The sequence below is a fragment of the Rhipicephalus microplus genome, chromosome 7, assembly GCF_043290135.1.
Source record: "Rhipicephalus microplus isolate Deutch F79 chromosome 7, USDA_Rmic, whole genome shotgun sequence".
NCBI classification, from domain to species: Eukaryota; Metazoa; Arthropoda; class Arachnida; order Ixodida; family Ixodidae; genus Rhipicephalus; species Rhipicephalus microplus.
The window spans coordinates 56037508-56142994 of record NC_134706.1 but is presented as its reverse complement, the minus strand read 5'-3'; the positions used below and the strand labels follow the sequence as shown (position 1 = coordinate 56142994).

The following is a 105487-nucleotide window of genomic DNA, read 5'->3' as shown; positions in this document are numbered from 1 at the left end:
AACAACACATTTTTGAAGTCCGGCAAAGTTTTTCACTTGAAAGTGTTAACTATTGCCAGTGTTGATGAGTAATCTAAATTTATTATCAGACCTCAGAATGTCTACAAATCTGTTGCAGGAGAGCTGTACTTTGGGCGCTTACATTGACGCATTTTTTCAATAAAATTCAGCTCGATACAGCTAGCACAAATAAGAAGTCAAAACGAACCATTCCGGTGTCTTACACAATTAGAAAACTTGTTTTTTAACGCGCGGTGAGTGGAGAAGCGTGCCCCTTTTCGTGTGTTCATGCGCTGTATGAAGCGGCGGAATATGGCAGGGCCGCAGCGCCCCCTAAAATGAGTGGCGCTAGGCATGTGAAGGCCGTAGGAAAGGAGCGCACAGGTGCAGTCTAGCCCGCCATGGCGAGTATGACCTCACGCGCTGGTACCGCGAGGGGGTGCGTTTAATGGCGGTTTCTGAGTTGGGGCTCACACGGTGGATGGACGTGTTTTTTGATGGCTCCCGATTGACTGCGCAGATAAGTGTGTTTTGAATGTTTTGAGCTTGCCTTTATAAATGTAAGGCAGCAGTTAAAATCTTTGTTGCACTTATAACATTGTACGGCTTTTCCGCGGTCAGTCACCAGGTATTTTCTAGTGTGTGCGTGTGTGTTTGTTTCTTTGTGTTTTTTGCCACCCCGTGGGGGAGGTGCACTTACATTGAACACGCAAGTTTTTGTAGTAGAGATTAGACTTTTTCTTTTTCGTAGCGCAGGTATCGTGTTTTGTAATTATTGAGTGAGACAAGTCTTGAGGAAAATTGGTGTCATTAAGACATGGTTAAAAAGGCTGTAAAAAGTTCAGGATGCGGAGTGAGTTTGAAAATGGACCCAAGTGCAGAAACAAATGGAGAGGAGGCTGACTCGAAGTGTTGGCAATGTGAGGTCGAGGAAAAAATGGAGAAAACGATGGTTGCAGAGAGTAAGCTGCTGTTGAGAATCACCGAGCTAGAGACTGCGTTGGCGACAGGGCAAGAAAAAAACGAAGAAAATGGGACAAAGGCTGAAGTCTATTGAGGAAGCACTAGCCAAAGTGAACAAAGGAGCGGTGAACAAAGGAGAGAACAGAAGGGCACCGGGGACCAGAATGGCAGAGAAGAAAGAGCTAGTGAGTTTAAAAAAAAACAGGTTCAGCTGGTTCAATTGTCGCAAGGCCCAGCTTCAGCAAAGTAGAGGTGGGGCTGGGAGGGCACAAAGAAGCCGACGTCACAGGTGCAGGACGCTCCAGCTGAAAAGTCACAGCATGTCATAATTGCTGGGGACTCCAATTTAAATTGATGCGCAGAAGCAATAAAAGAGAGGGTAAGAGGTGACAAGAGGAATGCAGCAGGGACGTTCCCGGACGCAAGCTGGAAGCAGTCACGAGGCAAGCAAGCGCAAAACATTGAGGAGTTAAAAGGAGAGTGCGAGATAATTATACGAGAAGATATGAATGCGCACATAGAAGATTCAGATGAGTATACCGACCCAACAGGAAAAATGATCATGAATATGTGTGAAAGACAGCACTTGATCATTTACAACACTACAAAGAAGTGTGAAGGGCAAATAACATGGGATGTAAGCAGGCTGCAGTCGGCGATAGATTACGCACTGATGTCAGATAGGATGTACGATAAGCTCAGGGGAATGCACATAGATGAATGTGGCTCCAGAAGTCTGGGTAGTGATCGAAAACGTATCATGCTAAGTTTTGGAAGAGCAGTGAAAGTGAGAACGAGACAAGATGAAAAACTACAGGAAAATTTTTATTCAGAAAGGCAAATGGAAAGGGCTAATAAACAAATTGAGAAAGTAATCACTGAGGATAATAAAACAGTGTGGACATACACGAATCTAGTTGGAATGTTTGAGCTAGAGCATGCTAAAGCACGTGACAAGTCACCCTGGAAGAGAAGGTCTAACCCAAGAATTGGTGGGATGAGAAAGTTAAGAGAGCCATAGCAAAACGTCAGGAAGCCTCTAGGGAACACAGACATGCCAAGCAGAAGGTGAACCGACAGATGATGTTGAAAGAAAATGGGAAATCTTTCTAAGCTGTAGAAGGGATGTCTCTCTTCTGATCAATGAAAAGATTAGAAGAAAAGGAGCTCAGTGGCTGGTAGAAGTACATAAAAAAGGTTGAAAGGCAGCTGCGAAATTTCGGAACCATATAAACTCTCTAAGAAATGAGACGAGCCTAGAGCAGAGCTTTATAAATACAGCTCAAGGTGCTAGGCTAGAAGGGGGCGAAGCGATTGAATATATTACAACGAGGGTGGCAGAAATATTTCAAGAAAGAGGTGCTTTATGCACCACAATAAACAAGGATGAATCAAGTGGCGCAATGGCTCCATTTTCACAACGAGAGTGGGAAAGGGCTGAGAAAAGGGTTTCAAGTAGTACATCAACAGGCCCAGATGGTATTCCAATTATGCTGATAAAGACATTAGGTCCGAAGTCTAAGGAGGCTTTGAGAGAGGCAGCAGTGAGCAAGATAATAATCGATAGTGAAGTCCCCGATGGATGGAAACTCAGCCAGATGAACATGGTTTATAAAAGAAAGGACGACAAAGCTGACTTAAACAACTACCGTCTGATAACTGTGACATGAGCAGTTGACAGGCTGGCGATTTAGATTATAAAGGAAAGACTGCAGGCATGGATAGAGGATGAGGGGGTGCTGGTGGAACTGCAGAATGGTTTCGGAAATACACGAGGTTGGAAGACAATCTGTTTTCACAGACGCAGTGCATAGAAATAGCACTGAAGGAACACAGGCCCCTGTGGCTATCAATTTTGGATATCAAGGGAGCGTACGATAGCGTGGTTCAAGAGGTCTTGTGGGGAATCATGGACACACTAGGTGTGTCCAGTGGAAGATGGAGCCACTAATCTTTTAAAGGATATCTATAAAGGTAACAAGGTAGTTATAAAGTGGCAAAACAAGTATGCAAGCCTGCAGAGGTAAAACGGGGGCTTGGGCAGGGGTGTCCTCTGTCACCCTTGTTATTCATGATGTAACTACAAGGATTAGAGGCCAAATTAGTGAGAGGTGGACTGGGCTTCAACCTATCTTTCGTCAAACAAGGAAAACTCATTGAACGGGCACTACCAGCATTGATGTACGCAGATGATATAGTGCTAATTGCAGACAACAAGGAAGATGTGCAGAGATAGTTGGACATCTGTGGTAATGAGGGAGATAGGTTAGGTTTCAGATTCAGTAAAGAAAATCAGCACTCATGATTTTTGATGATAACGGAGGTACTGAGCTTAGAATACAGGAGATCACGCTACAGATAACAGATAAATACAAATATCAGGGCGTATGGATAAGGAATGGGGCCGAGTACCTAAGGGAACATGAAATATGAGTGACGACTAAAAGTAACAGGAATGCAGCGGTGATGAAAAACAGGGCACTGTGGAATTACAATAGGTATGATGTTTTCAGAGCAATATGCAAAGGGGTCATGGTTCCTGGTCTGACGTTTCGCAATGCGGTCTTGTGCATGAGATCAGAAGTTCAAGCAAGATTAGAAACTAAGCAACGTGGAATAAGTAGGCTTGTCTTAGGAGCTCACGGGAATGCACTAAATCAGGGAGTACAGGGTGATATGGGGTGGACATCATTTGAGGGCAGGGAAGCTAGCAGCACGATAAAATTTGAGAAACGAATGAGAGAAATTGAGGAGGAGAGTTGGACTAGGAAGGCTTTCAGCTACTTGTACATAAAAATATCGATACAAAATGGAGAAAGCGAACCAGAAAATATACGGCTAAACACTAAAAAACAGCAGGGGGCCAAACCAGAAAGATTTATCGGTTAAGAAGAAGATGAAGGAAGTTGAGACCAATATGTCGAGAATCGGCATGACTAAGAAGTCCGCACTAGCAATCTATCAATTTTTTAAGCAAAAAATGACAAGGAAAGTATCTATGATAATATTCGAGGTAGTTTTCTACTGTTTGAGGCCAGGACGGGAGCATTGCAAACCAAGACATATCGGGCCAAATTCGAAAGAGTACACACAGTATGCAGTGCGTGTGCAGAAGAAGAGGAAACTGCTGAACACTTGATAATGTTCTGTAATGTGCTTCACTCAATAAGGTTAAGGTTGAGGATTTTGTAGGTAGCCAGTGGATCTAGCCTTTTATCATTTGCAGGCAATTGCTCCGCCCTGTTTTCTCTTTGCTAGTTGTAGCTAATGTGCTTCCTTTTTTAATTAAGCACGAGCAGGCTTTTGAAAGAAAAATCGTGCATAGCGCGACGTAATTCTGCATAAGACGGCGTCCTTCGTGCTATTCCACTTGCAGTGTTGTCCGGTACTCTATCTCGCTGCACTATTCCCCAAACATAATTGTCACTTATCACCAGTCACATGCGAGGTCTGTAGCAATCAAAAAATTTCAAGAGAAGTCGTGACACCTGTTTCCTGAAGATTGAGGAACCACGCGGAAACACAATATCAGTCACGCTGTTACATGGCGAGCCTAACTGTTGCACTTCCTCAAATAAACCATGCCGTTCCTTCTTAAGCTCACGACATTTATGCAAAAGTGCTCTATATCACCATTTTCCTTGCACTTCGAGCACCAGGGCGTCGCGGAGAGTCTGATCTTGTGGAGCAATGCTAGTGTACGCACTGATCCCGTTTGGATGCGATGAAGCAAGTAGGCCTCTTTTCTTGATAGCCCTTGTGTCACACATGTCTGGTGAGGCATCAACCATAACGAGTGAAAATGCTTATTGACAGCCTCTCGTAAGATACGCTGATTGTCTTTGGGAGTCTTCTTCTTTGGTGTAATCTCCAGAGCATTCCGGGCCAATATGACAGCCGCCTCATTACTCGCTATACACACATGTGATGGAATTCATTGAAACTTAGTGCTTAAACCAAGTCAAGCAGGTCTTTGAGGATTTGCAGTGATCTTTGTGTGCTTCGACTCAAAAGCAATTCATGTTTTAGCCATTGCAAAGCGGGCTCACAGTCCGGAAACAGCACGATTTGTTGCTGCCTACAAAGCTTCAGTTTCTTCAAGGCTGCCTGAATTGCCACGCTTTCACGTGGTGTCGATGAAACGACGCACTCGAGTCGCGCTGCCCAGTACCCTTAAGAGACGGGATCACAAATGCTGCAGCACTTGCTCCGCGCACTATGTCGACTGATCCATCAGTAAAAACATTTAAATGATCGGCGTACTTTTCTTCAATATATCCAAGTACCAAAGAACGTACTTCTGTGGGTGTGGAACGCTTGCTGTGCATCCGTGGAATCGTAACCTGACAGTGGACATCCTCATGTGACCAAGGTGGGTCTTGTCGAAGTTGTCTTTGTTTGGAAAAATCGATGGTAAGATGGCGAAGAGGGTTGAGGGCCACGAAAGCTCGCGATTATGTGCGTCGCCGAAGGCGACTGAGTAGGGCTCGTCCTGGGCTTGATTCGCCAAGTCGGCAAAGCTGTGTCAGCAGTCGTTGAGAGGCGAGAAGACGTAACGGCGGAAGACGAACTTCGTGAAGCAGCTTTATGCTCACTGCAAGCTTTGGCACTCCCAAAGCAACTCTGAGGCCTTTGCGATGAAGGTTTTTCAGCCGTTCGTACTGTGACTCCCTCGGAGAGATCAGAGGCAATCGGGAAAGTACACGATTGACAATTAATGCGTCGTGTAACTTTATCATTGATGTTGGGTGGCTTCCCTAGTTTGTTCCTGTCATCCTTCGAAGAATGTTTACATTAGGGGACAGCGCTGACATTGTCTTGTCTACTGCCCGTCGCCAATTCATCCTAGAGTCTAGTGTGACACCAAGGAATCTTGTGTATTTAATTTGTTTAATTAAAGCATTAGGAAGTAATATTTGATCCTTGTTTCTCGTCTTCGCATACCTGGGAATAGCATGAATTGAGACTTTTCAGCTGATATTATTAGTTCAATAGATTCAAGATAGGTTTTTGTGGAGAGTAGAACTCTTTGGCCAATCATTTCCAATCGCTTATGCTCATATCCAGACAGCCAGATGCATACGTCGTCGGCATAAATTGATATTTGTACTGCCTTGCCCACAGTCTTGAGAGCATTAGGTAAACCAGTCATGGCCACATTGAACAACATTGGAGACAGGACACTGCCCTGTGGCACTCCTTTGGTGGTTTTCCTTGAGCTACTGAGCACTGTCCCTAACTTCATCTGCATGAAGTAATCACTAAGAAATGCATGAACAAAGCGTAAAAGGTGCCCCGTTATTCCCATAGATGCAAGACCACTAATTATCGCACCTTGGAACACGTAGTCGTATGCTTTAGAAACGTCCTGGAATATTGCCAGAGTTGAAAATTCATATGCTCGTTGGTGTTCTGTGTGACTCACCAAGTCCAAGATGTTGTCCTGTGCACTAAACCGTTGCCGAAACTCAGTCATACATGCTGGAAGGGCCTTGTGTTTTTCCATCCACCATGTCAGCCGAACACAGGCCAGCTTCTCCATCAGCTTCGCTACGCACGAAGTCCGTGATACTGGTCTGTATGAGGCCAGTTCTGTTCTGTTTTTACCTGGCTTCAGCACTGGCACGACCCAGGCACTTTTCCAGGCTTGAAGAATGTTTCCAGATTCCCAAACACAGTTGAAATAAATCAGAAGCCTCCTCTTCACTTCTGCAGGCAGATTTGAGATCATTTGGTTTGTAATTCTGTCAGGTCCAGAAGCACAGCGTCGACGGAGACAACTTATGGCTGACGTAAGTTCCCGTGGCGTGAAAGGTGCATCGATGGCAGAGGTAGAATGAGGTGGAAGTTGGTAAGGTGGTTCATTTTCTCTTCCAATTAGATACACGTTAGCAAACTCTTCGGCTAGAGATGGCATTGATGTATTCTTGAATAACGCGAGGGCAATAAATGGTCTTGAAGGCTCGGGCGTGCTTCCGACCCTAATTACTACTTGCCATGTCCTTGACAGTGGAGTAAATACACTTAAATTCTCACAAAACGTTGCCCATTGTTTCTTCCGAACTTTGTTGCTGTATCGTCGTATTGCTGAATCAAGTCTGTTGAACTGAGTTTTGCTAGCAGGTTCACCACCTCTTCGCAAAAGCCTTTTTTCTTCCCTTTTTCTGGCCGCACACAAATTACGGAGCTTTAGGTCCGGGGTTGGAAAATGTGCAGGTAGCTTAAGCATAGTGGTTGCAGCCGCTTTGCTCGCCAGCATATCCTGAAAGATATCCCCCGATCGGTGATCTAGATGCTCTCGGTAGCGATCCCCATTTGTCACTTTGCAGGATTTAGTTACTGTCAAATGGTAGCCAGCAACATTGATCAATATAGGGAAATGATCACTGCCCATATTTTCCGTAGCTGTGCAACACGTGAGTTGAACGTCACTTGAATGCAGCGTCAAGTCAATAATACTTGTACAAGCTGGAGGCCTAAAGAATGTTACATTGCCATCATTCGCAATGCATAAGTCCAGCTTATCAATAGCCGTTTCCAGACAACGTCCACGTGCATCAGAACTCTTGTCCCCCCATGAGGTGTGATGCACATTGAAATCACCACAAACAATGCGTGGAGCTGGGCAGCGATGACACAGGTCTTCCAAAAACTTTTCGATCGAAAGTTTCTTGCGAGGAGATGCATACACCGATGCAATGCTGGCTTTGCGGTTTCCTATCTGTGCCCTGATCGCACAAACTTCTATAACATCTGTGCACAAGTCCGCCACATTGAGTGCTACGTGTGGTATCTCTCTTCGTATATACAAAGCAGCACTTCCATTTGGAAAAGTCATTATGGTGGGGTTCTTGTGAGTGAAGCATCCAGTGATTGATCTTTGTTTCGGTAATCCGGCCTCCGACAGAGTCAAGATCGGAATTTGATAATCTCTTAAAAACAGGTGTAGTTCATTCAAGCGAGAAACAATACCGCCACAATTCCACTGCATTAAGAAAGGCATTTTTCGGCAATTTAACATGCACTCAGACTTGGCCTTCGGCATCCTACTGCTAGTTGTGCCCGAATCAACCAAGCAGCACTGATTCTAGAGCCGGCACGGCTTGAAGCATGGTCTTCGCAGTGCCTGGTGGCATTGTCACTAGGTGTGAACGTAGAGCGGCAAACAGAACTCGAACAATCTCTGCAGTGTCGTGGATATTGTGTTCATGTCCCTTTGTCTTCTGCTCAAATTCCTGTCTCAGTACTCTGACATAAGTAGCTTGTGTAGAAAAGTACTGAGTAGACTGATTTTGCATGGCTCCTTGTTTTGCTTGACTCTCAATGCCCTGTGTTTTCAGGAAGCAATCTTCTTGTTGCACCTCAGGTACATTCTTTGTACTAGTTGATATTCTTTCTCTCACCCATGGAGGAAGTTCAGGAGTAGTTCAGGAGTAGTTCAGGTTCACGATGGAGTAGTTCAGAATGATGGCGCAGAGTTTTTCAAAGCACAGGGGTTTAGGGTGAGGGAGGGCAAAATAGACTTTAAGCGGGTACAATTAACAAGAAGGAGCTTATCTAATTTGTGGCTAAAGTCAAGGCACGAGTGAAAATTAAACCCTTCACTGCAAATTATGAGTTCTCAACCTCACTATTTAAAGGAAAAAAGTAAATCTAGTTTTTGGTTCACTAGGTATCACGGCTTGGTGGCGTGAGCCACCACCCGATCTAAAGGGTACAGGCATAACAATCAATCCATCTATCCACCCATCTCGAGTGGCAGAGACCACGTAAGAAAGCAGAGCGCGTGGGATTTTAGCATGCGCATGTTCTTTTTTTTCGTTCTCGCGTGTCAGCGAAAATCACCTAAAAATCTTCCCGCTGCATTGAGGGCAAGTATTCTTAATTGCGAAGCAGTTCTTAGCCAACTTCGGTGACTTTAAGCGTATCTATCTATCTATCTATCTATCTATCTATCTATCTATCTATCTATCTATCTATCTATCTATCTATCTAGCCTGCCTACTACTTTTAGCTCTCCTGGCCATTTAGATAATTTTATAACTGCCAGACTTGGATTGCCATAACATGACTTTATGAAGAACACATTTGACTAGTCATAACATGAAAATCGTGACATGTATGTCATGAATGTCATAATTTACATTTCATGGTCCTGTGGCTCTAGCGGTGGTTTTGTTCAGCTGGCATGCTGCAAAAGTGGTATGGTACGTCATAATTGCATGACGAATACAAGTGACAGACCCTCACATGAAAATCACGACATGCGTGTCATGTAACAACATCACTACATGCCACGCTCTTGATGCGCTCGCGGCCGTTTGGCTAGCGTCAGATTTACCAAATTTGGTATTACAGTTCGTGCATAAATGGTGAAATTAAGGCACGGGGGCAAGCATGATAATCATGAGATGCATGTCATGTAACAACAAGACTACATGCCACGCTCATAATACGCTGGCGGCCGTTCCACTAGCTTCCTTTATACCGAACTTGGTATTATGGGACGTAAATGAATGACAAAAGTATGATACTGGTGCAAACATGATAAACATGAGATTCGTGTAATGTTACATGACTACATGTTACGCTCATGATACGCTCACGGCCGTTTCACTAGCTTCACATGTACCAAGCTCGGTATTACGTGACGCGAATGGACGACATAGATAAGTGACACATCCAAACATTATAATCATGACATGTGCGTCATTTAGCAATATGACTGCATGCCACACTGATGATGCACTCACGGTTGTTACGCTAGCTTACCATACGCTAAATTTGGTATCACGTGACGCCAATGGATCACGAAGATATGTAACCTTGATAACCGAAGGCATGTAACCATGATAAGTTATGCAAACATCATAATAATGAGATGCGTGCCATGTGAAAATATGACTACACGCAATAGTCAGGGCGCTAATACATTTCAAGGTGACGCGACAAGCGTGCTCGCCGGCGTTCATTTCGTCGCGTCATGCAGGCGTTGTCACGCCCGACGCTGGTCGCGTGCTGTCACGAAAAGTGGGAGACGCAGTGTTGTCTGGGAAACGCATCGGCGCGAAATGCAACATATCGCATTTCTCGCCAGTTCCCGTGGGGCCGCACCGACGGACGCTGGTCACACCTGGCATCATGCTCGCGTTTTGCTAACGTATGGTCGCTGTTCCAAGCGTGCGTGCGCGTCAACGCTACATTGCAGTATATTGGGACCTTCGTGATGCGCTTGCGGCCGTTTTGCTAGCTCCACATATACTAATTTGAGTGTTACGTGACGTCACTGTATGACGAAATATGTGACTGGTGCAAATATGATAATCCTGACACGCGTATCATGTAAGAACATGACAACATGCCACGCTCATAGCGTGCTCGTGGCCGTTTCGCTAGCTACACATATACTAAATTTGGTATCATGAGACGTGAACAGATGTCAAAGGTAAACGACACATCCAAACATATTAATCACGACACAAAAATCATGTACGTAATCATTTACCTCCACCTCGTAATGTTTTGCTGATTTCAGGGTGCCATATCAACATATCTTATTCATGCTTCACATATCATCGATTCCCACTGTATGTGGGATCTGCCAATTTTTCGTAACTGCTTTTTTGGTACGATTGGCGAAGAAAAGCATGGCAATTGTTCAATTTTTTCATATAGATCATATCATCGATGTATTATTTCGACCGTGGCAGAGGCATTCTAGCGTTTCCCCTTTCTGAAGACGCGTATGTGCGAAAACTGGGCTAGTTATTGTCGTTGAATCGTATAGCCCTCCTATCATTACAGATTGTTGTTCTATTTTATCGCGTAGCGATATTTCTCAGGGGGTCCACCGATTGCCATTTACGCTCTAAATGATTGAGTCCACTGATCGTGCCACCTATTATTGTAATACTTTTGCGGGAATATATTGAAAGGCTACGATTAGCCGACCTCCAGTTACTCCCTATGTCCTTCTGTGAAAATGCTTGAGTTAAAATCATCTCCTTTTTTTCATCTCTATTTTGATTAGATTTTGGTAGCACAATGGCAATATCAATATCGTGTTTATTTACAGTTATCTCTACTGCATTAAAAGCAAAAGCCCGCAGTGCTGCCGTACGGCGTCTTTCAGAAAACCAAGTATTCGTCAGGATAGACTACAGGAAAAATCCAAGAATTTGCGCAAATGGCTTCTTTGAGGCTAATATGATTTTCACCAAACGAGTTGTTTAAAGCCATTACGTGGAAGCGCACGCTCGTTGCGTTAATGGCGCAAAGCTGCAACAAACATTGCAGCTAGTCTTTGACCTTGACCTAGCTGCTTCTAAGGCTTTGCGAGTATATTACTGGAAGTCCATAGTTTACGCTCATAATACTATGTATGTGAAGGCATGGCTGTTGGTCTCTTGTTTGGGTCAGTTCCCGCACCACGCACGTGATACTTTGTATGGTCGGGATCCCATTATTTGAATGGCTGTTTCTTTATGGTCTTTAATAACGTGACTGATAGTGGTGTGATGCCACGTGAGTAGACATATTGGGTTACGTGGTGTAATCTACGTGAGTTGATTTGACGCTATGTTAGTGATTTTAGTCTTTTCGCTCGGTGTCCATGGTGTTATGTGATTTCAGTAATGACGCTGCTTATGCGACACGATGGATTGTTATCCGCGCGACTATATGGTACGGGGTTTCATTACCGTCACTAGATGTTACGTGACACGTCGTGACGTTTAGTGTAGTGGTCATGTCCTACGTGATTTTCTTTTGTATTGGGGATGCAGCTAGCTGTTTCGTCTTCTTGCGTCATTCAAGTCACGTGACTCATGGTTAGTAATGCAACGTGATTCTTGTCATATCAATACTCTCGTGGTGTTACGTGATTGGAATCTTTAGACTAAAATGTTGAATATACTGCGGGTACACGTTGACAGTAAATGCCATACTGCGCACATGACTGATTGATCTGTAGGGTTCAGCATCCCAAAACCACCATAAGATTATGAGAGACGCCGTATGGAGGGTTCCGGAAATTTCGACCCCCTGGGGTTCTTTCACGTCCACCCAACTTTGAGCATGCGGGTATGCAGCGTTTCCGCCGCCATCGAAAATGCAGCCGCCGCCACTGAGATTTGATCCAACGACCTGTGGGTCAGCAGCCGAGTACCTTAGCCACAAGACGACCGAAGCGGGGCATACTGGGCACATGGCACGCGAAGAAGTGGGTGCGAAAAGGGGTCCTTGTGGGCATGCATTAAAAAATATAAAATGGCAGGCCTGCGTAGAAGGCGCAGCTCACTCAAAGCGAAAGCTATAAGAGCGGCCGTTCACAGTCTTTACTAAACACTCATTGTGTAACTGCTGCAAGCACACTTGCTTCATAACCACAACGGCATTAATAATAAAAATTTAAGATTAGGAGACGGGCGCTTGATATGCTAATTTTCATTTTTCTGAGAAGCATGGTATCCACTAAACATTTGCAATAAGTTTTGTGTCAATTAATATTGCACAGTAGACGGCTATGAGCAATTATCCCTGAAGTGGGTATGCGCCACGGTTAATAGCTGAACAAGAACAAGGTTTTGTAAAGGCTTGTAGAATTGACGACCCACTCGTTACGATATTCGCATTGTGCGACGACTGGCTGTTCTTTTGCTGTTTTAAAACGCTTTATGAGTCGTAATGATACGATTGCTTTCCCGACATCAAGCCTGCCTAAGGCAGGTTTGCCAACAAGCTCCATGCACCGGCGTGACTCAGTAGTAGAATAGTGGGCTGGCCCCCCGCAGGACCAGGTTTGAGCCCCACTGTGTCGTGTGTATTAGGTTTTTCTTCTAATTTCCTGCGATGTGGTTACGGGCACCAGCGGCGGCGGTGGTGTACAACCGCGCGTGATCCGAGTTTTGATGTGATAACAGCTTTAGTTGTAAAAGCAAAGTGCGTAACCAGGCTGATGCGCGTATTGGTCTTTTCTCCGTAAAGATATTTGGTGCCGACACCTCTCCAGGAGAGAGAAGTTTCGCAGACATCGAGGCGTCCTTCACGGTGCCACTATACGACTGTTGTTGTGTAGTGGCGTCGTGAACGAAACCCTTTACGGGCTTCGTGACAAAGACGTAGCTCTCGCCTAGCTGCATGAACATATCACCGATGCCCTCGATGGTGAAGAGTTTGATGAGTAAACTGTCACCGCTCTGGACTACTACGAGAAGATCGTAAAAGCAATGATGATCGTGATCCATGATGATCGTGATCCATGATGATCGTGATCCATGATGATCACGCGTGCATAGGTTGGCTCTACCATCATCGAAGTCAACCAGCCGAGGCAACCAGGAATGGGTGACGGATCGGTCAACTCCATGGATGGAGCCCACTTGGACAGTACTGGACAAAGCCTCACCGATAACAATAGCCCAGGACCAGCAGGAATGCGAGCCACCTTTCTGAAACCGAACTTGCCTGTCGTCACCAGCCAGAATCGTTAGCGGCAAAAGTTCGTAGAGCACTATGAAACGGCCATTCACACGTACTCCAAAACCACCACTATGAAAATGTGCACGTACTTAAAAGCGTACTTGGCCGCCGCTGCGAAGTGGCAAGCGGGATATGGAAAGTATATGCTTTAAAGATGCATCACCGGCGCTTTGCTGTATGCCCATCCCCTGAACAGGGCCTTTCTACGTGGTCGCGGAACTTGAGAACCAGCTCTACGGGATGGATCTCTCCACTGACGTTATGTACGGGGCCGTGAAGAGATGTGTGAGCCGGTAACCACATATTATGCTGTTCTGCCGTGTCTTTGTAGGGTATGCATGTTCATGTTGGCGTGAAGCATAGCCATGCTTTCATGCGAAATTCCGACTTGTGTATAATTTCTGACCACCCTCTATGAATCGCTCAGTATATATCGACTATGGGGCAAATAGTGGTTAGAGCTATCACTCCTTCTTCCTCTAACTCAGCGTTTCAGCCGCGTGCACTGCATACGCCGATCAATTGGTTGTCAATACAGGGAACTGCCACTGTGAAGTTACGCCAATCTGTGTGTTCTGCCATGAATACAAACAGCGCTTCCATATTCCTACCAAATGGCTTGTAGCAAAGACCTCGCTCCATTTCACCTGCAGCCATGATATAGTTCCGGGTGCGTGTTCTTAGGCTTGTTGGCTACACGGAACTTTTCATTGACTGAGCTGGGGAGGAATTTCTCGTTACCGTGCTGCTTATTATAGGCTATCCTGAATTTGTACAGGATGGCCCTACCCTTGTTGTGTCCCGGTTAGTATCTGGTGGCGAGATTTCTTTGCTTCTATTAGCTATTCAAGCTTATTGTGTACATGCAAGTGCAGTAGAAGTACTGTGCTTGTCCTGTCTGGAAAGCCAAGCACCAGGCAAGCATGTTATTATAAATAGGGTGTTCAGGTTTTGTCTTTCAGGCAGTGTACAAAATGTGGTAGGCAGCCACGTATATAATGCACCTAATCATGAATGAATGAATGAGTGAAATGACACTGAGGTCCTTTAATCCCCATTGTCTAGTGGTGATTCTTCTAATCACCCATCCAGTTTGTGACATTAGTCTCCAAAGTCCTGGTTGTTCCTTCATTTGTGTTATTTGATTTTAATATGAGTTTAAGGACCCTATTCTTATTGACGCTAGGAATCCCTGGCTCTTCTTCAGTGTGTAGGCAAATTTCTTTGTATTTTGCTTGCTGGATGAAAGTTTGTTTATGAGTAACCTTGTTTATGCGTCAAGTGATCGAACACACAAAGCATAGCGCTGAAGCCAAACGCTGCCACCCAGGAAGATTTCTCGGCTCACCTAGGTTTGCGTTCGCACTAGCCATATTCATATGGTTCTTGTCAAACCGTTATGTTGATCTGCAATGCACGTGCGTGTTTTTCGCATATATTCGTTTCTACGTAATCATCTTGGAGCGTAGTGTATGCTGATCTTGCAACACTGTTGTTGATTTTACTGGAGGATGTAAGAAACACGACGTCAACAAGACATTTTCAACTGTCTGCAAAACACAGTTTCCTCACCAGACAAAGGACTGTGCATGCACAAGCTTTTAGGTGAGCAGTGGCGAGCTTCATTGCATTTAATGGTTCATTGCTTTTATAGGATAGGTAATTGCAGTTTAGCATTGCTGGTGGCATTCTCAACCGCCGAAATTGTCCTTACTTATGGCAGGTGCAATTTGTGTTGACTACTCGAGCAGCTGCCGAAGTATTTCGTTCTAAAGACATGGTTGCGAGATGTCATGAGCAGGCGCCCCTCAGATACAAAAAGAACGAGGAAGTTCAGAGAATTATTGAAAAAAGCGTGAGCGCGCGCACCTAATAGACAAGCATGAGGCGTCGGAATGGAACGGCGATCAGCAGACGAGTAGCGTTGAGCTGGCATTGTCGAAGTGGACTTCGCAGGAGAAGCCGCAGGAAAGCAACTCGGCAACCTGTGGTGTGGGCGTCCTGAGAAGCAGGAGGAGAATTCAAATCTTTCAAGGGAGGCTGCTCGGGATGCAGCAGCCGCGCACAGCAAGCGCCGACGTTTCTGGCGCAAACGTCATTTGAAGTAAGCTGCTGAAAACAGTCCCTGGGTGGCTACGTCAGCGTGCAGGACCGGGCATTGCCTGTGGCTGCTTGAACCAATCACCAAGAAATCCGCCACGTCACCAACATCAGGCAACGACGACAACGGGTCGGCAGCGGCAGGCATGGCAGCGTTCTTCGAGAGCATCGAAATCTCCAACTGGTACCGAGAGGGACCTATCAGGACATTGGCGTTAAGATAATCAATGGTGACAAGTAAGATCGGCCCGAATCTTGAGCAGAACTATGAGGTCAGATATGCTTGACGTCGACTAGTATGGTTCAGTTTATAGTGCGACGGTCGTGTAAGCTTACTGGGGCTTACTTTGCATATATGGGACAGTTTAGGCTGTATGAGGGTCTGTTTGAAATTAATTGTAATTTATATTGGAGGTAATGCTTGTTGTTTTGTACATATTTTGTATTTTTTGCAGTGAGAGTTTATTAAATGATCTTTTTTTCTAACGGAATCATGTCTCAGTTAATCGCCCGCAGCAGCAACCTGTAATTTGTGACAAATTGGCCAGCCAGCCAGGATCCAATTTGACCCAGTTAATAATTATCGGTTGTTGTTGGGATGGATTAGGACAGGTTCTTAACGGTGATTTGGGAGCAGAAGCTCAATAAAGAGGAGGGTTCAATGTTAATTGACGACAAAGAGAACGCACATAGGAAAAGCGGGAGTGAATGAAGAAGGAGCACAATGACAAACTTGAATCAAAACGCGCAGAAGTGCATAAAATCTATACAAGAGAAAGGCAGGCGTAGTGCTGCAACTACAATCGGCACAAGCCACAAGAAGACCAAAAAAAAGAAAAGCACATAGAGGAGTTATCAACAGAAATTAGTGCCTGCGGTGTTTCCTGTTGGGCTTCAGTTGAGCGTAGGGTTAGCCGGCAGGAGTTGAATGGCAGGGAGACGAGTCATGTGAGCACTGCATTGCAGGGAAAGAGATTAGCTGTTGCTTAGAATTGCTGTAAGACAAATGTTAGAGTAGAGGACGTAGATGCAATACATCGGTGCACGGTGGAAGCGAACATAACGAAGCTAGGTAGCAAAGAGACGGTGTGTAAATGTTCGCGGTTGGGCATGCATATTTAAAGAAAAAGCAAACGCATTCACGAAGGATGATTAGAGATGATGCCAGAAAGAATGAGGTTAGTCAAACATGAGTTGTCACACGTATGAGAGTAAGAAAAAATAAGACAAATGTTGACCACAGAGAACCCGTTGGGTTCACCAGGACGCAAGGAGAATGGCGCAATGCTGCCGGTACGTGAGATAAAAGAAAACCACTCTGACGCCTCAACATATTTAATACCACTGTCCATCATGCCATACGGAAGAATTATATACGAGAGCCAGGCTTTATTACATGAATTGAAGACCACTAGCACAAAAAGGTGGCTTCGTATCTGCATGTGATCTAAAAATGTCGTCGAAATACGATAGTCTTCCGTATGGAGAGAGTAAACAAAACATTTATTTAATGTTCTGCGCAAGAAAATCGGTGAATGGTATTCCGGAGGCAGTGCGTTATAATGCCTCGAGCATGCAGCGGCAGCGAACGAGCGCATGAAGGCACGTAACACGTGAAACATTAGTGCCATCTGGCGATTTTTTTTTCAAAAACAAAGCGTGTGGCTCTGAGACGGGTGGGCACGTCCGCCTCAGAGGTGATAAGGTGTAGAACACAGAGCGCGACTGGTAGGTGCCACCACCTTCTCGTTTTAGCAAAGCGTTGGAAACACTCGCCTTTCCGTGCAAGCATTGGGTGGTCCGCGCAGCGTGATAAGCGCTACGGTTCTTAAACTTACTTATGTATGCCTTTACTAGTAAAAGGCGAACATGCAGAATATATGCGTGTTCTTATGGTGCCTCGGATATGCGCAATAATTGCTTTTTAAATGGCGATCGCACACGTATGAACGCTAATCTTTGAGCAACAGTGGTGGGCGCTGCGGATCGTGTCGGCCTTTCGGGGTATCGTCTGGTGCTGTTTAGAGTACCCGGTTCGCGGTAACGGTGGACAAACAGACAAGTGTACAGACAGATAAAAGTTTTTACGTTGAAGGTTCCCAAGAAAGACTTTAAAAAAAAGATCCTGGACCTTGGCCTATGATTTAGCCTATGCGCAAGGCCATGTAAGTTCTCTTGCTTTTTGAGGACCACCGGACTTCACAAGCGCCTCCGAACAGAGCGAGTTTGTATTATGTAGTGTCAGGGTAACAGTTCATCCAGCTCTTTTCGCCCTTGTTTTCTTATTTCATTGCTTTTTGAATGCGAAGCATTTGATAGCGAACTTCGGTGACTTTGAGCATATCTATCTATCTATCTATCTATCTATCTATCTATCTATCTATCTATCTATCTATCTATCTATCTATCTATCTAGCCGCCTACGACTTTTAGCTCTTCTGGTCGTTTGGATAATGGTATCGATACCAAACTAGGTATCATATAACATGACTGCCCAGCAAACAAAACTGACTAGTCATGACCTGAAAATCAAGCCATGTATGTCATAAATGTCATGACTTTTATGTCATGGTTTCCCTGCTCTTGCCGTGGTTTTACTTTCAGGATATGTTGAAAAACTTGTATGGTATGACATGACTGCATGGTGAACACAAGCAACAGACCTTAACATCAAAATCATAATATGCTGGTCATGTAACAACATGACTACATGCCACACTCATGATGTGCTCACGGCCGTTTCGCTTGCTTTGCTTATACCGAATTCGGTATTACGGGACGGGAATGAATGACGAAGTTATTGACTGGTGCAAACATGAAAATAATGAGATTCGTGTCATGTAACAACATCACTACATGCCATACTTATGATGCGCTCGCGGCTGTTTTGCTAGCTTCTCATGAACCATATTCGGTATTACGGGACGTGAGTGGATGACGAAGGTGTGTGAATGGTGCTAACATGATAATCATAAGATGCATGTATTGTAAAAACATGACTACATGCTACGCTCATGAGGCGCTCGCCGCCGTTTCGCTAGCTTCACATGTACCAAATTCGACATTACGTGACGCGAACGGACGACAAAGGTAAATGAGCTTCATTAGAACACATGCTCTGGCAGTGCACCAAATTCGCTCATATATCGAACATCACCTCTGCCAGATGGGAGGCGGCAATCCGCAGCTCGTCCTTGGCAGATCAGCTCTGGGCTGTCCACCAAGCCCGCGAGGCGGCTGAGGAGCTTGGCATCTCAGTCACCACGTGGGAGCTGCCCGAAACACAGTGATCTGTGTTTTGGAGGACCAAATAAAAGTTTATCCAATCCAATACATGATTCGCTCGTGGCCGTTTCGCTACCTTCACATACGCCGAAATTCGATATTACATCATAACAATAAATGACGGAGATTTGTGACTGCTGAAAACATGATAATCATCAGATGCGTGTCATGTAACAAATATAACACGCCACACCCAGGGTGACAATACACTTCGATGTGAGCTGGCGCACGTGCGCACCAGCGTTCGTTTTATCGCCTCACGCCCGCGATGCCACGCCAGGCGCCTATATCTCTCTAGTAGAGATCAGCGGATCTGCCCACTGACCTTTAAGGCCAAACCACATAAGCGCGAAAATGCACGCGACAGCGACGAGCGACGCGACGTAGATCGTCTTCGCGCGATCAGTCGCTAGCGCAGGCAAACCTCATTCACGCGACGGCTTCGGCGAGCGAATTCCACTGTTGCTGGCATGAAGCCGTCAACTCGCACCAAGAAAACCGCGTAGCGAGCGGTTTTCACTTTAAAAATAAGATATAATGTTGTGTAATGAAACGGAAAGTAATTATTATTGCCTTGCAGCACTTTTTTATATGCACATTCGTAATAAACATTGCGTTATTTCTTGTTGCGCATACGTGACTCGGGCAGGGTCACATGCACCTATGCAGTCTTTGTCTTTTCCGGTATTTCGATATTGGCTGCTTGAGCCCAGCGTTTCCGGGCGATGAGCGACGGTTTCCAAATCTGGAGAACCGAGCGATTGCGCGAAAACGAGCACGCGACACGTCGCGCGAGCGCCCTGTTTCGTCGCTCATAGCGTCGCTCGTCGCTGTCGCGTGTATTTTCGCGCTTATGTGGTTTGGCCCTTATTGTGAATCTGCATGCCATATACTCGCAGCCACTGCACTCGCAGAAACGGGCCGCACTGCATTGCTTTGACGCATTCGCGTGTAAGCGCACACGGCGTCTCTATGTCAAGAAGAGAGCCAGTCGCGGTGCTGCCTAAGTAACGTCTTCGGCGCGAAATGCAGCATGTCGCATTTCTCGCCGACGGACGCTGGTCGCGTCGGTTGCGCTAGGCGTCACACCGTAGAGTGCTCGCGTTTTGCTAATGTGGCATCAGTGCGCCCAGCCTGCGCACGCGTCAACATTGCGTCGGAGTATATGGGGCCTTTCATGACGCACTCGCCGTTATTGCGCGCGCTCCACATGTACCAAATTCGGTATCACGGGTAGTGAATTGACGGCGAAGGTAACTGACACGTTCAAACATGATAATCATATTATGCGTTTCATGTAAAACATCACTACATGCTACGCTTAAAGCGTTCTTGCGCCCGTTTCACTAGATCCACGTGTACCAAATTCGGTATTACGTGGCGTGAATGGACGATCAATGTAAATGAGACGTCCAAATAGGATAATCATTTTATGAATTTCATGTAAAACATGACATGCTAGGCTCATAGCACGCTCGGGGCCGTTTCGCAAGCTCCATATATACCAAAGTTGGCATCAGGTGAAGTTTATATATGACAGAGCGCGGTTCTCTCTCCCTTAATTTTGTTTCTCTTTCTCTCTTCTAGAGTCATTTGATGTGTCTTTCAATCCTTCTAAGCACTCATCAATGCGTGGTATTGCTTTTAGCTTGTGCTTTATTTCAGGGCTGTACTTTTAGCTGACTCTATAAACGCAACAGTTGATGGAGCTTCCCTGTCGACAGTGTGAACACGTGATCACTTCACAAACATCACGTCACCAGAAATCGCTACTATGTAAAGTTTCATGAACTAAGAGATCATGGAACCTGTGATGTCATTAGAGAATCATTATTGCGTCAATGTAGCGTCAAACCATGTGAATAGACGTGGCGACGTCATTACAATATTTGATTGATTGAAGGTGAAGGCGGTGCAAAACTGAATGAAATGGAGTCGGTGCAAAATGATGTTAGTTGAAGAAAGCTTTCCATGGGTGGCGTGCCAGGACAGATTTGTCAACTTAGCAAGAAAATAAGGTGGCTTTCATGTTTGAGCATTCTTAGTTGAATAGATCAGTGACCTCGTGTACTTTTTAGATGCGGAAGCATCTTATACTCGCGCCTTGTAGTGCGCCGTCCGCGCCGTCCGCGCCGTCCGCACCGCTTCTCGAACATTCGACAGCTGACGCGCGCGCATGCGCCGTCGTGCCGTCGCCCACTCTTCCACCATCTGTGCACCCTTCCTCCTCTACACACCGCGTTCGACATCTACAATTCTCCTGATTCTCCAGTGGACGCGCATGTGGCGTCGCGCTTCGAGAACATTCAACAGCTGACAGTGCATGCGCCGTCGCGCTGTATATATACTCAAGGTCGGCGCTCGCTCGCTCAGTTGCCGCTCGTCGGTTGGTTTGTACGGCGCGTCGACGTCCAAGGTTGCGTGAAATGAATTCCAACGAATCCACAAACACAATGATCGACGTCCCTTCGACCAGCGCCGCCCTTTCGCATACGTGTGTACGTGTTCACTCATTTAACACCCCCTCCTACAACCACGTTAACCAATTTAGCCATCGACCCAAGTAAGTCGCAATTTAACACCCCATTTCACAACCACGTTAACCAATTTAGCCATCGACCCAAGTAAGTCGCACTTTAACACCCCGTTAACCAATTATATGCTCCGCATCCTCCTCAGTGTTCCCCCGAGGGAAGCTGCGGGCAATTTTTTTTCTACAAATGAACTAAAAAGATTCACTGTTTAATTTGACAAACCATAGCATACCTCGTTCAGAAAACACCTTGCTAGCTCGTTTGGTTGTTTCCAGTAAATTTACGATAAACTGGCTCGGCATAAAATTGCCAGACGAATCACACGCCGTTTTTATCCATTCTCATGATGTATTGGCTTAGAGACGTAATGTTTGCAGAGACCAAGTGACCGGCATGCCCGAACAGGACATTGCAGTTGAGATGAGTTGCATAAATACCGAGAACACTCTAAAAATTCTCAAAAAGTTCAAGCAACACGGCTTAGAGTAGTAAATGTGCGCAACAACAAATGACAATCCCACGACAACATAGCGGTTGTGCGAGTAAAAAGAAGTCTGAACATGAAAGAGACGTGTCGTTTCATTGTGACCAATCTGTGTAACCCAGGTGGTATTCTTGTGTGGCATATGCATGGAACTGCTTATGTATAATGGCGGCCGTTGGCTGCTTTACTGGCATGCTTTCATATTCAGCTGGAACTTGTTCTTTTTTTTTTTGCGACTAGTCTTTTACGGTCTGACACAAAACGTAGGATGGGGGCAGTGAGTGCCGAATCTCTGCAATGTGACGGCTCTGAAAGTCTGTAATATATCATGTTCACCAGCGCCTTCTCGTGGATCGTGCTCTTCGGTTACTTTCTCAAAGAACGTGAATGGCGCTGGCAGCCTGTGCTCCACCTCGACTGTCGACATTGCGCATTTTTCCGTAGTGCCGTCTCGCAAACGTCTCTGTAATAGTCATTTGCATCACCTATTTTATACAAGGTTTTTACGAAAAGTCGATGTTGTTGTCGAGGTATGAAGTTGTTGATGAGTCAGAGATAAACACTGCTAATTTTTATTTCATGGCAGTTAGAAAAATGAACGTAGATTTAGGGTGCATGAGCCCCAATAAAATCTTATTTATTTATACTCCAAGGTGTTGCACTCATGTCTTATATCTCATAAGTTGCTTGTTCTCAGTTGTCTTAACTTATTTGATCGAGCAAACAATTTCAATAAAACAACCAAACGTAGAATAAAACAACCAAACATTCAAGAGCTTAATTAAAAAAAAACTGTGCTGTATCGATAGTACTGGTCATGGAGTTATATTCGATGTGTGATATATCATAGCATACTGTGACTCAGAATATATAATACAATCTGCCTTGTTCAAATGGAAATGAAAGCAAAAGAATTCTGGCGGTTATCTTGTGAGCAGCTGGAACCATTTAGGTGCTTGTGACCAGATGTCAAAGACGCGTTTCCTTCTACGTAAATTCAAGAATATAATGCGCTTCTCTAGATTTACAGAATCACAGAGAGAAATCTTAAACGTAACGATCAGTGCTAAAAAATGTGTACAAACGTGTAACCGTTATTCCTTTTTATTTAGTGCTTAAATGTCACAAAGCCAAGATAAAACTCAAGTCGCACTTTGAATAATAACAGCAGCAAGCTGTGAGTTGAAAATTCACTGATTATGTGCCCTAGCTGGATGCTTTTTTGCAGCATCTCTTCGCTCTCGTTCTTTCCGTTTATTATATTCTTCTTTACAATCATCAGTGCATACGTTGACCATACCTCCTCGGCAAATTCTGGTGTCATTAAAACATTTTTTGCCGTTTTTTTGATAGTCACCCTTTGAGTCTAAGGAGACCAGTACCATGCAATCAAACTGGGCTGCGAAAGTCAAGATATACACTGCAAATTAGTTATCAAATTGTTATCTTCGCAATAGTCGTGTCAAATTAGGTGCAAGAAATAAAAACGGTGCCACCAATTTCTCATTCAAAATTTCTGTTATTCTTAAGCAAGCGTGTTGTTTTCCAGAGATCAACTTTGGTGCATATTTTACAGCGTCTACTAGTGCGTTCGGAGAGTTCTAACACAATTTTTTAAGGAACAACGTAGCTCAGTGCAAAGGCCCTTGTATCTTTTCAGGCCCTGGGTTAACAGTTCAGCTGTTTTAATTAGACGTAAGATGTAATCCGTGCAGTGGCAAATATCACGAAGCAATCACATCAATCCCAGAACACGTGCGCAGGTATGACGTGCCACCACTAAATCGAGCACTCTTCGTCCTCTTCCTTATTGCCGTCATCTTCATGCCCTGATTCAATCCCAGAACACGTGCTTGAACTTGACATAAAATAACTGAGGGGGAAGACAGTGATCGAACTATGGTGCTTTTAAGTTGTGTACGAGGCACTATTGCCGAGCTGTCAGCTCGTAATGAGTTCACGTGCTACGTGATGCCAAACAGGCTCATTAAGAGTGAGCCATACTCACCACCATAGCTACTGGTGGCACTAACTGACACTCTCGCGTTTAAATTTACGTTTATACCAAATAAAGTGTCTGGAGGGATAGCCGCCGTGGTAGCTCAGTAGTAGAGCATCGAACGCGTTAGTCGAAGGTTGCAGGATCGGCTCCTGCCCACGGCAAGTTATCTTTTCACCCACTTTTCTTTCTTCGCATTTACTTTACATTACCAATCGGTGTGTTAGCGTGTGTATATATATATATATATATATATATATATATATATATATATATATATATATATATATATATATAAATATATATATATATATATATATATATATATATTTTAATATATATATATATATATATATATATTGTAGCGAAGCAACAATATATATATTACAATATATATTGTAATAAACGCCTTAACAATATATATATATATAGGTAATTTGTGAATTTTATTACACAGTACACAGTATTGACGAAAAATAACAGACATTACTGCCAGGTAAGTATAGGGGCTGCAATTAGATGTGATTATAATGTCTATGTGTAATTCAAATGTATCCATACACTCGCGAACACTTTCAGACGCCTTTGCTTGTGACGCACTCAATGGAAGATCTGTTGCGAATTTAGTACGCAAGAAGAACATGGCTGAGAGAGTGACAAGAGGAAGCCAGGGAGGTTTATGAGATGGTAGGATCCAGTATTCTAGCCTGCACTGGGGTTGGGAAGAACGGGTTTATATACATAGAGAGACATGGTGGCTCTATTGTAGCGAATAAGTTTCAAAAAATCACCGTTGTGTATTACACATGCGCAAACACGTGACACATCTCGCACTTTGACGGTGTCGGTTTCGCAGATGCAGCAGGTACTTGTTATTTGTAAATTGCTGATGAAGGAGGGCCTTTTTTCGTTTATAAGAACAGAGGTTCCTGTCCGTGGCGGCAGAGGGGCCTTGATGTTGGCATCTTTGTCTATTTATCAAGTTCCAGGCTAAGGAAACTAGTTTGTTGAGGAGTGCAAAGAATTTTTTCATGAACAGCTAGAGGGGTGCCAATGTTGATTGAAGGTGTTATGTTTCTTCAGGAACTGAGCAAAAAAAGTTACATTCAGACTATGTAGTATGACTAGCTACAATGTTTGATTTGTTCAACTTGACACCCTGTGTCTACGACAGCAAGTTTGGTTGCACCACTCATTGATTTACAGTGTATGTTACAACGCACATGAAAGCACCAGTTTCGTAGTATTTTTTGTGCAGATGTACTCACCGTCACGGAAAGAGCCGAATCCTAGGAGTACACAGTCATTATCGTAGGCAACAACGTCATATCTTCCTTGTAACCGCTCATGTATTTCAACTGAGGTGCGCTCTGGTATATCTAGAAAAGTTATAGTTAGCGTCTGTAATTGTAATGATATGTGATTATATAATAATTGTGCGTATGTGTAATCCACAACATTTAGCGTGGACATTTTCAAATGGCTTAGAAGGATGTTTTGCCAGCTTTAGTCAATAGTAGCAATTGTGTTTTTGGACCTTATGAATCTAGGTCTGCGTGTTTGCACACCAGCCCTATCTTCTCATGATTACTTATTAACTATGAGTACTGTCACTTAATTTATACTAACTTAATTTTCATCTGATGTTAAATATGCATAAATGATACCACAATTATTTCATACATGCACTGTGTCAATTAAAGTAGACACAGGGTGCGAGCATATCAGCTAGAGCAACGTCTTTGTCTGTTCATTCTGGTGCAGTATATTGTGCTACTCGAGAGTAATTTTGCAATGTGCAACCACAGCTTTCACTAATGCGGAAACCAGATGTGTGAAAAGTGCAGGGAAGCGCTGATGAGCTTGGTGAAGCAACTTGAAAGTACTACATGCTCGTAAGAGTGGCAATCAGAGGTACTGCTTGCAAATGCAGCACTGCCAACATTCTGTAAAGAATAATTTACGCTGAAAATAACAGTGTTTTATGTTCATAAACACAAAACGTTTTTTATCGATACGATTCGGGCATTCGTTCAAGTCAGTGGGTATGTTCATTCAAGAGCTTCATAGAGTGATCAGCAGACTTCAAAACCTACCTAGTCCACTGAAACATTCTATCACCGACAACATATTTGACATCCCGGGGCAGTGAGACAGGAATGAACGATGACTCATAAACCATCATTTTTTGAAAGGTGATCGTTGATCCCCCTAATATAGTAAATACTTATGATGCGACAGAAAAATGTGTATTCATTGACAGCTTTGCAGCTATGCTGCACGTCATAAATACAATCTGCGCCGTTTTCATCTGCCCGTAATCTTGCTATATCAGTATTCCCGTAAATTCAACGCAGCATCGCATACGTCGACAAAGGACATATGGGGACCCTGTACCCGCTGTCTAAGCCAATATTTGCAGGTGCAGTGTACGATTACGCACTTTCATGTTCGATTTTTCTGCATAGTATCTTATCCCGGCTGTGGTGGCCGCATTTCCGATGGAGGCGGAAATGTTGTAGGCCCGTGTGCACATATTTGGCTGCACGTTAAAGAACCCCAGGTGGTCTAAATTTCCGGAGCCCTCAACTACGGCGTCTCTCATCATCATATGGTGGTTTTGAGACGTTAAACTCCACAAATCAATCAATCATGCATAGTATCTTGAGTGGCAAGACAGCACAGCTGATACCGCAGTGAGCAAGTGCGGCAAAAATACTTTTGCGTAATGATTCTCCGTAGTGCAGTAGTGACTACATAACCACTCAATGGGTGCTTTGTTATTATTGGTTGACGTGAATTCACTATACTTCTGCAAGGAGTAGCTAAGAAAACACATGACGTAAAATGCGCGATTAAACTCTAGAGATTGCCTTTCAGTGTTGGCACATAAGCCATCGATTAATTGGATTAGATTGTTATATACAATAAATCAGTGGCTGTATTTAGGTAGGCTTCCTAGTTTAGAGGTTGTGGCGTCTTCAGATTCAATGTTACAAAGCGTTACTGGTAGTGATAATGTGACCGCAGCTCATTTGTGCTTTTTCTGTATTGAATCGTGCAAGCTGAGGACACGTTTTTGCGAAGTCGTTGAATACACTTCCTGAGTATCAATAGCGATATACCATAAGTCAACTACAGTTATACCCCGCTGTGGCGGTGGCTATCGCAGTAAACGCGCAATTAAATAGGTTTGTTAATAAAAATTAAGATCGGATTTCTCGGATTACGCGCACCAATATTTTCTAGGGGATTACCATTACAGCAAAGTGCACATGATGAAACTGGGGAATTTCACGTCGTAACGCCAATACAGCGTCCGCACAAACTGTGCCAAGGGTGTGTGTTTGTAAGGAAGAATGAATTACACAGAAGCATAGTTAGTACAAAAAAAAGTAAAACATGTCTTCACAGGAATGCAGCGTATTCCGTACTGCATATCAATGCGTGAAAGCTTGCGCGAGGTCCTAAACTGTATGGTAATATGGCATCGTTTGACGTGAGTGAACCCAAGTTGACCCGTCAAGCCACAACTTCACCCTACGAACTGTGTGCCCATACACAATGCCGTGTGTGTGTTTATTCTCTAAAAATTTGGTCTTTTTCGCGCTTTAAATCTGTCTAAACAATCATGAACCAATTCGTCTAAACAGCAGTTTTAGCTACAGACTAATGCGAAAAATTAGCGTCTGGTTAGAGGGAAGCCTAAGGATGTTTATTAACGAAATGAGGTTCATGATTGAACAATGGTGGCTTCAGTTGGCGGATATACTTCACGTCTTTTTCGTCTTCTCTTTCCTCGGATCATACCCATTGCTATCCCCGGCTCTCAGACAAAGCCCGCTGGACAAGTGAGAATCACTCAGAATGGTTAGGATAAAAATGCTTAGGACGAGCTACATGTACCAGCTGAATCCTTCTTGGCCACCGGCCAGCTGATGCCAGGCGTGCCACCACGGATGTCGAATCACTCAAGCGATCAAAAATGATGGATAATACCGTGTTTTGGGGTAGAAAGTTCTAGCATATGTTCTGTTTACTTTGCGGGTCCACAACCACACAAAATCTCCTTTGCAGTATGCGGCATACCGATGGCGGCTGTCATTTCATAGCTTCGATCGGCGTTGCGATGTCTCAGTATAAACACAAACTTTAAACAGGGCTTCTTCACTGAAACAGAGTGTCTTGTAGGCAGAATAGACGACGTAGATGTCAAGTGGTAGGGTAGTGTCGATGCTGCCTACCGATGTACATGCGTAAAGGAGGTAAAAAGGACTGTATATAGTTGTGTGGTGTTTCGCAGTGTTGTGCGCTTATGTTATCAAGAGGAGAACGCCATCCCAGTCCTTTGGGCCATATGATACAAATATGGTCAACAAGTTGGTCAAAGTTCTGTTTGTGCCAGCCCATTTGTCTGACAGTGATAAGGCAATGAATGGTTGAACTGCGATTCGAATAGACCAACCTGTCCTTCGATGGTGTCCGTGACGAACTGACAACCATGATTACTAATGATCACTGAGGTAGGATCATGCCGAAGAATGATGACTTTAAGCAAAACATGGCTGCGCACACAGCTGTCGAGGATCGTATGGGCACCCTTTCTGCGTGATGAGTCAGGTGGTCGATGCATATTACCACCCTTCAACTGTTTTTAGACTAGTGTAAAATTGGGCCCGAAAATTGATACCAACATGTTCAAATGGTAGACGAGGTGATGGCAGTGGTTGGAGAAGACCTGGTGGGAAGCCTAAGGAAGCTTGTAGCGTTGACATTGTTCGCAACTTGCGAATTAGTGCTTGACTATGTCTCGTACTTTCAGCCAAAAAGGCGGTACATTGTTCAAATAAATGTTCTTATGAACCGCAGATGACCAGCTAATTTATCGTTGTGCATGACCTTCAGTATGTCCAACTGCAGACTCTGTGGTACGACCAGAAAGGCGCCGAATAATTGGATTTGTATAGAAAGCCATTACAGGCACAAAAGTAGCTAATGGCTTTAGAACGTGATGCCGCAACAAATATTGCCTCCAGAATACTATCAGTTTCTCGTTTTTTCTTGAAAACAATTCAGTCTGGAGCATATAAAAATAGGGACAAAACAGTCACCAGAACTATTGCCGTCATATTCAGTAGTCTTCGTAGGAAGTTAAGATATACAGTCGGTTTCAGCACGGGGCATGCAGACTCACACAAAATCACGAGGTCGTGCTTCTGAAATCGAAGAGCCCAATGCACCAGTAGTCCAGTCGGGTCACGGAGATTCACCGGTCGGCATAAACCATGATCGTTGGCCGTTAATGATAGTGAACGGGCGCCCATATTTCATGCACTCCTAAAAAAGTTAGTAAAAGGGTAGCAACTTCAAGCAAACAGGAAGTAACTGCAGTGGTTACTACATTTCTTGGACTGTTACTACCCGTTAGCTACCTGTTTATTAAATATGTTAGTAAACAGTGACTAGCTGCAACTATTACTAACTTTTTGCGACCTGTTTGCTATCTACGTTAGTATGTGTAACTGCAGCCGTTATTACATTTATTGCCCCATTGCTACCTTTTGCTACCAGGCTGTTGGACAAGTAATCCAAAGTAGTGTGTTTTGATTCTGATAATTTGTGAGAGGAATCGTCTAGACGTATCATGATTAAACAAAAATTTACACAGAAGATATTCAGATATCAAGGAAGTACATTTCGTTTTACATTACACAACCGAGATATGTAAACTTTATTCTGATATTGCAGAAATGGAGAAGCACAAGTTATTGAACCATTGATTGATTGATTTGTGGGGTTTAACGTCCCAAAACCACCATTTCGTTATTGAACCATAAGCAAGTGCTACATGCGTTGTAGTAGACAAATGCGAAAACATAGTTGGCAAATTATCAAGGATGGTGGATCAAAATAACCAGACGTTTACAATTATCTCCGAAGATAGTCACAATTATTCTACTGCGGCGTATCTCAAAATAAAACCATTATTTTGCCGCCTCTAACCACAAAAACAATTATTACTTTTTCACCGCTGTTATACTAGCCGTGTCAAGCAATGAATTGCATTGAGAATATGCTCAGCACCTTGTTTCGGCCACTTTACATGACACCTTTTTTGGCCCTTTTATAATCAATAGACATTACATATTTTTAAAAGTACGGCTGATCAAATGTGTTGCGGTACATCCCAACACACGTAACCAGGTAGTATATTTTAGTGCTATAGATTCACATTTGTTATAATTCATCTTGAAACACAAGTGCTCTCCTGTGCTAGACATGCATCTTCCAAATAGGAGCTGTGCATGCCCCATGCTGACTTCATACTGTATGCGTAACAAGTTGCCCCGCCGCGGTGGTCTAGTGGCTAAGGTACTCGGCTGCTGACCCGCAGGTCGCGGGTTCAAATCCCGGCTGCGGCGGCGGCATTTCCGATGGAGGCGGAAATGTCGAGGCCCGTGTGCACAGATTTGGGTGCACGCTAAAGAACCCCAGGTGGTCAAAATTTCCGGAGCCCTCCATTACGGCGTCTCTCATAATCATATGGTGGCTTTGGGACGTTAAACCCCACAAATCAATCGTAACAAGTTTTATGCAAAGAGGCAAGATACAGGCCAATCACGCTAACAAACGTGGATTATGAAGTTTTGTAGGGAGCACCGCTTTGCGGCGGATAAAACATGAATTGCTTTTGGATGGATGCACTCAAAGATCACGAGAATCCTTAAAGACCTGCAAAACATTGGTATAAACATCAAGTTTGAATGGATTCCATCACATATGGGTATAGCGGGTAATAAGGCCACTGACAGACTTGCCCGGAGTGCTCTGGAGCTTACACCAACAAAGATGGCTCCCAAAGACAATCAGCGTACCTTACGAGAAGCTGTCAATAAGCGATTTTACTCGTTATGGCTGACGCCTCACCAGTCAAGTGTGACACAAGGGCTATCAAGGAAAGAGGCCTGCTTGCTTCATCACATTCGAACTGGATCAGCACGTGTACCAGCATGGCTCCACAAGATCAGACCCTCCGCTATGCCCTTGTGCCTGAAGTGCAAGGAAAATGGTGATATAGAACACTATTTGCTTAAATGTCGTGAGCTTAAGAAGGAACGGCACGGTTTATATGAGGAACTGCAACAGTTAGGCTCGCCAAGTAACAGCGTGACTGACATTGTGTTTCCACGTGGTTACTCGATCTTTAGGAAGCAGGTGTCGCGACTTCTCTTAAAATTTTTGATTCCCACAGACCTCGCATGTGACTGGTGATAAGTGACAATTATGTTTAGGGTATAGTGCAGCGCGACAGAGTACCGGCACAATGCTGCACGTGGAATAGCACAAAGGCCGTCGTCCTATGCAGGCTAACGTCGCACTATGCACAATTTTTATTTTAAAAGCCTGCTCGTGCTTAGTTAAAAAAAGAACATTAACTACAATTATTAAAAGGAAACTGGGCGGGGTGATTTCCTGCGAAGTATGCAAGGCTAGATCCGCCGGCTACCTACAACATCCTTAACCTTAACCTTAAGGTGTTCATGAAAGATCTGGCTAGGAGTGTAACTCCTTGTGTAACTCCTGTGTAACTCCTTGCTAGGAGGTAGCAAGGAGTTACACACAAGTTAGTCGCGCTGCATCAGACTTGCTGCAACAAGCGTAGGAGCACATTAACGAATATTCATGTCGCCAGGAGCATTTTGTAGTATTGTGACGCTGCACTTCTCAAAGTAGCCATGTTGAAAATCGATCTAGCCAAGGCTTTCGGCGTGATTCTACACAACGTACTCTTCGCGCTAGCTGAGTATGTGGGTATTGGTACGATGATATGTAAAGGTATTAGATTGGCATACAAAAGTTCAACCACGAATTTCTTTGTAAATGGAGAACTCACATCGCATACAAGCACTTTCCTTCATGTGCGAGGGGTGTCCTTTAAGTCCTTTGCTTTTTGCTCAATTTTTAGAACTACTGTGTCAGAAAGTGATTCATCACGCAGGGATTAATGGTTTCAGGTTGCAAGGATATGAAGCGCGTGTTTTGGCATACGCCGACGACATTGTCTTTCTTGCTATTGATAGAGTGTCACTTCGTTATTAGAAATCACTGAAGGTTTTGTGGCACGAGTGAAAGCTTGATGAACGAAGGAAACGCATTGGTTTATGGCATGGTAATTGCAACCTCACGCCCAGTTCCTCTGTAAATATTCAGTGGCTCACGACATCTAGTTGTTACCCAGGGGTACCATTGGACAGGTATCAACACAGTAAAGCGTTTTGGCTTGAAAAGGCTGAGAAACTGCACGCGCAAGCCAAAAGATTGGGTGGTCATGACTTATCCATTTCCTCTTGGTAAGCTGTATGTAACGTGTTTCTGGCTGCGAAAATTATGTACCTTTTACGAGTACTTAGTTGTACGCGTAAAAGCATTCTTAAAATCTACAGGACATTCACCACGTTCATCTGGAGCTCTACATGGGAGCGAACATCTTAACAAACTTGTTTCGGTGTGTTAAGCAAGGAGAGCTGTCTTTGCGCCATCTTTTTCTTAACCAAGTAATCTCACGTTCCATGCTAATAAGAGACCGCAGGGACGCCTTTTCATGTTCTTTATTGCAAACAACCCTATTACACCACATGCTTGACTTCTTTGTATCTTCAGTTAGGGGAGGACGACACATTGTCACCATTCTTGCGTGAAGTTGTGTTCACTTATCGTTTTTAAGGGCAAGGTTTCCGATAGATTAGCTAACTAAAGTGACAAGAAAGCACCTTATGAAAGACCTAATACAGAATGTTTTCCTGTGCCCATTTACCGGTCAATGTATCAAAAATCACATGAGCGAGACGTACTAAAGCAAGTGAAAAACATGTGAATGCCGGCCAATTTTTTTTTTCAAGATTTATATAGGAACCTTGCCAGTGAAGGCGTGGCTTGAGGAGAGAGGGATGTATGTACTATGGCGAAGCAGCTCTCTCCTGTGTAGCAAACGTGAAACCATTGAACATGTACTTATTGATTGTAAGAATGCCATTTTTTGGACACATTACAGAGGACTATTAAAAAAGACTTACCTCTTAATCCACAATTAATAAGTTTTTTTTGCCTTGTGAAAATGCTGTGACACATTTGAACGTTATTTTCTTGCTCGTTCTTCAGTAGGTTTGACGTAGTGAGTTAACGTACAGACACTGTGATGTAAGAGTTTTATCTGTTCATGAGTGTTTCGTAGAAACTGCTGTCAAAGTGCCAGATGTGTATAAGACTACCGACTGCGTTGAAGATGTGGTTACTTTGTTTGATGCTTTAACCCACATGAAGTACGTGTTATGTGTGATTGTCAGATAAACTAGACCGTACATTAGCAATGGAAAAATAATATTCCAAAATGAATGAACAGGGTAGTATTGGTTACTATTTTTCTTGAAATCTTCAAAAGTTACTACCCAGTTACTACACAGTTACTAAAATCTGGTTGTAACAGCAAAGGTAGGAACTGTTAACTCCCTCACCATTACTAAATGTGCTTACTACCAGGGTTGTAACATCAGTGGCAAACCATTACTACCCCTAAATTAGCAAGTACAACTACCTTTCTTCGAAGAGTGTATGGTCAAAATTTATGTACCACAGAAACAGCTGCCAACCATTCTTGTTCCGCCACGGTGTACATGCACTGAATCTTTTCAAATACCGACTGACATAAGCCACTACATGCGCAGCTCTTTGATGAGGCTGCACTAGTACAGTACTAATGCCGATGCTAATAACATCGTCAAAGATCGATCGAAGTGACGCCGTAAATGCCCCGACGTTAGTACAACCTTGACCTGGCGGAACACAACGTCCGAAGCTAAAGCCCAGCTAAAAAGAACTTTCTTTTGGAGTAGACGTGTTAGGGTAAGCACCACATCAGCAAACCTCGGATCGAAACGACAGAAATATTAGAATGAGCCTTAGAATATTCTTGATTCTCGCACCAATTTTGGTGTTTCTAAAGTGCTGATAGCCTCGATTTTTTGTGGGTCTGACCTCACGCTGTTTTTGTCAACGAGATTCTTAAGTACCAACGTGCACGTTTCACCGAAATGACAGTATATAAAGTTTAAGGTCAAGCCATTCTCTCCTGCGCAATCCAAAACTATACTGAGGCATTTGTTGGGCTCGCTCAATGTGCTGCCGAAAATCTCATCATCTTGGTAGCACAAACCAATTTCCAATTTAGATCTTCGTATTGTTTCGATTATTCGTATGAACGTTGATGGCGTAATAAAAAAAACAAACAGCATAACATTAAATTCACGAAGGCTGTGAGTTGTCATGAAAGCTGTTTTCTCTTTGTCGTTTGGTGCATGGATATCTCCCAACACCCTGGCTTCAAACTTAATGACAAAAAGTTGGCAATAGAATGCAGGAAGGTAATGACGTCGTCAATTTTAGGAAGCGGATACACATCCTTTTTGGTTACCGTGCTTAGTTTTCTGTAGTCAACAGAAAGCCACCATGATCTATCCTTCTTCGTTACTAAAATGTAATATGCTGCCCAAGGACTAGATGACTCTTAGACAACATAATCACGTGGCATGTAAGTCACCTTTTAAGCTCTCATAGTCCTTTCTGTCAAAGTCTAGTGTCAATTCTGTAAAGGCTATAAGAACCCGGTAGTAAAGTCTCTGCGTCATTTTGTAGGAAATGAATCACTGAAAGACAATTTAGAAGGACTGGTCTAAGAGCGTGGTATTTTTTTAGGGCAGCGATTCGTCGATCATTCTTAAGACTTGTTATTCAGAACTGCTTCACTGGGGATCGCTTGCTTGAGATTGCTCCTCATCGCTCAAAGTGGTGATAGAGCTGTGACTTTGTCGAAATTGGCAATCTTCAGATCGCGTTGAAGAACAGCAGGTACCGCAGAACAAGTGAAAGCCTACAAGCTTGATGCGCCATTAACAAGTGCCACGCCTGTCAATTTAGGTCTCGTTAATTTAACTAATAGCTTATCGACAGGAGCTTTATTAGTTATTGCACGATTGACACTTTTAGAGAACTATGGAAGCTATCAATAGGGAATTCGCGGGTAGCTTCGCATCACTGACGCAGGCGCTGTAGCTGTGTGGTCACCAAATCATTTTTGTCTGCACTTGATGCTGACCCGGCACTTCACCACCAACAGATAGTGGCCCCACGTTGCCCGGTCTAGCCGTACACTATTTGAGAGCACTGGGTGGGTGAGAATATGCAAGAGATACAAGCGGTACTTGTGTGGCATCGTGCATTCGCGTCTCGCTGTTTGGCACTATTGTGCCGGGCGCCTATCATCGATTCATGTCTGATATGAACCCGACGATATCGCTACGTACACTGGCAGGCGACAAAAACGCATTTAGTCTCAGAAACACGTAGATGTATGATGCACTAGAAAAGGCACTTCAGTAAATAGCTAGTACGCGTGTTTCCTTGAAGAAGTGAGTGATGTATTGCCGTCTTACGGCTGGCGTGAAGCTGCGTAGCTTCACCCCTTTCGGTCCGAGTGCGCACTCTTGTACTTTTAGGGGAGAAGCTCCTTGTGGCGTCACCCGTTCGTCCTGTTATCGTTTGTAACAACCTGTGGCACATACCCGAGAGTGGAGTACTTTGAATGTCCGCTGGAAGGCAGTTTTTGTATATGATGAATACACAATGAAAAGATGTGATATGGCACTACTTAGAGCGTTCACTAGATATACGGACAGACGGACAGATGGACATACAGACGAATGGGTTGACTGACGGACGCGCAAACGGACAGACTGACAGAGGGGTGGACGCAGGGACAAATGAACGGATGGACAGACAGACGAATGGCCGCACGGATAGACACACGGACGGACAGACAGACCGACAGACAAAAGAACGGACGGACGGGTGCATGAACGGATGCACGGACGGAACGACGATCACAAAGTTGGATGGACGCACGAATTGATTTATAGACGGACGGAAGCAAGAACGAATGGACAGGGCATGGGTGGAATGACGAACGCTTCGCCCCACCAATCATCATTCACTCCGTGGACCTGCTGCGATTTGTTTGTTACTCTATGCTAAGGACCTCTAGATCCACAATTCTGTTAAGATACTTTCCATATAAAGAGCTGTACTTGTGATATCACTGAAATCTGAGACAAGTTACAACTTTCTTGCGATAGGAACACTGGTTACCCTTAAGGAGGTATTTATTGTGTGAATGTACTGTTAAGTATTTCTGGATATTTTTACGAAATCACAATTTAAAGCTATTGCCATATTGAAAATTCTGCATTGGTTATTGTTCCCTTTGTCGGTGCATATGGTGAAAACTGCTGTGGAACCATTGGAAGCTGTGGTGGTCATAGTGGCTGAAGATGAAACGAATGAAAGATAATAGCGACACACTGTTGTGGTGGCTAAACCCTTTTGGTGGTGGTGATTGTGATAGTGAGCCCATGATAGCAGTAGTGCAAAGTTCCGGCTAATGGTGGTGACGTAAAACGCTTTCCTTGATTGCTTGATGAAAAAAGTGGATGATGGTTACATGATAGAAGCATCATTGGAGATGGAGTCGTGATGAAAGTGCACGTGGCAGTTTCCAAAATGACTGCCAAGTTTACTGTTTTTTCTTCAAATGTGCAGAAAGTATCTTTATTTTACAAGAAATCCCATATGAATCATAGCGCTTTATAGCACGCTTTTTTATTCATGAGGAGTCAATAACCACAACAGTGTCTGTGGAGCACTTCTGGCGGTAATGATTACGTACTGTGAAGCGTATAGACGTTATAGGCTGAGTTATAGACCTGTTTCACTTACATCATTGTTGTGTAACACTATTGAACACATAAAACACAAGGCTATATTGAAACTATTGTAAATTATGATTTATTAACAAAGAAACAACATTGATTTTGTAAAAACTTTTCATATGCTACCCAGCTTCCTGAGTATTTAAAGACCTAGAATTAGCAATAGATTTAGACGGGCATACGGATGATCTCTCTTTCTATTGCAACAAAAACTTCGACATTGTATCTCCTCGTCGGCTTTTTTGAAAATTATGAGTACTGATTACAAACGAAAATTTCGTAATTAAATCAAAATACTTGTTTCAATGCCACCAATGTGATGTTTCGAATGATAACAAACCAGATTTTGATGATAACACATTGGGCGTGCCCGAAGGGTAAGTTGTGGAGCCTCTGTTATTCAGTAATTACATTATTGACATTATTGCAGGCACACGCTCGAATATTCGGCTATTTACTGATGATCGCTTCATTTACAGGAGAATTCAAAATGAACTTGATCTCACTGAATTACAAGCTGACCTTGAAGATATTCATCGACGGTGTCCTAAGTGGCGAATAATTTAAACACTAACAAATACGTCCTTGTGAGTTTTACAAAGCAGAACAAAAATTTTAATGCAAACTATTCTTTACGAGAAACATATAGGTAGAAAATATAGGTAAAATATTAGGTGTATTATTACCGCACGAGTGTTTTTTCCAATGCGCGTGTGGAATATGTGGTTGCTACAGCTGCGGTGGCAATGAAATATATTAAAAAAATGAGATATGCTGATTTTCAGCCTAGGAGAACTACTTGCCTCACTTGCATTGAACAAAGTTTATATGCTTGTACTCTTCGGGACCCGTCACAAGCAGGCTTGTTTAATAAAAAAAAACCTATGCCAGGTTTCTTTTGAATCGGTATGGAAAAAATCACAGTTGTAAAAAATTGAATAGGGAATTAAGCTGTAGTAACTTTCATCACGACGTATATATTTCGTTTGAAGTTGTTACAATATTATTTCACAATAGCATAAGAATTAAAACAGGCGTTAACTTGAAACAGCCATGTTACATACCTTAACGTACAGATGACGTACAGAAAATAAGGCCATGCCAGGCCAGGATGAACCTGTACATGAATTCGTTTTGTGGGAACAATTTTATAAAATGAAATACTTTGTTGTTTGTTCAAGTGTGCAGTCACACAGAGTATGTAGCTTCTCAGGTTTGTACCCGCCCTGCGTTAACGCCTCTGGGCAAAGCGGGGTTGTAGATAGATAGATAGATAGATAGATAGATAGATAGATAGATAGATAGATAGATAGAAAGATAGATAGATAGATAGATAGATAGATAGATAGATAGATAGATAGATAGATAGATAGATAGATAGATAGATAGATAGATAGATAGATAGATAGATAGATAGATAGATGGAATCGAATGCGAGAGAAGCGCACATGGTGTAAACGCAATGCCAAAGTTGTCACACCCCGTGTTCACGAGCATTTAGGGCAATTAAAAAAGTACGGGCAGCAGCAGGGAGGTGCCACAAAAGATACGCGACAACGCGCCCGGCACGCGTCACTGTCTTCGCTTGTTTCCCCTTCCTCTCAACCTGGCTGCTGCTAAGAACGAACGCAATCAATACTTTAAATGTGTATGGCATTTGTCGTTGAAGCCTTAACCTAACATGTTTGGCATTGTGCTGTTCGGCGTAGACATATTTTTGGGGCTCTTCACTTCACGTGCTGTTTTCCTGGATTGCTTTACAGGACAGAAAACTGCTTGGAATGCTTCGCAGCACGTTTGCGAGAAAATTGTTTTTTCTTCAAAATACTGAGTCACCCATCTTGTGGTAAGGTTTTCTTTTTGCCGCCACATGTATTCGAACTCACCGGATTAGTGAGGTTTTGTGGAAAGTGCAGCTATGCTTAGTATCGTTATTTATGTGTTCGCAAATTGCTTGAAGCCCTAATGAGCCCTATGACAGAGAAGTGGTGAATCTAGAGAAATGTTTGTTAGCTAAAGCTAGGACATAGTCTTTGAGTAAACACTGCTACCTAGTTAGCGGCCTGCATGACAACAGAAATTGTTGTGTTTTTTGCTGCGGCAAGTGCTTGCGACTGTTTTTCGCGAAAGAGCGGTGTAAAGTTTGTATAGTGTGTAGGGGAAAACTAGTGCGAAGGTGGGAAAGAAAACAAAGCCAACAATTTTCGTTTCTTTTTCCGGCTCATGCCGGGGCCAAGTGCTGAGGCAACTACTGCCATGTCGCGTTCTGCACTGCATGTGTAGTTGTGTGCGTTACTGCAGTTTCATTCTCGTGCAAGGCTTCTTAGTTTTTTGTCTATATGTTTCTTTATTGTTTAATTTAAAATCCTAATGCGACAGATGTATTTTCGCGTCTCACAGTGCAATCAACCTCGCTTTGTGCCTGCGGTTATCGAACATTAAGAAAGTGGGCATGTGCTCACGAGGAATGTCATTTCAGAATGAAAGTTCTAGCTCCTCCAATAATTTTCATGTCTTAATAAAATTCGTGCATAGACACACATTGGCATTCTGTGCTTGCTGCTCTAGTGGTGAAGCTTGTAAAAAGGTCACCGATTAATGCAAACGGCACGTTAAAAAATAATGTATGGCCTCAGAGACAAGAACGCATGTATAAGTGGTCTATAATGCCGTATAATATTCCTATTTAGTACAAAGCGGCGTTGGAGAGATCATTTTTTGTGGTCTTTGATTTTTGAGGCTGCTAAAGTTCCCAACGACCATTTGGAGTGCTGCGAACTCTAAAAGATGGAGGGCGCTATGGGAGTGTCCTCTTTCAACTTTATATGTTACTCTATGTCGTTAGTGCCATTAACAATGACGGAGCTTTTCGCCGGGGTTTTTTGTAATTGCTGATTTCTTAGTGTGCCTTTTGCTAACGTCATATTTTTTGGCAGAAATGCGTCAGTCAAGTCATAGTTTATCGTGCCATAAAACAGCTTCTCCTTGCTATATTTTCATTTTGCTCTCTGCGCATGACATTTTAAGGCACTCTTTCTGTGAAAAACAAAGTCTTACCATCTCCTGTAGAGGCCACAGTAATAACCACCCATGGATTTCGTTCCACTTCAAACTGCGCTGTCATGTGTTTAGCCTGTTATAATAAATCAGATATATTTTAATTGCACTACAGTTTATTAGAAGGAGCTTTGTATTTAAAAGAAGCTGAAAACGTCTATACATTGAGCAGAATGAACAATTACATTCGACAACTTACATTCATATGTATAAAGCTGATTTTGCCTCAACTTTCACCACTGCTTGAGAAGACAAAGTTTCGGAGGACTATATGTTCCCAGTATATTTTGTTGTGTCCGTTACTTGTCGTTGGCACGCAACTTGCTGCTACGTCCCCATTCTACATGCACTGAATATAAGAGCTAATTTATCTGCAGAATCGCTTTTTCCTACTTTTGCTAGTTTGCGAAATGGTGAAGTGCTTAAACAACAATGCGAAACGCCCTACACTGGGCTGCTTTGTGCCGAGTAGGTAGTAGCACAACAACGGTACACTTAACTTTTCTCGGTTTCTTTCTCCTATGAAGGCACTGCTAAAGCACGTTCACCCTTGGTCTTGAAGGGAACGAAAGCGGCAAAGCTCACCGGAAACTTACTCGCGTCCCCGCCTAAGCGGCTGAAAAACCGCGCTGCGAGGCCGACGCAAGAAAACTGGTTTAAGGCTGAATTTTCCGCCACTGGAAAGCGGATCAACTTTCCGTTTCACCACTTGGGCTACACTTGCTAATACTACTTGATGTAAACAGCCAACCACAGATTCAACATTGCGGCAAAAGCATTGGTGGTTGAACGCATCGACTCCAATGGCAAACGACCCTTACAGCAGAACGAAGCTTCACGGCTTTCATGGGGACGAGTACATCGAAAGTCTGCTTTGGATAACGATCACCTAGAACACTGAAAGTATATGGTGCGACTACGTGCAGCTGCAGCGTGTCGCCAATTGTCAACGTGTTTCTCCTTTGCACAACCGGGAGAATCGCCTATTGCCGCGGCCGGTGCGTTCGCTCGTGTCGGTTCTGTTCGCGTTCTTGCCGAAACAACGTTTGCAAAAGTGCGAGCTGTTTCTTCTCGTACACTGCATACTCTGCATAATACAGAACTGCTTGATGTCTGCGAAAACACATGAATTATGTGGGACGCGTACGGCCGGATCACGGCTCATCACGGCTCTATGATGAATTGCTTGCACGCCGCATTTATGAGACAGTTTATTCAAGTCCCTTGCTTTACAAGGAGCGGCTATTCTAAAGGAGGCTACGGTCAACGAACAGTTGGTCCCTTCTGTTAGACTACATGAGAGGCAACGAAATAGCAGGCAGCATGAAAACAAAAAAAGAGGCATATCTTGTTTTTTTATATTTCCACACTTTTTTCGGAACTTTTGTTATCGCCCCATTAAACTGTAAGAGCTGGCTTGTGCAACCATGCCGATGGACTAAAAAACCATCGAGGTGATAGTAGAACTTCCCGATAGTAGATTACGCGAAGGACGGGAACTTAACAGATTCTTCTGGAACTTACGTGGCTGCTAGCGATAACGCTGGATTATTTGACATCACATAAGTTGTATAAATGCTGACGTGCCTCGCCGCTTGTCAGTTTTTCGACCGCCGACATTCTGTTAGCCGCTATTGTACAGCGTGCGCTGTTTGCTGTCTTTCCATTTCGCGGCCACAAGTTTGGGCACATCAAGTATTTCGTATTGGACACGTCGCCTACTGTCTTCGTCCACGTCACAACCACGTGATAAAATGCAGGAAAGGTTACATCACACACATATAAGGGGATGAGAGAAGAACGCACATGAAACAAAGCCTCCTTCGGTGCAGTTTATATGTGCTGTGTAGGCTTTCATGATGCATTACGAACTATCCCAGCGACCCATTCTCGTATATTATGCAATTTTTTTCACAAAGACAGAAGGCATTATCTTTTCTAAACATATTTCGTTCCAAAAAAGGCAGGCGTAATTATTGTTGAATAGAGAATGTTGGCCGATCATAAACACATTGCTCCAAACTTCTCAATAAAATATGCTGAGAAGAGAAAACAAGCTAAAAACTACTTACGAAACTCTTCAGTGCTATCCATTTCGGAGATCTGCAAGCACGACAAATACCATTATAATTATATTGCACTCATGAATTGTACCTAAGTTTTCAGAGGAAACAGGTCTACATAAGGAATTCCGAACAAAATGAAAACACATAAAAACGAGTGAGACGTTTCGTCTACCGCATTGAAGCATTTTACGCAATGAAGTCGGGAAGTTAAGACAGGCAAGGCACGTTGCAATTGTCTTATCCAAGAGACCTACGAACTGTCAATTTGCAACCCACCTAGCTTGAGTTAACTTTTTTACTTGATTGTGAAGGCTTGCGAGACGAAGCCGGAACCCCTTGTTTATTTCAAAATGCTATTTTGTGGTCGGCGTTTCGTCCTGATTTAATGCCTGCGCGCCTAACCATACACGCTTCCATAAAAGCCTAGGTTTAAACAATATGGGTTTATTTGATAAGTGCTTCGTGACTGTTAAGCACCCTATGTCTCTACCAATAACTTATACATTGGGGCAAAATATTTTGGCGCACAAAGTTGGTATAAAATAGCAAGTCACCAAAGAAATTATCTTTCAACGCTAACTTGAGGGCCATTGTTTATTCAAAATAATGAAAGTTTGAAGTTCTACGGAGTGTACTTATTAATTTTTTTCTTATTCCAAGAATGGTGTATCGTTTAAACTAGTGAGCATCAGGTAGTTCCAATTCTGGCGACATAAAACCACATGCGCTGACCGTGCAGATATAGCAGCCACTTCCTTCTGTCACACGAGAACCTCTAACTACGTAGACGTGACCAACGCTGCATGAGGGCGTGTTATCACCGTCTTCTTCTTCAGTGCCCGTTTTATGCCATGCCGTTTAAATTATTTCTTCATCAAAGAATAGATCGGTGCCAATTATCTTCGTATAAAAAATCTTTTATTTTGAATATATCACCTCTGAGCGAACAAAAGACACGACTTTTGAGCCCAAACTCGGAAAAGCAGCGTTAGAGGCAAACAAAATTAAGAAAGTTGGTCACATTCTCTGTATAGTCGTCTTTTGCTATAAAACAACTTATCCTTCAGTAAGAGTGCACACTGCCTAAAAACTAAATGTAAATTGTAAACATTACTTCAAAGCAACTAGAATGCAAAAAAAAAAACAAATCGGATGCGACTATGTTGGCTGTATTTTTCACAATTGCTGATTCAGGGCTAGTAAAAGTGGCTCGGTTTGATTGAAAAAAAAAACTGCAGGATTCGGTTCATTTTTGTTTATACTGCCCTTTACTTGCGAAACATTTTATGCTCGGAGCTGTGGCCCTCTCTCCCTAACTACTTCGGCGTGCAACCCCCCACTGCGCATGCAGGTCCCTTCGCCCTCTTTGTCCTCCCCTACGCTTGTACTCTCTCCTACCTCGCGACGCTGACTTAGGCAGCGTCTAATAGCCTACGTTCACTCCCCTCTTTCTTTTCTAGGAATAATGAAATAAAAATCATCTTACTCAACTTCCTGACCCTCCCGAAGAGTTCTGCAAAAAAGAAATAAAGCAATAATATATATATATATATATATATATATATATATATATATATATATACTTCTTCTTCCCTTATTTCATTGAACAAGGGTCTCGTACTGGCAGACTTGGTGTGTTTAGGTTGTATAAGAGCGACAATTAATCAGCTGCCCGCTCATAATAAGTTCACGTGCTACGTGACGCCAAACATGCGCATAAGAGTGTTTTCACACTCGTTGTTTGGCTTATAGATGGCGCTGACTGTCGCTCCTACTTCTAAATTCACAGATAAACCCAAAAAAGTGGATGGAGGGAGTGCCGCTGTAATAGCTCAGTGGTTAGAGCATCGAAAGATTAATTCGTAGGTCGTAGGTTAGATTCCTGCTTACAGTTGGTAATTTTTTCATCCACTTTTCTTTCTTCTTATTTACATTCCATTAATGTTAATAACTTCCCCTGTACATTCCTTGGCATTACTGCGTGTTATATCTCATTATTATTGTGTTAAAAACACGGAAAAACGAGCCCTTAGGTATACACTTCTTTCCCTTATTTCATTGAACGAGGGTCTCGTACTGGCAGACTTGGTGTGTTTAGGTTGTATAAGAGGGACAATTAATCAGCTGCCCGCTCATAATAAGTTCACGTGCTACGTGACGCCAAACATGCGCATAAGAGTGTTTTCACACTCGTTGTTTGGCTTAGAGATGGCGCTGACTGTCGCTCCTACTTCTAAATTCACAGATAAACCCAAAAAAGTGGATGGAGGGAGTGCCGCTGTAATAGCTCAGTGGTTAGAGCATCGAACGCGTAATTCGAAGGTCGTAGGTTCGATTCCTGCTTACAGTTGGTAATTTTTTCATCCACTTTTCTTTCTTCTTATTTACATTCCATTAATGTTAATAACTTCCCCTGTACATTCCTTGGCATTACTGCGTGTTATATCTCATTATTATTGTGTTAAAAACACGGAAAAACGAGCCCTTAGGTATACACTTCTTTCCCTTATTTCATTGAACGAGGGTCTCGTACTGGCAGACTTGGTGTGTTTAGGTTGTATAAGAGGGACAATTAATCAGCTGCCCGCTCATAATAAGTTCACGTGCTACGTGACGCCAAACATGCGCATAAGAGTGTTTTCTCACTCGTTGTTTGGCTTATAGATGGCGCTGACTGTCGCTCCTACTTCTAAATTCACAGATAAACCCAAAAAAGTGGATGGAGGGAGTGCCGCTGTAATAGCTCAGTGGTTAGATCATCGAACGCTTAATTCGAAGGTCGTAGGTTCGATTCCTGCTTACAGTTGGTAATTTTTTCATCCACTTTTCTTTCTTCTTATTTACATTCCATTAATGTTAACAACTTCCCCTGTACATTCCTTGGCATTACTGTCTGTTATATCTCATTATTATTGTGTTAAAAACACGGAAAAACGAGCCCTTAGGTATACACTTCTTTCCCTTATTTCATTGAACGAGGGTCTTGTACTGGCAGACTTGGTGGGTTTAGGTTGTATAAGAGGAACAATTAATCAGCTGCCCGCTCATAATAAGTTCACGTGCTACGTGACGCCAAACATGCGCATAAGAGTGTTTTCACACTCGTTTTCTGGCTTCTAGATGGCGCTGACTGTCGCTCCTGCTTCTAAATTCACAGATAAACCCAAAAAAGTGGATGGAGGGAGTGCCGCTGTAATAGCTCAGTGGTTAGAGCATCGAACGCGTAATTCGAAGGTCGTAGGTTCGATTCCTGCTTACAGTTGGTAATTTTTTCATCCACTTTTCTTTCTTCTTATTTACATTCCATTAATGTTAATAACTTCCCCTGTACATTCCTTGGCATTACTGTCTGTTATATCTCATTATTATTGTGTTAAAAACACGGAAAACGAGCCCTTAGGTATACACTTCTTTCCCTTATTTCATTGAACGAGGGTCTCGTACTGGCAGACTTGGTGTGTTTAGGTTGTATAAGAGGGACAATTATTCAGCTGCCCGCTCATAATAAGTTCACGTGCTACGTGACGCCAAACATGCGCATAAGAGTGTTTCACACTCGTTGTTTGGCTTATAGATGGCGCTGACTGTCGCTCCTACTTCTAAATTCACAGATAAACCCAAAAAAGTGGATGGAGGGAGTGCCGCTGTAATAGCTCAGTGGTTAGAGCATCGAACGCGTAATTCGAAGGTCGTAGGTTCGATTCCTGCTTACAGTTGGTAATTTTTTCATCCACTTTTCTTTCTTCTTATTTACATTCCATTAATGTTAATAACTTCCCCTGTACATTCCTTGGCATTACTGCGTGTTATATCTCATTATTATTGTGTTAAAAACACGGAAAAACGAGCCCTTAGGTATACACTTCTTTCCCTTATTTCATTGAACGAGGGTCTCGTACTGGCAGACTTGGTGTGTTTAGGTTGTATAAGAGGGACAATTAATCAGCTGCCCGCTCATAATAAGTTCACGTGCTACGTGACGCCAAACATGCGCATAAGAGTGTTTTCGCACTCGTTGTTTGGCTTATAGATGGCGCTGACTGTCGCTCCTACTTCTAAATTCACAGATAAACCCAAAAAAGTGGATGGAGGGAGTGCCGCTGTAATAGCTCAGTGGTTAGAGCATCGAACGCGTAATTCGAAGGTCGTAGGTTCCATTCCTGCTTACAGTTGGTAATTTTTTCATCCACTTTTCTTTCTTCTTATTTACATTCCATTAATGTTAATAACTTCCCCTGTACATTCCTTGGCATTACTGTCTGTTATATATCATTATTATTGTGTTAAAAACACGGAAAAACGAGCCCTTAGGTATACACTTCTTTCCCTTATTTCATTGAACGAGGGTCTCGTACTGGCAGACTTGGTGTGTTTAGGTTGTATAAGAGGGACAATTAATCAGCTGCCCGCTCATAATGAGTTCACGTGCTACGTGACGCCTAACATGCGCATAAGAGTGTTTTCACACTCGTTGTTTGGCTTATAGATGGCGCTGACTGTCGCTCCTACTTCTAAATTCACAGATAAACCCAAAAAAGTGGATGGAGGGAGTGCCGCTGTAATAGCTCAGTGGTTAGAGCATCGAACGCGTAATTCGAAGGTCGTAGGTTCGATTCCTGCTTACAGTTGGTAATTTTTTCATCCACTTTTCTTTCTTCTTATTTACATTCCATTAATGTTAATAACTTCCCCTGTACATTCCTTGGCATTACTGTCTGTTATATCTCATTATTATTGTGTTAAAAACACGGAAAAACGAGCCCTTAGGTATACACTTCTTTCCCTTATTTCATTGAACGAGGGTCTCGTACTGGCAGACTTGGTGTGTTTAGGTTGTATAAGAGGGACAATTAATCAGCTGCCCGCTCATAATAAGTTCACGTGCTACGTGACGCCAAACATGTGCATAAGAGTGTTTTCACACTCCTTGTTTGGCTTATAGATGGCGCTGACTGTCGCTCCTACTTCTAAATTCACAGATAAACCCAAAAAAGTGGATGGAGGGAGTGCCGCTGTAATAGCTCAGTGGTTAGAGCATCGAACGCGTAATTCGAAGGTCGTAGGTTCGATTCCTCCTTACAGTTGGTAATTTTTCATCAACTTTTCTTTCTTCTTATTTACATTCCATTAATGTTAATAACTTCCCCTGTACATTCCTTGGCATTACCGTCTGTTATATCTCATTATTATTGTGTTAAAAACACGGAAAAACGAGCCCTTAGGTATACACTTCTTTCCCTTATTTCATTGAACGAGGGTCTCGTACTGGCAGACTTGGTGTGTTTAGGTTGTATAAGAGGGACAATTAATCAGCTGCCCGCTCATAATAAGTTCACGTGCTACGTGACGCCAAACATGCGCATAAGAGTGTTTTCGCACTCGTTGTCTGGCTTATAGATGGCGCTGACTGTCGCTCCTACTTCTAAATTCACAGATAAACCCAAAAAAGTGGATGGAGGGAGTGCCGCTGTAATAGCTCAGTGGTTAGAGCATCGAACGCGTAATTCGAAGGTCGTAGGTTCGATTCCTGCTTATAGTTGGTAATTTTTTCATCCACTTTTCTTTCTTCTTATTTACATTCTATTAATGTTAATAACTTCCCCTGTACATTCCTTGGCATTACTGTCGGTTATATCTCATTATTATTGTGTTAAAAACACGGAAAAACGAGCCCTTAGGTATACACTTCTTTCCCTTATTTCATTGAACGAGGGTCTCGTACTTGCAGACTTGGTGTGTTTAGGTTGTATAAGAAGGACAATTAATCAGCTGCCCGCTCATAATAAGTTCACGTGCTACGTGACGCCAAACATGCGCATAAGAGTGTTTTCACACTCGTTGTTTGGCTTATAGATGGCGCTGACTGTCGCTCCTACTTCTAAATTCACAGATAAACCCAAAAAAGTGGATGGAGGGAGTGCCGCTGTAATAGCTCAGTGGTTAGAGCATCGAACGCGTAATTCGAAGGTCGTAGGTTCGATTCCTGCTTACAGTTGGTAATTTTTTCATCCACTTTTCTTTCTTCTTATTTACATTCCATTAATGTTAATAACTTCCCCTGTACATTCCTTGGCATTACCGTCTGTTATATCTCATTATTATTGTGTTAAAAACACGGAAAAACGAGCCCTAAGGTATACACTTCTTTCCCTTATTTCATTGAACGAGGGTCTCGTACTGGCAGACTTGGTGTGTTTAGGTTGTATAAGAGGGACAATTAATCAGCTGCCCGCTCATAATAAGTTCACGTGCTACGTGACGCCAAACATGCGCATAAGAGTGTTTTCACACTCGTTGTTTGGCTTATAGATGGCGCTGACTGTCGCTCCTACTTCTAAATTCACAGATAAACCCAAAAAAGTGGATGGAGGGAGTGCCGCTGTAATAGCTCAGTGGTTAGAGCATCGAAAGCGTAATTCGTAGGTCGTAGGTTCGATTCCTGCTTACAGTTGGTAATTTTTTCATCCACTTTTCTTTCTTCTTATTTACATTCCATTAAGGTTAATAACTTCCCCTGTACATTCCTTGGCATTACTGCGTGTTATATCTCATTATTATTGTGTTAAAAACACGGAAAAACGAGCCCTTAGGTATACACTTCTTTCCCTTATTTCATTGAACGAGGGTCTCGTACTGGCAGACTTGGTGTGTTTAGGTTGTATAAGAGGGACAATTAATCAGCTGCCCGCTCATAATAAGTTCACGTGCTACGTGACGCCAAACATGCGCATAAGAGTGTTTTCACACTCGTTGTCTGGCTTCTAGATGGCGCTGACTGTCGCTCCTACTTCTAAATTCACAGATAAACCCAAAAAAGTGGATGGAGGGAGTGCCGCTGTAATAGCTCAGTGGTTAGAGCATCGAACGCGTAATTCGAAGGTCGTAGGTTCGATTCCTGCTTACAGTTGGTAATTTTTTCATCCACTTTTCTTTCTTCTTATTTACATTCCATTAATGTTAACAACTTCCCCTGTACATTCCTTGGCATTACTGTCTGTTATATCTCATTATTATTGTGTTAAAAACACGGAAAAACGAGCCCTTAGGTATACACTTCTTTCCCTTATTTCATTGAACGAGGGTCTTGTACTGGCAGACTTGGTGGGTTTAGGTTGTATAAGAGGAACAATTAATCAGCTGCCCGCTCATAATAAGTTCACGTGCTACGTGACGCCAAACATGCGCATAAGAGTGTTTTCACACTCGTTGTCTGGCTTCTAGATGGCGCTGACTGTCGCTCCTGCTTCTAAATTCACAGATAAACCCAAAAAAGTGGATGGAGGGAGTGCCGCTGTAATAGCTCAGTGGTTAGAGCATCGAACGCGTAATTCGAAGGTCGTAGGTTCGATTCCTGCTTACAGTTGGTAATTTTTTCATCCACTTTTCTTTCTTCTTATTTACATTCCATTAATGTTAATAACTTCCCCTGTACATTCCTTGGCATTACTGTCTGTTATATCTCATTATTATTGTGTTAAAAACACGGAAAACGAGCCCTTAGGTATACACTTCTTTCCCTTATTTCATTGAACGAGGGTCTCGTACTGGCAGACTTGGTGTGTTTAGGTTGTATAAGAGGGACAATTATTCAGCTGCCCGCTCATAATAAGTTCACGTGCTACGTGACGCCAAACATGCGCATAAGAGTGTTTCACACTCGTTGTTTGGCTTATAGATGGCGCTGACTGTCGCTCCTACTTCTAAATTCACAGATAAACCCAAAAAAGTGGATGGAGGGAGTGCCGCTGTAATAGCTCAGTGGTTAGAGCATCGAACGCGTAATTCGAAGGTCGTAGGTTCGATTCCTGCTTACAGTTGGTAATTTTTTCATCCACTTTTCTTTCTTCTTATTTACATTCCATTAATGTTAATAACTTCCCCTGTACATTCCTTGGCATTACTGCGTGTTATATCTCATTATTATTGTGTTAAAAACACGGAAAAACGAGCCCTTAGGTATACACTTCTTTCCCTTATTTCATTGAACGAGGGTCTCGTACTGGCAGACTTGGTGTGTTTAGGTTGTATAAGAGGGACAATTAATCAGCTGCCCGCTCATAATAAGTTCACGTGCTACGTGACGCCAAACATGCGCATAAGAGTGTTTTCGCACTCGTTGTTTGGCTTATAGATGGCGCTGACTGTCGCTCCTACTTCTAAATTCACAGATAAACCCAAAAAAGTGGATGGAGGGAGTGCCGCTGTAATAGCTCAGTGGTTAGAGCATCGAACGCGTAATTCGAAGGTCGTAGGTTCGATTCCTGCTTACAGTTGGTAATTTTTTCATCCACTTTTCTTTCTTCTTATTTACATTCCATTAATGTTAATAACTTCCCCTGTACATTCCTTGGCATTACTGTCTGTTATATATCATTATTATTGTGTTAAGAACACGGAAAAACGAGCCCTTAGGTATACACTTCTTTCCCTTATTTCATTGAACGAGGGTCTCGTACTGGCAGACTTGGTGTGTTTAGGTTGTATAAGAGGGACAATTAATCAGCTGCCCGCTCATAATGAGTTCACGTGCTACGTGACGCCTAACATGCGCATAAGAGTGTTTTCACACTCGTTGTTTGGCTTATAGATGGCGCTGACTGTCGCTCCTACTTCTAAATTCACAGATAAACCCAAAAAAGTGGATGGAGGGAGTGCCGCTGTAATAGCTCAGTGGTTAGAGCATCGAACGCGTAATTCGAAGGTCGTAGGTTCGATTCCTGCTTACAGTTGGTAATTTTTTCATCCACTTTTCTTTCTTCTTATTTACATTCCATTATTGTTAATAACTTTTCCTGTACATTCCTTGGCATTACTGTCTGTTATATCTCATTATTATTGTGTTAAAAACACGGAAAAACGAGCCCTTAGGTATACACTTCTTTCCCTTATTTCATTGAACGAGGGTCTCGTACTGGCAGACTTGGTGTGTTTAGGTTGTATAAGAGGGACAATTAATCAGCTGCCCGCTCATAATAAGTTCACGTGCTACGTGACGCCAAACATGCGCATAAGAGTGTTTTCACACTCCTTGTTTGGCTTATAGATGGCGCTGACTGTCGCTCCTACTTCTAAATTCACAGATAAACCCAAAAAAGTGGATGGAGGGAGTGCCGCTGTAATAGCTCAGTGGTTAGAGCATCGAAAGATTAATTCGTAGGTCGTAGGTTAGATTCCTGCTTACAGTTGGTAATTTTTTCATCCACTTTTCTTTCTTCTTATTTACATTCCATTAATGTTAATAACTTCCCCTGTACATTCCTTGGCATTACTGCGTGTTATATCTCATTATTATTGTGTTAAAAACACGGAAAAACGAGCCCTTAGGTATACACTTCTTTCCCTTATTTCATTGAACGAGGGTCTCGTACTGGCAGACTTGGTGTGTTTAGGTTGTATAAGAGGGACAATTAATCAGCTGCCCGCTCATAATAAGTTCACGTGCTACGTGACGCCAAACATGCGCATAAGAGTGTTTTCACACTCGTTGTTTGGCTTAGAGATGGCGCTGACTGTCGCTCCTACTTCTAAATTCACAGATAAACCCAAAAAAGTGGATGGAGGGAGTGCCGCTGTAATAGCTCAGTGGTTAGAGCATCGAACGCGTAATTCGAAGGTCGTAGGTTCGATTCCTGCTTACAGTTGGTAATTTTTTCATCCACTTTTCTTTCTTCTTATTTACATTCCATTAATGTTAATAACTTCCCCTGTACATTCCTTGGCATTACTGCGTGTTATATCTCATTATTATTGTGTTAAAAACACGGAAAAACGAGCCCTTAGGTATACACTTCTTTCCCTTATTTCATTGAACGAGGGTCTCGTACTGGCAGACTTGGTGTGTTTAGGTTGTATAAGAGGGACAATTAATCAGCTGCCCGCTCATAATAAGTTCACGTGCTACGTGACGCCAAACATGCGCATAAGAGTGTTTTCTCACTCGTTGTTTGGCTTATAGATGGCGCTGACTGTCGCTCCTACTTCTAAATTCACAGATAAACCCAAAAAAGTGGATGGAGGGAGTGCCGCTGTAATAGCTCAGTGGTTAGATCATCGAACGCTTAATTCGAAGGTCGTAGGTTCGATTCCTGCTTACAGTTGGTAATTTTTTCATCCACTTTTCTTTCTTCTTATTTACATTCCATTAATGTTAACAACTTCCCCTGTACATTCCTTGGCATTACTGTCTGTTATATCTCATTATTATTGTGTTAAAAACACGGAAAAACGAGCCCTTAGGTATACACTTCTTTCCCTTATTTCATTGAACGAGGGTCTTGTACTGGCAGACTTGGTGGGTTTAGGTTGTATAAGAGGAACAATTAATCAGCTGCCCGCTCATAATAAGTTCACGTGCTACGTGACGCCAAACATGCGCATAAGAGTGTTTTCACACTCGTTTTCTGGCTTCTAGATGGCGCTGACTGTCGCTCCTGCTTCTAAATTCACAGATAAACCCAAAAAAGTGGATGGAGGGAGTGCCGCTGTAATAGCTCAGTGGTTAGAGCATCGAACGCGTAATTCGAAGGTCGTAGGTTCGATTCCTGCTTACAGTTGGTAATTTTTTCATCCACTTTTCTTTCTTCTTATTTACATTCCATTAATGTTAATAACTTCCCCTGTACATTCCTTGGCATTACTGTCTGTTATATCTCATTATTATTGTGTTAAAAACACGGAAAACGAGCCCTTAGGTATACACTTCTTTCCCTTATTTCATTGAACGAGGGTCTCGTACTGGCAGACTTGGTGTGTTTAGGTTGTATAAGAGGGACAATTATTCAGCTGCCCGCTCATAATAAGTTCACGTGCTACGTGACGCCAAACATGCGCATAAGAGTGTTTCACACTCGTTGTTTGGCTTATAGATGGCGCTGACTGTCGCTCCTACTTCTAAATTCACAGATAAACCCAAAAAAGTGGATGGAGGGAGTGCCGCTGTAATAGCTCAGTGGTTAGAGCATCGAACGCGTAATTCGAAGGTCGTAGGTTCGATTCCTGCTTACAGTTGGTAATTTTTTCATCCACTTTTCTTTCTTCTTATTTACATTCCATTAATGTTAATAACTTCCCCTGTACATTCCTTGGCATTACTGCGTGTTATATCTCATTATTATTGTGTTAAAAACACGGAAAAACGAGCCCTTAGGTATACACTTCTTTCCCTTATTTCATTGAACGAGGGTCTCGTACTGGCAGACTTGGTGTGTTTAGGTTGTATAAGAGGGACAATTAATCAGCTGCCCGCTCATAATAAGTTCACGTGCTACGTGACGCCAAACATGCGCATAAGAGTGTTTTCGCACTCGTTGTTTGGCTTATAGATGGCGCTGACTGTCGCTCCTACTTCTAAATTCACAGATAAACCCAAAAAAGTGGATGGAGGGAGTGCCGCTGTAATAGCTCAGTGGTTAGAGCATCGAACGCGTAATTCGAAGGTCGTAGGTTCCATTCCTGCTTACAGTTGGTAATTTTTTCATCCACTTTTCTTTCTTCTTATTTACATTCCATTAATGTTAATAACTTCCCCTGTACATTCCTTGGCATTACTGTCTGTTATATATCATTATTATTGTGTTAAAAACACGGAAAAACGAGCCCTTAGGTATACACTTCTTTCCCTTATTTCATTGAACGAGGGTCTCGTACTGGCAGACTTGGTGTGTTTAGGTTGTATAAGAGGGACAATTAATCAGCTGCCCGCTCATAATGAGTTCACGTGCTACGTGACGCCTAACATGCGCATAAGAGTGTTTTCACACTCGTTGTTTGGCTTATAGATGGCGCTGACTGTCGCTCCTACTTCTAAATTCACAGATAAACCCAAAAAAGTGGATGGAGGGAGTGCCGCTGTAATAGCTCAGTGGTTAGAGCATCGAACGCGTAATTCGAAGGTCGTAGGTTCGATTCCTGCTTACAGTTGGTAATTTTTTCATCCACTTTTCTTTCTTCTTATTTACATTCCATTAATGTTAATAACTTCCCCTGTACATTCCTTGGCATTACTGTCTGTTATATCTCATTATTATTGTGTTAAAAACACGGAAAAACGAGCCCTTAGGTATACACTTCTTTCCCTTATTTCATTGAACGAGGGTCTCGTACTGGCAGACTTGGTGTGTTTAGGTTGTATAAGAGGGACAATTAATCAGCTGCCCGCTCATAATAAGTTCACGTGCTACGTGACGCCAAACATGTGCATAAGAGTGTTTTCACACTCCTTGTTTGGCTTATAGATGGCGCTGACTGTCGCTCCTACTTCTAAATTCACAGATAAACCCAAAAAAGTGGATGGAGGGAGTGCCGCTGTAATAGCTCAGTGGTTAGAGCATCGAACGCGTAATTCGAAGGTCGTAGGTTCGATTCCTCCTTACAGTTGGTAATTTTTCATCAACTTTTCTTTCTTCTTATTTACATTCCATTAATGTTAATAACTTCCCCTGTACATTCCTTGGCATTACCGTCTGTTATATCTCATTATTATTGTGTTAAAAACACGGAAAAACGAGCCCTTAGGTATACACTTCTTTCCCTTATTTCATTGAACGAGGGTCTCGTACTGGCAGACTTGGTGTGTTTAGGTTGTATAAGAGGGACAATTAATCAGCTGCCCGCTCATAATAAGTTCACGTGCTACGTGACGCCAAACATGCGCATAAGAGTGTTTTCGCACTCGTTGTCTGGCTTATAGATGGCGCTGACTGTCGCTCCTACTTCTAAATTCACAGATAAACCCAAAAAAGTGGATGGAGGGAGTGCCGCTGTAATAGCTCAGTGGTTAGAGCATCGAACGCGTAATTCGAAGGTCGTAGGTTCGATTCCTGCTTATAGTTGGTAATTTTTTCATCCACTTTTCTTTCTTCTTATTTACATTCTATTAATGTTAATAACTTCCCCTGTACATTCCTTGGCATTACTGTCGGTTATATCTCATTATTATTGTGTTAAAAACACGGAAAAACGAGCCCTTAGGTATACACTTCTTTCCCTTATTTCATTGAACGAGGGTCTCGTACTTGCAGACTTGGTGTGTTTAGGTTGTATAAGAAGGACAATTAATCAGCTGCCCGCTCATAATAAGTTCACGTGCTACGTGACGCCAAACATGCGCATAAGAGTGTTTTCACACTCGTTGTTTGGCTTATAGATGGCGCTGACTGTCGCTCCTACTTCTAAATTCACAGATAAACCCAAAAAAGTGGATGGAGGGAGTGCCGCTGTAATAGCTCAGTGGTTAGAGCATCGAACGCGTAATTCGAAGGTCGTAGGTTCGATTCCTGCTTACAGTTGGTAATTTTTTCATCCACTTTTCTTTCTTCTTATTTACATTCCATTAATGTTAATAACTTCCCCTGTACATTCCTTGGCATTACCGTCTGTTATATCTCATTATTATTGTGTTAAAAACACGGAAAAACGAGCCCTAAGGTATACACTTCTTTCCCTTATTTCATTGAACGAGGGTCTCGTACTGGCAGACTTGGTGTGTTTAGGTTGTATAAGAGGGACAATTAATCAGCTGCCCGCTCATAATAAGTTCACGTGCTACGTGACGCCAAACATGCGCATAAGAGTGTTTTCACACTCGTTGTTTGGCTTATAGATGGCGCTGACTGTCGCTCCTACTTCTAAATTCACAGATAAACCCAAAAAAGTGGATGGAGGGAGTGCCGCTGTAATAGCTCAGTGGTTAGAGCATCGAAAGCGTAATTCGTAGGTCGTAGGTTCGATTCCTGCTTACAGTTGGTAATTTTTTCATCCACTTTTCTTTCTTCTTATTTACATTCCATTAAGGTTAATAACTTCCCCTGTACATTCCTTGGCATTACTGCGTGTTATATCTCATTATTATTGTGTTAAAAACACGGAAAAACGAGCCCTTAGGTATACACTTCTTTCCCTTATTTCATTGAACGAGGGTCTCGTACTGGCAGACTTGGTGTGTTTAGGTTGTATAAGAGGGACAATTAATCAGCTGCCCGCTCATAATAAGTTCACGTGCTACGTGACGCCAAACATGCGCATAAGAGTGTTTTCACACTCGTTGTCTGGCTTCTAGATGGCGCTGACTGTCGCTCCTACTTCTAAATTCACAGATAAACCCAAAAAAGTGGATGGAGGGAGTGCCGCTGTAATAGCTCAGTGGTTAGAGCATCGAACGCGTAATTCGAAGGTCGTAGGTTCGATTCCTGCTTACAGTTGGTAATTTTTTCATCCACTTTTCTTTCTTCTTATTTACATTCCATTAATGTTAACAACTTCCCCTGTACATTCCTTGGCATTACTGTCTGTTATATCTCATTATTATTGTGTTAAAAACACGGAAAAACGAGCCCTTAGGTATACACTTCTTTCCCTTATTTCATTGAACGAGGGTCTTGTACTGGCAGACTTGGTGGGTTTAGGTTGTATAAGAGGAACAATTAATCAGCTGCCCGCTCATAATAAGTTCACGTGCTACGTGACGCCAAACATGCGCATAAGAGTGTTTTCACACTCGTTGTCTGGCTTCTAGATGGCGCTGACTGTCGCTCCTGCTTCTAAATTCACAGATAAACCCAAAAAAGTGGATGGAGGGAGTGCCGCTGTAATAGCTCAGTGGTTAGAGCATCGAACGCGTAATTCGAAGGTCGTAGGTTCGATTCCTGCTTACAGTTGGTAATTTTTTCATCCACTTTTCTTTCTTCTTATTTACATTCCATTAATGTTAATAACTTCCCCTGTACATTCCTTGGCATTACTGTCTGTTATATCTCATTATTATTGTGTTAAAAACACGGAAAACGAGCCCTTAGGTATACACTTCTTTCCCTTATTTCATTGAACGAGGGTCTCGTACTGGCAGACTTGGTGTGTTTAGGTTGTATAAGAGGGACAATTATTCAGCTGCCCGCTCATAATAAGTTCACGTGCTACGTGACGCCAAACATGCGCATAAGAGTGTTTCACACTCGTTGTTTGGCTTATAGATGGCGCTGACTGTCGCTCCTACTTCTAAATTCACAGATAAACCCAAAAAAGTGGATGGAGGGAGTGCCGCTGTAATAGCTCAGTGGTTAGAGCATCGAACGCGTAATTCGAAGGTCGTAGGTTCGATTCCTGCTTACAGTTGGTAATTTTTTCATCCACTTTTCTTTCTTCTTATTTACATTCCATTAATGTTAATAACTTCCCCTGTACATTCCTTGGCATTACTGCGTGTTATATCTCATTATTATTGTGTTAAAAACACGGAAAAACGAGCCCTTAGGTATACACTTCTTTCCCTTATTTCATTGAACGAGGGTCTCGTACTGGCAGACTTGGTGTGTTTAGGTTGTATAAGAGGGACAATTAATCAGCTGCCCGCTCATAATAAGTTCACGTGCTACGTGACGCCAAACATGCGCATAAGAGTGTTTTCGCACTCGTTGTTTGGCTTATAGATGGCGCTGACTGTCGCTCCTACTTCTAAATTCACAGATAAACCCAAAAAAGTGGATGGAGGGAGTGCCGCTGTAATAGCTCAGTGGTTAGAGCATCGAACGCGTAATTCGAAGGTCGTAGGTTCGATTCCTGCTTACAGTTGGTAATTTTTTCATCCACTTTTCTTTCTTCTTATTTACATTCCATTAATGTTAATAACTTCCCCTGTACATTCCTTGGCATTACTGTCTGTTATATATCATTATTATTGTGTTAAGAACACGGAAAAACGAGCCCTTAGGTATACACTTCTTTCCCTTATTTCATTGAACGAGGGTCTCGTACTGGCAGACTTGGTGTGTTTAGGTTGTATAAGAGGGACAATTAATCAGCTGCCCGCTCATAATGAGTTCACGTGCTACGTGACGCCTAACATGCGCATAAGAGTGTTTTCACACTCGTTGTTTGGCTTATAGATGGCGCTGACTGTCGCTCCTACTTCTAAATTCACAGATAAACCCAAAAAAGTGGATGGAGGGAGTGCCGCTGTAATAGCTCAGTGGTTAGAGCATCGAACGCGTAATTCGAAGGTCGTAGGTTCGATTCCTGCTTACAGTTGGTAATTTTTTCATCCACTTTTCTTTCTTCTTATTTACATTCCATTATTGTTAATAACTTTTCCTGTACATTCCTTGGCATTACTGTCTGTTATATCTCATTATTATTGTGTTAAAAACACGGAAAAACGAGCCCTTAGGTATACACTTCTTTCCCTTATTTCATTGAACGAGGGTCTCGTACTGGCAGACTTGGTGTGTTTAGGTTGTATAAGAGGGACAATTAATCAGCTGCCCGCTCATAATAAGTTCACGTGCTACGTGACGCCAAACATGCGCATAAGAGTGTTTTCACACTCCTTGTTTGGCTTATAGATGGCGCTGACTGTCGCTCCTACTTCTAAATTCACAGATAAACCCAAAAAAGTGGATGGAGGGAGTGCCGCTGTAATAGCTCAGTGGTTAGAGCATCGAAAGATTAATTCGTAGGTCGTAGGTTAGATTCCTGCTTACAGTTGGTAATTTTTTCATCCACTTTTCTTTCTTCTTATTTACATTCCATTAATGTTAATAACTTCCCCTGTACATTCCTTGGCATTACTGCGTGTTATATCTCATTATTATTGTGTTAAAAACACGGAAAAACGAGCCCTTAGGTATACACTTCTTTCCCTTATTTCATTGAACGAGGGTCTCGTACTGGCAGACTTGGTGTGTTTAGGTTGTATAAGAGGGACAATTAATCAGCTGCCCGCTCATAATAAGTTCACGTGCTACGTGACGCCAAACATGCGCATAAGAGTGTTTTCACACTCGTTGTTTGGCTTAGAGATGGCGCTGACTGTCGCTCCTACTTCTAAATTCACAGATAAACCCAAAAAAGTGGATGGAGGGAGTGCCGCTGTAATAGCTCAGTGGTTAGAGCATCGAACGCGTAATTCGAAGGTCGTAGGTTCGATTCCTGCTTACAGTTGGTAATTTTTTCATCCACTTTTCTTTCTTCTTATTTACATTCCATTAATGTTAATAACTTCCCCTGTACATTCCTTGGCATTACTGCGTGTTATATCTCATTATTATTGTGTTAAAAACACGGAAAAACGAGCCCTTAGGTATACACTTCTTTCCCTTATTTCATTGAACGAGGGTCTCGTACTGGCAGACTTGGTGTGTTTAGGTTGTATAAGAGGGACAATTAATCAGCTGCCCGCTCATAATAAGTTCACGTGCTACGTGACGCCAAACATGCGCATAAGAGTGTTTTCTCACTCGTTGTTTGGCTTATAGATGGCGCTGACTGTCGCTCCTACTTCTAAATTCACAGATAAACCCAAAAAAGTGGATGGAGGGAGTGCCGCTGTAATAGCTCAGTGGTTAGAGCATCGAACGCGTAATTCGAAGGTCGTAGGTTCGATTCCTGCTTACAGTTGGTAATTTTTTCATCCACTTTTCTTTCTTCTTATTTACATTCCATTAATGTTAACAACTTCCCCTGTACATTCCTTGGCATTACTGTCTGTTATATCTCATTATTATTGTGTTAAAAACACGGAAAAACGAGCCCTTAGGTATACACTTCTTTCCCTTATTTCATTGAACGAGGGTCTTGTACTGGCAGACTTGGTGGGTTTAGGTTGTATAAGAGGAACAATTAATCAGCTGCCCGCTCATAATAAGTTCACGTGCTACGTGACGCCAAACATGCGCATAAGAGTGTTTTCACACTCGTTGTCTGGCTTCTAGATGGCGCTGACTGTCGCTCCTGCTTCTAAATTCACAGATAAACCCAAAAAAGTGGATGGAGGGAGTGCCGCTGTAATAGCTCAGTGGTTAGAGCATCGAACGCGTAATTCGAAGGTCGTAGGTTCGATTCCTGCTTACAGTTGGTAATTTTTTCATCCACTTTTCTTTCTTCTTATTTACATTCCATTAATGTTAATAACTTCCCCTGTACATTCCTTGGCATTACCGTCTGTTATATCTCATTATTATTGTGTTAAAAACACGGAAAAACGAGCCCTTAGGTATACACTTCTTTCCCTTATTTCATTGAACGAGGGTCTCGTACTGGAAGACTTGGTGTGTTTAGGTTGTATAAGAGGGACAATTAATCAGCTGCCCGCTCATAATAAGTTCACGTGCTACGTGACGCCAAACATGCGCATAAGAGTGTTTTCACACTCGTTGTCTGGCTTATAGATGGCGCTGACTGTCGCTCTTACTTCTAAATTCACAGATAAACCCAAAAAAGTGGATGGAGGGAGTGCCGCTGTAATAGCTCAGTGGTTAGAGCATCGAACGCGTAATTCGAAGGTCGTAGGTTCGATTCCTGCTTACAGTTGGTAATTTTTTCATCCACTTTTCTTTCTTATTTACATTCCATTAATGTTAATAACTTCCCCTGTACATTCCTTGGCATTACTGTCTGTTATATCTCATTATTATTGTGTTAAAAACATGGAAAAACGAGCCCTAAGGTATACACTTCTTTCCCTTATTTCATTGAACGAGGGTCTCGTACTGCCAGACTTGGTGTGTTTAGGTTGTATAAGAGGGACAATTCATCAGCTGCCCGCTCATAATAAGTTCACGTGCTACGTGACGCCAAACATGCGCATAAGAGTGTTTTCACACTCGTTGTTTGGCTTATAGATGGCGCTGACTGTCGCTCCTACTTCTAAATTCACAGATAAACCCAAAAAAGTGGATGGAGGGAGTGCCGCTGTAATAGCTCAGTGGTTAGAGCATCGAACGCGTAATTCGAAGGTCGTAGGTTCGATTCCTGCTTACAGTTGGTAATTTTTTCATCCACTTTTCTGTCTTCTTATTTACATTCCATTAATGTTAATAACTTCCCCTGTACATTCCTTGGCATTACTGTCTGTTATATCTCATTATTATTGTGTTAAAAACACGGAAAAACGAGCCCTTAGGTATACACTTCTTTCCATTATTTCATTGAACGAGGGTCTCGTACTGGCAGACTTGGTGTGTTTAGGTTGTATAAGAGGGACAATTAATCAGCTGCCCGCTCATAATAAGTTCACGTGCTACGTGACGCCAAACATGCGCATAAGAGTGTTTTCGCACTCGTTGTCTGGCTTATAGATGGCGCTGACTGTCGCTCCTACTTCTAAATTCACAGATAAACCCAAAAAAGTGGATGGAGGGAGTGCCGCTGTAATAGCTCAGTGGTTAGAGCATCGAACGCGTAATTCGAAGGTCGTAGGTTCGATTCCTGCTTATAGTTGGTAATTTTTTCATCCACTTTTCTTTCTTCTTATTTACATTCCATTAATGTTAATAACTTCCCCTGTACATTCCTTGGCATTACTGTCTGTTATATCTCATTATTATTGTGTTAAAAACACGGAAAAACGAGCCCTTAGGTATACACTTCTTTCCCTTATTTCATTGAACGAGGGTCTCGTACTGGCAGACTTGGTGTGTTTAGGTTGTATAAGAGGGACAATTAATCAGCTGCCCGCTCATAATTAGTTCACGTGCTACGTGACGCCAAACATGCGCATAAGAGTGTTTTTACACTCGTTGTTTGGCTTATAGATGGCGCTGAGTGTCGCTCCTACTTCTAAATTCACAGATAAACCCAAAAAAGTGGATGGAGGGAGTGCCGCTGTAATAGCTCAGTGGTTAGAGCATCGAACGCGTAATTCGAAGGTCGTAGGTTCGATTCCTGCTTAAAGTTGGTAATTTTTTCATCCACTTTTCTTTCTTGTTATTTACATTCCATTAATATTAATAACTTCCCCTGTACATTCCTTGGCATTACTGTCTGTTATATCTCATTATTATTGTGTAAAAAACACGGAAAAACGAGCCCTTAGGTATACACTTCTTTCCCTTATATATATATATATATATATATATATATATATATATATATATATATATATATATATATATATATATATGCACAGCAAAGAAATCAGTACAACCACTCGGAAGAGTACTTCAATACCTTTTGGAGAACTCAGCATTTGTGTGGCGGCTTCGTAAAACTGACGAGAAGCTGTCACGTATCTTTCAGTGCAAAAACACATCTTTAGTGTGTGAATAAATGTTAAAAAATGCATATTCTTGTAGAAGCGTATTCGTTCATATTAGAGTGTAGCACAAAAGTTCAGGTTCTGTCTTTTATTTTAAAAGTTAGCGTATCTTCAACACTCTCAGAAATCAAGTGGGTATATTATTTTGTAGAGACGGCTTTAGTTCAGAAATAATTCATTTTTTTCTGAATTTCGCTACACTACCGTGAAACCTCGGCAAGTGCTTAGCACGGGGGCTGAGCCCTTCGCGCTGCACTGTTGTTAGCCCATCTTTATAAGTTATCTCTCCCAGGAGTTGCTAACGCCGGCGCCAGAGAAGTAGAGGTTGTAGAAGCTATCGAATGCTTGGCAGGCTGGTGGCGTCCTCTTTTCCGTGGCATGAATGTCAACTAATTATTTCGGAAGTATTCTTTGCTATAACTAATTGCGAAGCATTTCTTAGCAAACTTCACCGAGTTTGGCCGTATCTATCTATCTATCTGTCTATCTATCTATCTATCTATCTATCTATCTATCTATCTATCTATCTATCTATCTATCTATCTATCTATCTTTCTATCTATCTATCTATTTATCTATCTATCTATCTATCTATTTACAGCACCGCTTTGCCAGGAGGCGTTAACGCAGGATGGGTACAAACATGAGAAAATACATATTAATTGTCACTGCACACTTGCACATACAGCAGATTGTTTTATTATATAATAGTTTTCCCACAAAACGAATTCGTGCACAGATTCATCCTGGTGTTGTATGGCTTTATTTTGTGTACGTATTCTGCATGTTAAGATATGTAACATGACTGTTTCAAGTGAACGTCTATTTCTATTCTTATGGTATTGTGAAATATTGATATAACAACTTCAAACGTAATATATACGTCGTGATGTAAGTTACCCCGGTGTATTCCCTCTTCATTTTGGCACAACTGTGATTTTTTCCATACCCATTCAAGAGAAACCTCGCGTAGGCTTTTCTCATTTAATAATAAAGCCTGCCTGTGACGGGTTGCAAAGAGTACAAACAGAGTAACTTTGTTCAATGCAAGTGAAGTAAGCCATTCTCGTAGGCTGAAAATCTGCATATCTCATTTTTTAAAATATATTTCATTGCCACCGCAGCTTTAGCAACCACATATTCCACACGCGCATTCCAGAAACACTCGTGCGACAATAATATCCCTAAATATTGTACCTATACTTTCTACCTATAAGCTTCCCGTTAAAAAGCAGTTTGCATAAAACTTTTGTTCTTTGTGAAACGCACACGGACGTATTTGTTAGTGTTTAAATTAATTTTTCACTTAGGACACCATTGAGGATTACGTTCAAGGTCAGCCTGTAACTCAGTGAGATCAAGTTCATTTTGAATTCTTCTGTAAATAAAGTGATCCCCAGCAAAAACTATATATTCTAGCGTAAGCCTGCATTATTGCCAATAATGTAATTACTAAATAACAGAGGCTACAGAACGGATTGATTGATTTATGAGGTTCAACGTCGCAAAACCACCATATGATTATGAGAGATGCCGTAGTGAAGGGCTCCGGTAATTTCAACCCCCTGGGTTTTTTTAGCGTGCACCCAAATCTGAGCACAAGGCCGTACGTTTCTGCCTCCATCGTAAATGCAGCCGGTGCAGCCGAGATTCGAATCCGCGACCAGCGGGTAAGCGGCCGAGTACCTTAGCCACTAGACCACTGCTGCAGGGCAAGGCTCCAGAACTGACACATGGGGGACGTTAGATGTGCTCTCATCAAAATCTGGTTTGTTACCATTCAAAAGAACACACTGGTGCCATTGCAACAAGTTTTTTTGATTTAGTTACGAATTTTCGGTTTATAATTAGTCTTTGCTATAATAGAGAGAGAGGTCATCTGTACGCCCGCCAAAGTCTGTGGCTGATTCTAGGTCTTTAAGAACTCAAGAAGCTGGGTAGTATATGAGAAGTTTTTACGCAAACAGTGTTATTTCTTTGTTAATAAAGCGTATAGTAATAAATGTTTCATTATAGCCTCTTATTTCGTAAGGTCATTAGTCCTACACGATAACGTTGTAAGTGAAATAGGTCTCTAATTCAGCCTATTACGCCTATACGCTTCACAGTACGTAAAATATAACGCCGGTAGCGCTCCAAAAACCTTGAGGTGGTTATTGACTCCACATGAATGAAAAAAGCGTGCTATAAAGCGCTATGATTCGTATGGCCTTCCTCGTAAAGTAAAGATACTTTCTGCACACATGAAGAAAAAACAATAAACTTGGCAGTAATTATAAAACGGCCACGTGCACTTTCATTACGACCCCATCGCCAATGATGCTTTTATCATGAAAACATCATCCAGTTTTTTCACCAAGCTATCAAGCAAAGCGTTTTACATCACCACCATTAGCCGGCATTTTTGCACTACAGATATCTTGGGTTCACCATCACAATCACCACCACCAAACGAAGCTCGCACCCACCACCACCACCACCGCCACAGTATGCCGCTATTTTCTTTCATTCTTTTCATCCTCAGCCATCATGAACACCAAATCTTCCAACTGTACCACTGCTATTTCCACCATAAGCACCAACAAATCATCATCATCATCATCATCATCATCATCATCATCATAATCATCATCATCATCATCATCATCATCATCATCAGCCTGACTCCGTCTACTGCAAGACAAAGGCCTCTCCCATGTTCCGCCAGTTAACCCTGTCCTGTGCTTGCTGCTGCCAATTTATACCCGCAAACTTCTTAATCTCGTCTGCCCACCTAACCTTCTGTCTCCCCCTAACCAGCTTCCCTTCTCTGGGAATCCAGTTAGTCACCCTTAATGACCAGCGGTTATCCTGTCTACGCGCTACATGCCCGGCTCATGTCCATTTCCTCTTCTTTATTTCAACTATGATATCCTTAACCCCCGTTTGTCCCCTAATCCACTCTGCTCTCTTCTTGTCTCTTTAGGTTACACCTACCATTTTTCTTTCCATTGCTCGCTGCGTCGTCCTCAATTTAAGCTGAATCCTCTTGGTAAGTCTCCAGGTTTCTGCTCCGTAGCTAAGTACCGGCAAGATACAGCTGTTATATACCTTCCTCCTGAGGGATAGTAGCAATCTACCTGTCATGATTTGAGAGTGCTTGCCGAATGTGCTCCACCCCATTCTTATTCTTCTAGTTACTTCAATCTCGTCGTTAGGCTCTGCGGTTATTACCTGCCCTAAGTAGACATAGTCTTTTACAACAAGTGCACTATTACCTATCTCGAAGCGCTGCTCCTTTCCGAGGTTGTTGTACATTACTTTCGTTTTCTGCAGATTAATTTTAAGACCCACCTTTCTGCTCTCCTTGTCTAACTCCGTAATCATGAGTTGCAATTCGTCCCCTGAGTTACTCCGCAATGCAATGTATTCGGCGAAGCGCAAGTTACAAAGGTATTCTCCATTAACTCTTATCCCTAACTGTTCCCATTCTAGGCTTCTGAAAACCTCCTGTAAACACGCGGTAAATAGCATTGGGGAGATTGTGTCCCCCTGCCTTACACCCTTCTTGATTGGTATTCTGTTGCTTTCTTTATGAAGCACTATGGTAGCAGTTGATCCCCTGTAGATTTCTTCCAGAATGTTTATATATACGTCATCTACGCCCTGATTCCGCAGTGTCTGCATGACGGCTGATATTTCTATTGAATCAAATGCCTTCTCGTAATCTATGAAGGCTATGTATAGTGGTTGGTTATACTCTGAGCATTTCTCTATTACCTGATTGATAGTATGAATGTGGTCAGTTGTATAGTAGCCTGTTCTAAATCCTGCTTGTTCCTTTGGTTGATTGAATTCTAATGTTTTCTTTACTCGGTTAGCAATTACCTTTGTAAACAGCTTGTATACTACAGAGAGCAAGCTGATCGGCCTGTAATTCTTCAAGTCCTTGTCATCTACATTCTTATGTATTAAGATGATGTTAGCGTTCTTCTGAGACTCTGGTACCCTTCCCGTCAGGAGACACCTCGTAAACAGGGTGGCTAGTTTTTCTAACACAATCTGTCCTCCATCTTTCAGCAGATCTGTTGTTACCTGATCCTCACCAGTAGCTTTGCCTCTTTGCATGCCCTTCAAAGCTTTTCTGACTTTTTCTATCATTACTGATGGGGTGTCATCTGGGTTACTACTAGTTCTCATTGTATTAGGGTCGTGGTTGTCTTGGCTTCTGTACAGATTTCTGTAAAACTCCTCCGCTATTTTAACTATCCTATCCATATTGGTAGTTGTTTTGCTTTCTTTGTCCCTTAGTGCATACATTCGACTTTTGCCTATCCCGAGTTTCCTCTTCACTGCTTTGACGCTTCCTCCGTTTTTCAGTGCTTGTTCAATTCTCTCCATGTTATACCTTCTTACATCACATACTTTACGTCTATTAATCAGCTTCGAAAGCTCTGCCAGTTCTATTTCGTCTGTTGTACTTGACACTTTCATGCTTTGACGCTTCTTAATTAAGTTCTTCGTTTCCTGGAAAAGCTTGCAAGTGTCCTGTCTAACTACCCTGCCTCCACCTTCCACTGCACACTCCGTAATGATACTCGTCAGATTATCAGTCATTGTATCTACGCTGATGTTGGTTTCCTCACTAAGAGCCGAGTATCTGTTCTGCAGCGACACTCTGAATTCCTGTACTTTCCCTCTCAGTGATAGCTCATTGATTGGCTTCTTGCGTATCAGTTTCTGTCGTTCCTTCTTCAAGTCTAGGCGAATTCGAGACCGTACCATTCTGTGGTCGCTGCATCGTACCTTGCCAACCACTTCCACATCCTGCACGATTCCTGGTTTTGCAGTCATTAGAAAGTCTATTTCGTTCTCATTTTCGCCATTAGGGCTCCTCCATGCCCACTTGCGGTTTTCTCGTTTGTGGTAGAAGGTATTCAATATCCGCATACTATTGCGTTTTGCGAATTCTACTAGTAGCTCTCCTCTAGCGTTTCTAGTCCCGATGCCATAATCTCCTACTGCCTGGTCTCCAGCCTGCTTCTTTCCTACCTTTGCATTAAAGTCGCCCATCGCTATAGAATACTGTGTTTTTACCTTACTCATTGCCGATTCCACGTCTTCATAGAAGCTTTCAACTGAAGCGTCATCATGGCTGGATGTAGGCGCGTAAGCCTGTACTACCTTCATCTTGTATGTTTTATTCAGTTTTTTTACAATACCTACCACCCTTTCATTAATGCTATAGTATTCCTCTATGGGACCAGCTATGTTTTTGTGAATTAGGAACCCCACTCCCAGCTCTCTTCTGTCTGCCAAGCCCCGATAGCAAAGGACGTGCCCATTCTGTAGCACAGTATAGGCCTCATCTGTCCTCCTAACCTCACTGAGCCCTATTGTATCCCATTTAACACCCTCTAGCTCCTCGAATAGTACAGCTAGACTTCCCTCACTAGATAAGGTTCTAGCGTTGAACGTTTTCAAGTTCAGGTTCCAATGGCGGCCTGTAGTCGAGAGATTCTTAGCACCCTCTGCTGCGTTGCAGATCTGACCGCCGCCATGGTCAGTTGCTTCGCAGCTGCTGGGAACTGAGGGCCGTGAGTTATTTGACGTATGCATGTGGGGGTAGTGGCCAGATACTGCACCAGGGTGGCCAAACCTTCTCTGGTGAGGGAGTGCGTTCCCGGCGGTGGTTACCGGTGAGGCCGCACCCCAGGCCTCTTAATGCAGTTCCATCAACACGCGGATTTTTTTTCCGGTTGGGAACTGCGCGGCACCGGGATTTGAGCCATGGACCTCTTGCATGCGAGGCGGATGCTCTAACCACTACGCCATCGCCGCACCCGGATTGTTATGTTCTAAATGTAGGTTTCAGCGGCGTATCAGTCAAGTTTGTGGTTATTTTTATAAAAATGTTTTAATGAAACGAGATTTCTGCTGATTACATCCTTAATTAAGGGTCTAGAAAGTACGGAGGTGGGCCTCCGATTAGCCTATGGGGTGCTGTTTATTAATATATTGAGCGGACAAAATTTGAATTTGTTTGTGTGGTGATGTTACCAAATTAATCTTTAGTGATTAGGCTTAATTTTGCCCACGAAATAGTTCCGGTACTATTGCTCCTGTCCTGATGAAACCTGAGTGGCGACAGGTCAACAATTAAGAATTTGCACTGTATGAGTTAGAAGTTTCCCGGTAGGTTATTGGCAAAGTTAAAAACGATCGTAAGGGGAAAAAACACGTGGTTCAAGACTTTGATCAGACGGGGGTACCTTTCTCCCGAGCAGTGAGCCACCCTCCTCCTCTGAGCGAGGAAAGACGCGGGTGCCACACGTTTATTAGTGGTTTTCGTTATATTCTTTCTAACTCTGTATCTTCCGGTTACCTTAAGCTATCAAAATTATTTTTACACGGAAAAAACCGGACTGTTGTGTTCTAAAAGAAAATATTAGCTATTTTTCGGTGGCGTTTGTAGCTCCTTTTGAAAATTTGTATTAATGAAAGGAGCTTTTTGCTGATTACCACCCTAATTAAGGGCCTAGACAGGGACAGCGAGGAAACAGCTGTACTCAGCCGCTTCAGAAGAGGACTCATCCGGCGATGATTTCATTCCTTCCAAAGCAAGAGGGTGATGAGGAAGATACTCAACGCAGCCTCGCGCACTCCTGCGAGTACAGTGACTATGAAGTGAAGACATAACCGCTGGCCACACGACACCATCTTTGTGCTGGAAGACTCCTCAGGAAACCTGCGACTGCTGAACAGGCAAGCACCCTCCGCTTTTTTTGGAACGTGTGGTGCCTAATGAAATCAAGGACATCAGAATAAATACGCGAAAAAATATGCTCGTCATAGACGTATTCTACGTGAATGCGCTCGGACCATTCAAACTAGTCACTGAACTAGGCGGCCTCAAAGTGCGCCCTTTTATACCGAATTACAACACATCCAGAGCTGGTGTGATGTACGGCGTAGGCATTGGGATTCCCGGTGCTGAACAGCCTAACCTCAATAATCCGGCACATGAAGGTACTGTAATCACTCAGGTGAATCGCCTTGGGAAGTCACGTCATGTGAAACTGGTCTTCAAAGGCTATTGCACACCACCCCATGTCAAAATAGGACAATTTCAATATCCTGTTCGGCCATTTGTGCAAACGTCGCTTCAGTGTCACCGGTGCTTTAAGCTAGGTCACGTCAAAAGCATGTGCCCGAACGCACTATGTTGCCCCCGGTTTGGAGAACCGCATAGGGAAGATAAATTCCAATCCACATTTCTTAAATGCTGTAACTTTAATGGCTCACAAGCTGCGTCATCGGAAGACTTCACCCGAATTAGGAAGAAGTACATGGTGCTTTAGGAAATGATCAGAGACAATTGCACCCAAATCGGACTTTCGGAAAAGTCCGGTGTCAGCAGTGGCATCGGCGCTATCATAGGACTTCAAAGACTGTGGAAGTTCGAAACGACAGCGCCATCTCTACTACTGCACCATGAATCTAAGTAACTCACATGAGCAACTCAAAAAAGACTGTGGAGATGAATATCTCGACAGAGAAATGACCAATTCTTCCAAGTCGTGCCCTAGCTTTGAAGCCTCAGAAGACCACGCCAACTCTGTGGTCTTTACCGACCAGTGATGGCACACTTAAAGGGGCCCTGTAAACTTTTTGAGCATGGCAAGAAAATGCTGCCGATCAGTAGTAGAGGCTCCCGACAACATGCGAGTCAAATATTATAGCGTTACACGTGGCCTGGAATTCAAAATAAGTTATCAAAGCCAGGTAAATGTAGCTTTCTCTTCCCTCGACAAAACACGGAAAATAAGCCCAGTAAGCCCATTCACCGGCCATTGGCTGATTGGAACATGGCGCGCTCAGTTGTAGCAGAGTTCACCGTGAGAGACCGTCACTTGTTCACGCGTGCGCACATCACACTGAAAAAGCCGTGAAATAGAAGAAAAAAATGCTCAGAGTCGTGAGGCGCGAGTGATGTTTTTTGTTTATCCCTCCCTGCTCAGCTTCCAGCGCTTTCGTTGGGACAAGAGAAGAGAGAGTGTGATTGAAGCGTTTGACAAATTGTTGTGACTCCGCTCGTACTGAAGAGATTTTTAAAATGTTGAAGCGTTCAATTTGTGATGGGCTACGCTTTTCCTGTTAATTAATTCCATGTTTACTCAAAAAATTGTTTCAGGGCCCCTTTACAACAGATCACAAACTCATTACTATGATTTGTGCGCTCATGAATGCCGTTTGAGAGATATTGTGGGACACTGGGACAACATTTACTCGAATGGCTCTCAAAGTACTAAACGCCTTAATCAAAGTACTTGAATCACAGAGCAGAAATACGGCTAACAATCCCCATCATTTACGAGAAGAAGTCAAGGCAGATCCATCATTCAGAGAAACGCCAGACGACTAACACCGTGTCTTTCGGACTTTCGTCAGTCAGTGCGCGTCAACGCGTTCTCAGTCATCAGCATTTAATTGTGAGCCCAATGCATGTGCGTGCTCTCTTCTGTCTTCATTTTTCTATCTTTCAAACTCTCTCATTTCTCTCCCCAGTGTAGAGTAGCATACCGGTCGTTCTAGACTGGTTAACATCTCTGCCTTTCCTTTCAATCTTGTTCTTCTTTCTGTCTTTGGTGTACGCATTTGTACAAGAAAGCTGCTATATTTTGAAACTTTGTGTGTTCATTTGCAATTACACCAATTATTATTTCTACTACCTGAATAAATATTGCTAAATAACTTGTCAAGTTCGAAGTTTAGATACTGTTGTAAACGTGCAATAGTTGTCATCTAGAAGTACTCTTACTTCTCATGCAGAACATGCAATTTTCGAGACACCGACCCGAGAGGACAAGCGTAAGCGTGGAGGTACAGATTAACACAAAAGTGAGTGCACTTACATTGACCGGGCCTTTACATAACAACCTACTTTCCGTTTAGCACCGTGCTCTGTTTTCTCAACACGCTCTGAATCCAGGCATAAGCATTCACTTTTGGCCCACTCATTAGGTGATATCTCTAAAAGATGCAGCTCCTTTTCTGCTTGAATAAACTGTAAACACAATTTGAAGCTTCCTTTAAAAATACATGCAGTGTACTCATTAAAATGAGCAGACTTCGTTAATAAAAAGATTAGTGTATTGAAATTCTACTCGATAAGTAAAGACGCGAAATGCTTTTTTTGTCACACAGGAAGCGCAGAAAGCAAGCTCGAAAAACAGGGCAATACAAACAAAATTATTACAGAAAGGCCAATAACGCAATTTTCATGACCCTCACGTGCTGGAGACCCCTACTTGATGTTGCGCTGGCGTAGTCTTCTTCAGTGCAGCCGTACGGCACGTGTAAGGACGGAAGCAGTGCATGCGAAGAAATTGTGGCAATGTTGGGAAGAATGAAGCTCCTTCACCAAGCCACGCAATGTCTGCATCAGTCTGCGACACTTCATAAGTAGCCTAAAAGGAAGGGTTAAGAACGAATTTAAAAATATAGCAAAAAAGTAAAGTTTGAGAGAAAAAAAACAAGTCAAAACTTTGCCGCAAAGGCAAAGCAATGAATGTGATAGCAACAAATGGGAAGGTCACATACAGAATGGCGAGCAGATCGAAGCGTGCCCCACCTTCCTATGGTGGTTTAGGGACGTTAAACCCCACGCATCAATTAATCAAATAAATATCTTGCATTACTGTCTGAGCAGTCCTCAATTTAAGTTCAACCTTTTTAGCAAGTTTCGAGATTTTAAGGAAAGTACCCATGAGATCTTGTTATATATTTTTCCTCTTCAGAGATTAAATTGAATTACCAATCATGATACCAGATTTCTCGCCCATTGTACAGGATAGAACAGGTGAAGTCAGGTGGCACAATAATTACAACAATGCCGAATGAACAGTAGCACTAAACGGACACAGTCATCGACAATATTTCAGGTACTTTGATATTCTCTTTGGCAAACATACTTTTTTTCAAAGTCAACGGTCTATCTGCCAGCGTCAAATCGGACAATGTGAAAGTTATGTCTCAGCTTTTGCACGATAAATGGCGGCCCCATGACAGGAGAGAAAATCCATCGAATGATCTTGTCGTCAGATTCCCAGATATTATTGCCTATTCAACAAAGCATACACAGCGTCCTATATGACAGCACATCATCCAAACAATACGGTAAGATGACTACTTTCAGCACTATATGTGTGAGAGACAGCTTGTAAAGAGGCTTGGTCACATTTATCTATCATCTTCACCGGCTGACTACTTCCACTGCAGGGCATAGGCCTCTCCCACACTTTGGCCATACACCCGGTCATGTGCACTAACCTACGTTATTCCGGCAAACCTCTTATTTTCATCTTCCCAGCACAATTTGCTTCTCCCGCTAACACGATCTTTTCCTCTTGGACTCGATTCATGTCCACCCCTGTCGAACTGTAGTGATGGTGCTCAGCCACTGACCTGAAGGTGGCAGGTTCGCTCTTGGTCATAGTAGTCGCATTTCGGTGAACGCGAAATGGTAGAGGACTGTGTACTGTACAATATCAGTGCACGTTACACTATATATATATATATCTGTATAGTTACCTTACCTTTCGAACATTTGGCTCATCCTCTGGATTTCCTAGGAGTGACTGTACTACTTCCATGGGTAGCTCAGACTCTGTACTCTGTGTTTTTTGTCGTACTTTCTTCTTGTCTACCTTGTCTGTGCGAAGCAAAATGTTGAGCTTGAATGCACTGTGAATCTATTACCAGTCATATGCGCGAGATTTCTGCTCTATAGCTATAACACTACGCTATTTTCGGTAATTTTAACGCCTCCAAATATATTTGCTTACGTGTCAGTCAAAGAAACACCCTGAATTTCAAAAGTACATCTGAATATTTTAAAAAAGAATGAAGAGGTGAAAATTTGTATCTATGAAAAAAAGTTGAAAGCAAAATAAAGACTGATTTAAGTTTTAAAGTTCTCCCAATAAATTACCAAATGGAAATGCAATCTGCCATCCTTGGACAATTATGCAATGATGCACGGTATGTGAAAGCAGACTTTGCCTTAAATATTTTTAAAGATTCCTTTCTGCATGGTTATGTTAGAAATCATGTCTTAAAGGGGCACCAATTTCTCATGTTTCGCAGTATCACCGTAGGCGCCATTGTGTTTGTATGCTGTGGGACACATACAGAGGTGTCTTTCTAAAAAAAGTTGTAGTTTGTTGACAAGATCACTTTGGCGAAAACAACAAGACTGTATGGCTGGCTCACTGTTTATTAGTTTCATAAAAGCCAATTTACTGAGTTGTGTCAATTGTGTCTGATACAGCACTCCAAAGAAGAGAATTCAGGTTTTGTGGCATAAAGTCTTCCTAAGTGGGGTTTTACATATTGCCCAGAATGGGTTACAAATATGCTGTCATGTGCAGTGAGATAATTTGGCTCGACTAAAGGAGGAAGCTAATAAATAATAGCTATATATTCATTGAAGATAAGTTATTTCAAATTCTCTTCTTTTCCTGTGTGCCCTCTCTCCGATGTCTTTATTCCCACCCTTGTGTACTGTCACAGAACCCTTCCTGTTACCAGGTTTCCCACCCTACATTCGCTTTTATCCGTTTTTGTCAATCCCTTCATTAACCGTTACGGCTTTACGTATGAAAATTATGAGATTTTTTTTCCAAACTATAATAGAAAGCTTCAGCGATTGCTACTATCTCTATCACTTCAGAGAAAACAAATTACCTTTTATTTCTCTAAAGTACTATCGTATATTTAATTTATTTAACGCATATATACAGAAAACGCGCGGTTTTACATAAACTACTGTTACTAATAAGTTTTAATACATATAAGTGGTGTTATCACGATACGAAAAATCTTTACAAAGCTTCCAATGTTCTCAGTCTACTTAAAATAAAAAGGTGCCAGAGTTGTCAATTTTTTCCTGTTGGTCATTTATGTGATGCAACTTCATTGCACAACCACGGCTTTATATATTCTACCATTAAAACTGCGTTTAAAGTTACATTGAAGAGTCAAGTTCTTCGAATTCAACAAATTCCCAATGTTTCTTTCGAGGTCAAAAACGTCAAAGAAAGGCAGAAAATGTCATTGATATTTCTGGTTATTTCTTATGCTTATCAGCCAATATTTTTGGCAAACACATATTTTAAAGAAGTATGAATCAATAGATAGCGAAAACATGCAGGCTTCTGTGTGAAATAGTAAAAGTTTTCATTCGTTGCTTATAAGTCCACACTTAGGGAACAATCACGACCCAGGTTCGTGCATCAAAAATGTCGCTTGCGACATCTTTTTCCCTGCAGTATCTCCTGAGAAAAAAAAACCTAGTAGAGAGGCACAAAAGGATGCTAGATGTGTTGCTTCGACTTAGGCTGCTATCTTATGCCCGTAGTTTCGCTTGCGTATCAGCATGCCAGAATGAATAGGTCTCAGCGTCATATACCCTGAAGCTGATACGCCATTTATATGCGCCATCCCTGTAGAGTAAACATTGGTTCTGAAAGCCTACTCGAGACTTCGTCTTCAATAGGTCAAGCGATGATTCTCTACCCAGCATAGTACTGGCTACTGCGCGACATTTCATCGCATCTCCAGCCTTTCCGCTTGAGTAGGCTAGACCAGGGTAAACCGTGCTTCACCACCCATCGAATCGCTACAAACTGGGAGATAGTCGATCGCATATTCAGGATACCTACTGCTGGCAGTGCAACAGTTATCTACTTACTGCAGCTTGGCCTTCGGCGAAGGAATATTTAAATACAAAGAAGCTTTTGAACATTCATTTCATACTATTGGAGCTCTCGCAACCAAAACGGTTACTGTGCGCTAGTGAACACTTAGTGAGGTATTTTACTGAGTCCGCTGCAACTCTTACTGACCAAAATAGGTGTTGATGTGTGCGTCAGTCCTCTCCATGAACACATTTTCAACTACACCAACCCAGTAAGAATAAGCCACGTGGTCTAGTGGTTAAGGTGTCCAGCCGCTGAGCCATAGGACATGGGATTGTATCCCCTCCCGAGCAGCGGCATTTCTATAGAGGCCACGTTCTATAAGCCTTAGAATAAAACCAATACCTCCTCTACTTTGTCAATGCAAGCCAGATGCTCCCGATCCAGCCTTTCACCACCATCTCCTCTAATCTTTTACTGCTCTTGCACATCGCCTAGATTTCGTGAGTGCATTGTGGTCATGGGGGAGAGAGCCCATGATGTAGTGCCTCACGACAGAAATGATGTGAGGTTAGTTTTTGTTTCATTGTGTACGGATCCGTGGTGTGGTGTTTTGAATTTCTTGTGTTCATATTGTTGGCTGTCACGCTGGCTCTGTAAAAGATACCGTGTTTTGAGATATGCTGTAGTCATTTGTGGCGCTCTGCGGGTAACCAAAGAGGAAGTGTTACAGCCGTACAAATGCATGCGCCAACATATAGAGCGCTCTGATGTAGCGGTTGCATTGCTTGAGCCACAAAGAAGGAGTCCGAAGGAACAAATTTGGCAGGCGTATACTATAGGAGTGAGAAACACGTCTGACGGATGTACAGGGTAAAGCGCTTGGAAACACGTGTGACACAAGCAGCGCTGCTCCTCGTGCAGCATCGCATCACAACCACTTACTGAACTAAGGCGAACCAATGGCTCCCGTTAACAAGCAAGCGTTCGCACCTAGTTTTTGTAGGTGGTGGCCCCTAAAGAACCGCTCCACACCCTCTTTATGCATAACTTCTATAAATAAATGTTTTTCTCCACCGCCTGCACTGACATTGAAAGAAATAAAAAACGCGTTGATACAGCGCACTCGGAAGAATCTCAGGTGGTATCAATTTTGCATGCGTTCCAGTATAGCGGCTCTCCAAATCATATCATGGTAGTGAGACATCAAACCTCACATCAGTTTCCAATAAACTGAGCCATGTAAGCTTGCCGAGCTTGTTAAGGCATTTATGGCACTTTAGCCCTGGCATTTATGTCACAGCGAGCAGATCGGGTATTTCGTTCATTAATATTCATCTTGAGTTCAGCGAATCCGTGAACTGAAATATTGAATCGCCAAATCAGAAGCCATACAGAAAGCCAATACTCATATGCAGTGCGGTAGGTGGGACTCAATAGTGGTCTTTAAATGGCAACTGAGTTAATTAAAGACGCGTCTCGTTTTCGGGAAAGCGTGACATCGCCATCCGTAAACACTATTTCGCGTGATTACGTAAAAACTTACGGAGAATAGCTCTGACGCCCCTCTATTCTTGTGGGTTCTGCACGCATGCTCATGAGTCACCTATTTCTGAGCCCACGACAACAGAAAACAATAAGCTGTGCCCTTTGGCGCTCAGGTTCCCAGCGCTGGGGTGTCTTCAGTGTGCAATCTCATAACAGGTGTCTGCCCTCCTTTATGACTTTTTGACAAAAAAAAGGACTGTTCCGTCGACAAATGTAGTCCCGAGCCGATCGTTTTTAAAGACCATAGTCTTTCTTGGGGACCTTCGACACAAAAATTTTGCTCTGTCTGTCTGTCCATTTGTCTGTTTGTCCGCTCTTAACGGTGCCCTAAACAGCACGAAACTGGCCGAACGATACTCTAAACGGCCGACCCCATCCGCAGCGCTCTTCGATATTGATCAAGTTTTAGCGTTCCAATGAACTTGTCCAATTGTCAGTCAAAAAACAATGAGGGCGCATATCTGAGCCACCATAATAGACGTCCATAATCTGTATTGTGCCTTTATACTAGAAAAGGCATACAAGTAATTCTAAGGACCGTAGCGCTTATCCCGCTGCGCTGACTTCGCAACACTTGCACGAAAGGGCAAGTGTTTCCAACGCTTTGCTAAGACGACACTGTGGCGGCACCTATAGTCGCCTTCCGTTCTACACGTTATCCCCTCCAAGACGGGCCCGAACACCGCGCGCTTCACTTTATAAGATAACTGCCAAATGGCGCTCATGTCTCACATGTGACATGACTTGATGCACTCGTTTGCCTCCAAGGCACGCTCAAGGCACTCTGACGCAGCACCTTCAGACTACCATTCACCGATTTTGTTGCGCAGAACATCAAATAAACGTTTTTTTTCAGTCTCTCCAAACGCAAAACTGCCATCTTTGGACGACATTTGCAGTGTAACATGCAGATACGTAGCGAATTTTGAATGTTGCCGATCATCAGCTGAGGAAATGAAATGTTTAGGCAAAACTGAATAAAAATATTTTAGGGAAACTCATGCACATAAAGAAAACTCGGAAATTATAGTTATCTTCACTTGAAACGTCTGGTAAGAATGGCTGTTCCAGCTCGTGGGCGTTGCCCCAACGTATCTACAAACCTACTGCTGTTTTGCTCATTGCGTTCACAAATTAAGCGTACAACAGACTGCAGGTCATATTCCAGTGATAACGAATATGATCAATGAACATAGTTTTGTTGAACCTTTTCGTTTCCTCGTTCTTAAAAAACACGATTTAAAATGCAGGCGATGGCTTGCTTACCACAATCTTCCACTTTCACACACTTTCGATTCACTGCTCTCAACAGATGAGGAGGACACGCGCACCTCCCATTACTTCCTGGCTTGCAGCGCCAAAAATTTTGGTTGACATTTGGGCAGTACCTTTGCGGAACCACTTGATAGTTTTGACAAAAACGTGGCACTTCCTCTTCAGAACATGCTGTAAAAAAACGCGATAGGGCATTGCTTGAGACGTAGAATGTTTCACACTGGACGCTGGTGCGCTGCACTCTGGAACAACCGTTATGGGCTGAACTTGGGCTTTTCAATGGTTTTTCAGAATTTGGGGTATGCGCGCATCGTAACTTAGACTGGACCACGAGCTAAGCAAAAAACCGCAAAAAACCTAAAATAAACAAAAACATCAGTAAGCGATAGTGAAACCTTATCGCATCACACATCCCCGATGCAACACCCTGCTACACCACACCTGAAAAACGACAACAGCACATTTTTCCTTTTTCCTAATACAAATTCTAGTATCCAATGTTTTGATTTTGTCGCTTAGAAGCAGAGTTGCATCTGTTTGTGCTCGCGCCAACCTAACAGGTGATTGTTAGCTTATTTGCTACGGACTGCCTTGCATCACATCAATTTCGCACGTTTTGCCGCACTACTTTTTAGCGTAAACAGGTATGTTTTACGGCAATTGCAGTGGCTCGCTATGCGCTTTTTTATACCGATGTAAAAAACAGCGTACCTTTGAACTGCTCACTGAACACTAGATTTTGTCACTCGTTTGAAAGCATTTCCTGTACTCCTCGTTTACGTACGCATACGACATTCGAAGCAGTATGTATGACTGCTAGTCTCAACCGCACACTGATAACGTTAGCGGCACATTGGAAGAAACTAGGCGTGATCGACGCACTTTCTGTAAGACTTTATATTGAATCACGAGACGTCGACAGTAAAATTTACCGAACATGATGGTACTCTCATCTATGTGCTACGTATATAACTATTCAATGTTAGTTGGGCAATCGATGCGAGTACGCTAGGCATTCATATGTTGAGCACGTGGGTCAGGGGCACCGCCAGGATTTTGCTGGGATGACCAACGACAATTGTGCTCCTGCAAAGAGCAGGAAGGCACAGAAGTTGTGCACCTTAAAAAAAGAGCGAGTAAAAAGGGTGTCTTTTTGTCCCACAACAAATATCGTCATCTATATTGCGGTCCATCCTTGCGCTATCGCCCCGCACCCGGTACATTCCGGTCACGATACACATGCCCATTATCAGGGTTACATTGCATTCTCGATAGGAAGTGGCCAGCACCGAGTTTTCAAGAAAGTAATGTGCACGCCAGCCTGATGACGATTATTGCTGTGGGACAAAAAGACTGAGCTACCACACTTTTAACTTTATGAAGTATATGCGTGTCTTAAACGCGCGTCCATCAATAAGCACCACTTGTTGCCATGTCGGTGCGTGTATAACATTCTTTCTTGCTTGTTTAGCGTCACGTAGTGCGTAGTTGTAATAAGAGACGGAAGCGAATATACATTACAATTTAGTAAAACCCACCCCCTGTACAAATTCTGGTGATATTGTGTGTTAGTTCTGAGTATTATTGTGCTTGACAAAGGAAACTAGCCCTTAACCTTACACTTTCCTTCATTTCTAAGTAGGTTGTAGCTTAACAGCCACAAATTGCCTCTAACTTGCCCAAATAGTGCATTTGTATAGCCAAAGCTCGCTTCCGTATAAAATAATTTCGACGCGCATTTGGAACTTGCACGGGAGACTCTGTAAAAAATTTTGGCAGTTTTGTAGCATATTGCGAAACTGAGAGCAACATATCCATTATATTGGCAGGCTTCCCATTTTGGATATGAATGCGACAACCAACAGCTTTAAGACTCCCGATGTTGATTATTTTCGTGTTATACTAATGAGTAACATTTTGCGCTTTCGTTTTTTTCTCCTAGTATATTGGTATTGTGCCAAAAGAATTAGTATCTTATTTTGGCATAATACCTTTAAAGGGTCTGTTGAAGGTATAGACAGACGTTAAATAAGCATTATTTGTCTTTTAACAAATCAATATATTTCATTTGTTTGTGGTGTATTTAGGCTTCACGCACAAAGACAAGAAAACGGCTCTTAGCAACGCTCGGTGCAATGCACATCGCAATCTACGGACCGAATCGCGGTTTGTAATAGAATTTCTTTACATTGCAGCGCAAAACACAAAAAGTCAGGTTTATTTAAGGGCTCAGGGGATTCCGACAATAACGCTGGGATCTGGTATGTGTGATGCAGAAACGATGAATCGTTTTAGTTATGATCTGATTATTGACGGCCGACGCTCTATTTGCTGCTATTTTTGCATGGCACACATTGCTTGCTTGCAGTTTGGCTAACCGTTTCTGGGCCAGAGGTTCGACCAATTGTAATGTTTGCTATTTTCGAGTTCTGCAGGAGTGCTCTTCACCGTGACAAACATTCTAATATATTTACTGTAAACTGTGCTCTAATGCGAGTCTAATATTTCCTTTAAACAATTTAATGCACTGAAAAGACTATTCGACAGTACTTGATTCTGTTCACTCGGAATGATGTTCAAGATAATAGTGCCCCCGACTTAGTTGTTTTTTATAGAACAGATTACTTCTATTTTTATCTCTTTTCTATTCGCCAGATAACTTGCATAAGATTGACTTCGTACAAGAAAACATGCATAGTTGTACTCCAAAATTAAAGTGAAATATATGTGTTCTGGTTAGAAAAACGGAATACAAGCTTCCGAACGAAGGAAACACTTCTTGTTTGGTATTCTAATATCTCGCTGCCTTTTGTGCTTTCACACAATTAAAAAGACATTTGTGAGCTAAATTCCGTACTTAACGTAAAGTGGAGAAATTATAATAAATTATCACATTTTGTGGTCACCATACTGGTGATCAGCATTTCATAATGAATACGATGCAGTAGTTATAACTTTCACATCTCATCATTTCTTTGTGCAATTGCAAATGCTTGTTCAAACTCTGTACATATTAAGTCTGCAGGTGAAGAACAGGCGCATACGGCGCTTGAGTTGTTCAAGCACTTTTGATCTGATGATAAATCTCGCCTGTTGATGTTGGTACCTTGCTTGTACTATCAATATTTACAGAGCCTTAGAGACATCACAATACACTTATTTGTAAGAAATATTGCCACTTTTATATCCATAAAGCTACCCTGTGTAAATCTATAAGTTGAAGGAAATATGACTTACATGCCAAGACACTTGACATCATGGAGATAAAAGAGAAACCAACAAGCACCGCTTTCATATTAGGCGTTTGTTCACAGAGGTGCTTTCGATTCCTGTGAAAGTGTGTGACGAATCTGTTAAGGAAGTTTAGGTATCATTACTCTGTTTGTGATACTTTTGTGCTACAATAAAAATTTTGGTCAAACCTCACTGGTAAGAACCGTGCGCCATCTTGTGGTCAGTGTGTGAACAAGTTTTTGTGGTGCTGACCCAGCTCAAAGAAGCTGCGCTGTCATCTCTGAGAGGCCGGCATGCCTTATCCTGAGCAACGAGCGTTGATTCATATAACTAGGCGTTTTCAGAGTTCAAGGGGGGGGGGGGAGAAATATAGCTATAGTTCTACTATATAAGATATAGTTAAAAGATAGGTTGCTGGAAACTATGGAGACAGGATGAAAATAAATGCTGGACAATATGTGGTTACATGATTGTTAGGTAAAATGTTGGACTGCACATTTACGAGCTTCTTTTATAGGGAGAAAAGTTAAGGCAGACAAGAACTTCGTCTGATGGCAATGTTAAATTTAGAAGACACTATGGGGCCCAAAGATGCTCTGCAATAAAGGCGCTCTATGGGCATGTTACTAGCACACTTTTTGATCTGTAGTATTGACAATGTTGGTTATCAGCCTCCTTTACTTTTTAAAGTGAGACATTCCTTATCTCATTGGCCATCTGTGAGCGCTCGTATATCTGATTGGCCACTGCTGCGACTTTAGTACTCAACTTTCCGAAGCGACTCTACACATGAAATTCGAGACAATATGGAAGTCCGGACTTCGCATTTGTTATTTTGCAGCGGCTGCCACGAGAAGGTTTTGTGTATCATTGTTTGGTCACTTGCAGCAGATTTACAGCCGGTAATTTTAGGCGCAGCTGATAGAATGATTTTTCGATGACTGATGTACATAAAATTTTAAGAAATTGAACTGTTAAACGTTTTTTTTCACAAAGTGCTACGCAACATCCTTAAGTTCCATGAGAAATGCGAGTTCAAATACCCTTCTAAAGTAAATTATGAAATATACGTTTCAGAAGATTGTAAGAAACAGCACACAAAATCCCCCCTAAATTTGCAGAATTGCACATATGCAAGTGAAAGTATGGCGGCTTCGTTATCCTCTGTGTTTAATCTAAGAAAAAGACCAAATGTAGTGACGTCACTACTGATGCACCTCAACTTGTGTGTATATATTGTCAAGCAAGACGCTGCGTTATCAGAATAAGCTGTTCGCCACGATACGTGTCACAGCTGCCTTCCTCTTCCTAACTACAACTGGTGACGATGGAGCTGAAACAAAAAATGGTGGGCAAGAACATATCCCGTGAAAGATTGGGGCAACGCAGACCACGACATGACCAAAAAGTGTCAATCCGACGCATTCCTGGAGGGTGGCATTGAAGGTTGTGCTTTGTACGTGGAAATATTCGAGCACTACTGCAAAGTAGCCAACGTACAAGAACAGAAGTTTAAAAATCTGACCTTCACATTGGCCATTGGCAAGAACACGTAAAAGACACTGAAAGATTGCTTGCTACAGGTGATCCCTGCGAAAAGGATCCTGGTAGACCTGATGAAAATAGTCAGTGACTATCACAAGCCTGTCACCCGAACTATGGCAGAAAGATTCAAATGCAACGGGGGCTACCGAGCGGAAGGTGTAACAGTAACCACGTTTGCAGTTGCTCTGAAGCACATAAATGATAAATAAAAGTACGGCAGACTCCTTCACAACGCGCTACGCGAGCGGTTCGTCACTGGACTGCGAAACCCTGCCAATAGACGGGTCTACTAAAAATTAGCTGTTGTCAAACTGTCATGTGAGTTTGTCAAAAGTGTTTGCCAAACAGGACCGAGGGGGTTTCGACGTGGCAGTAGTGTGGAAGTTGATATCAATGCGATAAGGTACACAGACAGGAAATCTGCGTTTGCGTTGATGCCAGGCAAGCAATGCGAGGCAACCAAGCGAACGTTTCACCATTGTAGGAGAGAGCATGACCACATACTCCTCATTGCTGTTGGAAAGCAAGGTGCAAAGCTACGAACGCACTGGTCTTGGCTCGAGTATGCTGAGGTTTTGCCGTGGTGGTCCAGTGGCTAAGGTACTCTGCTGCTGACCAGCAAGCCCTGGGATTGAATCCCGACAGCAGTGGCAGCAGTTTTGATGGAGGCTAAAATGCTGTAAGTCCGTATGCTAAAATTTGGTCTATGTTAAAGAACTCCAGGTGCTCGTAACTTTTGCGGTCCTTCACAGCAGCATCTCCCAGTTTTTATATGGCATTCAGGACGTTAAACCCCACATAATAAATCAATCGAGTATGCGGACAACGCCTACCAGGTGCGAAGAATATTCACGCTGTTGCTGACCAGTAAGAAGGTTGTGAAATGATGCTCTACAATGAACATCAAGCCGGCCTTGCGAAGCAGCCCTTTTAGGTAGAACTTATGCTCAGAGAAGAGAAATTTGGTAACTGTCTGCCTCTTTTTTCCCCACTTGTTTATGTTGCTAGTGTAGTGCCAGTTTCAAAATGTCCATCAAACTGAGGCACCAACTCGCCCTAAAGCAAGTTCTAGGGAAAGCCAAGGTTCCAGTCCGGTACAAAGGACAGCGCTATGTTATACCAGGGGCGCTATTCAGGATCAGCCGAGTTTCGGAAAACTCGGGATCTTCCCGAGCTCTGGCGACAACCCTTTACGAACGAGTCAACGAAACGAAAAATTCAAATCCACCCCTCAGCACGCTGCGTTTGATTGGTTACGATGAAACAGGTCATCGCGTCAAGGACAGTAGACTAATTTCGAAGCTGTTTTCAAACCAGATGCATGTTCTTTCATTTGTTTGCCGTCTCACTGAGTGCAAAAGTGCACCCAAGATACAAAAGCGTCAGAAACATTTCTTGATAGTATTCTTTAGAAGCACAGGGTGTTCAAACTAACTTAGGAGCGTCTATTGCCTGCACTAAATCTGTTCTAGAATATTCAGCATGGTGGCCTCTTACTGTCCGGCCATCTCACAACATCGCGACCGCAGCTAAACCCGAAGCCATGTGTTAATCATCATGGTCAGCCTGTACGTTCTAGCGCACAGCTCGGCTGGTGCGCATCGTCTTTGTTGTAATTGACATCTAGCGCCTAAGCACATGTGGCCGTATAATTTGCTATATTAGGGGCGAAGTTCCTAAAGCCATAGGTTTCTCGCTCCTAGCTTGTTTGACGTGACCAACTAGTGAATGACTGACTCAGCAGGTGCGGACGAACCGACAAACGGAGGGATGGACAGACAGACAGAGATACAGACAGACAGACAGACAGACAGACAGACAGACAGACAGACAGACAGACAGACAGACAGACAGACTAACAGACAGACAGACAGATGGTTAACAGTTTATACCGATAAACTCTCCGAAGCTTCACCCCACAAATTATTCACTCCATAAATAAGCTGTAATTTTTTTTGCTCCACGGTATACCTAAATAGTTATGCCAGGACATGCTATGACCTCGCTAATTAGGCAAGGTCATGGTAAGGCGGAGGTAGTTGCGCCACATCTTAAGGCCATGCTATTGCAGTTATGTAAAGCTAGCCGGGCTAACTAAAGCAGGTTGTTTGATGAGAAAACTAAACTATGCTAATTAACGCAACGTTATTCATGAGGACGCTAAGAGAAACCATGTTAAATAGCCCTTACTAATGTTACGACAATTATTGTCCTGCTAGTCAAGATTACGTTTATTAGTTCGGTACTGATCATGTCCTCCATAATTGCGCCCGACATAATTGCGTTCTAATTAAAGCGTTATCAATAAAGACAAGAGAGCTTACCGTAACGTTCGTTAAGCCTCAGCCAATTACTACAATCAAAATTAAGACAGAACTGATGTGGTCTTCATTTCAAAACCAACCACACACATAAGTAGACAACTAACCTAAAAATCTTCGAGAAGCTAGATTATCACAAACTCCGCTATGGCTTCAGCCTTGCACAAGTAGGGTAAGCTCACCAAATTATTTTATGTGCAAAGAAGCGGCCGCTCAGTGTCCACCGCATCAAACGCTTGACAGTCACACTGACACCATCACAGTCACGAGTTGAACTTGCGCCTTCTCAGAATCAATGAGTTTGTTTCCGATTTCACGCGTCCATCAGGTTAATTGACAGACACCCACAGCGGAGTTCGGGTACGCCTACCACGTTCGCTCATGCCGAGAACAGTATTCACATCGAGCGGCACGATTAATCTATCAGCTTTATCGCGCAGACTATGCACACACGTACGCAGAAGTAGAAGTGATATCACCACGCAGCTACAATGTTTCGCATTCAATTTCACCGCGCTCATGAACTTATTCGATCGCAGCCGCGTAGCCGACAAGACCCGAGCACCCCTGTTGACCCCCTATTCTAATATTTATCTGCAATACTTAATCGAAGTGAAACTGGCAGCACGAGAGTGCGGCGTGTGCACCCTTGCTGCCTTCAAAAGTGGAAATTTTCATGCTGTTTCCCGAGTTGCTGTCATCCTTCGAGGTGATGGACGCCGAATCAGTGCGCAGTGTTCGAGACAACTTGCACCTGCGGCTGCCCTTGGACGGGAAACACCCTTTCTACCTGCTCGTCGAAGTACCCGGTGAGTTCGAGTTCATTTTCATGCTGCAGGTGGAACAACAGAACTTGTGTTAAAGAGGAGATACGCCCACGAACATGCGTGTGGTAGGCGCGTGTTGAGTTCGCAAAAAGACAGTCATGCTAACGTCACTGCACTACCAAAATGCTGAGTTAATCGCGGCGCTGACGTGCTCTTACGCGGTGTCTTTTTGATAACCGCAGCGAATGTCCCACATGTGTTTCTGACGCCACCCGCCTTCGTGTAACCATTTTTATTTATGCTGCAATGACGCGCTCCACACTATATTCATGCCACAGCTACTGCAAGCGAGCTCGAAGCAAACTCGGCTGCCCAAGAACCTCGGATCATCCTGCATCGCACCCCACTATATATTGTTCCAAGAAACCAGCGAACACTACTTGAGTGTGATCGAAGTGAGAACCTGGACGTCGACTTGAACGGCATCCACGCAGTGCAAGTGGAGCTCAAAGCGGAAAACCTTGTGAAAAGGTAAATCAATGCTATCACTCCGGGTTTAGGACAGGTAAAGGGCTTTCAAGCTAAACTTTCTTTAAAAGAAGGGAGCTTGCCAGTGTTCTGGAAGGCATGTCCAGTACCATGTTTCATAATACAATTGAGTTAAAGTAGACACAGCCTACAAGCTGATGGGTTACTGAAAGGTGTAACGCAGAGTGAGTGAACCACGCCGTTGGTGGTAGTCCAAAAACCAGGCAACAGAGTGAAAGTTGGTGGAGACTATAAAGTAACAGTAAAAGCCTGCGTTAAAAGTGATAACTAGTCACTGCCAAGGGCTGACGACATGTTCATGGTCCTAGCAGGTGGCAAATTTTTTCTGTTTTGAATTTGTCGTTAGCGACCAGCAAATTGAGCTGATCCCTGAATCGAGGCCCTGGTTTGTAATTATGCATATGGGCTTACTTCAATTTGTTCAAATGTGCTACGGCATGTTCAGTTTAACGAAAATATTCAAAGCAATCGTGAACGAGTTGCTGAAGAGACTAAAAGAAGCAGTCTGTTAGCTTGATGATGTGCTTATCACAGGTGCCGACTAAACAGAATGGCTGGCACGTGTATAAACTTTCCTGCAGCGCTTCCAGAACTGCGTAAAGGTAAGGCACAAAAAGTGCATATATTTTTGTAAAGTCCAGAAAATATCAGGGCCACTTCATTCATAAGACAGGCGTGCACTTTTGCCTTGAAGAAGTGGAATCAAATAGGCTCGAACACCAAAAAAAAATGCACGAAACTGAAGTCCTATCTTGACATGTTTACGTTTTATTACCAGTTCATGCCGAACATGTCTTCTGAACTAAGGCCGCTATGCCAACTTCTTGAAAAAAAGAAGCCTTGGGTATTGTCGGAATAGACTGAAGAGGCTTCTCAGAAATCAAGAAAATGCTCTCTGAAGATTCAGTACTAACAATTTACGTCCCTAAAAAATCACTGTGTCTAGTTTGTGACGCACTCCTTATAGAGTCGGAGCATTTTTATCTTGTGTTGTTTGCGGCGAATTGGAGCTGATAGCATACGTGTCATGCACGCTCAGCAGTGCCGAGAAAGGCGACGCTCTAATCGAGATGGAGGCGTTGGCCGTGTTGTTTGGGGTAAAGTGCTTTCATAAATACATCTCTGGGTGTAAGGTGATGATTTTATTTGTGGGGTTTAACGTCCCAAAACCACCATATGATTATGAGAGACGCCGTAGTGGAGGGCTCCGGAAATTTTGACCACCTGGGGTTCTTTAGTAAGGTGATGATTTATTCCGATCACCTAGTTCTAGCTATCCTGTTTGGCTGGACCAATGCTTTCTATATATCTGAATGCCATCGCAAACGCGTGCTTATCAAGGGGAGCCGTTGGTTCTTTTTAGTTCAGGGAGTGTTCAGGGAGTGGTCGTGGTGCGGCAGTATATGAGGAGTCGCGTCACACGCGCTTTCGAGCGCCTTCCCTCAAAAATGCGATAGATGGCTTTCCCACTCCAATATCAAATGTCTGTCATATTTGTTCCTCCGTGCCTCTTTTTGGGGGATCGAAGCAACGCTGCAATCTGATCGTGGCGCAGCGCATACAGCAGCATTGCAGTTACAATTCCCCATTTGTTTTCCGCACAGCGCCACATAGCGCCATTAGTGTTGCGGTATGTGTAAACGAATAAATAAACAGTGACACGCTGTCCAAAGACTCCGCTTCTTTAGACAGCGCCTGCGTGACCACCTACATAGTGAAGACGATCAATTCAAGACGCCACCTCATGGATCTCTACACAACTAAATAACAAAAAATTGCAGCATGTACACGGAGTGAACGATGATTGGTGGGGTAAAGCGGTCGTCAGTTCGTCAATGCTTATGTCCGTCCATTCGTTCTTGCTTCCGTCTGTCCATGCCTCCGTCCATGCGTTCGTCTGTGTGCCCTTCCATCCGTGGGACCGTCAGAGAGTCTGTCTGTCCATCCGTTTGTCCATTCATGCGTCCGTTCCTCTATCTGTCTGTCCGTCTGTGCATCCGTCAGTCCGCCGTATATCTAGTGAACACTCCGAAAACCGCTATCTCATATCTTTTTATGATGTATTCAATGTATACATGTACCGCCATACAGCGACCTTTCTAAGGATAGATCGATCGGGTAAGTTCCACCGGTGGTTACTACAATAACGGGACGACAGTGTGACGTCATAAGAAGCTTCGCCCCTAAAACTTTCTCATATAGCTTACGTCGAGAGGTACTGTATGATGGGCTCTTTTTCTTATGACCGCAAATCGCTTAAGAAGGCCAGGAAATCGGCGACAGCTGGGAAGAGCTAGACGAGAAGATGGTGGATGCATCGGGCTGGCATTGATGAAATAGAGGAGGCGTTTTTCAGACAAAGCCGATTACATTCATGGCTTCTGTGCGCATGCGACGTTTGATGCTTTCACTGGTGGCTTATCGATGAACCTATAGAAAGGGTGTGCAAGTGGCTAACGCTGAAGCATTACCGCAATCACTGCTTCCGAACAAAGCAGACAAGAGCGACATTATTATGTTTTTCTCCGCTTGAGTTAGTACCTCTTTCCACAAAAAATATTCAAGCGGAGACTAAAAAAGACCACACGTTGTCTGGAGTGAAACTTATCGTTTAGAATGACTGGCCTGCAAGGCAATGAGATATTGACACTGTACTCCAATCTTTTCAGCAAAACCAGCTTTCTCTAGACTCTGGCTGCATTACCTTGGCCACTATAGAGTAGTTACTCCAGAATCTTTGCAGCCAAAAATGCTACAGCTTTAGCATGAGGGGCACGCTGGTACCACTTGTACGAAAATGCTATCAAGAAGTCAAGTTGAATGAGCTGATAGAACAAAAGAACAGTTCAACGCGGTTCAACTTGCCAGACCAGCCAAAACGCTGCACCCACCATACCAGTTATATCGTTGGCACAGGTCATCACACGGTGGCAACGAGTGCACGTACATTGGATACACTTCAAACGAGGCGGGTTTCTGGTGCTTGTCAATGCACATTCTAGTTCGGTGGACCTTATACACATGAAATCGAAATCGGCCTGGAAAATTGTCTAAAATATTCAGTGTTTGCAGCAGTTAGGCTTCCCAGACAGATTGACAAATCATAGTCCTCAAGTTGTTTCTGACGATTTTGCAGTTTTTCTCAGATCTAATGTTGTGCAACACGTCAAGACAATCGTGGCTTCAAATGGCGTGGTGGTGAGGCTTGACCAGGACCATGAAAAAAATTCCTACGCCGACTGCGATACGAGAGGCTTACTCTTTCACTTACCATTTCAAGAAAACAATCGTTGGGACCACAACGTAAACAACTTGTTGCATGGCGCACACAGATTTAAAAAATTTTTAAATTGGCAATGTATATTCTGACGAACCTTAAGAACTGTATTTTTGGGCGATCAGTCTAGACTCGCCAAAGTTACTCTCATTGCATTGGTTCTAAATTATGAACCCACAAAAAATTTTATTGAATATGTCTTTTCTTGTTTTTTTCTTAACTAGGAACACTTTCAAAAACAGTTTTGTGGAATAAATTATTGCAAAGCGTGAAGCTTCTTTCATTTCAGCACCTTCATTCAACCAATCATTCAGGCACTTTCAGGGATGGCTTACTTCAAATACTGAGGATGTTTTACAAGAACTTCATGAAGAGATGTTGTTGGAGTCCAGAGTTTTGTAATGCGTAAGCAGAACCTATGCAGGAATAGTGTACTAAATTTTACGCAAGCCTGCATGATAGCCAAATGTAAAACATTTTAAGGCCCCAGTATGCTTACAGCAACAATGTCAATGCCAGATCTCAGATGTATGAGCGACACCACCGCTTCGAATGTGGTCCAAATTAGCGGGCAGCGAACCACAATCAGATGAAGCTCTACATGGCCGCGATGAGAGTGTCGTTAAAGAGTTATGACGTTTGTTCACAAGATAGTCTTGCCGCCTGATTCGAGTACATGCGAACGAGAATAACGCAAGCAAACGATTATTTCACTAAATTTTTTGTCGAGCCATGCAGCGTGATTGGCTGCATCGGGGGGTAGTGAATATTTAGGAGCGTCACCTTGATAACCTATTCACTGAATATGCACGTGCGAATGAGGCTTTTCCAGACAAATACGACATTCCTGCAATTTGTCACACCCTGTACTGACCGACATAGCTTTGTGTAATCTTCGTCTAGTCGCGTAGGCAGAAGGTCAGCTAAACAACAGTTCGAGTTAGAAGGCACCTAATGAGTATTGCGCGTAGCCAGCTGATCTCTGCTGAGCGACATCATTTTGTGCAATCTTTGTCTAGTCCGGTAAGCTGAATGTTCAGCTGAACAACAGTTCAAGTAAGGAGGGACATTATGTGGATTGCGAGTAGCCGGCTCATCGCCACGCGAAAAATTAAACAATTTAGCCTATCATTACTTTTAACAATGATGAAAGTGACTTGAGTGGTGTGTGTATTCGAAATAGTTTTATGCGCAAAACGAAAATGATTTTTATTGTTTTATCAATACCTTCCGATTTTTATGTGTTTTCTCTAGCACCGTTATTTAACAGCAAGCCCTACAATTAAAAACACATTGCAGTCAATAGCGTAAGTCGTCAAAATTTGTGCAGCTCGTTTAGACTCACTCATAAAACATACTTTCAGCTTTGGACTCGCTCGGACTCAAACTCATGAGTTTTCCTGAGCCGGCCTCACTCGGACTAGCACTCACAGAAATTTTCTCTCAACCGGACTCACCATGTCTCAAACTCAACAGAACACTACTCACTCGAACTCGAGGTTCGATCTGGGTGAGTCCGAGAGAGTAGACTCTAGAGTAAGTTCTCCGACCTATGGTTGATAGTGAGACAAAAAACATCACAAACGTTTTACTTTTGCGGCATCAAAATATAGCAAGCAGCTAAAGCGAATATGGTTCTTTACGTTGCATTTGTTCTTCTAGTTTTAAGAATCGTCCCCATGTTCTTGCTACACAGCGCCCGTTCTGTTGGTGGCAGGAATGGCTAGTTCTTTCCCAGGCAGCACGCCGCCGTTGGACCAATCTTGGACCAACATCGGCTAACATCGGCACCGACGTCGGAAGTGCAACTTTTTCCAATGTCGGGCCGACGTTCAAGCCAATGATGGGCCGACGTTTTGCCGATGTTTTAGCCAGTATGCAACCAACATTGGGCCGACGAAGGCCCATCGTATTGCCGACAAAGCTGCCAATGTTCGGCCAACATCGGGCCATATTTCAGCCAATCACATGCCATTTTTACGCCGATGTTTGCTGCACGACGAATATTGGCTACGGATGTACAACCGACATTGGACCAATCCAGGGCCACATTGCAGCCAATCGAATGCCGTTATTACACCGATGTTTCCTGCACGACGAATATTGGCTACTGATTGGCTTGCCATTATGTAACCATTATTAGTAGGGAATTTTTCTTACCCAAAGATTTAAACAATATGCCTCGATGACCCGCTCTTGTAGCTTTGCAGCCCTGTATACTTGGGGTAACAGAAAATTGAATGCCGAGAACTGAAAGCAGTTACTCGATCTATTTCATCTTTTATACCTTATTTCCTTTGCTAACACTAGAAGTGTAGTTTATTTTTTTACCAATTTATCTTTTGCAATAGCGAGTGCTTTATTTGGTACTGGTATTTGGTACAGCAGATCGAAAAAAGTCGTTAGGAAGTAAATGCTGAAAGCGTATGTCCCCCACTTGCAATCCCCACATATGTCCCCCACATGGTAATCGAGAATATTCATAGTTTAGAGCATTTTTTTGTAACTAAAACATGGTGATGGTGCTTCCGAATCAGCATAAGCTAGCCGAACAGTGCACCACCGACAGTCTGCAGACTATTTATTCTTTGTTTTTTTTTTATTTGGTACAACAAAAAATGTATACATTGAAAAATATATATACACAACTAAAAAAGGCCCGCTCTACTGCAGGTCAGGTTGCGTTGGGGACACAGTGACAGTGGTGCTGTCAAGGCCCTGGCTGCTGTGGCTGGGCAGGAAGCCAGCTGCCGCGAGCAGCCGATAATCTGCACTCTGAGAGTGGGGATCATCGGGCTGCTCCACAACAAATGTTTCTCTGAAGCGCCGCTTCCTGCCCCCACAGCGATCACCAGACCCTGGCAGCCACCTCTTAATAAAGTTGAGGGCCTCCGCCTGGTCGCACCCTGCTTTTTGGCAGATGACATCTGCATACAAGAACAGAAATACCATAGTACACATGAAGCACTGCAGTACAGAGAATACACAAGGGTACACACACATAAAACAATGAACAAGTCTAACCTGTCACTAATCTACAGAGCCTCAGGTTCACAAAGGCCCTTTTCCCTTTTCTGCCATGAAGGCTGTACAGCACTTGCACGTCATGTGCCAACACAGCCTTCATGGCATTCACACCAATTTCTCGGAGGCCACGTCCCCCAATCTGCAGGAGGTGCTTGCGCTGTAAAAAAATGCAAGAAGCATAGATGGAGTAAACGCAACAGCACATCGAAATGTTTTCATGATAAAAATCTGCAAGAAGAGGACACTGAAAACAACAACTTGAATTTTTGGGCATCATAACATTTCATTGTTTTTTTACGCTAACTTCAACTCACTTGACCTAAAATGGTTTCCACATCAGCCCTCTCACACTCAGTGTGAGAACCTTTCAGAGTCCTTCTCTGAATGCAGTTTCGCTGTTATGAAATCAAATACAACACTGTTATAACCCTTAATAAATATTGATTCTAGCTATGAAATAGTATAATTACTTTGTACAGTGCTCAAATTCCAATACACGTTTCTTCGAGGTTACAATGTCTTTGCCTGAATGTTGACCAGGAGTAGCTTCTACACGTGAAAAACGATAAAATATGTGGAATTCAAAAAGAAGCTTGGACATGTTTTTAATCAATGCATTGTAAGAAGAGCACAACAAGATAAATGAACATGATCAAGGCGTACTAAGAGGCAACCTTAGAGCGACCAAATCTTGGTCATAGATGAAACTGATAGAAAAATAAAGGTCGCACTAGATGGTCGCACCATTTGCTGTTTATATTTTTCTGTGATAGCCAACAAAGAGGCATGTCGCTATAGAAATCTCATCACAATAAACAAAGGTGCATTTTTCTTCACACTGCGAAATTGGGTGCATGTTAGATTTTTAAAAAAGTAAGAAATCGGCTAACACAAGGCAGGGTGAACTGTAGCTCAAAGTAGAGAGAGCCGCAGCGGACACGAAATAGGGTGATAAATGAACAAAATTACTGAATGTCTGTTTTAAGCAGGCTATTGCTAGTCACTGCCCATCAAACACACGATGCCGCCTACATCGTCTGCTAGCTTAGGACAGTTCACTCGGACTTCACAGACTATAGTAAATACAGTCAAATCTCATTAATTCCAACACACTTAATTCGAACTGACGCTGTGGTCCTATCAAAGATATACGCTCCGAAAATGCTCTCAGCACCCCGCCCAATCCTGCGGTGGCACTTCAGACACCTCATCGCTGTGCTTGAAGAAGAAAATGAAGAAAAGGAAAGAAAAGACTGCGGTGGAATGTTTGCCAAATGCCAATCTGCGACATTCCTGTGCCACGCTTCGGCTTTTTCCGTCCCTGCCACGTAGAGACCTTTCTCCACTTAACACTGCGCATGAAGAGAAAGAGGGGAGAAAAAGCTGTCGCAGAGAGTTGGCTCTCTAATGCCAATCTGCAACGCGCCGGTGTCACGCTTCCCTGTTTTCCGTCCCTGCTATGTAGAGACTCTTCTCCTTTCAACACCGCGCATGAAGAGAGAAAAAAAAAAAGCTGCCGCGGAGTGCTTCTCTCTCGAATGCCGATCTGCTTTTCTCCAGGTGGAGACGCTCCTCCATTCTCATCATGTGCTGGCCACGCTCCGGCTGCAGCGCAGATGGTAACAGTAGAAACACAGTTGTCTTCGAAAAGTGTCAGCACTGGACATTGCCGCGCGCAACTTCTTTTGCCAGGAGAATACTGAAGCCGAAGTACAAATGCTTTGCAAACTGCACGCAAAACTTGTTGACTCGTTGCAAGGCCAACGTGTACAGACATGTATTGACTACTTTAATTAATGACGGATGTCCTGTAATTTGTGAATAAAACTCCATGCACATGCATCACTGCATGGTGAGCCCTCCGCTCGTTTACCGTATTTATTCTATTCTACCGCGCCCTCGATTGTAACGCGCGCCCAATTTCCACGACAAAAAAAAAAAAAACTAAGACATCGGTTGCAACGCGCACCCTTTTTTCTCGTTGGCCCGCTTGATCACACCACTCGCGAAAACGACTCTTTTTGAGAGCGTCTTCCGTTTAAATATAAAGTACGGGGGAAGCTTATGCCTATCTGACGTGCAACAGAGCATTGCTGTCACTCTAGTTTTACCGTGGCCCGGTGTCAGTACACAAACTTGCTTCGCCCCCTTCTCCTAGACGTTTGTGGTGCCAGGCATGTCGAAGTAAAGAGGCGTGTGATCGGCATTCCCGATTTGCCAAAGCAGGTAGCCGTTGTTGTGCCGCAAGTTTAGGAGGAACCTCTGAAGACTCTGAAGCTTTTCTTCGTACTCCTCCGGCAACTTCCGGCATATGCCCGTTCGCCTTCGGAGGGAAAAGCCTTTTCTCTTCATAAATTTCGTTAGCCAGCACCTGCTCGCTTTAAAATGGCTCTGCATTAGCCCTTTTTCTAAGGCTAACTGCATAGCCTGCACTTGGAGCAGTTCTGTCGTCACGGGCCGCTGTGCCGCTCACTGCTTAATCACATACTCGCCGAGCAGCTCTTCAATTTGTGGAAACCGACCCTGCTGTGGTCCACTGAAGCCTTTGCGTGAATCTTTGCTGTCGACAATTTTCTGCTTTTGTTTTCGCCAGTACCACACGCACGTTTCGGGAACTTCGAATGACCGCGATGCGGCGCGATTTCTGTCCGTTCCGGCACACGCGACGACTTTTCTTTTAGAAGCAGCATTGTGGTGCACTCGTCGAGTTTTTGGAGTCGGCCCTACCATGCCGTCGATGCTAATGTACTACAAGATGACGAACTCCTCAGCACACGTATGAAGTGCCGCGCATGGGAAACACATAGGCAGAAATGACCGACGCGCCATGCCGACGCACGTAGGGGGCGGCCATTTTGTAAGTGGCGATGGCAATAGAATGAACATATTCATTTTTTTTTGTCGTACTCGATTCTAACGCACATGCGATTTATGAACTCTCTTAACCGGAAAAAAGGTGCGTGTTAGATTCAAGTAGTTACGGTAACTCGTTATTTTGAACTTCTTTTAATTTGAACAAATTTTCTGGCCTCTTTGAGTACGAATTATTCATATTCGACTGTAGTACAGTGGCTCATGAGATAACCTGACTAGTTTGTTTCCCGAAACACAGTATCTTAAAGCAGTACTAAATTTCTGCATGTTACATAGGCATATTAAAAATCAAGAAATATATACCAAAGCCACAGCCACAGCTTTACTCTGCACAGCTGCCTCTGCTGCCTCCACGTCTCCAATTGTACCAGCAGGCAGCCGGGGAAGGTCAGAGGGGCGCTGTGCTGGCTGGGCGTGCTGAGGCACGGACAAGAGCCGTACCTCGTGCTTCAGCTGTCGCACCTCCTGCAGAACCTCTCTTTGTTGCTGTCGGATGCCAAGTTGGATCCGCAGGATCCGTAGCAATAGAGCTGAAACATACAAGAGTACATACCATATTTACTCGCACAATTTGCATCCTCACATAATTTGCTCACCAGTATAATTAGCCATCCTGCTTTACTACAAGAAACTTTTTGCTCGCATACTTTGCCCTCCCCAACCAGCCCGAGCCACCTTGCCAGCACACACACAGACACATTTGACTTCATGATGCTCTGGTCAGGCACATCTCTTGTCGAGCAGGCGAGTGCAGTCTTACACAAAATGGACTGAGTGCAAGGTCTCTTCTTCCATGAACTTTTATGCTTTCCCTAGAATATCGAACTTGAAAACCGAAACCTGTTTATGTGTAGTCCGAAATGCCTAAAGGTTTGCCTCCTATCTTCCCACCTCTTCCACGGCAAGAATGTATTCCCGAGACACAGCACAGATGTTGAACGCGTGCAAGGACCTGTCACATCAACTAGATGAGGCAGGTGTTCGCACTCTTTTTTTTTTTTTCGGTTTCGCCATCTGGCCATTGCGTTTTTACCGTTCCTTGTGATAGGCTACAATAATTATATACGAGGCAGATTGCTGTTATAAAGCTTACCGAAGAAAACTGAAACCGTGCTACCGCTAAGCACATCATGTTGAACGCGTGCAAGGACCTGTCACATCAACTAGATGAGGCAGGTGTTCGCACTCTTTTTTTTTTTCGGTTTCGCCATCTGGCCATTGCGTTTTTACCGTTCCTTGTGATAGGCTACAATAATTATATACGAGGCAGATTGCTGTTATAAAGCTTACCGAAGAAAACTGAAACCGTGCTACCGCTAAGCACATCAGCGTGGAGTTCTTCGACATGCAATATTCGGTATGGGAGCCAGCAGAAGAGTGCGTTGAATAAGACTTAGCATAGAAGCTTGGGTGTGTTGGTTAGATATCGGAGGGAACACAACGCAATAGAAGACTGGGACAAGGAATGGACACACACACACATGAAGGGCGACACACACAGCACTGTGTTGGCATCGCGCTTCCTTGTCTGCATCTTACTTTACGTTGGGTTCCCGACAATTATTGGAGAGTACTTATGTTCTCTGGTATAACCCTGTCATGGGAACTGGTTTTTGTGAGCACTGTTCGGAAGAACTTCAAGAAAATGGGGGCATTTGAACAGGCTTAGCAAACAAATGACCATCCGCTTTGAGACAGCTGTGACAGCGCCTGCAACATATATTCCCAGTTGAGCTTTTAGGCCAGCGATTCATACTAGCTTCGCACATGACCGGATTGACAAAACAAGTACACATAATACGCGAGTATATACCGCATTTGACTCTGTAGCTTTGATGAACCAGGCAGATACACAAATTTATCCAAAACTCCATTGATTCTGTTGCAAAATTATTCAACAAACAAATTGCGATGTTATCCATGTTACTATACGATTGTGGCACTTTACCATTGCAGCTTTCCAGGAGGCACACATAGTGCAGCACCACTCGCAGTTAATTGTATGCAGTAGGTTGCTCACAGCAACTTACTGCATGCTTGCACCGCTGTTTCAGCATGCTGGCTGCTTCCCATACGGCTATCAATTGATGTTCACAAAATTGGGAAGATGAAGAAAGACTACACAGTGCCCTCTGGCCACCCTATACTCCAAACCTCCAGCCAACAAACAAACAAAAGAAACAGAAGTATGCAAATGAATATTATTCCTAATGCAACTGGAATGGAGTGTAGTTTTCACCAATTCTGTGTGTTAAGTCAATATGGAGTGAGTTAACTCCATCAAGTAGCTTTTCTCATAACAGTGTTCACTCTATTGTAACACAAGGAGTGACTTCATAGCATCTAGAAGGAAAAATAGAATCTTCAGTATTTGATAGAAATGTGAGGTTCTACCTTAAAACAACAATAATCTGGAAAAAGAACTCATTACATTCGAAAAAAAAAAGGTAGCACAGTTGATCCCCTTTACAAAAGACACTGATGTAGCAGACAAACGGGGATAAGAGGCACCAGTGTGCAGGCTGACATTTGGCCCATCATGCATCAGGCACTCCGTAGATGCGCCTGTGCAGCCGGGAGCCCTGCAGTCAAGCATGCTGAGCAAGACTGTTGACCACTGTACAATGACACATTGCCACAAAATTTCAAAACTTCATTTCACAGACTTCTGCAAAAGCTTCTTACACTCTTGCATAATTTTTGCACAAGCTTCTCTCATTCTTGCGTGATTTTCGTCAGAACATATAAGTGTTGGAAGTTGTATGTCCCCAAAAACTTGCACAATACAAATAGCATACATTAAAGTCTATCACTTAATACGTGCATAGTGTAACAATGAAAGGAAACTCACGCATGGTTTGCTCCGAGCCTTCCACATGCGATGCCTCCTTGAGCCTTGGAGAGCACTGTACAGCTAGAGCAAAGTAGCATCAATCCAGTGTTAATGGCAGGTTAACAAGACAACAAAACTAACCCCCATATTCATAAACGCTCCCCGACTCGACTTTCACCCTTCACTTGACAGAGTTGAGCACTGTGCCGCTGCTCGTTTGAAAGCGACGCTGCGCTACTCGAGAATCACAGCAGATTATTGCTGACATGCAGCAATTTTCTCTGCTTAGAGACGGCGCTCCCATCAGCCATCTCAAGTGAAGGTGAAGCGTTCGAGTGGAGGGACGTTCTAGAATACGGGGGTAAGATTGGTTGCAAGAACACTACAATAGACACACTTAATTTGTACACTTCATCTATATTGTACAGCTACACACATTCTGCATCCTTATAATGCAACATATACATACAGGCTTATAAAGTAAACACTGTAGGCTGCTCAAATAACACCTACACAAAAAAATTACCCAAAAGTGGCCATGCGCAAAGTACTTTTATTTGAAACTCACAAAACTTTTGTGGTGATGGAGAATAAATAAGACAGGTTACGCTTGGAGACACATGAGACCTTCGCAGCTTTCATAAAGTACAAAAAACTATATGGTATGTATGTGTGTATGTACGCATGAAGCTTCAGCCTTTACATTTGGTTTCTTGAAAGAATCGACTATGAATTTTATGGCACCTGTGTCCTTCAGCGCAATTGAAAGCCTGCTGATCAGTGTGTGCAATTGTGGAATAGTTACATGGAAAATGGCGTGAAACACCTAAAATCAAATTTTTCTAGCTAGGAAATATGCAGCTGTGTATACACAACACACGCTGCAAACAGTGGGAGGTGACCACAAGAGTGATTTGAGTGTAAGCGGCAGTATTCCGCATTCATGCACCCCGCCATTTTCAACTGTTGCCCAAAAGCAGCACCACTTCAGCGTGCTACTTTTTTTTTTACATCATAAACAGCACGGAATACAGCGAAGATGAAAACAACATATGCAATTAAATTTTGAGCATTATTTATGGTGCACAAGATTTGATTGATTGATATGTGGGGTTTAACGTCCCAAAACCACTATATGATTATGATAGACACCGTAGTGGAGGGCTCCGGAAATTTAGACCACCTGGGGTTCTTTAACGTGCACCTAAATCTGAGCACACGGGCCTACAACATTCCCGCCTCCATCGGAAATGCAGCCGCCGCAGCCGGGATTCGAACCAGCGCTCTGCGGGTCAGCAGCCGAGTACCTTAGCCACTAGACCACCGCGGCGGGGATGGTGCGCATGAAAAAAAAAAATAGCCTTTGTACAACGACGAATGCATAATTTGCCTTCACGGACCATCTGTTAGGCTGCACCACATACAGATTTTTTGTGGCTTTCAAAAGAGATTTGAAAAAAAAATAATAACCGTGTTTACTCTCGTCATGAGCGCACTCACTAAGTCACCCTCATTTCAGTCGCCAAAATTTAGAATTTTTTTTTTCTTCCACATATTAAACACACACCTTACGTTCATCCGCTGAAGTCCCACGGGCTCCCCGCCCCCCCCTTGCCGCCTTCGCTCGCTGCCACGTGCCATTTTATTTTTGTTTCTATTTGTTCACGGAACGTCCCCTGTCTTTTTTAATTATCTCTTGTAACATGTGTGGCATTATCTTGTTCCCGAGGTGCCACAGGTGCTCTGCTATGTAGATGCACCATTAAACTAGTATTTTTGATCAACTGTGCATTTCTGATGTTTACCTTGCAATTACGTAAAACTGGCATGCTTCTTGATCTACGATACACATGTGGCTTGTCTCACTTTGAAGGAAAAGTTAGCATACAATGGTGTAAATGCTTAGAATTTGAAATATTAAGGCAGCAGCACACCGGAGATGATCATATGGTAAAGAAACAAGTGCTGCCTTATCCGTCAATAAATTTTGCGAGCTAAAAAAAGTACAAAAGCACAGCGAGGCTATGATGTGGTTCAACCTGTGGATTCGCTTCATTTATCACGCCATATGATGAAGCTTCCTTTGGTAAAACTGCTCAGATAAGAAAAAAAGTTTGCTGTCCAATACAGCAACTATACAAAGTGTGCACATGCATCTCGCAGCGCCTTTTCGTCACTTCCGCAATGCGCCACCAACATGCCCGGGCACCAACCGAATCTATCGCCTACAACTGCCATGTTGTCTCCTCGTGCTTGCACCCGTTTAGTTTTGCCTCACGATGCAAGTTTGAGAAATTATGAGCTGCTAGTGAGGCAAGTTGATTTAGTAGTCCACGCAGAGGGAGCAGGGCTTAGGGTGTTTCTTCGCTGAAAGTTATAACCTAAAATTGAGAACGCACATTCCGATTTTCCTAAAAGTACCAGCGTACTTGGCTGGTGCAGATTAACAAAAGCTACTTGAAGAAACTTTGCAATATTTGCATCTTCAGGTGCAACTTCATTACGGGTAAGTGCCATAGCCAAGTATTTACCTGCAAACAGATATAGCTTACCAAGATACTGTACATAGAAACTTGTCCGCAGTTAAAATCATGATGGCGAGGAAGGCGGTTAAAATCGTGATGGTGATCGCGGAGATTTGGTATTGCATTGAAACAAACTATAAAGAATGGGAAACAATATTAGTTCACTTTGAAGTATAGCCGATCGGTTCAAGTTGGGCGTCAGGATTTTTTTTTATTAGTCAATTATTTCTATACACGGTCTCTATCATGTTCAGTGACTCCACTGTACATTAGCGTACAACAAAAGCAAAATACAAAGTGAAAAGTGTGTTAAAGCATACGCGAAAAATAAAGTGATGACTGGCATTACTGTGGCACACACCACGCAAAGTCGCTATCTGCCTTGTATAATATTTTCCTCGACTATTTCCACAAATTGCAATCAAAGAGGCTCAAGCTCAACATCAGCACTGTTTAAAACACTTGGGGGGGGGGGGGGCATTGCTACTTTGGTGGCGTAGGCCGTGACAATATATTCATAATATTATATCTCTTGTAAACTTGCCTAGCTCTGCACGACTAGTTTTCGATAGGAGCAGCTGCGCTTCGCACATCCACTCTTAAAATTGCGGCTCGAGAGATTTTGAGCTTTCACTTGTTTTTGGGCCAGGCAATTTGTAGTGAAAGCAAGATAATAGGCCCTCATAGGTTGTGGCGGGCAGCCGGTGTACGCCGTGGCTGGTATATGTGGGCAGCCGGTTTACGCCGTGGCTGGTATATGTGGCGCACATCTTGATTATCTGGTCTTGTATCGAGTGAACGAGCGAGGCCTTCCTCATCCAATGAGCTCGTTAAAGTAAGACAACAAAAAACCACAATGCTTCCACATCGTTCACAGCAACAGATGACGAGCCCCCAACAAACCGCACTGCAGCACGTGAACTGCCGTAGGTACCCAGGGAGTTACCCGGGCATGGCGGGAGAGGGCGACAACGGCAGAAGTGACATCACAAGAACACTATGTATAAAGGGGACATTTAAAGACTTTTTTCCCATTTTTGAACTTCGTGCACTGTTCTGTCACAATTTATAGCTCAGAATAGTTGTATTTTGAAAAGGGCACTAATTTATAAGCCCAATGGTTCAAGGATGGGTGCATTTAGGGGGCCCATTCTACGTTTTACTTATGCCCTTCAAGAACATGCTTACAGGGCCAAAGTCCTGTTTCAGAAAGATCACGCTAGTGCGGGGCCAGCAGTCCGTCAAGCATTAGTGCTGGTGAGATTTGGAAATGCAGCGCATGAGCATCCTCATCTGCTACTTCTCTGCTCATGCTCTCGGGGCTTACTTGCGAGGCACGGTCCTTCGCACTTTTCATTTTCACACGATAAATCAACTGATACCAACTCTGCCTTCCATTATTTAATAAACCAATATTTCATGGTCACGAGGACGAGTTTAAAATGTTTGCTACATCAGACCTGAACAGCATTTTGAGTCATCGAAACTTGCTAGTTGCAGCGAGCATTATGCGAAAAATATGATGTGCTTTACGGTGACAACTTGCAAAACACTGCAGCAACGATTAAAATCATGCATTTTTTGTGCTCACAGGAAATCCCTGAAGCAGGAGGCACTGGGCTAGATAAATTGCACAGCTAAAATACGGATGCGCTTTCCAATGCTGTCATGCGTACATGCGGAGAAATGGCAGACAAAACTGGGCGCACCCCAATTCTATGCGCATGCGTCCCATTCACAAGCCTCGCTGCCAGTTAGCACCACATGGCTCACTGTCCATGAGCTCGCTTGTTTCCTGTAACAGTGGACCATACGGTACACCTATTTAAAAACGAGGATAGAATGTATATAATGCAGCATCTCATGAAGCCATGATGATGTGTTGCTGATGAAATCTGGAACTCTAGTTAGTACCCTTATTGTTAACCAGCCGACCGACTAGCAAAAAGATTTGCGACTGAAATGATGGCATCTACACCTGCCCTTAAAGGGACACTGAACAAAGTTTTTGCCGCCGAGATTTTCAGCCAAAGCAAAAGATTGGGCCATGAAATTCATAGACAATAATAATTTCAAGATGAAACTACGAAAACATACTGAATTTAATGAGCCTTTTACAAAATGCCGCGTCTAGCTCTTAGACACGGCGTTTTCTAAAAGGTCGCGACATTTATTTTTCAAGTTTTTTTTTGTTATTCAAGACAAATCTACGGTGCATTGTTCACAGAAAACAAAATTGCCTCGGTAAGATTTCTTTGCGAGCAGCTTACTAATTTTAAGGCAGGCGCGTTGATTCGTGAACTGAAGGATGCGAGTGATCGATCTTGCCTGCTAGTGGCTAGGCGACAAAGGCTTTACCTCATGTCCTGGTGTAGCTAAGTCACGCAAATGGAGCAGAAAATGCGCATTATCATTTATTTCACCTAAATATCACACGTATGACTTATTGCCGGTGACAGGTGATCAGGATGAAGTCGACAAGTTGCAAATCTGAACAAGAATTCACTCGAATGAAAAACCAACCTATACTCACGTGCACGGTGAAGTCGAACACGTCGTCCGTCAATGTTGTCGCTGATGCCCGAAGGAAAAGAGAAGAGGACAAGCGACGGGGTCGTCTCTTTCTATAAAGTCGGCGGAACTGCCAGAACGGCCAACACAAAAGGCATCGGGTTGACATTCCTCCATCTGGGCATCAGTCGCTCCACCCGGGCATGCAGCTGCTACTGGTTCTACTACTATCCTCTTCCCCGTGCCTCTTCCCGACATTGCAGTGTTGCTGCCATACTCGCGAACCTTTTTAAATTAAAGCACGCAATCATGTATTATCGTGCGCCATACTAAACTTAAAAACAGTGCGCCGGTACATGAGATCACGAAGCGCGGTCCACGCCATCACAAGAGCAATTAGAGAAATGAAACAAAGAAAACAAAAATGCATAAAATATTTTGTCTCAATACGATCCGCAATCCAGTTTCCTGCAGCGGCTTTTGGCTCTGTATGGACGGCCAAGCCAGTGCCAAGCCAAGCTTGCGTCCCTGATCAGCTGTTTGTTTCCATCAAGAGTTCAACAGTGAACTGGCAATTTGTTTAGATGATATTGCTAAAGGGCTTGAAATTAAATATTTCTCTACGTACTACTGCTGTACTTTTCCTCTCTGTTTCCTGATCACAGTGATGAGATTGAGGAGATTACAATTTAGAAAACAGCAAGTGCAGCTCAAGCATTGCTAGTATCGCTGTTTCGGTAATAAAATGTTACAAAGATTTTGCCCCGCGACCTGCTTGCCGTGTTCGAGCACCCAGTAGAAATTTACGGGGCCGCGTTTGAAAGAGTTGAATAAAATTGCAATATTACGAAAGAAAGGCTCTGAAGCAACATCGCATTTTATCAGGCCTACACCTCCCACACCTAGACGAGTAAAACTCGTCGATATTGTCTTGCAAAGCTGTGTATAATATTTAAAACACATTCTTTAGCCCACGATGAATTGTTCTCTCGTGTGGCTTCTCCATTTGGTACTGTCATGTTAACTTAAAAAGGCAACTTTCCATATTTAGTCTCTTTAGATGTTGCAAAAGCTTGACACGTGGTGTGTATGCCATACTGATAATTCTCCTCGTAACCTGGGTCCGCCTCTTTAAACAGCGTCGCATTTTATTGTTCGCAATTGTGTTTGTTTTATACTGTAAGCGAGCTGTGTGATTTCATCAGTATTCACGAGTGTTCCCTGACTATACAAACACGTGCGTCTTATTTGGTGTGGTGCACGTTTGTATGTAGCAAAAAATGTCATTTCGTCAGCGTGTGTCTGCATACACTTGCATGCCCTGCAGTACGTGTACATAATTAATGCAGTAAGGACTGCAATGCATAGCCTTGCATGGGACATATATTCCATGCACCCTCAGAGAAATGTTGTTTGTTATGAGCCTACTGTTTATCATTACATTTTTTTTTCGTTAAAGTTTCATCTCCATATAAAGCAGCTGTATACAGGCACGAGCTTCAGCAGCTTCCTCGTTGTTCCATTTTAAATAAAAACACCAAGCCTACCCGAATCAATGATCTGTTTGCTATCATTACTGTTATGTGTTCTACGATGTACACAAGGACAGTAGTATACAAAAAATAGGGAGGGAATTGAATGCCCTGCCTGCATGGCTGCGCTGTTTCACAAGATCAGGCGCTGTGCTGTGAAGCTTCCTACCGGCCTGCAGAAATTCAAGGGAGCGTACAATAGCGTGGTTCAAGAGGACTTGTGGGGAATACTAGACACACTGGGTGTAAAAGATGGAGTCACTAATCGTTTAAAGGAAATCTATAAAACTAACAAGGTAGTTAAAAAGTGGGAAAAACAGGTATCCAAGCCCACAGTGGTGAAACGTGGACTTAGGCAGGCGTGCCCACTGTCACCCTTCTTATTCATGATGTACCTGCAAGGATTAGAGGCCAAATTAGAGGCAAGGGGACTTGGCTTCAGCCTCTCTTTAGTCAAACAAGGAAAACTCATTGATCAGGCACTACCAGCATTAACCTACGCAGATGATATAGTGCTAATGGCCGACAACAAGGAAGATTTGCAGAGGTTGATGGACATCTGCGGTAATGAGGGAGATAGGTTAGATTTTAGATTCAGTTAGGAAAAATCAGTAGTCATGATTTTTAATGATAACAGAGGTAGTGAGCTTAGAATACAGGAAGTCACGCTAGAGATAACAGATAAATTCAAATAACTGGGCGTATGGATAAGCAATGGGACCGAGCACCTGAGGGAACACGAAATATGTGTGACGACTAAAGATAACAGGAATGCAGCAGTGATGAAAAATAGGGCACTGTGGAATTACAATAGGTATAATGTTGTGAGAGGAATATGGAAAGGGGTCATGGTTCCTGGGCTGACGTTCGGCAACGCGGTCTTGTGCATGAGGTCAGAAGTTCAAGCAAGATTAGAAATTAGGCAACGTGAAATATTTAGGCTTGCTTTAGGAGCTCACGGGAATACACCAAACCAGGGAGTACAAGGTGATATGGGATGGACATCATTTGATGGCAGGGAAGCTAGCAGCAAGATAAAATTTGAGAAGCGATTGAGAGAAATGGGGGAGGAGCGTTGGGCTATGAAGGTTTTCAGCTATTTGTACATAAAGAATGTCAATACAAAATGAAGGAAGCGAACCAGGAAATTGACTGGTAAATACTTAGAAAACAGCAG

The 105487-nt window shown here is 43.0% G+C and overlaps 3 protein-coding genes, 1 long non-coding RNA gene and 2 other non-coding genes across 8 annotated transcripts; 3 read left to right on the top strand and 3 right to left on the bottom strand.

Moving 5' to 3' along the window:
- Positions 1-25115: 25115 nt before the first annotated feature.
- LOC142766950 (uncharacterized) lies at positions 25116-41821 on the bottom strand. The gene is made up of 3 exons (XR_012884678.1): positions 41793-41821; positions 39721-39796; positions 25116-25224 (listed from the first exon to the last, which is right to left on the bottom strand). It is a non-coding gene; the product is annotated as an uncharacterized LOC142766950 (long non-coding RNA).
- A 1417-nt stretch (positions 41822-43238) lies between these two features.
- Positions 43239-80640, bottom strand: LOC142766949 (uncharacterized). The gene is made up of 5 exons (XM_075868148.1): positions 80553-80640; positions 77307-77486; positions 72390-72505; positions 70707-70858; positions 43239-43299 (listed from the first exon to the last, which is right to left on the bottom strand). The coding sequence occupies exons 1-5, from the start codon at positions 80608-80610 to the stop codon at positions 43269-43271; spliced, it is 537 nt and encodes a 178-aa protein (XP_075724263.1). The 5' UTR covers positions 80611-80640; the 3' UTR covers positions 43239-43268.
- On the top strand, positions 44520-44592 carry TRNAK-CUU (transfer RNA lysine (anticodon CUU)). Its single transcript has one exon. It is a non-coding gene; the product is annotated as a tRNA-Lys (tRNA).
- Positions 51811-51883, top strand: TRNAK-CUU (transfer RNA lysine (anticodon CUU)). Its single transcript has one exon. It is a non-coding gene; the product is annotated as a tRNA-Lys (tRNA).
- A 4330-nt stretch (positions 80641-84970) lies between the features above and the next one.
- LOC142767776 (uncharacterized) lies at positions 84971-85717 on the top strand. The gene is made up of 2 exons (XM_075870011.1): positions 84971-85224; positions 85521-85717. The coding sequence occupies exons 1-2, from the start codon at positions 85092-85094 to the stop codon at positions 85715-85717; spliced, it is 330 nt and encodes a 109-aa protein (XP_075726126.1). The 5' UTR covers positions 84971-85091.
- A 5501-nt stretch (positions 85718-91218) lies between these two features.
- On the bottom strand, positions 91219-103278 carry LOC142767474 (uncharacterized). Of its 3 annotated transcripts, none has more exons than XM_075869206.1 (5): positions 102801-103278; positions 97761-97815; positions 95213-95439; positions 92033-92192; positions 91219-91935 (listed from the first exon to the last, which is right to left on the bottom strand). In XM_075869206.1, the coding sequence occupies exons 1-5, from the start codon at positions 102945-102947 to the stop codon at positions 91673-91675; spliced, it is 852 nt and encodes a 283-aa protein (XP_075725321.1). In that variant the 5' UTR covers positions 102948-103278; the 3' UTR covers positions 91219-91672. The 3 variants fall into 3 exon arrangements, with proteins under 3 accessions (XP_075725321.1, XP_075725322.1, XP_075725323.1); XM_075869207.1 differs by having other exon boundaries at positions 95351-95439; positions 102801-103274; XM_075869208.1 differs by having other exon boundaries at positions 97761-97823; positions 102801-102945.
- Positions 103279-105487: the final 2209 nt, after the last annotated feature.

Coding starts and splice junctions, on each gene's coding strand:
- LOC142766949 (XM_075868148.1), bottom strand. CDS start 80,610: ATGAAAGCGGTGCTTGTTGGTTTCTCTTTTATCTCCATGATGTCAAGT. Junction 72,506..77,306: donor TGTGAAAGTGGAAGATTGTG/GTAAGCAAGCCA, acceptor TGCTTCGCACAG/ACAAGGTAGACAAGAAGAAA. Junction 43,300..70,706: donor TATGTAAAGGCCCGGTCAAT/GTAAGTGCACTC, acceptor TCTTTTTTGCAG/AACTCTTCGGGAGGGTCAGG.
- LOC142767474 (XM_075869206.1), bottom strand. CDS start 102,947: ATGTCAACCCGATGCCTTTTGTGTTGGCCGTTCTGGCAGTTCCGCCGA. Junction 92,193..95,212: donor AAGCTGTGGCTGTGGCTTTG/GTATATATTTCT, acceptor ATTTTTTTACAG/CGCAAGCACCTCCTGCAGAT. Junction 91,936..92,032: donor GCTCTGTAGATTAGTGACAG/GTTAGACTTGTT, acceptor TCTTGTATGCAG/ATGTCATCTGCCAAAAAGCA.
- LOC142767776 (XM_075870011.1), top strand. CDS start 85,092: ATGCTGTTTCCCGAGTTGCTGTCATCCTTCGAGGTGATGGACGCCGAA. Junction 85,225..85,520: donor CCTGCTCGTCGAAGTACCCG/GTGAGTTCGAGT, acceptor TTCATGCCACAG/CTACTGCAAGCGAGCTCGAA.